General features: G+C 31.0%; 7 protein-coding genes across 12 annotated transcripts; 4 read left to right on the top strand and 3 right to left on the bottom strand.

Moving 5' to 3' along the window:
• Positions 1 to 6,785: 6,785 nt before the first annotated feature.
• Positions 6,786 to 9,578, bottom strand: LOC121128230 (THAP domain-containing protein 1). Of its 2 annotated transcripts, XR_005868106.2 has the most exons (4): positions 9,180 to 9,578; positions 8,984 to 9,100; positions 8,427 to 8,922; positions 6,786 to 7,758 (listed from the first exon to the last, which is right to left on the bottom strand). XR_005868106.2 is itself a non-coding variant. In XM_040723803.2 (3 exons), exons 1-3 carry the CDS (start codon positions 9,373 to 9,375, stop codon positions 8,573 to 8,575), a joined length of 663 nt encoding a protein of 220 aa, XP_040579737.1. In that variant the 5' UTR covers positions 9,376 to 9,578; the 3' UTR covers positions 8,290 to 8,572. The 2 variants fall into 2 exon arrangements, 1 of the variants encoding a protein (XP_040579737.1); XM_040723803.2 differs by lacking the exon at positions 6,786 to 7,758 and having other exon boundaries at positions 8,290 to 8,922.
• A 2,324-nt stretch (positions 9,579 to 11,902) lies between these two features.
• Positions 11,903 to 18,486, bottom strand: LOC121127649 (two pore channel protein 1). Its single transcript, XM_040723072.2, has 13 exons — positions 18,119 to 18,486; positions 17,654 to 18,038; positions 17,376 to 17,555; positions 17,130 to 17,309; positions 16,350 to 16,630; positions 16,209 to 16,286; positions 15,989 to 16,132; positions 15,808 to 15,921; positions 15,573 to 15,741; positions 15,300 to 15,470; positions 15,115 to 15,233; positions 14,763 to 15,043; positions 11,903 to 12,612 (listed from the first exon to the last, which is right to left on the bottom strand). Exons 1-13 carry the CDS (start codon positions 18,168 to 18,170, stop codon positions 12,316 to 12,318), a joined length of 2,451 nt encoding a protein of 816 aa, XP_040579006.1. The 5' UTR covers positions 18,171 to 18,486; the 3' UTR covers positions 11,903 to 12,315.
• Positions 18,487 to 22,309: 3,823 nt separating this feature from the next.
• On the top strand, positions 22,310 to 24,815 carry LOC121127480 (sphingomyelin phosphodiesterase 2). 3 transcript variants are annotated; one of them, XM_071892818.1, is made up of 4 exons: positions 22,549 to 22,949; positions 23,492 to 23,761; positions 23,831 to 24,134; positions 24,195 to 24,815. In XM_071892818.1, the coding sequence occupies exons 2-4, from the start codon at positions 23,621 to 23,623 to the stop codon at positions 24,674 to 24,676; spliced, it is 927 nt and encodes a 308-aa protein (XP_071748919.1). In that variant the 5' UTR covers positions 22,549 to 22,949; positions 23,492 to 23,620; the 3' UTR covers positions 24,677 to 24,815. The 3 variants fall into 3 exon arrangements, with proteins under 3 accessions (XP_040578793.1, XP_071748919.1, XP_071748920.1); XM_071892819.1 differs by having other exon boundaries at positions 22,556 to 22,965; XM_040722859.2 differs by having other exon boundaries at positions 22,310 to 23,761.
• Positions 24,816 to 27,177: 2,362 nt separating this feature from the next.
• LOC121127479 (uncharacterized) lies at positions 27,178 to 28,916 on the top strand. Of its 3 annotated transcripts, none has more exons than XM_071892711.1 (4): positions 27,178 to 27,265; positions 27,438 to 27,729; positions 27,803 to 28,106; positions 28,184 to 28,916. In XM_071892711.1, the coding sequence occupies exons 2-4, from the start codon at positions 27,460 to 27,462 to the stop codon at positions 28,663 to 28,665; spliced, it is 1,056 nt and encodes a 351-aa protein (XP_071748812.1). In that variant the 5' UTR covers positions 27,178 to 27,265; positions 27,438 to 27,459; the 3' UTR covers positions 28,666 to 28,916. The 3 variants fall into 3 exon arrangements, with proteins under 3 accessions (XP_071748812.1, XP_071748811.1, XP_071748813.1); XM_071892710.1 differs by having other exon boundaries at positions 27,195 to 27,265; positions 27,377 to 27,729; XM_071892712.1 differs by having other exon boundaries at positions 27,196 to 27,265; positions 27,366 to 27,729.
• A 1,059-nt stretch (positions 28,917 to 29,975) lies between these two features.
• LOC121127481 (THAP domain-containing protein 1) lies at positions 29,976 to 31,225 on the top strand. The gene is made up of 3 exons (XM_040722860.2): positions 29,976 to 30,323; positions 30,403 to 30,519; positions 30,581 to 31,225. Exons 1-3 carry the CDS (start codon positions 30,128 to 30,130, stop codon positions 30,934 to 30,936), a joined length of 669 nt encoding a protein of 222 aa, XP_040578794.1. The 5' UTR covers positions 29,976 to 30,127; the 3' UTR covers positions 30,937 to 31,225.
• A 9,964-nt stretch (positions 31,226 to 41,189) lies between these two features.
• Positions 41,190 to 60,028, bottom strand: LOC121127822 (uncharacterized). The gene is made up of 2 exons (XM_040723353.2): positions 59,790 to 60,028; positions 41,190 to 45,370 (listed from the first exon to the last, which is right to left on the bottom strand). Exons 1-2 carry the CDS (start codon positions 59,812 to 59,814, stop codon positions 42,324 to 42,326), a joined length of 3,072 nt encoding a protein of 1,023 aa, XP_040579287.1. The 5' UTR covers positions 59,815 to 60,028; the 3' UTR covers positions 41,190 to 42,323.
• Positions 60,029 to 99,637: 39,609 nt separating this feature from the next.
• LOC121128653 (carboxypeptidase B) lies at positions 99,638 to 100,960 on the top strand. Its single transcript, XM_040724238.2, has 3 exons — positions 99,638 to 99,712; positions 99,960 to 100,344; positions 100,400 to 100,960. Exons 1-3 carry the CDS (start codon positions 99,706 to 99,708, stop codon positions 100,908 to 100,910), a joined length of 903 nt encoding a protein of 300 aa, XP_040580172.1. The 5' UTR covers positions 99,638 to 99,705; the 3' UTR covers positions 100,911 to 100,960.
• Positions 100,961 to 128,357: the final 27,397 nt, after the last annotated feature.

Below are 128,357 nucleotides of genomic sequence, written 5' to 3'. Positions count from 1 at the left end.
AGAGCCCTCGGGTTGCGCAGGGTACTTGAGGGGCATCACAAACATCTATTTGAACTATTTTTTGATATTAGAGGGGTTACTTGGATGTATATGATGCCTTGCCGGTGGTTTTTAACTTTCCCAAACTACCCCCGGGATCCCGGACAAACCAAGGGCTTTGAACTAGTTTGTGGTGTTAGAGGGATTCCTTGGATGTATTGAATGAATCGGCGGTAGTTTTTAACAATTCCATACTACCCCCGGGACATTGGCCAATCCGAGCGCGGAGAGTATTCAACCATATTTTAAGAAACCCTAAGCTATATATCCCCCCTCCCTTACCAATCCTCGCGATCCATATATTAGAAGATTGGATTGAATTTCAAAAAACGCTATGAAATTGTATTGCAATAATATTACTCACACCTGAAGTTACTCCCTTGGGGGATGGAACAAACAAATATCTTTGGATATTTGTCATCAATAATATTAAGCGAATTTATAATTTGTTATTATTCATCATGAAGTTTGATCAAAATGCGGGCAATTTTCTCCCTGGCAATTTTCCTCCATAGGCAATTTTCCCCAGTATAGTTTTCCGCGCACGCACGCTTTTTATCCTTTCTTTATAAAAAAAAATGTCAATACTTTTTTAATCACCTTATCACAAAATGTATTTTGGTCTATTTACTTGATCCCGTAAACAGTACTTGTTTAGGAGCTTCCCTCGTCCCTGCAAGAGCAAGTCCTTGCGGAAAGACTTCTAAAATTGACCAGGATCAAGCAATTGGATATGATTTTAAACTAGGAGAGTAAAATATAAATTTTGATTACGGCATTACCACACAAACATAAAAATTGACAAAGCATTTTGTTGTGAGCTGTCAATTTGCCTGTTTTAATCTCTCTATCCTTTGATCTGAACGTTGATTTAATTAATTAACTTTTGTTAAGCTGAATAATTCACAACATTTATTGGATTTTTATTCCGTGGTTGGAAAAAATTGGCTAACTACCAATTTATTTTATGTTAATTTTTGGATGAAAGGTTGCGATATACGATCAAAGTCATAAGGTTTCCTAAATGTTGTAACTAGAGGGGCTAGTTGGTCATATAAAATATCTGAAGGCGAGATGTATCACCTACCAACTGGGCCCATGGCCTCGCTAATGATTCACATCGCCATCCCGAACTTTACTTTTTTTATTCACCAAAGTTGCGTGTAGATTACAACTTGTATCTGCTATCCTCACCTTTAGCCACCATCTATTTTATTCGTTTACAAAAGTAAGTTAGCCTCAGCTCAGCAATCATATTTCAAATATAGGGCCTCGTTTTCGTCTCTTTTGTTGTTGCATTCGTAATTTCTGGAACTATTCAAGGTTTTAGTAATGGGATCAATATGACATGCCTTCCATTGGAAAGTTTAGTGTATGTACACTTAATCTTCTTCCCCCCCTCTTCTTATGTTCTTATTATTATTATGATTATTTAATATGATGTATGTAAAGTATCGTTTAATCTCTGGTATTGATAGCTGTGACTCTTATGTATTTGTTGGAGTACTCAATAATATGTATTAAGGATAATATATTTACGTGTTCCCTATATTACCTTGTATTATTCCTCCACGCATTCTCTTTGTTTCTCTGGGTCGTCCTGGATTCCCCCTAATTAAATAGATTTTGTCTATAAAAATTGGTGTTTTTATGAAAGAAATACTAATTGTTTCAGTAAAGAAACTTTAGAAGTTCACTTTTCGTGCGCGGACGCTTTAACGAAAACTTTAACACGGATAGTCACTTTGCCGAACGGACATTTTTTCCGAATGAAATAAAGTATTCATTTAATGACGTTTTATGCTGCAATACTATGTAATAATTATTCCCAATTATCCAATTATAAAAGATAAAAATGAATCATTATTATTTTCCACGAATTCCAATGCCTTCTTTATTTCCTTTTCTCCCTCCTCCATTGTCAAGTCGGACTCGGACTCGCCCTGAAATTTCAGCGAGTCCTCACCACTTATGACACCGTTAGCTGACTACTAGTTAATTTCAAGCCTTTTCTCTGATTGAGAGAATGAAATATGACTTTGTAATGTAACATCACTGATGGTACTTTCCAAGTTCTACATAATATTGAAGAAATTCTCCTTTTAATAAGGAACCAAATAGGTAGAAGAGGCATAAAATACAATTCACTACAGACTGTTGCCACGACTACGAGTGAGTGACAATCCTAGTAACTCTATATAAAGATGGACTTGGCATACAATTAGCTGAAAAGCGGTTATCGATGAAAGAATAAATAATTAATTAATCAGGACAAATACAGGGTACAATGTATGCATAATCAAGTAGATGTGTAGTACAAATGGTGGTTCGATACTAATTAATTAACTTTTAGGCGTGTGAAGGCAGGGGCGTTCCCCAAAATTATATTGGAAGGGGGGAGAGCTTGGTTTTTTGGGTATTTTTTTTTAATCCAAAAATTAAAATTTTTGTTAAAAAAAATTGAAAAATAAAATTCTTTGGGAAAAAGTTTCAAACATTAAATATTTTAATTTTCTACAAAAATTTATATCTGTTCACAAAAAATAAAATTTTTATAAATAATTTCAAAAAACTACATATATTTATAAAAATTTAACTTTTTGGACCAAAATTTCAAAATATTAAATTTTTTGGAAAAAAATTTTCAAAAATCTATAGCTACTCTAAAAAAAATTGAATTTTTGTTTTTAAAATTTCATAAATCCATAGTTATTCTAAAAAAGTTAAATTATTTTTTAATTTAAAAAATCTACTGATATTCATAAAAAATTAAATTTCTTGGACCATAATTTCAAAAATTTAATTCCGAATATAAAATTATTTGAAAAAAAATTTCAAAAATTTAATTTTTTGGAGAAAAAGTTTAAAAATCCATAGCTATTCACGGAAATAAATAAAAATTTTTATGAAAGAGTTTGAAAGATTAAATTTGGTTTCATATATTTAATTTTTTGAAAAAAAAATTACAACATTATATTTTCAAATAAAAAGAAAAAGTACTTAATTGTGAAGGGGGGATACTCATTTCTAGAATGAATAAATCCCTAACTGTTATAATTCATGTTTTTGGTTGATTACAGGACTTTGCATATAAATATATTTTGTATATATTTACCTGTACAATTCCAATTTCTAAGGAATACTGTAATCCCCAAGGCAATGACACACATAGTAAAACGGATCTCTAATATAATTAATATTGAATATACTTTTTCTAGATATAATATAAGAAAAACGATAACAATATTTTCATAATTTTTTCGTATATATTTCGTATTTTTGTACCTGTCCTTTAGTAGAAAAAGTATATAAAAAATAATACCGATTTTTATAAAGAGCTTACACAAAAATGATTGATGCATTACTGATTTATTTTAATAGAAAATAACAAATTGTGCTCATGTTCACAATTTTGAAGAAAAAAAAAATAATAATTATAATGAGGTGTGAGTAAATTAAAAGTATACGGTGAGTATTCTAAAAGTAAGATGACTTTCTATTTTTAGGAAAAAATAATTATTTATTCATCAATGCTTATGTTGTCCCGTCAAAGTAATCCCCCTCAAATACAATACACTTGTACCCAGGGCTGCAGAGTTGGTGGCATTTTTGGCGGAGTCGGAAAATTTGTATCGACTCCGGCTACAAAAACTATTACAATTTATGTAAACGAAACTTATTTATAATGTAAGGCTTATATTAAGTATTCGTATATTTCTTTCTAAATGGTTGCAAATTATAGGTATTAAGTAAGTAGTACTATTACTTTATGAAACTTATTAAGTCAACTAATTTATAAGTTTACTTCACAAATTTACAACGTGCTTTATAGTCCATAAAATCTCAATTAACAAACACTTCCGAAGTCTAAATTATTATGTTGGGTAGAGCATAGCCACTAGCCGTGTTAGTTCATTAATTAGACTTGTGGAATGGTCAATGTCATGAGAGAAAAGTTTAACATTGCAGTGAGATGTTGTGTGGATTGTCGTTCCTCGGTTGCGAGTATATAAATTATTTTCCGAAACTTATGAATGTATTAGAAATAAATAGATTATAATGATCCTTTTCATTTCTTGTTCATCTAGTTAAATATCTTATATTCCAAATACTTTCTTTATTCAATGTACAATTATTTACTAAATATAACTAATAACTACCTATAGCCATAAATTAAATCTATATTTAAAATATACATGTAGACTAAAATGACTCAATATTTTCTTATATGGGCTTTAAATCATAGTATTCAAAATAATATTGTGTGTTGGAGTCGAAGTCGGTTTACATTCAAAATATTGGAGGCGGAGTCAGACATTTTATTTACATGTATATTTAAAATATAGATTTAATTTATGGCTATAGGTAATTATTAGTTACATTTAGTGAATAATTGTACATTGAATAAAGAAAATATTTGGAATATTGGAAATATTTATCTCCTCAATCGTTGCAAATCTCCGTCCTTTAATAGGTCTCTTCAGTTCTAGGAACAAGAAAAAGCCACATTGGGTCAAATCCGGTGACTATGGGGGCTGTAGCATAGTTGTGGTGTTGTTTTTGGCCAAAAAATCTTTCATATGCAAAGATGAGTGAGCAGTGGCATTATCGTGGTGCAAAAGTCATTAATTGTTTTTCCACAATTTCGGATGTTTTCTACGTATTGATTCTAGCAAATCTGACATAACTTCAGAATAATACTCTTTATTGACCATACGAGGTAATACAAGAACTCCTGATTCATTACACCACGGTAATCAAAAAAACTGTGAGCAAAACTTTAACATTTGATCGAACTTGGCGTGCTTTTTTTGATCTTGGCTCTTCCATTGGTACGATTGGTCTTCATTTCGATATCCTAACCATATAGGTACCCATAATTCGTCGCCAGTTATGACCCTTTGAGCAAATCAGCAAATTGACGTATGTCAACAGTTCATGAGTGATGCTCATGCGACGATTCTTTTAGTCAAAATTAAACAATTTCGGAACAAACTGCGCTGACACTCGTCTCATGGCCAAAATATTCGAGAAAAAAAGATATTGTACGAGCCAACCTATTGGTCAATTTCCTCTGCAACTTCTCTGATAGTAATTCGAAAGTTTTCAGAAACAATTTTCTTCACTACTTCATTTTTTCAACTGTTGTTGACGTACTTGAGCAAGGCTCGTTATTGGCATCTTCCCCGGCATCTTGGAAGAATTTGTACCACTTGCAAACTTTTTTTACTCAGAACAGTTTCAGCGTATGCTTCAGACATCATATTAATTGTTTTGGAGCATTTAATTTAATTTTTACACAAATTTTGAAGCAAATTCTTTCATCCATGTTTTTCAGTAGCAAAAAATAGCCGAATACGCAGAATAATTATAACCGTTATGCCTCTTACAAACAAACTAAACATATTATATGTCTGAAGGAGTAAACATATTTTCTTGGCCGGTGGACTAATATAAAAAAATAAAAAAATTGAGTATACCAAATGCACTTACCTGCGAAATTTGAAAAGTCACTTTAATTTTTGGATACACCTTGTATATAGTATCTGAAAGGTGGCACCATTATAATCATAAATTAACTATAGTAATATATATGTATATATTAAAGCAAAGTTTGTCTGTTTGATTGTCTGAAGAAGACTCATTTTTAACAGCAACCGTCTGGGACTATAGCTAAGCGCGTTATATTAAAAAAGAAAAGAGGAGTACATATAAAAATTAATAAAATGTATGTTACTTTAGATTAGGTTTAGGAACGAGTGTTTGTAGCTAAAGCTCAGAGCGTCATATCAAAAAATAAAAGAAAAAGGTAGTAAATATAATTTTTCTTTGTAAAACCTTAGTATTTTTTTAGCGTGGTAGTTATTATGTTGTTGGCAATCAATACAATGTTATTTATTTTCTCAAGTAGTTATCATTAAAGGACACTAGGGAAGGAGCAGTTAAGGAAAAAATAAACAATTCAATGAAAAGACAAAAAAGGCCATGTTCCTAACACCGGCCTATAATCTCGTGCTATTGTTGTGACGTAGTAGCCTTTCTTCTTCTCCTTTCACTAGGGGGAGATGGCCTGTTCAAACGTGCTGCGTGTCTAGAGGAACATGTAGCAGCTTTGAGAACTACTAAATCCTACCTTCCTTGCCTTGAGTGTCCACCCTTTGCCAAGAGTCCTATAGTTATCATTATTTTTTTTATTCTTGAGAAGAAAACACCTATGTAAGTATTCAGGGGCGTCCAGTATATATACATTTTTACTTGGGCAGGGCCATAGTATTGGAATTTTTTGAAGAAAAAAAATCAATAAATTAAATTTTTTGGAAAAAAAATTCTAAAAACCAGAACTGTTCAAAAAACACAAATTTTTAAATTTTTAACAGTTATTCTCAAAAAATAAATTTTTTTGCAAAAAATATTCAAACATAAATATTTTATTTTCTAGTAAAAAAAAATCCTTAATTTGGAGGTGGACTACAGCCACTCCAGCCCACCCCCTGAGGACGCCTCTGGTATTATCTAAAGTAACTTAGTATGAGCGTGCTTATTAAAAACGGAATGTAACAGAGGATTAATAGGAGAGTTGTGTTCTATTTATTTATATAGCAAAATTTGTTTGTTCGTTGACACCTCAAAACTCCTTTTTCTACCGGTAATGAACAAATAAGCAAACAAAGTAATAATATACAAAAACAATATTTTTTTTTTACAATTAGTGATGGGACGATTAATAGGAGTAAGAGAATCGGGTGTTGTTTCTGGAATTATTTATTTATTACTGGTGTTTAACAACTTATTACATATTTTATGTAATGGAAAAAAAAATAGCCCCCTCCAAAAAAAAAAAAAATTAAGAAATGTTTGCTTTTTACTAGAAAAATTAAAATTTGAAATTTAATTTAATTATTCAAATTTTTTTCCCAAATAAATTTAATTTTCCGTGAATACCTTTGTATATGTAAATTTTTCTACAAAAAATTTAAAATTTGATTTTTTTTTCAAAAAAATCTTATTTTTGAAATTTAATTTTTGATTTTTTTTCCAAAAAACTGTTAATTTTTTTGGCGAATAGCTGTGAATTTCAGAAAATTTTTGTGAATAGTTGTGAATCATTGAAAAAAATTTAAATATCAAATTATAAATTTGAATTTTTATCGATAAAAATACGTATAGATTTAACAATATGTAATTTATTTTTAAAATGGTGAAGAAATCATATGACAGTGATAGATTCGGAGTATATAAGATATAAATACCGGTTGGTATGATTAATTTCTTTGGCTAAATACCAGATGATTTCGGGCCTTATTTCTGTTGTTTTTTTAAAGGAAGGTTGCGCAATACAATAAAGATAACAACGTGCAGTGCTTAGGATCGTAAAATTGTAAAAAAAAAAGACTGAAAAGGGATAAGAGACTGATAAGGCGATCCGTCCCAGGAGTTATCCAACACTTACTGACAGAAATGTCTATAAAAACTTTTACTCTTTGTTTGCTAATACGCTTGAATTTTCAAAATAGGGAGAAATAATTAATAAGAACGCTAATATCTTGTAGGTTGTTAACATATACTTTTTTAAATGTATGCTCACGACGATTTGGATAATTTTCACATCGAATCAGCTATCGCTGCCAGTCCAATGATGAAAATCAAGGGTAGAATGGGCATGTTAAAAAAAAAAAGAACTCGAAAATCAACGTGGTAACCCTTGAACTTTGAAGAATACTAAGGAGTAGAGAAAAAATAATGGTCATTTACATAATTAAGTATAACATTCTTTTATATCAATAAAATCAGGCTAATCGTTCAAAAAAATCGTTCATAAACGATAAATGAATTTTAAAAAACTTAACTACAAAAATACACTTTTAAATCGTCTATTTAGAATTAATTATCTCAGATCCTTATTTTTTTTTATTAATATTATCTTTTACAATCAAATTTTTCATTAATTTTTCCATAAAGTACATCAATTTCTCTCGATGGATATATTTCCGCACAAACATATTTTCATCAATTCTGACAGGTTACTAGGATTGTATTATATTTTTCTGAAATTGGTTAAAACGAAATGAAAAGTCATTTAGAAAGGGAATGATGAACGATTAAACTAATTCAAAATGAAAGATTTAGTGAGTTAAACCATTCGGAAAAATGAACGATTAAACAAAGACGACAACGACAAAAAGCTTCATTGTCTTTTGAGAATGAAAGCTCTAAAAAAACAATTACGAGCAGATCAGAACGAGTCTTCAATTATTACTATGTAAAAAAACTTTATTCACGTATGCAAGTATGATATTTCCTTTAATTCCGTTATAGAAATATAAAGAACAATTAAGGCCTACATTTTACTAAATAACAATAAATAAAGTATCCAAGAGGTAGCTTACAGTACTTCCATAACCTTACAATAAGGACTTTTTTGTTTCAGATTGTGTTCTTCCGACATCCTGGAAGCCTCAACGGATAAATTGAAATCTTTAAAATGTTAAGTTCACCAGATAACGCTCCACACGAGGGGAAAAAAATCAAAGTATCATTTAATTATCCTATTTTCAATATTATATTGCTTTAGATTACGGATAGTTTCAATAGACAAAACATTCTTCTTAATCCAATATTGTATTTTATTATTTATTTTTTTTATCTTTGAATCTCTCCTTATAACTCTTCCTGTAAACTGTTTGTTCTGAGTCGACATTCTCTCCAAAGTGTCTTTAAGCATATCGCAGCGATTTTTCAGAATGTTTATATCATTCGGATAAGAATAATTATGTTCAGTTTCTGTTATTGGTTTGGAAGGAGGCGGCTTATAAGGAGGCATAATCAAGGGGATGGAGGATCGTTGGCCTTTGTTGCTTTTTTCATTATTTTGAAGACCGAATTCTTTTAAAATAAAAGAGATGTTAAGTAGTGAAATAGTTTGGAGAGTAAATAATGATCTTACTTTGAATGTTATTCCTAACCAAGACACGGCGTTTATTTTCTACTCGTTGGAGATGTGGTGGGAAGCTGGGAAAGATGCTTGGAATTGCACCAGGCGTTAAAACTCGTCTTTGAAGACCTAAAGTAAACACATAAAATGTTATATTATATTTGAACTCTACAGGATATTGACACTGAACAAATGTTCTATCTCTAACCTTCAATATAATCCTCATCTTTAAAATGAATTGAACAAATTCTGGATGAGTCCGTTGGTTTCCAACCCTTCCTGCAAATAGCAATCCTCCATTTTTTACGCTCATTCACCTCCTTTGGAAATCGATGAAACGAAATATGTTCATTTGATTTTTTTTTACTAGTGTGACAACCATAAACAGCACAGCAATGAGGCATATTATTCAATAATAATTAATTTAATAGCCGTTTGTATCCAATTTAATTAAAAATTATTATGTTATTTCTGATAAATTTTTTATCATTAAATAGTACATACAAAATACTATATGTAGTTGTTAAATAATTAACTATCTACAATCACATTTTGATACTGCCAGCAGCTGCTTTAGTTTGGATGGTCTAATGCGTGAGACTACAGCGCTCTCTATCAGTCTCAATAGAAGTTTTCTGCTATCACTGAAATATTCCTTGAGAGCGCTAGTATCGCGTAATTTCACGCCAACTGTAGTGTTCAACCTTTGTATTATATACTTTAAACTTATTAGTTATTATATTCTTTAAAAATCAAAAATAGAATTGTTTTTTTTTTCTAGATTATTATGAAATAAGTACCCCAACAACAGCTGACATCAACTAACGTAGATAACAACCTCCTACATAAAAACTTTATTGCTCTAGCCAAAGTAAACTTAAATAACACTTTAGTTGTCTTGCTCTAGCTATATACGAGGTGTGTAAATAAAATATGAAACCGGAATTTACGAACAGGTAGTAATAGCAGTCAATGCATTAGTAATAGGAATTCCGTTTTTTAGAGAACCGACTCTTTCGGCGGCTCCCAAACGGCTTTCCATATTTTTTGTTATGTGTTAGGCAAAAATCCCGTATGACTTTTTTTTTTTAGAAAAGTAATATCTTAAAATAAAAAAAGTTATCCTCTTTTCAATTCAAATTTTTTCATCCTGACGAAAATTATTTATAATAAAAAGCAAAAATTCATCATTTGGGGTGAGCCTGCTCCATTTGTTCACTTAAAATTTAATTTCTTTAATTAATAATTATTCATGCTTCATATGTTTATTTTTAATTAATTTAATTTCAGCTCAGTCCTTAATTTTATTGCAAGTAGCTAAAGTGATTTAAATTTATGAATGTGTAGTGTCAAATCTCAAAATCAAATTGGAGTGAAACTTTTTATAAAAATATGAGAAGAAATAAAAAAATAAATTTCGTCGAAAAATGATTCAGTAGTGCTGAAGGGTTTAAAACTTCCATGCAAATACCAGAACGAGTATTTTTAATATTCACTAAGTATATCTAGGATATTTAATATTTCTAAATAGACGGTGCTTTGAGTATGTATAAATTCATTTCCAAGATTAATTATGAGTGAAAGTGTACAATATATAAAGAAAGGAGGTCTAAAATCCCCCTTCCCCCCTTCTATAGTATGATTCAAATAATCTTATCATATTTAGCCTCTACCAGTCTTTTAAAAGAAGTCATATTTATCATTTGAAGTACATCGCTTTTTTGGTGCCTATGTCTGATCCAGAACAGAATTTATGTATTTATTAACGGCTATTTCCCCCAAAAAAAAAAAGATTGAAAGTAAGATGTCGCCATAACCCCCTTCCCCATGGCGGCGACACAAATTCATCACCCCCCTTGAGTCCTTAGAATATGCTCCTCTTGCATAAGTAAACTAGGGCAAAAATTGAATTTGATATAAACTGATACATTTTATTTTCAATGTTCCCACTGAGAATTTTGTATTAATTTTCCTATAGAGTATTTGCACTGACGTCATTAGTTGCCTCATATTGTAAGAAGACGCCATTTGGGGGGGTATTTAAACTGGTTCAAAATAATATCTTAAAAACGGATAGATTTGTACATTTTTGTATCGTCTGGTCACGAGAAAAATAGGACCATTAGAAACAACTACCTTATTCTTTCCATTGTAGTTGTTAATTTGTATTTTTGTGATACACCCTAGTGCGTGCACGGAAATTAACCCGAGGAAAATTACCATTTAGAAAATTTCCCGTCATTTTGCAACAAAATCCGATTATCTCGGCAAAAAATTATTTTTGTGCAATTCCAGAGCTATTAAGCAGGTTAATAACCATTATCGCCACTTCACAAATCATTTATGCCCCTTCTGAATACTTCAAAATAAACACCAACCCCATGGGTTCGAAAGTACATTAACTAGACAGCTAATAAAGAAAAACAATTAATTATGTAGTACAGTATTTTTGAATGTGACAGTCACGGTAAAACCGGGACGTCTAGTCAACCTACTATAAACCAAATAAAAATTAACATATGTACAACTTAGGGGTCAGAAATTAATTTAGCAGTATTTGGAGGGGCCCTACATACTTTATGAAGCGGTGGTGGTTGTTTTTAAGCTGCCTAATGGATCTGCCGTAGTTGTGATTAACCCAAGGACCTAGGATTCATTTTAAAGTATTTGGAGGGAGCCTAAATACTTTGTGAAGCGGTAGTGGGATTTTTTAACTTGCATGGTGGCCTTGCCATTCTCAAAACAAGTTTGTGGGCCGAGGCATTCTAATTTTGGTAGTAAATGAGTGGAAATTGGCAATTTTCCTAGAAGCCAAGATTACGATGTACAGTTTTAGACCTCATTGACAATGCAAGCATACGTAGATTGATTTTGGATTTAATGACAAGAAATAATTCCAATCTCGTATTTAAGAAATAATATTTACTAAGGTATGATACATTAGTCCTAATAGAATATCTTAAGGATACAAAATTAAGTTATTTTATATTTAAAAACACAATAGTAAAATAGATAAAATATTATGACAATACTGTAATTAGAAATTATAAAACAAAATATTTATTATACCTGACTTTCACAAACATCTTTAAGTATTTATGTAATTAAAATGTATTTCCTTGAGTCTAAGTAGTACTTTTATTACTGAAAATATGTAAATATATAAAATGCTTAGAGTGCTTTGATTTAAAATGTTTGCATGTATATCAATAGTAAAAGATGTTCACTAATTTAAAAAAAAAGTATGTTACAACATCGTAGTGATGTTTAATGGTTTGTTTTTCAGGCTGTATCTGACAAAGTGTACTCAAGAGACGTTGTAAATATGTATTATAAAATGATTATTAGGAAGTATCATCACTTATTATTCGTCTATTAATGGTTGAGACTTCTCCTTCCTCATCATCAACAATGTGAACAGAGGCTCCTCCACTATTTTGATTTTGGTGGAAAAAGATGGCGTCTCCATTATCTTCAGATGACTCACATCTTCCTCTGTTGGATGAATTCAGAGCTCTTGCAATTATATTTGATTCCTCACTCTGAGCTTCTGCAATCCATCCATCCATTTCATTTGCGTACATAAGTTGCTGAAGTTGGGTTTTTGTTCGACTCTTATAACCATTAAATCTAAAAACAGCCTGTGGAAAAATAACAATCTAATTAATGATACAAATATTATACGATATTAATTTAAGAACAAATCATACATATGCTATGTAAAAACCAACTTTAAAACAAATGTGAACAAAAGATGCAAATGTAATATATCGTGATGTATGCTAATACATAGGGGTGGTCATTTCGGAGAGCGCGAGAAGAAGGTACGTTTAGTACTAATTCGTAATGTACCACGAACAAAACTTGTAAAGAGGTACTCAAGTTTTATTAAGTAAATACAAAAAAAAAAAAAAAAAAGACAGATCAGGGGCATAAAAAGCAGAGACTTACTCGGAACTCGTCAATAAATTTGGAATTCTTTTTTTTTTTCCTTTTCGAGCCCATTATAACACTTAAATCTTCCCAGACATACTTCCTTTCTTTGCAAAGTGTACTCATAATCTCAGTTCGTTATTAAAATATTTGTTTGATTTTTTTTTAATTACTAGATGGAGTACTAAACATTGCTTGGAATTACTTAAGCGTCTAAAAACTTTATTTTTCTATATATTATTATTAATATGCATTCATATTAATAAGCATCAGTGCCATTAAAAACATATTTGTTACAAGTTATAAGCAGAATATAGTAAAATATTGGTTTATTGACTATATAAACTGCTGAATTACGCTTATGAACACGATTCAAATAAGTTAAACTAATTTTTAGATTAATCTGTGGAACATAAATTACAGAAACAATTTTGTGTGGTCATCAGAACCTTACATTAAATGTGTTATAGTCTTTCTGATATACTAGTATCATTGTTATAATAAGATCCTTGACACATCACTAGTACTAATGAAATATAACTTTTGTTAAGATCAACTGCCTGTATTATTATTACTTTTTTAGGGGGAGAAAATTAATTACTGACCTAATTAATGAGGGGAATGTTATACACTTAAATTAGCATTAGTGCAGGGAAAATATTATAGTTCCTTTGAAATATATATATATTTCTTTAAAAATACACCAAAGGTAAGCTAGAAAGAATTCTTTTTAAGGAAAGATAATTTTTTTAAGGAATGAACAAAATAAAAAAACGATGGCACCAACATTTCTTCTTTTTCTAAAACTGAAAACGTTTTGTAAATCATTTGAGTACCACACGAATTACTCTACACGTATAGACTGAGTAATACATGGTGAATACTAGTGTTAAGACTCGGTCTTTTTTCTCTCCATTAAGTCCTAATTGGTTTAATTAATTGTTTACTTCTTTCCCATTAATGAAATCGCGAAAACACATCTATAATCATTTATAAAATAGGTTATTTTAACCTAACTCTAAATTTAAAAGTATTAAAAAGACAAAAGAAAATCATAGAAGAATGATGAGTAATTATATTTTACTACAGCTCTTAGTATCTATAGATATAAGTATACATAAATAGAGACTAGTGGTACTTTAATATTTCAATATTTTTAGAGCAGTGGTTTTCAAATATGGTACGTGAACTCCCTCTAGGTGGTGCCCAGATGAGTAACTAGGTTTAAAAAAGTCAAATCTTTGGCCTATATTTTAAAAAAAGACCATCTAAAAAACTGTAAAATTTTCAATCATAGTGGCACTTAATTGGATGTCTGGATATTTTCTCAGATGACACATAATGTAAAAAGTTTGAAACCCCCTGTTTCCGATAATATAATTTTTTTAAATATTGTTAATATTTATATATATTGTGGAACAAAAAATCGCTCAAAGTGTTTTTTTTTCTTCATATAATATGTAAACATAGGACTTTACATTGTCTTTACAGAACTCCATAAAAATTATACCAAATCAGCAAAAAAATATTTGAAATCGAATAAAAAATACAACTATTTCCAACAGGAGCTCATAGGTATAGTGAAGATCTGGAAGATATTAAAAAAATGATAGAGGGCTCCATCACTGGCGTCGCTAGTACCTTTTTCCTTTCCCCCCCACCGCCCCCCATAATTTTATCGTATATAAAATATAAATCTATTTGTAATACTGTAATGATAATTTTTGGGTCAAGTGCCCAAATGATGAAAGCTAGCAACGCCTCTGGAGTCCTCAGTGGTAAAAAGGTTGAAAATCACTACCATTGACTGCCCACTCCCATTGTACGTACATATAAACTAAATAAATCATAAACTTACATTAGGAAGAACAGGGGTTTGATTGCTTGATTGCCCCTTTCGAATATAATCATTCACTTCATCGCTAGATATGACAACCTCCGTCATCAGCTTTTTAATTTCATCTTCTTTGGTTAAACACTCTTTATACTGAATTCTAAAGAGAAAAGCTTCTAAAATAAAGGCTACTATTATGGTCATAACAATCATTGTGAATAGATAAAAAACCATGAAAAATAAACGACTCGATTCGTTTTTAACATGCGCAAAGCCTTCCATAATCACAAACCAATTATTCACGACTAAAAAAGAAACGACAAAATAATTAAGTGCACTATGGATAAAGAGTAATAATAATTCTTAAATGACTTACCAGTTAATTCAAATAAAGTAACTCCAGATGATGCAAGATCGTTAAAGTTATTTAGATAAAAGTACAAATTTGAGGAAGACCCTTCTTCAAACTTGTAAAATTGTTCGACAGATGTGTTCCTATAATATATATAATTTTTTTAAAACCATTAGAATATGTATATAAGGGTCCTGAGTTTATCTTACTTGCAACAATTTTTGAGTGGTAAACCATGGAAGCACTCCATCCCAATGATGGCGAAAAAATAATAAATTAAAATTATAACAATTACTGCCGATACCATTCTGGGATACAGAATAACCGTAGTTCCAAAAACATCTCGAAACCTCTGTTTTATTCGAAATAAGGACAAGAGCCTGAAAGATTCAACACAATATAAATTAATTGAAAATATTTGGAGATGAGGAAATAATGGAAACGCCATGAAATAATTCCTCAACAAAAAGTGGTAAATATACCTGAGGGGTCGTAGTATAACAATAAAAAAAATTGGAGTTCCTAAATATTCAAAAATAAGACTCAAAATTCCAAGAACAGTGGTTATAAAGTCAAAAGTATTCCAGCTATCCGAAAAATATTTGTTTAATCCCAATCCTAGCAGTTTAAACGTTGCTTCAGCAGTATACACTGAAAACGCGAGGGAAAATCCCCGTAATTTAATCATGAGTTCATAAGTAAAGAATAAAGACTTACACCCTATGAAGAAATATGATATCCATGTGACATATATATATTGATCTTCAACTGCAGAGGCCATGACTCCAGCTTGGACTAACAAAATGATTCCATTGATTAGAACCACAAATGCTGAATGCATGAAGTAAAAAAAAAGAAGGTAATTAACTCCCAATTAGTAGCAGCCAAAAACACTCACAAATACTGTGATCAAACCAAGCGCTTGTAACAATTTTATTGATTAATTCGAATATCTTTTTTGTACAACCAGATATTGAGTCATTGTACCATGGCTCATCAGATTTGGCAGGCCTCCATTTGTATACACAGGCATCATACACGTCTAATATAAAAAAATTACAAATTATTTAACGTTATTAACCTATCATTTAATAACAAATGAAAATACACCAACTCACTATAAAATTCATCCAAAGTAATAAACTTCAATTGGCTTTTATTCAAAAATTTAAAAATTAAAAATGCTTCAGTATCCGCTAAAAATAAAAAAGCACATATTAAATCCTGGCCTCTAAAGAAAAAATCCTTTTCTTTTTTACATGCTGACGGCTTATAAAAAGTGATTAATCCTCGAAAATGGTTAAATGAAATTACGTTTTTCCGCTCTCTAGTGACAAGGAGTTTGAAGGCATGTTGTGCCGCTTTTCGCTTATGAAGATATAGTTTTCTAAATTTGTCTTTCTCAATTTTGGTGAAGGTGTCATATACAACAGCAAGCATCAAATTCATCAAAATATACAGATTTATTGAAAGATAAGATATGAAAAATGTAGAAGACCAAAAACTCTTATGATAGCTTTTCATCATCACATCAGGATAACTATAAAAAATGATTTCATTAGTTTCGATATAAATTCATAAAATGTTAATAAATAAAATAGTTTAAAATAAAAAGTTTCTTAGAATTTCAGGACTATTGGAAGGTGAGTATTTTATGAATAGATGTGTGAAAATTGACTAAATCTTTGTGAGTGTAAATTAAAAAGGATAGTACATGTTGGGAACATTGCTAGACGGCATATTTGTTGACAGATCACTATGAAATTTAACAGTGCATTTGTTGAATATTTTAAAAACTTATGGTGATAATTTTTTACAATAATTATGAAAACTTTGCAGTGGTCACATTTGCACTTAATCATTTTCTACATATTAACAACAAATTGTATCTATAATCTTTACCACACAAATAGGCAGTAAATAAATTTGAACATTTAAAACATACAATGTATCATATTAAGTCATTGACTTTAAAAAAAAAAAAAACACATGTACGGACAACAAGTGCAAAATTGGTACGTAAACGATTGACGACTTACTTGGCCGTCGTGAGAAGGACAAAAAGAGAGACAAAGCTTTGAACGAAGGTTTGAAAATTGTCTGGGTCCCAATCACTGAATAAATAGAATCCAAAGACACTATATATAATCATAACAAATACGATCAGGCCCATCATATCAAATATAGGTGGAAGACTTTGAAGAATTTGACGGATAAACCTAGAATATGATAAAATAATAGGAAATTATTTGATGAAGATTATGATTGTGATAATATGTACTTACCTTCGAACACCCCAACAATAATGATTATCGATTATAAATATGGGTCTCAAGGCTCGAGTAACTCGGAAATGTGTTTGATTGCGTACCATAACAGTCAATGTTTCAATGACCATTACAAATAGAGTCCCAATTTTAAAAGCAGTTCTCTTATGACGGAAAAAGTCTTTCCATCCAATCCACCTATTAAAACAAGAAGTACATAAAGATGACATTTAAAAATATTTTGTCAAATGGAAATAAATTTATAAATGTAGCCTAAAAGAATAGTCAGTACATACCTAGTTTTAAGTAGAACTTGGACGGCTACGAGTACTAAGGAACACAATTCAATCCCGGCATGAATAATCGGAGGGAACTTGACACTAGGTAAGCAGGGATCCTCAAAAAAAGCGAGTCCCAATAAAACAATACTGGCACATAAGTCTATAACGTTGAACACAACATTATGTACAAGTAAGTAGGCAGGAAGGGCCTCGCTAGAACATGGATGATGATTGAATTTCTCATTATTCAAACCTTCTTCAAGGAAAATAGAAGCCTCTCTATAATTAGAGTCCCAATGGCTATTTGCCACTTCGTAGTCTGGCATTTCACGATATGCAAACGTCCTGGAGGACACACCAGACGTGTTTCCCACAATATTAGGAACATCTTTCGAAGTTTCTATAATATCAACATGGTCATCATAATTAATTAATAAAACAATACATGTTTACAAAGTAATAATATTATATTTATAGTACCATTGAGCTGAAGGGAATGATGAGACTTGTTATCCTCAATAGGTTCATCCATGATTTAGTCCGAATAAAATCACAGACGAATACCAATGGACAATGCTGTAGAACGGATTCTCGGGTAGTAAGCAGGTGACATATTGCTTATTTAAGCTATTTTGAGTATCTCTTATTGAAATGAATCAATAGAGAATGTACCTATGACAATATTAATATTATATCATGTAACTACGCCACTTATAACTTAAAGTTCGTATCAATAATAGTTTTATAAATTTTCAAGGATATATAGTACACCGATTGTGAGAGAGAATCATCGATAAATAATAAATTTAGAAATTCCGTGCTGTGACGTCATTTATCTAAAAAGTAGCGCAGTTAGAGTAGGCAGAGGAAGTTTACAACTTTTTTTTTCTTTTTTTTGTTACCTGCCCGAATGTTATTTGAAAATATTGTATGTTTAGTTATAAAAAAAGACTTTATCTACTGTCTGAAGTTTTAGTCTATTGTACCTACTTGATAAACTACGAGTAAGTTGCTATATTATTTCACTAGCAGTACTACCTGCATTGCCTAGAGTAATTAAGCATTTGCTAAAAGAAATATTTTGCTTTAATAATATTAAAGATGACTCACCAAGAAATCCTTCGTGTTACTCTCCATTTTTCGTGTGAGTACACTCACATAAAACTAATGACTGATGAGTAGATTAGTCTTTAGAGCGCTCACTAGCCCCCCAAAAAAAAGCTCTCCCTAGCTGTATAAACGCTCGATGCTACATACAAATCGTTTGAAAGAGTTTTTGTTAATTCATTTTTACATACCTGTGCTTATATATAATTCAAATATTAATAGTAACATCCTGAAAATTCATGTGATTTTATCAGTTATCCTCTGCGCACAAGTCGATCTCCGACAAGAAGATCTTCACAGTGGAAGCTTTTCTGAAGAGGAAAATATGATTGCTTCTAGGCTGAATCAAGGGCTCAGGTGGAGGGAACCTTCAGGATCAAACATCCAGCTAAGGATATGGTCCTCGACGTTGTGGTGTCCGACGGCAGCAAGATTCCTCCATACTTCTTCAAGGCTAACGAGAAAGTCAACACGGACGTCTACTACAAGGTCCTTAGGTACAATGTCTTGCCATGGTTGAAGAACACGTTCCCAAGGTACAACTATGTGTTTACTTAAGATGATGCCCAGGACACACGTCCAAGAAGGTGCAGCATTTCTGCAGGGAGAACATGGGTACCTTCTGGCCTTTATCCTCACACAACGTGAACCCCCTGGAATTTGCTCTTTGTTGTGTCTAGGAGGGCAAGACAAACAAGGCTTCTCAACCGAATGTCGATGCCCTGTAGGCCTTGATCACGGAAGAGTGGAACAACTTGCCCTCGGACTTCATCAAGGCCAGCTGTGCTTCTGTTCGTCCCAGTATTTAAGGTATCATTCAGAATGGAGGAGGAAATATTGAATAAAAAGTGTAGAAAATTGTTGAATCACTAACTTTTGATTTAAAAGTCTGCTATAATAAATGTCACAAAATAAAAATATTTAACGGGTTTTAAAAATTTCTATTTAAGAGTCCACACCCTGAACATAGGACAGCATTAACAAAAAAAAATCAAAATCAGTACTCCTTGTATTAAAATAATCAACACTTTAATGCAATTACTTATATAAATTGGTTGATTATATATATATATATAGATAGATAGATCAAAATATGTTTATTGTATGGATTAGGGAACACAATATAAAATGCACCCTGTGTACACGTTCCATGCTACATGCTTAACAACTTCGAGATCTACATTGACAATATTTTTATGTCTTTGATTCAAGGGTTCATCTATAACATACATATAAACTTTGTTTTAAATGTATACATTAGAGTTCAATACTTATGTAACTACTTATGTTACTCCTCTATTGGGATTGGTAACAAGATAGCTTAAATTTCCCTTCAGAATGGAGACCTATTTAACAATATTAATTACATGTTATCAAAAATATTCAGGATACCTTTTCAACGTATAATCTACTTATATATTACTCTTCATATGAATCATAATAGTAGACATTAACTAAATCTACTGTATTAATGTCATTATTTGATTAAAAGCGTACCTATACAATAATTGTCAAAGTGAATTCCCTCTGTGGATTTGCCTATGACTTCCCTAGTTGTAAAGGAATTACGAACATAACCTAATAAATTCTACTATTGGGGGAAGGCCCATCTACTTATTTAGTTATTTGTTGTCATAATAGTTATGCTACACTCGTTATTTGCTTAAGCAAATCGAGCATCCCTTACAAATTTTGAAAGATGAGGCATGAAAAAAGCCGATATAATATTTAAATTATAATATTATCTTAACAAACTTCCATTAATTATGAGTAGGACATATAACTTATAAGTAGTAACTGAATCTTAGTCATTTCAAAAAGCAGATTCTACACATATTATGTGTATGTATGATTGAATAAATAGCCATACTTGCTTGCTGCCTACATCTGTTTTTATCATGTATACATAATTATTTTATATATATACGAAAATGTACGTAATTACATCAATATTCTGTTAATACATAACCAGAAGTTGTCTCTTCTCTTAAAAAGAAATTTGAGGATACAATATATCGTTATTCCAGCCAAATGATTGGAATTTGCTATGCTATATTGGTGTTCTTGGGGAGCGTTTTATAATTGCATTTTAGAGCATATGAAGCTTTGAAGCATTTTAAGAGTGTGAGTATATAATGGAACAATTTGCTGGTACATGACGTAATCTACTTAGATTTTACAATTGTATCCACGCACACTTAAAAATGTGGGTATTTTCACTCCTCATATAATTAAGTATTTTTGATTGGGTGGGTCCAGTAATTAAATTTCTGAGCTAGTAGCTCCGTGAAGACCGTCACTCTTCTCTATCCCACTAAAAAAACCTGGAAGAGCATGCCCATAGTCAAAGTTGCATAAGAGTTGGGTAGCTTGAAATGAAAAAAAATGTCGTTAAGACTGAAATGGAAAAACAGTTTTTGCTTTGCTCTTTCTTCTTTTTTGCTCATTATTTAATAGGCGGTCCTGGTATAGACTTCTCCCTCTAAAGGAAGCATTCTTCCCTATCTTTGGTGTAAATTGTTTTAAAAATGTATCATAAAATAAATATATATGAATTTAAATATAATTCTGATATTTTTTCTCCAATTATGTTATTTTAAATTTAGAGGGCTCTTTTCTTTATAGCAGTTATTCATTTTCTCCCCAACCCCCGAAATCATATAATAGGCAACTGATATTAACAAGTGTTTCTCGTGCTCGTTTTTTCCTTACAAGAATTTCAGCTCTAAATATATCCTACAGGTATTTAAAAAAAATAAACTTGGTAATCCTGATAAATTTAAGAATGCACTGTAGGAGAGCAGCTTAGCTGTCATAGTGTTTTATTAGATAAATTGCATGCAGTGGTGAGAGAAAGGAAAATAAAAAAATGGTAAGGCTGGAATGACTTCCATGTCAATTCTCAATTCAAACCCCGAATCGAACAAGGACTTGCACATATGAATATATAACAAATCTTCAGTGCTCCGCTTCGTCTTTCACCCACTCGTGATTACTTTATCCTTATACAAAAATACATAATTGGTGGCATTTTGGGCAAAAAAACAAAAATCAATATGGTAATCCTGACAATTTGAATAATATTTTGAAAGAGAGCTGCTTAGCTTGACAGGACATTTCATTATATCAGCTACAAGCAGTTGTAACGAAGGGTCGAAGGAAATAAATAAGCAAACAGGCAAGAATTACAGCGAAGTCGATCATCGTTTCTAATCTGAGTCCAACAAGGACTTACCATTATAACTCTGCAAAAATCCTCAAGGTTACTCTTAATCTTTTATGAGCACACACGAAAGTTCAATCAGGCTTCGTAGATATCAAATGATAGCTTGTAAGTTGTATGTAGTAGAAAATTAAGTTTACTCCTCAGGAAAAATTAAATTCAGTCTTCAAGTTGCTAACTTCTTAAAAACGGGAGAGCTAAAAAATGCAACCGATAGAAGATATAAATTTTGAAGATCGCTCTTTTTTTGGAATTGCAACCTAAAAATATATTTTTTTTTATTTAGCAAAGCTGTAATCATTATTTTTTTTTACACTTGAATAGAGAACAATAATTAGTATAAAATAACCGCCCCTAGTGCGTGAAAGACGAAGAGTAACTCTGAGGATTTCTTTTGGAGTTATAAGTCTAAGTTCTTGTTGGACACGGAGTAGAATTGAGATCGACGTCCCTGTAATTCCTCCCTATATTATTGATAGATCCGGAGTGGGATTTGTGTTTATTTTCTTCATATCCTAGCTGCTCGCAGCTAACTTAATGAAACGTCATAACAGCTAAGCTGCTCTCCTCATAAGCTGTATGGTGTAATCTTCATTAAAAAAATAATCGAAGATGATACAAAATGTAACCAACAAAGACATTTGTTTTCTGTCAAGCCCAAGAATAACTTTCAACTTAAGAGAAGACAATCGAAATATTGAATTAGTCAAACCTCAAAAGGAAAATTTAAAATTATTTGTGAAGATTTAACATCATATATAAATAGTCTATCATTCAAAAAAGTATTTTAGTACGTACAATCTAGGGTCTACTCTAGTCTAAACTGCAGCCCTCAAAAAGTTTATATGGGCCCTCTCTCCTAAAAATAAAAGAACTGTTGCGTTTTCGATCGTAGTAAATAACGTGAAATTGTATTATTAAGTGATAATATGTTGTCCAATATATAAACAGTGTTGTGACATGTGAGTCAATTGTAAAAAGGTTGGACATCCCTTATGTAAATAATGTTAGGGAAGACCAAGAGTAGTTTGTAAGACAAGGTGGTGTTTACAATTAAACGCTACATTGAGGATATTTCAGGATCTACACCATATAATATTAATAGAGATTACATCTAAATACCTCCAATAGATTATTCCCCGCATATGTAAGTCACAATAAAAAAAATCATTTTTATTTACTCTCAAGTAAATTTATACTCCCTGAGTAATTTTGTAATTAACTGATTTATAATTTTTATTATGTTAGTCAATCCATTATTAATAATAGGTTAAATAATATTGTAAATACCTAATTCAGTAACTATGACAAGCAACTTTATGACTTAGGACTATTGTCATACTCGAAAATGCATTCATTTAACCCAAAAATGAACCAATTCAAGCTTATTATTTGTTGTGAACATGTTATTAAATTTCAAAAAAAAAAAGATAAACGATTTAAGTCATTGAAATGATAAAAATTGAGACAATCTGAAGAGTCTTCCCTATGATTATTCAATCCATAATTTGTTGTTAAACCAGCTATAATTTGAAATTCCGTTTACGTCATGGAGGAGGGGCGTATCTTAAAAACAAGGGTGTAAAAGTTAAAAATCGAAATGCAATCAAAAATACAGTATTGCTTCTAACAACATCTACAGTAGTTCAAACATGAGGTTAATACTTCAGATTTTGACTTCTGTCATTATTCCAATTGCTCATGGATTCGAAATTATACAACCAATAGGGCATAGCTTGAATTTAAAAATATTCACTCTGAATAATTGGGCAATTCCGGCGAATCCAGATAAGGTATGATTTTCTAAATTATTATGGATTACAATAAACTTAAACTCAATCAATTATAATAATTTTATATAGGAAGAAAGGTTGAAGGAGCTTCGAACAGTTTTAAGAAATGAATCATTTGATATATTCATTCTTCAAGGACTCTGGATGGAGTATGATCATGCAGCAATTCAAGCGTCATTGTCAACTGATTTGAATATAACTGATTTTCGAGAATTGGCTAATTTGAATATATGTGATGGAATGTTAACTAGAGCAGGATGTAGTGGACTATCTATTGTCTACAAAAACAATGGTACTACAAAACAAAGTTCCTCTTTTAATCTTTACACCTACCGAGGATCCATTTTTACGACTGATGGAACCTTGGGCAAAGGTATAGTTTTTGTTGTTGTCTAATATCATTTTTTTCTGTAATCAAAATATATCTACGTAGGGATCGGAAGACTCCGTTTAAAAATTCAAAGTTTCATTGTGGAAATTTTTGCAACGCACGTACATGACTCCGATGTTTATTATCAAGATTTACAAACAAGAGAATTAATGAGCTATGTCTCAAAGTCTCCTGCCGATCTGATCATTCTTGGAGCGGCTCTACAATCCACTCCCAGTGAAAGACCCTATCGAAACATCATGACATTTGATGACACTACTAAAATAATCAATACTGGACAGAATTATTTCCCGTCCAACTGGAATGATCCCAATGCTCATGGTACGTTCAATATGCCTCAGAATAAATATACGCCGAAAGGAAATGAACCTATGATAACGGATTTCGTGTTTGCTACGAGTGCATTAAACTATCCAATTTCTGTTGATAAATTTTACAATCCTAATTTTGAAACAAGCTATCCTTTTAATGTGTCACTTTCGAACCATGAAGCTCTCGGTCTTGCTATTGAATGTACGATATAAAACAATTTTCAATTTCCCCTGTAATTATATAATATGTATTTACAAATTTTAACCTAATATATTTTGTACTATTTTTTTTTGTACAATTGTATATTGATGTGAGCAAATTAATTACAAAAATATATTTTTATCAAATGGCTGTTATAAGTTTCTTCTCCTATACCTAAGTTCCTAAACCTAATAACCCATCATACATTCTCTTGATATAGAGATATTTATCATTTTTAAGGTATTGTTCCGAGTATTAAGTCTGTTGGGACATGTCATAGTCAACATGCTTTTGTCAAGTCGACGATATTATTTCGTATCTGATACATATATACCAACTGTTAAATGTAAACAACTGTTTATAATGTTACTTTCAACATTGAAATGATGCAAAAAAGATTTTGGTCAGTTTATACGAAGAGTAGTAAAGGCCCCGACCAGTGTGGATATACAGACACATAAAAAATAACCTTGCAGTGTTACTATGAATAGATCGAATCTCTCATCCGTAGTTAACATCTCGCATAAGATGATCTACTGATAAAAACGCTGTAGAAATCTCTCTTGAGTAATGCATAGCTAAAAAAATCCCGGTTGACGAAGTACCATGATCATTTTAATTATTTTTCCCAAAGAACTTGACGCTTATATTTTGCAAGACAGGCTACATATTTTTTAATATAAAAAATATTTAACAATATTCTCTACTTAATGAATTTTACTGATAATAAATGGTGAAGAAGTGAAGTATTTGCTATTTTAGCGAAAATAGAGATTAAGATTTAACCCTTACTAATATTTAATTAAATTGGCGGAGCTAATGAAAACAGAACAAGGTGGATATTGCCCCGTGTTTCCCAAACAAAGAGATATTCTTAATTAATTTAAATATATAATTAAATAATTAATTATATCTTGGAGTATAATGATTATTGAGGGTTTCATTAGTCTCTCAAATTTTCTTCAGTATATATCCTGAGATGGATTACTAATTGAAAAAGTCTTAAATAGTGAGAGTCCAAATAAAATTACAAAAACCTGAAGTATTTTAAGTTCATCTCGAGTCTATACTATCTTAACATTTTTTAATGTTGTTTCAAAGTTCCGAATCGATTTGAATCTTTTTATTCTGTAGTGACGTAAACTTTTATGGTTGAATTTATCATCATGAACATTCAAACTCATAGCATATCTGGCTATGAATCATGTTCAAATGAATTATCTTGCTAGATGTTGGGTGTTCAATATTCATCTTGATCATCTAACACTTAAACTAAATGAGCCTGTTCTAGCAAGAATATAAAACGCTACAAAATACGAATCCTAATGGGGAATGCTCCATTAAAGTTGCAGTTGAGAAATCCCAAAAGGAACTTGAGGCAATCATTTCAAAAATAGAAATGATTTAATTATAAATAATGTAGGAACAGGCAGGAACTCATTCATTTGATTAAATGCTTTGTATTATTCTAGATAGTATTATAAATTATTTGTACGTTATGTAGTTATCGGAGTAACATACAAGCCACTTGTGAAATATATTATTTATTACATATTGTAATAGCTTTTAATTTCTGGCCAACGATTAAACAAGTTGCCAACACATAATATTATCATTTTTTATACACTTGAACGGCTTAAACTTTAAACCGGACTCCATTACTATACTTTAAACTTGCCTTATCGTCTATAGATACAAAATACGCCTATAAAAATATAACAAAGTAACGAAACAAAAAACACGTGATCAATAAAAGTCAATCGTGGTGGCACTTATTTTATGTTCGCTAGGAGCGTTGAATACTACTCAATAGACAATAAGTTATGGACCGTCCATAACTAAATAACTATCTACGGAGCATCTATATATGAATTCCCCTTTTAAATGAATTTACAAGGTAACTCTGCAAAGGTAAGAGGACATTGTGAAAATTACAAGAAATAATAAAGTGACGTCATATGTGGTATAATAAAAAGTGACGTCATATGTGGTATAATAAAAAGTGACATCTTTTGATGAAAAAAGATATAAGTACGAACATTGAAAATATGACGCGTTTTTAAGTTCTAGCTAGATAGTGCGTAGCCTTTATCATTGTGGAATTAATTTAACCCTGGACTAGTGTATAACTAATCACATCAAACTCACAAAATTACTTATTTAATTATATTTTTGTAATAATATACATAGATAATCTTATCGAAGTACTTAATAAATATATATATATATATGAATGTAGTTATTTCTTATAATTAGGATCTGAGCATAATTTTATGATATATAAAATTGAATTTTTAAAAATGTTGCTTTTTATATATTATCGAAAATAAATCATCATTTGACAACTAATTTATTGTAATATAATATTCCATAGTAGTATCTGTAGAATTTTCCTTTTAAAAAATGTAAATATTTTAAGCACATTCTAGTAATATATTTCGCAATGTTGAAAGAGGTTTCGTTATTCAAAATTATCTTTTCTGTTAAATATAAAGAAATAATAGGATAATAATATTATGAGTTATGACATAAGATTTAGATTGTGAACTGTAGCACAATAGTCTGTTGCTCACTAAGAAGTACGGTCAATAATTATTATAGTTAAGTTAACTAATCAGTATAATTTAAGTTCCAACAGATAATTATAATTTATCATATGTTCGTTTTGTAGCGTAACAAATGTTTTAATGGTTTTATTAGCTTTTTTGCAGGAATCTGTAGTATTTTTTATATGAAGGGTCCGAGTTATAATAAAAATCTTCCTCAATACAGTTACTGTTCCATAAACAATCAAATGACGGAGGAGGACGATGCAAACTCTATCAATAGTAGGGAGGACGACAACAACATCCTCATCTATGGGCCTTTAGTCTATTGTTTTCACTGTATTCACAACAAAAGAATAATTTGCTACGTTTTGCTTACAATTGGACTTTTATTTGCAATTTTTTCCACGGTATTTGTACTTGTAAACCAAAATAACCATATTCGTCCGGTTGGAAAGAGTATCCAACTAAAGATTTACTCCCTTAACAATTGGGCAATTCCAGGAAATCCGGATAAAGTATAATTTTTTAATCATTATTAAATATAATTAACTTATACTAAACTACAATCACTTTTTTTTTAATATAAAGGAAGAAAGGTTGAAGGAGCTTCGAACAGTTTTAAGAAATGAATCATTTGATATATTCATTCTTCAAGGACTCTGGATGGAGTATGATCATACATCAATTAGAGAGGCATTACCAAGTGATAAGAGCATGACAGATTTCCGAGAATTGGCTAATTCGAATATATGTGATGGACGACTTACTAGAGGAGGATGTAGTGGACTATCTATTGTCTACAAAAACAATGGTACTACAAAACGAAGCTCCTCTTTTGACCTTTACACCTACCGAGGATCAATTTTTACGACTGACGGAACTTTAGGCAAAGGTATCGTGCTGTTGTTGTTTTTTTTAGTTTTGTCTGATATCATTTTTTTTTTCTAAAATGAAAATATATCTACGTAGGGATTGGGAGACTCCGTTTAAAAATTCAAGATTTCATTGTGGAAATTTTTACTACCCATGTTCATGATTCTGAGGTTTATTATCAAGATTTACAAACAAGAGAATTAATGAGCTATGTCTCAAAGTCTCCTGCCGATCTAATCATTCTTGGAGCGGCTCTCCAATCTACTCCCAATGAAAGGGGATATCGCAACATAATGACATATGATGCCACTGCTAAGATAAGCAATACTGCACAGAAATATTTTCAATCCAACTGGAATGATCCTAATGCCCATGGTACGTTTAATATGCCTCAGAACAAATTTACTCCGAAAGGAAATGTACCAAAGATAACGGATTTCGCATTTGCTGCGAGTGCATTAGACTATTCAGTGTCAGTTATTCAATTTTACAATCCTATTTTTGAAAAAAAATATCCTTTTAATGTGTCACTTTCGAACCATGAAGTTATTGGACTTGATATTAAGGTTGAGGCATAATTGAAATGAACAAAGATACATTTATACTTATGAAAACATATGCGCATATGTTGATATTTAACATAAATTTATATGATATATTTTCTTCTAATTAATTGATATATTTTCTTCTAATTAATTGATATATTTTCTTCTAATTAATTGATAATTTTGTGCATGTCCCCTCTAGTCTTATATTTTATCATACTACATTCACTTTTATAAATATTTTATTGATAAATTAAAGGCAGATTATTCTGTGTGATATTTGATTTTGTGGATCACTTCATTTTTAATTTTGTATATAGGTATAAGATAAATTTTTCATTCATGGCTTAGTGAATGACAAAATTTGGTGGAAGAACAATTAGTACCTCATATCTCAGAGGCCCACCATGATACAAAATAATATCATGATATATGAAACAATTTAGGTTTGGACGTGAAAATAAAGCACATTCCTCGACATTCATTTAATTCCAAGGGAATCTTCTTTAATTTAGGGAGGAGGTTTAGTCCATTTTATTTATAAAATATATTAGTCTTGTGTCAGTCTTTATTTATTCAGTCCTATCTTAGGACCCGTCATATCAGTTCTTGGGAGCGATCCTTCGGACTGTCAGTACTAGAACTGATTTAAAAAAATAATAAGAAGAAATGAAAGTGAGGGACATCATCAAGGACCAAATTTTAAAGGTTTTAGGACTGATATGCGGACTGGAGGGAAAAGGACCGAGACAGAATTGGTTGGGATTGCAGTCTTTACTCCTAAATAAGGACCGGCACAGCACAACTTGGTAGTGTTGTAATAACTAAAAACCTAAGTGTTCACTATAAACTTTTTTTGTATACCAACGTCTTATTGATACTTTTAGCCAATTCGACATTTCGATTTCATTTAGTGTCTTCACTACTATTGCTAATCGAGGATGGCTATCTGATGCGAATAGTGGTGTCAACCCATTTATATTTAAACTAAAATGTATAATGTTATCTTTGGATTTATTCACGGATGTAAGTCTAGGGAAATTAATCAAGTCCTGGTGTTAGTAGAGTATATTTTTTTAACGCAAATCTTCTCTTTTTGGGATATTAGTATTGCGTTCCTCTGGTGTAATTTACCTCAACCCCTGATCTACCAAGGCTCGGTTCTTTGTAGTACCTACAACTTGCCTCCACAGAGTAGTTTTCTAAAACTTTTAACATAACTTCTTATTTAAATATCGAGTAGCATCAGAATTAATCACTCACAATCATTGAAAACTTCTTCTGAGACTGATCGAGGGCGCTGTAATCGCACGTATTTGACTAACCAAACTAAAGCAGCTGCTGGCAGTATCAAAAAGTTTATGTAAACTCTTAGTTACCTTTTATCTATTAACTGTAAACTTATTATAAAAATATTTAATTATAGATTTTCTTTTAAATAACATAATTTGTTATAAAATTTTATACTAATAGATATTAATTATTATTGAATAATATGCCTCATTGCTGTGCTGTTTATGGTTGTCACACTAGTAAAAAAAAATCAAATGAACATATTTCGTTTCATCGATTTCCAAAGGAGGTGAATGAGCGAAATAAATGGAGGATTGCTGTTCGCAGAAAGGGTTGGAAACCAACGGACTCATCCAGAATTTGTTCAATTCATTTTAAAGATGAGGATTATATTGAAGGTTAGACATAGAACTTTTGTTCAGTGTCAATATCCTGTAGAGTTCAAATATAATATAACATTTTATGTGTTTACTTTAGGTCTTCAAAGACGAGTTCTAACGCCTGGTGCAATTCCAAGCATCTTTCCCAGCTTCCCACCACATCTCCAACGAGTAGAAAATAAACGGCGTGTCTTGGTTAGGAATAATATTCAAAGTAAGATCATTATTTACTCTCCAAACTATTTCACTACTTAACATCTCTTTTATTTTAAAAGAATTGGGTCTTCAAAATAATGAAACAAGCAACAAATGCCAACGATCCTCAATCCCCTTGATTATGCCTCCTTATAAGCCGCCTCCTTCCAAACCAATAACAGAAACTGAACATAATTATTCTTATCCGAATGATATAAATATTCTGAAAAATCGTTGCAATATGCTTAAAGAAACTTTGGAGAAAATGATAACTCAGAACAAGCAGTTGAAGATAAAAGTTAAATGGAGAGATTCAAAGATCAAAAAATTAAATAACAATTTAGAAAATTGGATTAAAAAGAACGTTTTGTCTATTGAAACGATCAGTAATCTAAAACGAATGAAAAACAATATTAAAAATAGGAAGATTAAATGATTCTTGGATTTTTCCATCCTGGTATGGAGCGTTATCTGGAGAACCGAACTCCTTAAGATTTCAACTTATCCATTGAGGCTTCCAAGATGTTGGAAAACACAAAAACTCAAGCAAAAAACAAACAAAACAACCTTTTTATTACTGTAAGATTGTGGAAGTACAGGAAGCTACCTCTTGGATAATTTATTTATTAATGTTTTTACAAACATGTAGGACTTAATTGTTCTTTAAACTTCTATAGCTCCTTGAATTAAACGAAATATATCAATAGCATACTCACATACGTAAATGAATAGTGTTTACATGGTAATAATTTAAAAAAAAAATTGTTATACTCATCAAGTAAAAAATTGGCTAAAAATTAACAATAAATGCTAAGCCAAGTTTCTTAGAGTTTTCATTCACAAAAGACAATCAGGCTTATTTTTTTGTACATTTCAAAAGTTATGTTATAAAAAATGTTATACTGCCAGCGATAGAGGATTCGATCATTCCTGAGATCACATTCTTTTACAGCTGTGTATACAAAGCTTGAACAATGATAATTTAGTCATATTTCATAGATTACTGTGAGTAGGGTGCTGTTCATTAGATTATGTAGAGACTGGGGCAGGCTCTCAGACTTTTTATGATATATTTATATCAATGACCATAATTCGACTTTAAATCTAGTCACATGCCTTATCTGCCATTGTAAATTTATATTTTGGCATTTTATTTAATGGTCATTAATTTAATGTTTATTTTTTTTCTTCTAAATAATATGTTGTAACCTGCCTCAGTCATAAGAATCATTAGATTGTTTGTTACAAGCCGTAGAGAAAGTATTCACAATATAATTCAATGTCTAGGAATGTGAAAATCGTCGAAAATATCGTGAGTATACGTTTAAAAAAAGAAGGATATGTTGTTAACCTGCAAGATATTAGTGCTCCTATTAATTATTTTTTCCTATTTTAAAAATTCAAACATATTAGCCAGCAAGAAGTACTATAGTTACCTCTGCCAGCAGATATACTCTCTTTTAAAGTTGATAACATATAGTTATCTGTTTGATTTACATTTACGAGGATTTAGACAATTTTCTCATCTCTGTCAATGCTGATTAATCAGGCTTGGACTATGGACAAATGTAGGTACTGAAGAGTAGAGTGTTCTCTACTTAAATTATTTTTGTGCCATCAAGAACCATAACCGTCCATCCGGTCAAAGTTATTGTTTACCGGAAGGATTTCAAGGTGAGGTCAAATTAAAGAAAGAAAAAAATCTTATTATAATTATGGCCTATGAAAAGAAAACAATAATTTAATAATTTTTTTGAATTAGTTTGTAATTTTTTTACTTTATTATGTAGTCGGTTTTTGTAAGTTAAAACTCATGAAGTAATTATTGACGGCATACAAATATAGATAAATAATTATGGATTTTCTATTTATTCAGTAATTTATATTATTAAATTTTTTCAAGAATAAAAGTACTATGTTACTTTTTCCTGATTACAACAAATTTTATTTCATAAATTTTTTTAGTATTTAACATACAAATAGGCATTAACATACATTGTTTTTAAATCTTTGAATCCTCAGTAAATTAATTCATGAAATCAGACTTTTAAAAGTTCTTATTCAATTTTGATCTTGAGTTATGTGTATTAATATAATTTTTGTGTCTTTTCTATTGATCATATATTTTCTGGGATTCCTTTTTTGTTGGTGCTACATGTCTTTCAACATTTTGAGAATGACACGGAACATAAATTTCGATATTCTTTTGTAAGACCTTTTTGTCTTCTTTTACGATTTTTAAGATGATGTCAACTGCTATTTTTCTTATCCTTAGGTTTAAATCAAACTATACACATATCAGGACATTTTCTGGATGTGCAAAGTAGGAATTAGTCTTAATTAAGGTCAATACTACAATTCTTTATTCAGAGTTGAGATGCTGGTTAGCTTGATTTATTTAAAAGAAAAAGTGTTTCGATCCGAGTTTGATGTAATGAAATCTTTTATATAAGACATTTAAAATAATTATAGCAAGTCTTTTGAGCTCCATTGATGGATTTTTGATAGAATGTATAATCTAAAAAGGGTAGAAACATTAGTAATCTACCTTGCATTGTGCACAGTTCCAGGATGCTTTTCCAGAATTTTTTTAGGTGTATAATGTGGCCACTTTTGTACAATCTAACAAATCTGTAGAACGTACTGTTGTGCCCTGGTCAAACTTTTATATATATATATATTAATTTATGTATGGTCCACTTCCTTTGATAGCCACAAATATTAATGTGTCCGTTGTACATGAAAAGATTGGAATTTGAGAGCCTATCTTACCTGTATAGGATTTTGTCACTGTTGCTTTCATTCATAATGTTGAAATATTTTTTTTAAGTCAGTTCATTCATGTGAAGTAAACGAATGTTTTTTCAAACATGGCATTGCAACGGTGTTTCCAATTTTTGTATTCCACCTTAATACCCAGTGGTCATAGGGGTACCATCACTTCCAATAGCTCTTAGGGAATTGACACTACCAGATTCAACAATTATGGCATGTAGCCCATTTGCAATGTGTAATACTTTTCCTGATATTGACGTGAAATGATCTATGCATATAGTTTCGAGTTCTTAAATAGCAGTAATATGTTCTTCCAATGTATTTTTTTTTTTTTTTTTTTTGGGGGAGGAAATTGAGAAGAACATTTCGTTCCATCCTTGCGTCCATCGAATTTGATAGAAATAAATCATTTTTTTTCTTTGTGTCTGTGGAAAAACTGAAAAAAATATTTTTCTGTTTGATAAAATAGTTTAGTTGTGGAGAACTAATTTTGATGGCTCAGAAAAAGTATTTATGTGGCATTACCAATATCTAAGCACATCTCTTGATCAAAGATAATTTTGAATTTGGGGAACTTTACTAAATAGCGAACACTCTACTGAAGATGTAATATTGATATTTGGAGTGAAACGAAGACCGTTCATTAAAACTACCAATGGGTAATTTTTGACCAATTTTGAACTTTGAAGTTGATTTTTAGTACTAATATAGAATAAAATTATGATTTTTCGTCTAGCTTCTTAAATCTAATGGCTTAGTTACATATAAAAATTGCTCATTCTTAGCTTTAACCATTCATTAAATATTAGTAACACACTTTAGAATTACCATAAGGCTGGGACATATAAAAATGTGGTTTGCGTCATTTTTGACCCCTATTCTATAAAACGTTATTTTATGAGGTGATATCCTTTAAATTTGGTAAGAAGATTCATGCAGACTATTAAGTGGATCTTTCCTCTACTCCTTTCTACCAAATATTATTTAAATGTATTTTATATCATTTGTACGAATAGACCAAGGTTATATCATATGTCAGTGTTTACGACAGATGCTGGACTTCCACCACGCTTTTAATAGTGGCATCATAGTGTATAAGTAGTTGCTTGTTTTGTTTACATTTTTGATCGTATTAAAAAATGAAACAATCTACACTCTTGATTCTACAATTTGACAGAGTCAAATTTTTATTAAAAAAAACATTCAAACCCATTGAGGATCTTCCACGTCGTAGTGAAGCATATGTAGCTAAGTCTCAGTTTCTACAGAGAATCACTTTGCCATAATGAACTACAGCGAGGAACGAAGAAGATTGTCGGATTTCACTTAAATCCATTTTGGAAAATTAAATTGAAGGCTTATTAGTTATTAGTTATTCTGTGTTAACTTTTCAGCCTTCAGCCAATTCTATCATTTAATCCAAGAACAATATATTCAACCCATATATATTGTAATTACTTATAAATCATTTGTATTGACTGTCATTTGTTAAGATGGCTATAAATTATCATAAGCATTCTTAATGAAAAAGAAGATACTAGATGAATAATTCTTGGAGAATGTATGGAGTTCATTTTAACAAAAGATCGTGTTACTTCGTCACTCCCAGCATTAAAGAATAGGTCATTGTGATAAAGTGCAACATAATTGCATATACTAGGGATTATGAATTTAAAAAAGAATCATAATGTGCATTGTTATGTAATGATTTAATTAAACTTAAGTATCTTAAAACGAATACTTTATTGAAATAGAACTAATTAATCAACAGTCAAACAGTTCCCATATTGACTCTTTGTGGATTTGACACAAGAAGAAAACTTTGCTTCCAATAGCATTACAGTTGTGTTTGAAAAAAAAAAAAAAAATTGGCCATCCAATTTCGGAGGAATTGCTTGACAAGGTTTTTAGACTTAGCTAAAACACAGACACTCACATTAAAAAAAAATCATTTCCGTCTCTATTTTTAACTAATTAAATGATCAGTTTTTCGCACGTTACTTGTTATTTTTCTTTTTATGCTACTTTTGTTTACAATATTAATTTAGTTTAGTCTAATGAATGTACGAGTGCGAATAAATTTTTTTATAGCTTCATATTCTTCCTTAGGATACTTTTCCACAATTATGCTGATGAGTAGATCCATCACATATGGTTCGGTATCAAAAAAATTCCCATGTGACTTAATGAAATGCTTCTCTATTTTTATGCAAAATTCCAAAAAAGATTCCGATGGTTGAAGGAGTCCCCCTCTAGACAATGTTTTAAGCCATGGACTTGGAGGAACATGAATGCTGGAAGTATTACACCCCAGAGTGGGGAATTTTTGATGTAACGATTTACCCACATATCCTGCAACATAAATAAATCCTTCATCTTCACAGATTTTAGGAAGATATAAATCATTAGATGGTTGTTCTATTGTATTTTCATCATTATTGATATCTTCCTCAATCTCACCTTTGATTTGATGATTTGAGGGTAAATTATATCAAAGTCTTGATAAAATTGAAAGTTATTTTCTGAATCTGCTTTGCTCAAAATAGGACCTAAAAGGAGATGTAGGATTAGTATATATACATTAGTGCATTAGTGATACTACAACCTGTAATTTATTGAAACATAGAAACAAAACATTGGTCTTTCTCAGATCTGACTGGAGCATTCTAAGCAACTATTTTTTCTGAACCCCTTATTACGAGTATCTGAAATCGATCTATTCAGATGGGAGTGGGTTCGTCCAAGATAACCAAAAATATATGTCAAAAGAAAAGGAGAGGTTAAAAATTAAGAAAAAGTACTTTCATATTTTGCAGTAATAAAGATTGAAAGTGCTAATGTCGGGTTAAAATTGATGTACGTCGCATCAGCAGATTTTTTGAAAACTTTACCAAATACTAGAAAAATAAATTTTTTAAAGTTTATTTTAATTTTTATCGGATCCATTACACTTTATTTGTATTTTTGAAAGCTATGTTGAAATTACTTTATGATTTGGGGGGGGGGGGTATGAAAACCATACATTATTTGGAATAGCTTATAATATTCAAAATGATTGGTTTAGTTAAAATAGGTGTAGTATCAAGAAGTGTATTTGTCTTTTACTGTGCATTGGGCACAAAAAGTTTGGGAACCACTGTCTTAGGGGACATGTAATTACGAGTTATCGTGCAATTTCCTGATAATTAGTTTGAGATTAAACACAGGGTTCTCAGGTTTTTTAACTTAGGTTTTTTTGAGATCTTATGTCAATTTACAACATAAAGATATCAGAAAATCGTATTTCAGTTGGGAAAATTCGTTTTACACAAAAGAAAGATTTATCTTCCAACCTAATTTCCACACACGAAGGAGATGGCAGTGTCTCTGAGGGAACTGATGTCTGAGTCTTTATAGAGGGCAAGCTACATGAGAGGGAAACTCGTAAACCGAAGACAGCAGAGAGCCATAGATACAGCATAAAAAAAATATTCTAGCTTTTATTGAGACATAACTTGAACCATCTTTTCTTGTAATTTTTAAAATTATTCTTTAACTCTCAAATTTTCGATGTTATCTCATGAAATGCAGAAAACTGAAAAAGTAATACAAATGAGCGAAATTTCGAGCGATTTTTTCGCTCTTCTAAAATGGGGAGTGCGCTCCCGCTCATTATTCAAAACAATGAGCGCACTCCCGCTCAATAATTTTGAGCTGCGCTTACTTATGCAGCGCTTTGATTATTTATGTATTGATACAATTATGTCCAAGATTTTGAAGAAATACTTATGCCCTTTTGGCAGGGCTTTAAAGCAGATGACTTAGTCAACACCACTTCACGATTTTTATTTATCTTAATTTACTTCATTGTTCCAATCCCGTTTATCATGCATTGGAGAATATCCTTTTGTATATCCAAATTTACTGCATAGGCACATCCAAAGTCCTTTTTGGATATTGTATTCCAGGAGTTGTTATAAAATTTCGGATCCACCGTTTGAGGGTTGTTACACTAGGAACCGGAGGTAGAACATTGTATTGAATGTAACGGTATGCTTTTGAGGAAAGATACTTGAGTATCAGTCCTTTAACAAAATCCTCCTCATTCCATTTTCCAAACCTCTTCCCAATGATAATGACTTTACATTGAGATATGGATTTTAATAATCTATTTTCCGATTGAAGGATTTTCACTTTTTCGATTAAATCTGCATTCTGTTTCTAGAATGAGGGGATCTTTTCTGGTATTAGAAGCCCTACTAATTTGTATAATCCGGGATACACATGCTTGATTAGATGCGTGAACATTTTATAACACAAGTGTTTTTACGTTGGTTTGGGATGATTTGTCCTATGTCTCCAAATATATTTCCTTAGAATCTTCTTCAAAATGGTCCACTATCTGAATTCATTTCGTCTTTCTTGGAGCTTGCTCAAATCCTTCTCAAGGTATGATACCTCTGGAAGGGATAGCATCTTCTTTCAATTTTCTTTTTAAAAGTAGTCCCAGCAATTTACCTTTTAAATCCCTTTTATAAACATTTTCCTCAAAATGATTCTCACAAATTCTCATTTTTCACATTTTTTCCTCCTTGAGGGATCCTTTGGAAATGATGATAAATTATGTTGTTAAGAGAATCACAAATGGCAATTCATTGCGCGAATACACTATACTTTTTCGGAATGGCAAATAGGTATTATTATCGTAATAATAATAATCAATTAGTAATAATATATATATTGTAAAATGTAAATAACATATAATATCATACTCCACGGATACCAAACTTCTCTCTCTTGGACCACAGCTTAGTCCCAGTTCTCAATTTTGGCCTTTTGTAAATTTGTATTTGGTACCCTTTTTATTGTCTATGACGTCAAAATCTCCCTCTCTTGCCCAGCAGTCGGTACGATAAATCAAATTGAAAATTCTAGCAAGCCTGATTACATGATGGTCTAACCTTTTTATTTCTATTAACCTTGGAATAGAATAAACTATTAATTTATTTTCAGATTTTGAACTGTTTACTATAATATCCTGTCTTCAACTTTATTTTTGTGATAATTACACTTTATCCCTTAAAATGTCTGGAAATGGAGGAGGAAGAGTTTTAGCCGAAAAAGCCTTGGATTTCTGCAAAGTTTATCTGATGATCAATCCGATGATGCAGAAACCAATAGTTTGATTAATTTTGTTGTCGTTCATTATTTCACTAAACTTGGTTTTGAGGAATCGTATGTAAGCTTCAAGCGATGAAGTTGATTTTTCTGACGATGTTCCCTCTACAGTTGGAGGTCATCAAGATAACCAAAAATTTTCTCAACAATGACTTCTTCCGATAATCTAGTATGGAGCTGTTATGGACAAAAAATGGACTAACAGTTTTAAGGGGCATCCGCAGGAGGTGGGCTGGAGGGGCTGTAGGAATGTTTGTTTTTATAAAAAACTTAATATTTCAATTTTTTTTCCAAAAATTTGACAGGAAAAATTTTTTTCAAAATTTTTCTACTAAGAATTAAATTTTTTGTGAATAGCTGTGGATTTTTGAAATAAAAAAAAATTAAATATTTGATTTTTTTTGTTAATAACTTTGAATTTTTTTACTTTTTCATACATGAAATTTAATTTTTGATTTTCGAATAATTCTTATTATGTTCCTTCTTCAACCATAATGAAGATACATACCCAAACAAACTCGCTAATCCTCTTCCTAAGTTCATTTTTTAATTGTATTCAATATACGTTCTCCTCTTTTCCGTTAGTACAATAATTTGTTTTTGTGTATTTTTAATTTTTTGGGTGCATTTTCGAATCTACAATCCATACCTTAAAAAAACTTTGAGACACGAGGATTTGATCTTGTTTATGAACAAAATCAGCTTATTTGCCAAAAAAAAAAACTTGCCCTCCAAAGTATATGAATCTGGTCTGATCAGAATCAAACATAGAATTAACACAGAATTCGGAACAACTTTTATTTTATTTGTAAAGTCTGTATCCGTCTCCGTTTTGGAAATAAATACCCTATTCGTTTTTATCAGGGGACAAACAATTATAATATTATATTATTGTAGATTCTGTGAAACGTTTTTTTGGCATTATTCATTCTCAACAGGCAACTCACGTTCCTCATTACTTCAAAGCATCATAGCTACTGACTGTATTTCCAGGAAAATTTTAAAATCACGTCACTAGGATTAAACCACGCCCACCCTGCTACTACATCTACAGTCTGATTGCCACGCATTATAAAAAAGGAAAGTTATGTTGCTCACCCTGTAATATCTATTTTTTTTTCCTATAATTAATCAATTATTTTTAGAACCTTTTAGTGCAAGTTGCAGCGTCTCCAAATGATTAATCAAAATAATTTACTGATAGAAATATAAAGTAATTCAATCAAAAATACAAATGTACAGTGTGCGACCTCTATTAAACAACCAAGAAAATTTAAAAAAAAAATGAATTTTCTCCTAAACTGATCATCCGTTGGAAATAAAAACAAATGTCGAATGAAAGCTGAAGTAAAAAATATTTTTATTATTCAATATAATTGCCTTTGGCGTCAATAACGGACCCGTCTCGACCTCGGAACAAGTGCCAGGTTTTGTTGAGAGTCCCCATTGCCAGATTCCGTAATTTCCCCAGCTGATCCTGCATATCATTTCGGATTTTTTGTACAAGAGGATCTGTGGGTGTGTTCTTCAACTGCACCTCATACAAAGAAGTCTATGAGGTTGAGGTCTGGTGAGCTTGGAGGCCAAAAACTTCTTCTAACACAGGCCAAAAAAGAAAATCTATAAATAGGTCAGTGTTTTCTTTGTAGTATGGCTTTGCTGTTGATCATCAACAGACTCTTCCGGTACCTTCCTGACTCACCAGACAAAAGACCTGTCCAGCTCGAGGAAATTAGTAATCTCAAAAATGTCCCGTCTCTGCACGGTTTGCAACAAGGACACTCTCCCTTTTTTAGATTGTGGTATAAATAATTCGTTGATCGATGCCTTTTTTTAACTGACGCCAAACACTTACAAACAACCTCCTACCTGCACATGCACTTAAAGTTAGTTGTTAAGGAACGTCTGTAATCCCAGCTCATTTTTGATAAAAATACTATAATCCAAGGTTACTAGAAATGATGGTATGCCTGAAGACTCATTTACTCTAGATATGAATCCTAAAATTGTTGTGTTTACTATTCATAATTTTTATCGTCCAAATTACAGGTTTTAGGCGGGAAAAGTTAGCCAATTTATAATATTTAATTCAGTATTAACACAATGTGTACTCAAGATAAGGGCAGGTTTGTGTTTTTAAATTAATATTAGGATATTTTTTGGTTAATTTTGGTGGTTATTTTTGGTAGAATTTTCAATTTAATGTATGTATCATAGCGACCGCTGGGCAAAAAAAACAAGCAGATTTTGACAAAATACGCAACCACTCATTTACTATGACGTCAATATTAAAAGCGTGGTGGAAGTCAAACATTAGTCGTACACGTATTATGGTATAACACAAGGTTAATAGAAATACAAGGTTATACCATAACGAATGTACGACTGATGTTTGACTTCCACCACTTTTTTAATATTGACTTCATAGTAAATGAGTGGTTGTGTGTTTTGGCAAAATCTCAACCCTGCTCAGCAGTCGGTACAATACATTAGGTTGAAAATTCTAACAATAGTGACGTCATAGACTATGATTGGTTGCGTTTTTTGTCAAAAACTGGCTGTCTTGCCCAGCAGTCAGTACAATACATCAGATTGAACATTCATCAAGCCCCATTACATTATGGTCTAACCTTTTATTTCTATTAACCTTGGTATAACCTTGTTTTTCTATTAATCTTGCTACAAACTTGCTTTTGTGTAGATGGGCTACCTATGTTGAAAGATAAATTCATGTAATTTATAATAAGACTAACAAAACGCTTTCTTGATATATTTATTCCTAATTTTTAAGTAGTATTAGACAGTAAAGATCTGTCTTTATATATTATTTCGGAATGTAATTTTTTAGATTTGATACATATGAATAAAAGGTTTTTAACATAATAAAATTACAAGCAAAATGTGGCTTTTGTTCTCTATAAATAAATAAATAATAAATAGATTGGTAAAAATTTACTTAAATTATTTTATAATAAGTAAGAAATAAATTAAAATGAACATATTGGTCATAAATGTCATAAACAATATGTCGTCTCCGTAAGTGGGTATACAGTAGTACACTAGAGTTCTCTAAAGAAGTTCTCTAGAAAAAAAAAATCAGAATATTTGTGCGACTTGAATAATTCCACTATGCAACAGTATTTTCGCCCGCTGGCTAAAACCACCATTTATTATTGTTTTTTAAGCCATAGAACACAAAAAAGACCATTAAAATTTTAGATTGCAGTAGTGTTGACTTCAAAAAACGTTATTTTTCAAAAGGGTAGCCTTTAGAGTATAATTTCGATTCAGAGTCATATTTTGAAATGAAATAACTATATAGATGAACATGTAAGGAAATCACAATTGATACAAAATATTCCAGCATTCAAAAGATAAAATATTTATTAAGTTATCTTGAATAAGGTTCCTGCAAAATGTGTCGTAACATACAAAAATCCAGTATAACGAAGGATCTAGTTTGAAAGTCAATATTTTTGTCAAATCCGTTATATTATAACTCTAAAAAAAAAGAGCAAACCTTATTTTACAAGTTGAAAAGATTTGCCGTAAAAAAAAAAAGTTCAATTACGATTGCTTTTTTCCGTTTAACTTTTAATTTTCTTATAAAATATTTAATAAATAAGCAAAGTAAGGTTGCGTGAAGTATGGCTCTGAATCGAAATTATACTCTAAAGAGATAAAAAAAAAGCCTTTAAAGGCCAAACCTACTGCAAATGAAAATAGTAAGGATTATTTTCGTGTTCTATGACTTACACAACAATAATAATTATGACCTTTAGACGGCGGGCGTTCAAAGACCTGAATTTTGTTGCATAATGTTATGAGTAATTGATTATTCATTCATATAATGGATGGCATTGATTTGATCTATGTAGGCCTACTTCTGGCTTACAAAGTTGGAGGAGGGGGTGGGGGCTCATCCACGATATAGCCATTATTAAAGCCTATGGGCTCAGCAAGTGGTGGACCATATGTCTTTGAAGGAACTTTAACAGGAATGGATAAGGGCTCTGCTAATGGGACACCATATAGCAATGAAGGAGTGCTTATAGGCTCTGCCAGAGGTACTCCATACAATAGGGATGGTATTTCTATGGAAGGTTCTTTTTGCTTTATGACAATGGGTTCAGCCAATGGTACTCCATATAATTGAGAGGGGGTTTCAATTGGACTATCATCAAATAGTGGAATAAAAGAAGAGCCTGCGAATTGTGAAATCAGTGGACTTGCTCTAGGTGGATTTGAGGGGATCAATTCATTTTGGAGACGCGTATTCTCTTGCGAACTTCGTGTGGGAGTTTGAGTTGAGGATAGAACTTGCTTATGAAATGTTGATGTAGATGTAGGAGCTGTTGTTGATTTGTACGCCGTTGGTGTGGTGACAAGGGAATCACGGGATCCAGAATAAGTAGATGAACTGCTTTTCGTTGTAGTAATGAATTGTGAAACTGTTGAAGGGGATCTGCCATCAAGTTTTGAGGGAGTAAAAGATGAGGAGGATTTCTGATTTTCATATTTGAGAGTTGAGACTGTTGGTTGATGAATGTCTGCTCCTTTGGAAACATGGAATATCTGACCACTTGAAAATGTTCTATTCTCTTTTCCAAAGCTAATAGTAGTACCTCTAGATGAAAATGTATTTGTTGAGGTTTTTTGACTATCGACAATCTTTGTTCTTGGTGTGGTGGAGGTTGAGAGTGTTGAAAATGAACTAGACCTTATTGGAGAAAATGTGCTTGAAGTTATTCTATCAGACTTGGAAGATAATGCATTTTTATTTATAGAGGTCCTATGAGCATTTCCTCTGGAAAGGGATGAAATTCCGTCCGCTTTAAAAGAATGAATTAGTTTTGAATCAACTTTATATGATTTTGTACTCCCCGGGGTGTCTATACTTGTCTTGGACTTAAACGTCTTGACGGGATTTTGATTTGAATATTTCGTATTTTCGGATTTGTATGAACTAGAACTTGCTCCTTTTGCTTTTTTGAATTGAACAAAATTAACTTTGGGTGTAACATTAAGTTTAATGATGACGGGGGATACTGTTTTCAATGTCGATGATGAAGTCTTTTTAAAAAAATTCGATTTAGAACTGGATTTTTCCTCCTTTTCAGATGAGATTGAAAAGCTACCTCCGTTCGATTTGAAGTTATTTTTAGCATTAAACGCTGCTGAGGTAGAAAAAAACTTTTCGTTCGAGAATTTCAGTTGATTTGTGTCTATTCCGTTCGTTTGTTGGCGATCATTTAAAGTATTAACTAATTTCACCTTTGTCCCAGGGGCTTTAAAATAAGTATTGCCGATGAAGTTCTGACGCTCATTTCCTATTTTGGTGGAACCTGAATTAGCATTTACTTGATTAGTTGGTGATCCTCTTGTGTCGGTAAGTTTAACGTATTTCACTGAATTTATGAATGAAGGATTAGAAATAGTGTTGATTTTTACGCCATATTTTTGACTGGAATTTTTAGTTCGTTGAGCTGATTGTGTCACTTTTCTTCCAGAGTTAAAAGACTGTTGAGAAGTAATTCGTTCAGAATCAGAATCAAAGAGATTCTGAGAATTTCCGGATTGAAAACCTTGATTTCTCGATAATTCAGAAGAGGAAGAATGAACTTTATTAAGATTCAATTCCCCGTACTTTTCAGATTTTATTTGATTTGAACCCTCTGTTATTTTTTCAAAAGAATTACGGTTTGATGTTATTGATGGGAAAGGGTTTGAGTATTTAGTACTTTCCGTGTATTGGGTAATTGGATTAGAACTTTGTTTCTGATTGATGCTATGAGAGTTTGACTTTTCTTTGAATGAAAAGTTATTTTTTTTACTTTGAAATGGTGTATTTTTTTTACTTTGAAATGATGTATTTTTTTTACTCTCTTTGGTAAATCGACCCAAATTATTTCTACCAGCTGTTTTTGTATTAGAGTTTTCTATTTGCTGAGGATTTGATTTTTCGTGTTGATTAAAATTAGTTGATGGATTGTTTTCTATTTTATTGTTTGGAGTAGTGAAATAAATATTTGATTCTCCTTGAGTAACAAAACGACTCTTTGACTTACTGTTTATATTTCTTTCAAACTCGGAGTTTACATTATTCCTAAAGTTGCTTTTTGATTCAAAAGATTTTTTTTGGAAAGCATTCGTGGTGGATGAAGATTTAAGACTTGATTTGAATTGATTATTAGATATCTTCTCTCTATTTGATTCTAATTTTAATAAACTTCCGGGAAATGGTTTATTATTATTATTAAAACTGGATGGAGATTGAGCAATGACTTTGGTGTCGTAAGGGCGTCTCTGATTATCATTTGAAGGGTAATTTGTGTTATATTCATTTTTTGAAGAACTTGCTATATTCGTTAAAGTACTCCCAATCTTTTGCCCATTACTAGATCCAGGATTTGATTCGTAGGCAGCAAAATTCAATGTATTGAAATCCTCTATAGCATTATTTTTTCTATCATTACGTTCTGATTGAGATGTAAGCTTTTGAGACTTTGTTCTTATTTCATCAAAGTCATTTGACGCGGTGGGTTGGACTCTGTCTGTGAAAAGTTCATCATTTAAATAATAAAATGAAATTAATGTAGAGCAGTCCACATTGAACCACCAATCACATATAAAATATTGTTGGTTGAATAGACTTCCATTAGGGCAAAGGAACGAATATGCTACCAAATTGCCTCCATTTGGATGATGTCCTCCCCTGGTACAAACATGAAAGCTTTGGCATCTTGCCTCTACATCCACGTAATATCCTCCATCCACTTTATCATTACAGTTAAAACTTGTCTCTGGTACTTCGTTATATATAGGGTAATCCTCTCCAGGAGTACCTGGTACAGCTTTCATGAGCATGTCAATGGATGTCATTCCAGAAGGAGGATTCAATGGATCGTCACTAGATACCAGACAAAGGAATAAACAACCTGAAAAGACACATAATTAAACATGAATCAAAATAATAACTTATAATTAATAAATACATCAAGTGAGGAAAACATAAGCAGCATCAAAACTTATGAGATGTTGTAAAACTTACAATTTCATTTGGAAACTTTTAATTCACTATTGATGTCAACATTGACCTTTCAAATTTTCCAACAAATCACGATGATTTTTATATAAAATGACGTGACGTATGTGGTTGAAATCACCAAATTTAAAACAGACTTTTTAGGGATGAAATAATTACAAATAATTGGTTTTGTATTGCCAATTTGTAGAATGAAATATCTAAATTACAAATAAAGGTTCATTCTATATTTAAAAAAAGAAAAGAAAAAGAGTTTCAAGCCTTTAGGGCACTTTTTTCCCCTCAAATTAATCTATACTCTACCCAAGATAAACCTTAAAATAAAAATAAATAGTTAGAGTCTTGAAATCAACTTAAAAGAAATTTGTTGACTCAATATATATTTTAAGGATTTTGACTTTAAAATAATAATGAGGCTCGATAAAAATGACTTTGTTCTCTACATTGACTAACACACGGTGTTAGTCAATAAATAAAAAATATAAACTGCATTTTGTTGTCAGTTATTGATTTTTCTGCTTCCTACATTTGTATTTTTTTGACGAATTATCTTCAAATTTTATCAACAAATTGTTCTTATTAAACCTTTGGAGGGCCCGCAAATTGCACTTAAATGAACCAAATTTGATTGTCACCTTACAAGAATGAGAAATTGATTGATTTTATTTGAAAGGAGCCATATCATGGCCAATATTAGTATCTAAAATCAAATAAAGGCTCTAAACTATAGTTAAAACTCTTGGATATTATAATTCATCCCACAAATTTGAATAAAAAGTCTATAGTTCACTCAAATATGTCCATGAAATATTGGGCTGTATACGTATATATGAAGTCAGAAAATAAATATAATTTTTCTCCTTGTATAGATTTTTATTCAAAATTGTTTTTGTAGAGATGTAAAATAAATATGAGTTGAAACATATTCATTAAGGTCCTCCAGTAGACACACACAGCTTTTCAACCTTTACATCCAAAGAACTTGTCAATAAATAATTTCTGTAAATGAAGAAACAGTCTTATAATTTTTGGCTTTTTTGCTTGTACCTGTGAAAATAATGGTGATTTTTTTCAGTGATGTCTTAAATGAAAAAACTTGTATTGAATATTGGAATACCTTTGTATTAAATCTCCTGTTTTTATTCAAAAGGTCAAAAGTGTGTTCAGTTGAAATAGTGGATATAATTGGATAATAAAAATACGAAATACGGACACATCTATTTAAGTCATTAAGTGGATTTTGTTACATACATACATTACTTTCTATCTCGATCACTGAAAATAATGACTATTGTCGTGTTGTGGTCTGAAAATTATAGAGCAATCTGTGATCCTCATTATTTTTGTTGGACCCAAATAGTTTGGCCCTTTAAAAAAGTTTGCACTGGATCGATGATACACGAAAACTTGTCGGTCCCATTTAAAATTCGGTGTATACCGATTTGATGGATGAATGGTTTTTGTACGTCATGTGGGTTTCCGAATCGTAAACAACGGTACAATGACGTCATTTGAAGTTTAATATGTATACAAAAAAAAAAAAACGGTATACTATTTGAAAACGATTAAATTTCGATTCACAGTCAGGAACAGCAGTTAGACTCGGTCAAGAAATATCAACAAACCGTAAAAGCATTGATCCCGGACTGAGTCTGAGTCTTAGCATGATTAATTACAGTAATACCTCAGATTGTATGTGTGATCCGAGTCAGAAAAGTGATCATAATCCAAAAATCATCAAAAAATTTTATTCTAAAATATTTGCTAGTCTACTTATTACATCATTACAACAAATTATTTTAGTTCTGAAACGTTTCAATTATGAAACAAAATCAAATATTCTAGCCCAATTTAATATTCTATATTATCTAATTAATACATAATCGCTGGTATCTCAGGTTTATCTCAGGGGGGGACCTTTTGGTTTTTAGAAATTGTTTGAAAAAAAATAGTTCAAATAATAAATTTTTTCAAAAAAAAATTAAAATCATACATTAAATTTTTTCAAAAAAAAAAAAAGGATAAAAGAAAAATTCCTTGATTTGGTTTAGCCCCGGTATTTTGACTTCTGGGATGATTCTCCCCTTCTTCTTAAAAAGAATGATGATCCCCAAACATTCGAAATAATTTTATGAAGTAGTGATGTCATACATTAGGATCTTCTGAAAACCTAACAAAGTTGATACTTCTGGACTAATATTTCATAAATTGGCTCTCTCTAAAAATAAAAACCCCAGAATATACATTACACGGTATGCAAGGGCTGTATGCGTTGGACTTCCTCCTTACCACGTACAGAGTATACATTTGCTTTCATTTTTAGTTAGTTGTAGAGACGGAGAAACAGGATCATTAATCAAGTAATATTTTTCTAATTTGATATTTTCAAGCTAGAGTGCTATAACTGATTTAATCAAACTCCCGTTATTTTAAGAATTTTAACGTAGTGAAATTGGTACAGATTGGGTAATCAGAACCAACTCTGGGACCGTTTACAGAAGATTAAAATTTTCCTTTATGAAGTAAAGTGGTTACGATGGTTTTTACTTAATAAGTTCCTATGGATACAATTATTAACATGCCAAATTTGAAGTAGATAAAGCTTCAGAGTTACCTAGGGTTTCACATGGTACCACACGGCCTAATAAAGATTTGAAATCCTGACACTTTTTCGTAAATAGTTACCGCATACATGTCAATAAATTTGTTCAGGATCTGGATGAGGTCACATGTTGGTGCCAAATGAAGTGCATGGCCCTGTACGAGGATCGCTTGACAAGTCCATGCAAAGTCCGAGAGATGGCACTACTGGCGTGTATCATGTTTATTTTAAGTTAGTAGCATCTCTTGGAAGAACACACACCAACTTTCAGCCAGATCAGTGTATTTCTTTCTGTTTGGCATTCGTTTGAATCGAGGAATCAGGCGGAAAGATCATGGCGACTATCTCTTGGATTTGTAAGGAATAATCTTCATCGACTATCTGTAAAATAGTAAAACTACTACAGTTGCATATTATTAATTACTATTGAAAACCGAGCTGCAAAAAAAACGCACTCGCTTGGCCCACAAAAAAGTCATTTTCCATTACCCCAATGAATTGGGTCACACCTCAGCAGCTTTGATTCCAACTCGAGTTGCCCACAGCGCTAGCAATCTCACACATCTTCACTATTCTACCACATTCACCATATTATGGATTTTATCAATGATTTCTGGAATAGTAACCTTATCAAGGGGTACCAGCGTCAATTGTGCCCATATGGGTGGTTTGAAAATTTTGAAGCCACTTACAAACTGTTCTAATACAAGGTACAGAGTCCCCATAATGTTTATTAAGCTTCATTTTAGTCGCTTGAGACGTTTTGCTTTTCATAAAGTAATGTTGAATCAACACACGAAATTTATTTCCATTCATTTTTTGAAAACCACTCCACTTCCTCAATTCAAACGAATGCCAAACAAAAAGAAATATACAGGTCTGGCTGATAATTGGTGATTGTTCTTCCAAGAGAAGCTACTAACTAAACATAACCTCAATACGCGCCAGTAGTGCCATCTCTTGGACTTTGCATGGAATTTTCAAAGGACCCTCGTATATACAATGAGCATTAAAACTTATCTATGAGTATGACGATACATGCGTATGTATGTCCCAATTTCATTCAATTGATGCAATTTTGTTCAACATGATAATTGTTTAAATCATCTTTCAAGGTTATACTGGTGTGGTTTTTGTAAAAGCGTTGCCGGTTTCAACGGGGTGGTCCAGGAATTATACGAACAATAGAATATTATTACATATAAGAATTTTAATTTGAATAATGTCGGCACCATTCAAAAGTCCTTTCAAATTAAGAAAATATTTAAATATGTTTGTATATATATGGTCTAGTAACATAAAAGCAAGCTTAAAATATCTCAAAATTGAGTGTAGATAATATTTTTTATTAAATCGTCAATTTATACGAATAAACTATTCTTTTTAACTCCATGGAAGCAACGCAAATTGCACTAAGAGTACTCAAACTTGATTATCAAATACAAGAGCAACATTTTTTTAATATAAAATGGACAATATCGGGACCAATATAAATCTCTTAAATCAAACAAAGGTTCTAAACTATAGCTAGAATTCTTCAGTATCTTAAAAAATTTCAGAAATTTCGATATAAAGCCTATAATTGACTCAAATGTGCCAATAGAATGTTGGCGCGCATATATATAAATATGAAGTAAAAAATAATTGGAATTTTCATCTTTTCTTTATTTTTGGTCAAGATTGTTTTTACGTTGACGCATGACATATTGTATAATTGTAAAGGTATATTATTTAAACGATCATCCATCAACGTGTTACTAATAGGTCAATTAAAATGTCCATAGTGTTTATTAGCTTTATTTTGACAATAAAATTAGCATAGTTGGTATTGTCCAATTCAGATGTTTCAAAAAAGATTTATGTCTAATCTTCAGTTCCTGGGCAATGAAATAAGTTTTGGTATTAAAATATCAAAAATCCAAAAAATTTCAGAATTTTTTGGAAAAAAAAAATTCAAATATTATATTGTCTAGTGAAAAATAAATTTCTTAATTTGAGGGAGGGCTTCAACCCCTCCGGCCCACCCCTTGCAAAAGCCCTAATTAGTCTTGTAATATTTTTATTTCTTGGTAGATGAAATAAACAACTTATTTTAAAGCGTACGTAGGGGATGAAAACCATAAGAATAACTTTTTGAATTACCATTAACCATCATCATTTTGTTTTATTCATTACTGTGGAAATATGTTTTAAATTGTAATCAAAGAAAGAGGGATTCCTTGAGTAATATAATTTAAGAAGATGTTCCCTAATGAAGTTTCCAAATTAGATAGATAGTTAAATTCATAACATATAAATAAATAAATTATTATAATTATAAACACATTAGGATTTTCTTTATAAAAAAATCGAAAAATTAAAATTTTTTGGAAAAAAAATTTGAAAATAAAAAAAAATTTCGGGAGCATGGGATTTGTTTTTTGGATTAAAATATGAAAAATTACAATTTTTGGAATTAACTTATCAAAAATCCAGAGCTGTTTACCAAAATTCAAACTTTTTGGAAAAAAATATAATAAGATTAAATTTCAAATATAAATTAACAAAAACGAAAAGAAATCAATAGCTATTCACAAAAAATTAATTTTTTTTGAAAAAAAAAAAGTACAAAAATCCATAGCCATTCTCCAAAAATTAAATTTTTGGAAAATTTCCTAGATTAAAATTCGAATATAAAATTTTTTGGAAAAAAATTTAAAATTCCATAGCTTTTTTCAAAAAATTAATTTTTGTTAAAAACAAATTCCAAGATTAATTTTACACTTTAAAAATTTTGTGAAAAAAAATTCAAATATTAAATTTTTCGGAAAAAAAATTCAAAAATCCATAGCTATACTCTTAAAATAAAAATTTTTGGAAAAAAATTTCAAATATTATATTCTTAGGTTAAAAATTTCTAAAATCCATAGTTATTCACAGACAATTAAATTGTTTGGAAAACAAAATGAAAAATTTAATTAAATTTCTGATATTAAATTTTCTAGTAAGAATAAAAAATTCCTCAATTTGGGAGGGGCTACCGCACTTCCCCTTGCGGACACTTTTGATATTATTAATTAGTACGCTAATGATATCTGAAGAAAATCAAGGTCTTATTTGGCGTGTATCAATTAATTTTAAAAGGTATGACCGTAACAAATGTTGAACATGCCATCATTCATTTCCGACGTGGTACTTGTTATGATGAACTCAGACTGCTCATGTTTATTTTATTGGACCAATTTGATGTTAACAAAAAAGTCAACTGGAAACTTGAAAGCAAACATTCTAAGAAAATTGAAATAAAAAATTAATGTGGTCACCCCAAAAATTTGAAGATTGTTTGGTTGAAGAGCAGCTTAGTTGCAATGACGTTTCATTCAATTAATTGCAAGCAGCCGTGAAATGAAGGAAATAAACAAATCCGTATATATCAAGGTCATAAGAGTTAGAACAAGAAGGCAAGTTCAGAACTAAACATAACCCCGAGAAGCGCCAGTAGTGCCATCTCTCAGACTTTGTACGTACTTTTCAAACGACCCTCGTATATTAAGGATATCTGGCAGGCGTTTTGTATGTAGTATCGAGCGTGTGTAGCTCAGCCAGGGAGCGCTCTAGAGACTAGAGTACTTCATTGCTCATCAGTCATAATACATTTTTTTCCTCAAAATGTTATTCTTCTTCTTTTATTTTTGAGGAGAGAACCTCCGTGTACTGAGTAACTCATGTGCTTAGGAAAAGCGGTGAGTAATACTGAGGATTTCTTAGCTAGTTATCTTCTAAATATTTACACACATTTTGTCTGTTTGACGACGTTACGTAACCTAAGGCAATATGTTTATTGTTCCTCGCGACCTTTTCCCTAAAAACAGTCAGGAAATGAAGGCAAGCTCAAAATTCAACCAATTACCGTTCAGCACACTGATAAGGAAAAAAAAGGCATTTTTCAGTTGTAAATTTGTGTATTCATACTTATTATTTATGCTTTGAAAGTTGTTTTATTAGATTCAAATGAAGTCCTCTTAATTTGTGAATATATCTACTACTAAATAAATAATAACAGATCAGTTGGAAAGATTTAAAGTAATTTAAAGTATTTTTATTTTTGAGTAAAGGTTGATAGATGAAATAAAGATTGCTATGAATTATAGAAAAGATATACTAACAAGGGATGGAAAAGCAAAACTACGCAAACTAAATAAACTATAGAAACTTCTTCGAAATTGGGATATTTTTAAAACTTTTCGAGACAGGATATCAATATTAATGTCGATCATGATTCGAATATAAATGATTAAAAAATAACTGTGGGAGCATTGTTAATAGAAAATATTTTAACTAATAATATTAGCCTTATCTTTAATTTTAGTGATGTGCCGCGACAAAAACTCGTCAATTGTTACTTGAGTTTTATGAAGTAAACAAAAAAAAACCATGAAAAACTCGGCTCGTGTTCCGAAAATGCGAGTATTTACTTGTAACTCGTCACAACCTATTGTTCCTTCTTTTTTCTTTTTCAAGCACATTATAACATGTTAATCATCTAAAGGTATTTTTGTATTCAGATTCAAAAAGTTTTGTGCACACACGAGGAAGAAATCTGTATAATCCAAGGCGGTAAAGAGTGTTACAGTAACTAAGTGGAAACATAACATTGCTTATGAGAGAAGGGAAAAACCCTTTTTAAAAGACATATTTCCAACAACACTTTAAAAATATGGTTTTTAGATTTACGAATTTGTTAGCATGCAAAGAGTATTTGGGAGAATAACGAGTACTCAGGCGTGTAATGAGTAATCCAGCGAGTAACGTATTAAGACAAGTAACGAGTATAAATAACTCGTAATTCCTCAAGGTTTTTTTTAACAAACTCAAAAATACTCGAACAGTAAAATTCAGCTCGAGGTACATCACTATTTAATATACTAAAATGTATAAACATATATGTACTATTCAACTTTGATCAGTCATACAATCTTTCTTATCAAGGGGGTTCCGTCTAATACTTTACCAAACATGATCCCTCTATTATGTAACAAAATGTTTCATGAACACAACGATAATTTCCTTAGCAATGATACTTGCATTTCTTTGACTGAAACTATGACCAAATCTGCATTCTTCTTTGATACTATTTTAATAAATCTTCCACCTCTATTTTGTAAGTAGTTGTAGTAGCAAATAAAGATTGATTTTTTCCGAATTTATAGTTAATTTTACCAAATTTTGTCTTAGAAATTGCTTGCAAATATAATTACTATACATACAATTTCTGAGGGTTACAACATTTTAAGGAATTTGGCATTGGAACCTTTTGGTACTTGAAAGGATGAATCTAATCAGCCCAAACTATTTTTATGATATTTATATATGATATCTAATTCTCTCTCCCTTTGAGCTTCGTTGGAAACTTAACTGAACATAATGTATTCTTTGTCTTTTCATAACCATACATCCTGGGGAAAAACAAGGATCTGAGATCCTCACAAAAATTAAAGATTTATAAATTTTAAGTGTGAAACAAATCTGAATAATAATATATTACCGGGCTGTGCAAAATTATTTACCGATGATGTAAATATACTTTTTAAGAGGTTTTGTGGCAACCAATCTGATTGTTTCGTATTTTTACTGTTAAAATAAACAAAAATCCTTCCTGTGAGAGCGTAACAACTTCCACACGTGAGACCATGTCCAATCAGGAAACAAAGAGGATCGAAATTGGATTCCGAGCGGGAGTGCCTCATAAAAACATTAAGGAACAGGTTGGGGCCTCGTTGGAGACAATTTAGTATAATTATTTATAATAAGTAAAGGAGTAAGTATATTAAGTAATAGAAAATAAGAAAATGAATTTTATGACGACTAATGTCGTTTCACACAGAAAAATATTTTCTCCTGTTCCTATCCTTCTCTTATCTAGTGCATATTCAATACTTATATCAGTGGCCAATAAGTGATATCTTAAAAATCTCGATTATATAAATTCAGACAATATGTTTTGAAGCATTTTGATATATCCAAGGTTGATTAATATAGATAAGGGCTTATATTGGCAGTTATTTTACGAATATAAAAAGTAACAAGATGTTTCATATATTGTTCCAAGTTAAAATTATATTTTATATTTAAGTAGATTGGATTGGAAACACATATTCAAAGAACGAAAAAATATACGGTTTAAGTAAACTTCGGCTTGTTACACATGACTCATTTTTTCGATTTGCAAATTATTATCTTTACTTTTCATTAAAAAGTAGGAAAATTTGCTAATAATTATAAATTTACTCAATTATATTTGGATATTTTACAAGTTGTTTAATCTTGCATGCTTTTCTTAAGTAATTAATCTCTAATAACATTGCTACTACATCAAATTTAGCTGTATTTCTTAATTCCTTCATTCACAAAAATAATTTTAATTTACTAAAAGGTATTCAAGTATTAAAATATTGAAAAGCAATTAGCAAAAGTCCATCATTTGACAAAAATTGAAGATTTACAACAACCAGTTTCTTTAGCTCAGATAATAGCTATATTTTAAGCAAAACGTTATAAGTCATGGAACTGTTTAAGCCAATGGTTCTCAAACGTTTGAAAGTGTCCACAATTTGATAAAATATCAAGATTTTCGTTCTCCAAGTAGTACCATTAAGATCAAACCTAATATACAATAGGGAAAGTTTTACCTATTTACGACGACGTTCCTCCGAGTATGTCTAGAGGGAGTTGGCGGACCATAGCTTGAGAACCAATGGTGAATCAAATTAGTAAGTAAGGGAATTAAAAATAAGTAAAAACTCTTATTTATTATATTTCTGAGGTTTAAAAAAAAATAGAAGTGCATTTTTTTAATGCTCCTTTAATTGGTTAGATAGAGTTGTGCTGATGATGTATAAGTAAACATTATACTATTGCATTTACTCCATCTAAATTAGGAATCTTTACGTGAAATCTATATGCATAAAGTATAATTGAAGATAATAACTTCTCCCGAGCAATTTGTCCCAGAGGTACAGCGATTCCATTTGATTTTGATACTCAGAGATGGTTTTAGGGTAAGCAAGGCCTAAGCATGGATAAATATACCCCTTTTTTTAAAAAATTTTCTTTGTTATGCCTCCTTTTTTCAAAAAATTGTGCACATCTTTCCTTGAATGACGTTTTTTTGGAAAGCATATTTCCCTCTCCCATTTTTTAAGGTAAACCTTAATATTATTTTTATGACCTTTCTTAGAAATTTATTATTATATTCAATGTAGAGCCCCTAGTCAAGAGGCCCCTTAAACTCCTTTAAATCCAACCCTGTTCATATACATCTTGGTTTTTTTATAAGGTCAAAAAATATAAAAATTCTCATTTTTTCGTTTCTTACATATTTTACACTAAGTATATTTGGAAATTTTCAGTAATTTCAAATCCTTTTTAGAATTGAATCCTATGCCACCATTTCTACAGCACATGTTAAGGATATATTTTTTTAATTTATGGACAATTCTTTGATTTGACAAATATAGAGTAATTATTTCTGTAGTTATTCTAATTAAAAGATATTTCACAATATACATACAGTCTATGTATCTATGGTATAGATAATAACCTTCAGCGTATCTCAAAATATAGAAATGAAATTGCCTGATTTATTACAGTTAATATTCATTATTTTCTTATAGATACAATTAATAATTATCATTCCGCATATATTTCATCAGCCTACACCCATCATTGAATTGATTGCAATGCCAAACCCAAAAGTGAATAGTGAATTGAAACATATATTTCAATGTTTTCACATATGATCAGTTTATAAAGATCATATTTTTACTTCAATCCCTGCAGTAATACTAGATTGATCTTAAGATAAAAATACATGCAATCTTTTAATCTGTCTCTCAATTTATACAGACTGGGTACTCAAAACTTGCAGTAGCATGTTGTAATTACGAAAAACGTGTTTTTAATGGAATCAGACTCAAAACATATTTGTGATATGTTTTAATAATATATTTGGCTACATTTTTTATTCAATATGCTCTCTTTCACAAGCCACAACAGCCTCGATAAGCCGAGGAATAGATTGACATCTCTTGACGATGACGGTCGTCTCCGTTGTGTGGCATCTTTGAGCGAATCCAAGTTTGGATGAGAGCATAACAAACATCTTTCTCCAAGACACCCTAAATTGTAAAGTCCAGGGGGTTGAGATCAGGGATAGAGGAGGACCATATTGAGGCAGGCAATAGGAATGGGGGAGATCGCATACGTAATCCCTTTTTTTCTCATTGTAGCTCTGATATTTTTACACTTAGAGACATGGGGAAAAAACAAAACTTATCTATTTTTGTTTCAAATTTTGCTCAGCAAAACATCGTGTAAAAATAACGGTAATAAAATCGTAAATAAATCCTATTGGAAGTTTTGAGTCCCTACTTTGTAAATAAAATAAATGAAATCTACTCATCCACACTAAATTATTGTAAATTAAATAACTCAATCTGGGATATATAATTTGTATATTATATAGAAATTATAAATTGTCAAAGAATAAACATACATTAATGATAATGGCAATTATTTGAACTAAAAAAGGTAATTAATTTTTTTTCTCTAAAACATTTTCTCAAAAATTGTCAAGTTTTGTAGTTATTCAAATTTTTTTGCACAAAAATGCCATCTCTCCATAGAAAAAATACAACCAAGTCTACCTTGCTTACAAATAAGTCCATTTCGTGGCCCTGAAAGTATCCTACCTTTGTCTTTGCCATAAACCCACTTTTTTGTTTAGCTATGAATAAGACTGTGTTGGTCTATGTTTAAGACTGTAGTTCCTTCCATTTTAGTCTCAGTCCCGTCTAGTTCAGTCCTACATATCATTTTTAAAGCTTATAAAGTCTATTCCTTGATGGCCTCACTCAAATGTATTTTTTCTTCTTTTAATCCGTTCTATACATATAAATGTTTTATTTAAGAATCCCCTGTATGTTCCGACTTAATACCTTAATTGTCTTCCAAATTATTGTGATGTATCAATCCTAATTAATTACTCTGAAACTATTTATAGCATGTCCAAGATCTCAAATAAATATTTACTTGAACAGTAAATATTTGTCTTTCCTGATACAAATTTATTACATTTGTGTACTAATCGTTCAAGCGAGTCATTTATAATTTCACGTAAATAGAAATTAAAATCGACGATCGATATATAATTATTCAATACAAAATAATATTCATCAAGTTAAATAAACAATTGAATATAACTCAACACAAATCATAATTGACTACTCCATGGATTGGAATACGTTTTTTAAATTAAAACAATTTTGAAAAAGCTTTTGTAACAAATTTTTTATTGGGTTAAAATCACAAGAGTCAAGTAAAAAATTAAAATCAAAGATATTTATTACACAATTCGAATTTTAAGTATGTACATTATTTGGATTCAAATCCTGATTTTATTAGTACTTATATCAAATACTCAATAGTAATCGAGGATTTTTTAATGAGCACGTGGTTAGTTTACGAATCCCCCATTTGGGTTTTTGAATCAAACCAGGTTCTTATGCATTTTCACAGTCAATTTTTGTTGTTGCTATTTTTAATCTCCAATCAGGGGCGTCCACAGGATTATATATATTTTTTTTTTTTTTTTTTGGGGGAGGGAGGGCTTGGGGTTTGGAATTATTTCAAAAAAAGTATTCAAAAATTAAATTTTTTGACCAAAAAATTCATAACTTTGATATTTTGGTTCACTGTGTTTTTTTTCATTTTTTTGAAATCTTTTCATTTAGAGGGGACAGTTATTGTTATTTTACACAAAAAGATGCAAAATTTTGGCAACATACATATTACCTATTATAGATGTGAACAATAAGTTGATAAGGGAATTAATTTATTGGCGATTTTCTAAAAGTCTTAAAAAATGTTAGTTTTCCGGAATAAATCCGTTTCCAATTATACGATTTAGTCAAATCGAGCCTATTTAGAATTCTTAGCCTTATAGCATCGTTGGGATCATTTACTAAATTACAAATTAGAAAACTGAATTGAAAATATCATTTTGTAAATTGAAGTAATTTACTGATTTTCATAATTTGCACCAATTAACTCAAGAATTAAATTTCAATTTGTTTAATTTCATAAAACATTATGTCAAACCATTTTTGGCAATGTTTATTTTTGACGGCAAACGCACGTACCTCACTACTTCAAAACATGATGGAGACTGACTGTATTTTCAAGAAAACTTTAAAACCTCCTCTATAGAATGGAACCACGACCACCCCCTACTTTTTTCAACAGCTTCCTTGCCACACATTATAAAAAAGAAGTTATATTGGCACAGTTGATATATTAATTTTAAATATGTGTTTATATTTCATATTTCGATAAGTTCAAATAACAAAAAAAAAAAAAAATGGAAATGATCGAAAATTTGATATGACAGAAAAAATTAAAGGCAGATTCGTAATGAACGCATAAGATATTTTATTATATAAAATCAATGATTAAAAATGATATTTTGTTTTTGATTTGGATTATTTAAATATAGTAAATAGTAATTTATTAAGAAAACGATAACTATTGATTTTATAAATTTTACTCAAATCTGATCTTCAAAATATTTATAAATATAATTTTTATCTCAGTTCATTAAGATCCAAATGTATACATATGTATTTAACCATCCCAGCGTTAAAAATCATTCTCTTTTTTTGCTCCTCATGATTAGAGGTCGAACTATTGTTGAGGTCAAAACCATTTTACCCAAGATCAGAGAGATTTTTCTAGGCTTCGCGACTAAGACTTTAAAAAAAATGATACTGATACTATCAAATATTGCTATTGAGGATGGTCTAAAAACCAGAATTCATTTCAAAAACCTTGTCACAAGATTGAAGTATTAAATTTGTAAGACTATTTGAAAGAAAATAGCATCAATCTATAGGGAAACAAAGTAGTTTGAAAACTCCCAAAAACTGGATTATGAGATAAAATCTACTTAATATATATAATGAGAATATTAATTTTTACTTATCAGAGATGGATTTTTTTAAATTTTCTACAATCATTATTCATTAATAAATATCAGTGCTAGTAAAAATACATTGGTTATAACCTAACTTTAGTAAAAGATTTACTCGTTGATTATATAAACTGTTGAATTACACTTATGACCTTTATTCAAATAAGTTAAGCTAATTTTTTAGTTAAAATGTTAAACATAAATTATAATTGAAAACAAATATAAATGACAGGCTTTCAATCATTCTTTAAACAGTATGATTTTTTGACAAACGAGTGTTAGGGCGAGTAATGAGTCTAGTTTGTAATTTTTTAAGTTTTTTTTAGAAGTTCAAAAATACTCTAGAAGCAAAATTCAGCTTGCAACACATCACCAAAAATTATCAAAAAATTAAATTAGATAAAGTAATTGTATTTTCATCAAATTCTGTCATTTTCTTTGTATACTTTTGTAGCCTAATTTTATATATATAATTTTGACAGAGTTAAAAGTTTTTTATCATAAAATAATTATCATTATATATGGTATGTTTACATTACAAAATTCAAATAGCAAACAGTACCTTGACAAACATCAAGAATATATTATTTATTTAAAAAAAAAAAATTAAATTGTTTTCCCATTAATTAACAGTTATGAATATTCCACAAATAAATATAAACACTAAACCATTAAGATACTTAATTAGGCTAACATTTTACTCACCAATTATTGCGATAGTTTTATTCATTTTTATTAGATAGCTAGTAACTGTTTAACATTCACTTCTTTTTTTTAAAACTCTAAATTCTGTCAGAGAGTGAGAGAGAGGAGTTCCTTATAAAGTTTTCTTACTGTTGTTATTAATTCAAGATTAAAAGTACATCATAACTTATTTTTTCTTAGTATTATTATTTCGTATTAACCACAAAGTTCACGAGACGCTCTTAAGAGTATACTAGCATTGTCGTCACTTAAGGAAATTGGTTTTATAAATATTTTCTTTCAAAAACGGTTTGCGGGCGTGTAAATGTTAGAGACGACGGCTTTTTTATTTAATTTTTAAGGATGTTTTATTTTGAATACTTGGTTTGTGTACACTTATAATTATATCAATATTAGGTATAGGTATATTCGAAATAATATGTATAATATTTTGATGGAAATTCATATTGAAAAACTATATCGTTTTGAGTTTTTCTTTTTGTAAGATTAACTTTATATATCTAGGTGTAAAAACATGTATTTGATCATTTTTACATATTTTTTTAAATAAAATATAATCACTTCCGTGATTATATTAATCAACTATAATATAATAAATATATATTGGTAAAATCAATTGACCCAAGAAGAAAATTATGACAACAATTACGTTTAGGGAGACTCGGCCGAATTGGAACAAAAAATTAAATTATTAAGCTGCCGTTAGTGAACTGAGAGATGTTAGGGAATTATACGCTCAAAAATTAATAAAAATGCTTCTTATTCCGTTTAAATTTCATTTTATTGCCAATACGTTTCAGTTTGCTCATAAATCATTCAATCAGATAATTCTACAATTAATTATTTATCTGAATAATGCCATTTTAAGGATTTTTTTATTTTTAATGTTGGTTAGATTGAGTTATTCTCTTGAACTTGATGAGTGTACTTTCACATTCCGTGATTCCTAGAGGAAGAAATATATTTATGTATATGGATTTCACCAAAAGATTCCTAGGTTAGATGGAATAATTGTAATACTCTAATGTTTACATATACTTCATCAGTAAAAAGGAAAAAAAAAAAGATTTATTTGCTATTTAGCCATTTTTAACGTAGTTTTAGTGAATTTAAATAACTCTTTGGCTGAAAAGTCGTTCCTTTGTTTTTCCATTTCGTTTCTTGGATTCTTCATTTTTTTATTTAGCAATTATTTTATATAATCAAGGGTGTCTGCAGGGGTGGGCTGGGGGGTGTAGCCCCCTCCCCGATGAAACTTTTTTTGCTTTATGGTAGAAAAAAAATTACATTTGAAATGTAAATTTTGAAACTTTTTTCCAAAAAAGTTGATATTTAAATTTTTTTTGAAAAATTTTACATTTAAATTTTTTTCTAATTTGTCCCTGGGAATTTACTGAATTTTTCCAATTTTTTGTGTGGATTTAGAATTCTTTATCAAAAAAAAAATATTTGTAATTTTTTTTTAAAATTTAATATTTGAATTTTCTTTTTTAATTTAATATTTGAATTTTCTTTTTCAATTTAATATTTGAAATTTTTTTCCAAAAAAATTTAATTTTCAGAAAAATATCCTTTTTGTATATTTTTTCAAAAACTTCCCCCCACCCCCTCCCAAAATATAATCTTGCAGACTCCCCTAATAATAAACGCAACCTCATCAAAACAGATAGGGACTAATTATTATTCACGAAATTCGTATAAAGTAATGAATATTTCATTAAAATTATCGTCAGTAATAATAAGTTTAATATTTTCACTAAAAGAATAACAATTTATATATTATAAAAAAATCTCAAACTTATGTTGTTAAAAATAAAGATTTATTTTTTCTCGATGTCTTACATTCATACAAGTATTTTTAGTATTTTAATTGATATTTATGAGTGCAAAATTCATTGAATAGTTCCAAAAATAATACAAAATTTAAATGACGTAACTATTATACTCGTTCAACCGTTTATCATATAATTAAATACGCTTTATATTTGGCGTTTAGTTTTTACTCGGTTCAATAACTGCGTTATAAAAGGATGTTCTTTTACAGGGGGTGAAAAAACTATCCGGATTAAACTTTTTCGGATTCGGTTTAAACTTGTTTATAGTACCACCAATCCTTTTGCGTTTAATAGTTTGAGTGTAAAATTCCCTGGTGTAAATTTGTGACAGTTGTTCGAAGAACTAAGATGTTTATTTTTTACAATATATTCCTTCTTATACTCCGGCTAGAATACTATCGCATTTACTACTTCCTAAAGAAAATATTTTTTTCCTATATTTTTTTAACATTTTTTTATTACAATAACATAATCTAAATTTAAGTTTTGTGAAGTCTACAAGCTATTTTAGGACTTAAAATGGGTGGAACAAAAAGATGTCTCGTACTTTCGCCTTAAACTATTTTTCCTATAGCCATTTTGCCTCAAGGATATTTCACCTTCAATTATAAATAAATAATATAATATATCATGCCTTGAAAACTGCATTTGGAAGATTGCCTGGAGAAAATTGCCATTGAAGAAAATTGGCCGTAATTTGTTCAAACTTCATGATGAATGACAACACATTATAAATATGCTTAATATTATTGACGACAAATGTCTATACATATTTGTTAGTTCCATCCCCCAAGGGAGTATCTTCAAGTGTGAGTAATATTATTGTAATACAATTTCCTTGCAATCTTTTAAATTCAATCCAATTTTTCTAAGAAATTGATCGAGAGGATTGGCAAGGAAGGGGGAGAATAAATAACTTAGGACCTCTTAAAATATGATTGAAAAATCCTCCTCCCACGGATTGACCAAGTGGTAGTGTGGGATTCCTAAAAACCACCTCCGATTCATTCAATACATTCAAGGAACTCCTTTAATACCAAAAAATAGTTCTTTCAAGCCCTCGGGTTCAATCATATTTTAAGAGGCACTAAGCTATTCCCCCCCCCCCTATTGCTATTGTTTGATTTTTGATTAAAGTTGATGTTCCCTTAGAATTTTTAAATCAAAATATGTAATGTTAATTAATATAAAAAACAGAAAATGGCTGTTGGAATATTGATGGTATTATCCTGAAAAATTTCAAACCGTACTTTGGAAATGCAATGAGTTAGGACCAGAGACAAAATATGTAATATAGTTAATAATATAATAATAAAAAAAAAATAGGAATGGACAAACACGTCATCAATTCGAATAGAAAAAGTTTTAATAACTTATCATTCGACTTGATGAATCATTATTACGAACAAGCTTAATATGAGACAAGAGCAGTTATTCATACTTCGTTATGATCCAGGATGTGCCAAAGGTTAAATTGGCTTTATGTTAGTTATTACACCCCCTTTGAGTATCTCTGCAAATCCGGTCAGAATCCACTACAGTCAACCACATCTTTTTTGAAACATTCTGTATCATAACGAGGTGGAAATCAGTGATTTAGACTCATTTCAACATTCACCAAGCACCGACCAAAAAAAAACAACAAAAAAACATTTGATTTATTATTTTCTAACAATACTCATATGAGTAACATATTAAAAATTCAGTCAAATCAGTCCAGGCATTAATGTGCTAAATATTGAAAAAGTAGGTGATTTAGATAGAACAAGTTGACCGCACTATTTCACTCAATGGTTTGGGTGACATGGATCACTTTGACAACTTTTTTGACCGATAAAGTGAAAAAAACAAAAAAAAAAACAATAATCATACGTAAAATATATTTAGGATTCAATGTTGTTATTTAAAAAAAAAATTTGGGTCATAAATTCCATGAAAAAAATAATGCAAAGATATACGTTCACCCCTATATAACGCACAAAGTGGGGACCCATAATTTGCAAAAGTGTTTCATTACAATTTTATCCCCGTTATATTTAATTACGAGGTTTCATTCCGCAACAATATGACAAATAGAAATAAACAATTTTTGTTTTTCATCGGCCTTCATCGTCAAAAGCTGTCAATCTGTTCGCCCGTGTGTGGAGGCTGTTATTGCTAGTGAAGGAAGACATATTGAATAAAAAAAATAGTTTCCTTGTATCTTGAATATACAATGAACTATTATACTTATATATATAGTGGGGAACCAAAACTTGCAGTATCATTTAATTATGATTTGTTCCCCGTTATTTTTAATTACAAGGTTTAACTAAGCAACCAAATCATAGGTGGAACAAAAATAAACCAGCTTTCTTTTATCCCATGTTTCTAAGTGTAAAAATGTCGGAGTGATAACAAAAAAGACAACACGTGTGCCTCTCTGCGCTTGTCTCAGTCCAGGGAAGGCCTTTTGCATCTCCATCCAGACTAACTACAACGTTAAGAAGTCAATTACAGCTCCTATACATCCCAGAAGAACTAAAACTTCTGGAGCAACCCAATGGCTGACTTCTAGCCTGCCTCCATGTGACCCTTCTCCAGACCTGACATCATCCTCCTTGACTTTGCAGTTTGTGATGTATTGGAGAATAATGACTCCCAAAAATCCTATTTAAATTTGGATTCACTCCCAGCTGCCATCATCACAGCCTGCTACGATATGGACACAGCCTTCATCGTGAAGAGATGCTAATCTATTTGCTGGTGTGTCGAAGCTGTTATTACTTGTGAAGGATGACATTAGGTGAGAAAAAGTACAATATTTAAACATGTGACGAATTTATTTTTGAGTTGATTCCATACAAGTCACGTTTCTCGTAATTTAGTCATGCTACTCCAAGTTTTGGGTCACAACTCTGTATACAAATTTCAGTACTATTTATCCACTTTGATATTTGAGTAATTAGTTTTTACGAAGGTCTTTGACGCAAGCGTTGATAAAGATCCTTTTTTTATATTATTTACTATGGTTATAGCTGTTCATAAACTATGTTGCAAATAATTTCAATTAGAAATGGGTCGTGAGAGTAATTTTATCGTATCGTAATTTTCATTTTGTAAGATAATTTTTTTTTGCTCACCCGAGTTATTTAAATCAAATGCATTTGATAGTTTACGAGAGTCTGTTGAGTTTGAAATATTTCTTACGGAACATGTTTCATATTGTGTCTATAACCAAGGGATCCATTAAAATCTGAACACTTTGAATTCTAAACTTTATTAAAAAGATAATTTATTAATTAACAATAGAATTTCAACAAAATTAATAGTATAAATAGATGTGTATCTGAGCTCTCTTAATTATTAATATAACCGTCCTCAGCGGTAATCATGGCTTCCAGGCGCCGGTAGAAGTCCTGACACCCGCTGTGGATGTAGTCCGCTATCCTTGTGTCCCAGTGCTGGCTTACAGTGGCTTTGAGGGCCTCGATGTTGGGATGAAGGACACTGCAAGCCTTTCCCTCGACGTGCACCAAAAAACGTGTAGTTGAGAGGTTTGACATTAGTGTTGTAGGAGGGTGAAAAGTGTTAAGAAATGATTCAAAAGAGTCTTGCAACGGCGGAGATGGGGTTCTTTCATTGCTGGTGTCAAAAGTGGCCTTTCCACTCTCACAAGGCTCTTTCCATCCACTTTTTTGATAGCTCTCTGGACAGTCTGGTGCGAAAGGCCGATATCTCTTTCATGGTTTTCATGGAGTTGAGGGGGTTGGCCTAAGCTTTTTTGTTTCACTCCTCCGGATCCAGTTTGGTCTTTTGAGAGAGCTCTTCTTTCTTTCCAACGTTTCAGACTTGACGGGGTAGACGGTGGTCCCGGTAACGCCCAACTGCTTGGAGTGCGGAATTGAAATTCGTCAATTACATTCAATTATCATTTTCTCAACTTTTAGATAAGCTAAAGAGCTCAGGTTTATTTTGTCTTGTAACTAATTGTTTATGCTTTAATATGTTGGTATATGAATTAATTTCAATCACTCAACCTTCATTAAATATTGAATTAATAAGTGTTTGGATTGCAATGGATCACCCACTATTTCGGAACTATATTTGCATATACCATATAAATATAATTTCGAAGAAAACTAGTTTTATTTATAAATGTATACATTATTACATTAATATTTGTTTACGAGACATCACACAAGGAAATTCCCATTTCTATATAAAATGATGTAATGGATATATGGACCATACAAATATATTGTATAAATTTTGAGAACCCCACCCACCCTACCACTAAAAAAAAATTTATATTCCATTTTTTTTAATAACAATGTTTCTTTAATTAATCTGTGTTGTAGTTGCAATAATTATGTATATGTAAATATTATAGTATTACAATTAGCTCTATCTGAGCTAGTAATTGTCTTTGAAGTCCATATATATTAAGTATATTTCTTTCTTTAGGAACGACCGGGGTGCGGGTCTACTCACACTGACTCAAGAGAATAATTTCTCTTAAGAGCTTCGTCCGTTTAATTTTGTTGTTCCATTTCCCAGTTTTGTATTGCATTAAATTATTAATATTTGAGCAAAATTGAATTGTTCTACCTATGAAATTCTTACAACCTAAGTATATACCAAGAGTTGTCAACCTTGTTTCTTCTCCCTTTTTCACTATTTGCCAGAAAGTCATTCCTAGTTTATCTTTCTAGTAAGTAGCGAAAACCAGTATTTATCAAATTTGCGACACTGGCTAATGCATCCCAAAGAATATTAATGTCACACATAATATTTCCACTGTTACATTCTTTGTAATTCGAGGGGCGTCTGTAGGTGGGTAGACTAGAGGGGCAAATTAAGTCATTTTAGCTTTTAACTAGAAAATTTAATATTTGAAATTTAATTAAATTTTTCAAATTTTTTCCAAAAAATTTAATTTTCTTTAAATAAGTAATAGATTTTTGAATTTTTTTTCTGAAAAATTTAGTATTTGAAATATAAAATTTTATATTTGAAATTTAATTTTTGAAACTTTTTTTGAAAAAAAATAATTTTTTGTAAATAACTGTATATTTTTGGAATTTTTTTCCGAAATGTAATTTTTGAAATTTTTTGTCAATATCTGTAAATTTTTGAATTTTTTTTCAAAAATGGATATGAATTTCTGATTTCTTTTCAAAAAAATTTAATAAATGAAATTTAATTTTCCAATTAAAAAAAAAAATAATTTTGATAATTTTTTTGTCTATAAAATCATTATTTTTTTTTAAATTCTAAAAACAATCCTTCCCTTTCCCCCCCAAAAAAAAAAAAAAAAAAAATTATAAAAATATGATTCTGCGGACGCCTTTGAATTCTTGTGGGACTGTTGTGGGACATTAACAAACTACATAAAATACCATCTGTACTTGAGCAAAGTTAATTTTTGTTGCCATAATTCTGAAATATCCACATTTTAATAAATTTATTTAACAAAATAATGCTATCAATAACTTAGTGTCTATACGTATTACGATAAATGTCATTGATGAAGGATCATAAAATGATATTTAAATATGAAGCAATTAAAGTACTGAGTTTGATAATTAAGAATGTCCTTCTTTAAAATATGATTGAAAAATGTTTTTGTTTCCTTGATTAAAATTCTTTCAAAATAATAATATTAATTTGATTAGAAGGAACATGACTAATCTATCATATAGCACAACAATTAAATTATCTACGCTAAATTAAACTATGTATTCATCTACTAATACGTAAAAAAATTATGAAAATAATGTTTCTAAATTTTTTTGGAGATTTGTGTATTTCTACATATTTAAACCAATCATTTTTTTTAAAGATTCAATTTACAATTGCAATGCAATTACTCATAAGAAAAATGATTTAAACAATGCAAACTAACACATTTGCTTAGAATAAGAGTTATCAGAGGCTAATCTGGGCTATAGATCTATTTCTTATAACTGACATTGCCTTTGCTGAAAAAATGTTTGTTAAAAAAAAGTAAAAAAAAATAGAGTAAATTGGAAATTCATCAGTTAGGATAGCTGAAAAACTGATGAATTAAAATTTTTCCCCTTAAATCACGCCTAAGTAGGCTTTGCGACCTTACTAAATAAACTTTTAATAGGATAATTACCTGTACTGAATGCCGTCTGGTCGCCGTCCTTAGATGAATAAGCCTGGCCAATGGATAGAGTGTATGTGATGATCCTCCATCAACATTTATAAAAAGACAGCTAATGTTAGCAAAAATTTTATTTAGGAGGTATTAACTACAGATACCTTGATGAGTCTCACTCCCGCTTTTCCCCTCAGACTCTACAAAATGCCCATTCCTAACATCACCCATCACTACTGACGATTGATAATAAATGTTTTATGATCTTTTAAGTACTTTCGTCCTCTAATTACTTCCGGCATTTTTCAATCTGACCAACAATTACAAGCTTTTGAAACATCTCTGGTTGGGAAAAATATTGGTCCATTGGTACAGAAGATCTTTAATGTAGTGTTACAGGGTTTCAATTGATAATAAGAGATTCTACTATTCTTTTTCATTATATTTACTCTGCCAATTTGTAACTGTCACCCACGGCGTTACTTTAGTAACATATATATAACATATAATGGTGGAAATCCAGTGGTTTTTTTTAGCTAGCCCATTTTTTTTGGAATGCGTATTCTGAAGAATGAATTTTCTTTTCCTTAGCAGTTGGTATTATTATTTAATTCTTGAGTAGTGAACATCCTTTCCTCAATAGATTCAACGATATTCAAAACCTGATTGAACATTCGTGTGTGCTCATAAAATTCACTGAATATTTGTTGCGGTGTTATAATTGTAAGCCCTTGTTGGACTCAGAGTAGAATTGGGGATCGATATCGGATCCATTTTAGCAAATATCATTGTTTATAACCTTTTTTCCTTCCTCTCTTGTCACAGCTGATTGTAGCTGATCTAATGAACCGTCATGAGCATTATTCTTTCCCTCCTCCGAAACAATCTTCAAATTATCAGGGTTACCATGCTGATTTTCGGTTTCTTTTTTTTATGACAATTCTAGCTGGACTCTCATGATTGTATTTCATATACTTAAACAGTATTTTGTTGTCAAGTGTCTATTTTTCTGTTTCGTTTTCACTTACAAGTGGTCTGAATTTCGAGTTGTTGGATTTTAAATAGCTATTTTTAAGTTGTCAATCATCATTATTCAATATTAATTCCATATTTGGGATGAATGGGCTAATGGCTAATCATTTTTGGGCCTTCTGTTTCTTTTTTTTGGGGAAAGGTTATAAGATACAATAAAGGTTACGACGTACATCTATATTAATGAAATAAAATTATCTATATTGTCTAGCAATTTTTCATTTTTAACAAGTAGCGTGCGTGGCTATTACTCAACGCGTCATAATAAAAAAGAAAAGGAAAACTTAAATATAAAAAATAATGAATATTACTTTAGATGAGGTTTAGCAAGGCACGAGTAAAGTTAAAGCTCATTACGTCATATTGAAAAAGAAAAAGGCAGGAGATATATTTAGGGATGTAAATCCTAAACATTTATTAGGGAATTAGTTTTTTGTTTTTGCCCACCTGAAGAATGATTTTGATTTCCTCAAGCTGTTATCATTATTGTTTCGTTCTTGAGAAGAGAACATCTTAGTATTTAGTAACTACTTATGAGAAACAGAGAGTATCCAGGTGCTTAAAAATTCCGAAAATTAAAATTTTATTGAAAGTATTTTCAAAAATTAAATTATATTGAATTTTTTTCGAAAATTAAATTTGATTGAAATTTTTTTCAAAAATTGAATTTTTGTAAACAAATTTAAAAAAAAACTACAGTTATTTATAAAGTATTAAACTTTTGGGAAAACAAATTCAAAGATCCAAAGCTATTCTGAAAAAACAAATTCGTGGGAAAAAAATTTGGGATATTAAATTTCAAAAATTATATAGATATTCACAAAAAATAGAAAATCATTTGAAAAATTAAATAGTTTTGGAAAAAAAAATTCTTAAAGTAAATTAAATTTGAAATATTAAATTTTCTAGAAAAAAAAATTCTTAATTTGGGGGGTAGAAATTCCAGGGCTATACTGGGGAGTTATATTCTATATAAATAAAGCAAAGTTAGTCTTTCATCGACCCCTAACAACAATGCCTACTAAATATATTACTAGTGTAATATGCTTTATCAAATATTACTACTAAATGGAAAAGTATATTCGAAAATCATGTATATGTATAATTGTACAACATTCATATTAGCTTTCCAGCAATTATTTATCCTTCAAATAGATATATGATATTTATTCGCAATCCAAGACTTTACTGAATTTAATGATTGTTAAAGTAATTACTTAAGGGTCATTCCGAGTCAAATCCTCTCCAAAACAAGGCAATTCTATGCCTCATTCTTTCTGACATTTTGTTTGGATGTATGTTTTTACCTGGAAATTCCTCCTATTTTTTTTTTTTGCAATTGGAGGATGGATTCCTTAGATATGGGTGCTTTTCAAAAAAAAAAAAAAAAAAATATTTGAAAAAATAATCACAAAAACAAATTGGAGTGCACATTAAATTTGAAACGTCCGTATCCCATAAATCATTGATTCAATCTCAAGAAATAAAGTAGCTTTAGAAAGTAAAAATATGTAGGTAATCCTTATTTAGGGTTGGAAAAATTTCTAAAATTAAAAAAATACAAGAATGTCTTAACGAAAAGAATCTTCCTTTGGCATTTTAGGAGTAACATTACAAGGTTATTATGCGAAATTTATGTCATTTTTTTCACTAAAATTCTTACTCATTAATAAGTTTTTTTCCCCTTAGCATTTTGCCAAATCAGAAACAGAAGGTTTGAAAATATGAATATAGATATTGAGTTTGTAGTTAAATACTACAAGTGCTGTGTCGGTCCATATTTATTCGGTCCAGTCGAGTCTTAGGGAAATCCTATCGGTTCATGGAATTTGTGCTAAAAGTGTCAATAGTTTATCTATTGAAGTCACCAGTTTTTGGTATGATATTCTTAACACCCTTTGAATTAGTAATTCCAGCTGCGATTTTGAATACTCTCTACACGCAATTTTGAACGAAAAGCAATTACTAAAAGAAGTGGAAGTCATCTCCATCAGTTCCAAAGTTTCAGCTAATATTCAAAAACAGTCAATATCATTTGATATTTCATCCAGAGATCCATTAGAGGCAGGTCCAAAGCTCTCTTATTATGTTGAAATTGCTCAAGTTGTTATTTTTTATTTAATAGTTGGATTGTCAAATGTTGATTTTTGCTTTTGTCTATGGAATTCATTTTTAGTTAGTCATATAAATGTGTGTGCCCATCGATGAAGCAACATCATTCACGTTTTCATTATCGAGAAATATAATATCAATATATATTAGGTATGTTAACAAAAAATCATAATTTGTATTTTTTATATATTATGATAACTATTATTTAAATTTAGCTGAACAATGCAATGCTGCCAAAATTACTTTAGCTGTTTGGATATAGACGGAGTAATTTGCAATTTTTCTGGGAAAAGAATAAAAAATTGGTATCAAGCGCAATCGTTATACTTTTCATAAGCATTTATTTGTTTAGTCTATTTGAACACTAGATGGCGCATCGAATTTCAAAACATCGTTATAACAAACATCACAACGCATACTTATTAATCGTAAATAATTTCTCTTGCCCTTGAAATTACGACTATTGTCATTAAGTATAGCATAATAATATTTGGTCACTTAATAGACAAAAAACTATAGTTTACCTCAGATATATTTAAATATTCCTCAGATCAACCAGAGAGACTCGGAAGTGGAAAAATGTCCTAAACATTGGGGAGAAGAATTTGAAAACAGAATATTATTGACGAAATACTGCAGTTACTACTCACGAAGTTTATTAAATTGCTGGACAGCGATATAGTTGGGATATTTAGGAATAGGTTAAATATATTATACTCCAACTCTAAATATATCGAAACTTTATGAAAATTGAATAAACTAATAGTACTCAAATCAATGATAAGCAATGTATTAAATAATATAAAAATCGTTACTTGTTTGAAACACTACTATAAAGTAGTGTTAGATGCGTGTTTCAGACTGATTTCGAATCAGACTTTCTTCCCCCTCTCCTTTCGGTCCTTTTTTTTTATCGGTCCAATCTTTATTATCATTCAACAGTATCTTTTTATTTTTTCCACTCCTCACGGCGTTACAAAAATACTCCATGTATTTTGTTTTCAGCTGTCGATTACCTCATCTCACTTGATACGTCATAGTTATTTCATAATATATTCTTTTTGATAAAAAAATAAAGTAATAAGTTATTCTATACTTATGCTCCGTTGCCAAAATAACAGGAATGCAATTTCTTGCTATTCCCTCATCGAATATATATTGGCCATTTTATTATTTATATGAAGAAATTTTGGCTATCATATAGAAATACAAATTTATAGCTATCACTTTCTATAGAATTTTACTAAGCAATGTTATATTACGGTATCGAATAAAATACTATGTAGATTTTAATATTACGAATTTTATATACGTAATTCATTTTAAAAATGGTGAATAAATAATGTAATGTTGATAGTTTGGAAGTGCATAAGAGATATATTTGACTTGGCTAATTACCAGATGATTTTCCTTTTTGGAAGAAAGGTTACGTGATAAAATAATAGTAACGACTTGTGTTAACTAAGTTTGAATAATATAGAAACGAAAAAAATAAGGAATGATTGCTGGAACCTAATACTAAGTTTTAGCAACACACTTCCTATTTTAAGCTTCAGGTATCTTGTCTCATTGAAAGAGGTTATGCTAAACAGCTAAAATAATTTAGTAGATACATCATTTCAGCTGTTATAGTTACCATAAAATACCAGTAAGGACCGGTCCTAGGAATGACAAATTTTATTAGGACCGGACTGATGGGACTGCAATCTTTTTGTCCGATCCAACACTACTACGAATTGTAATATACTATGCCATCTACTTTGGAAAAGATGGGATTTTAGAACTTCCCATTTTTAGTTGGTGATTTAATATTTAAGTACCATCATAAATAAATTAAACATAAGTGCCAATTTAAATGTTGCTATCTTTTCCTTACAATCCATTTACAACAATTATACATCTAACTAGTATTTAATATATCATAAAAATAAAACACATAGGCGAAAAAATACTTAGGGATCAATCAGTATTAATGATGTACAATACCAATTACTACGGGGGTTGAAGTGTATTTGTAATCTTACATATTATGAATAAAAGCTCAGCAAAATTCATCAATCAACACAGTGAATGAGTATACTTAAGAAGTTAATATTTACTTTACTTAAATCTTAATGGCAGTTGTCTTGTTTTGAAAGTGTCAGACACAGGGGTTTAAATATGATATGAGTAGTAGGGGGGTATTACAAGAGCCCAAAATTGAGTTATCACGTATTTTGACCTCTCAAAAGTTGCAAATCTTACATAAATACCCGTTCTACAGCGAGATAACCGTTGCGTGCCCAGGGATTTAGTGTAAATTAATAGCACTTTTAGTGTGTAAAAAACAAAAAACATATCAAAAATGAACATAGTAAACTTAACAATTTGTAGAATGTCCAAGAATAAAGCAGCTTAGTTGTCTAATATGTATTAAAAATATGTTGTGACAAGTGGTTAAATTTTTATTAGTGGAAAAGACCGCCAGAGGAGAAGACAGGAGCGAAGCATATAGTATTACTGAATTTAGACTATTGATGGGACAATTCCAAAAAAAATCCCGATATCGACGGGATTTTACCAAAAATTAGCGTTGCCGATTCTGATTTTTTAATATGTTAAAAAATAGTTAAAAAATACCCTTTTCCTATCAAGGCCGTCTACAGGATTATATTTTAGGGGGGTGGTGGTTTTTGGATTTTTTTGTTCTGAAAATTGGAAAAAATTATTTTTTTTTGCTAAAAAACTTTAAAATTAAATTTAAAATATTAAATTTTTGCAAAAAAAATGACAAAACTTTAAAAATCCACAGCTATTCACAAAAAATAATAAAAAAAAAAACGAAAATTCACAAATGTTGACAAAAATTCACAAATGTTGACAAAAAATAAAAATTTTTAGAAAATAATTTCCAATATTTTTTTTTTCCAAAATTTGTTCTCAAAAAAACAAAAAATTAAATTTTTTATGTAAAATTTTTAGGAAAATAAAATTCAAATATAAAATTCTTAATTTAATTTTATAATAAATTTAAATTTTTTTTCTCAAAAAATTAAATTTTTCGATAAAAAAATTTAAAAATTAAATTAAATTACAGATATTACATTTTCAAGTAAAAAACAAAATTTTTTTTTTTTTTTTTTTTGGGGGGGGGAAGTACTATTTTTTTTGTTTTATAACTTAAAAAAGAGTAATTTATAATAATTGGAATCGTAGATTACAAAATTTATTGTTATTTATTTACATTATTATCCTGAAACCGATCCCGATTCCAGAAAAAACACTCAATTTTCTGATTCCAATTAATCGATTCATCACGAACCACGGGAGTGGAGATGAATTACTGCCATAAAGAGGAGAAACTTCTATATTTAAAATAGCATTATTGCCCTCAAAATATTATAATAATATATATTAATTTTTATGTTTATATTATATAATGCGTTTTTAAAACAATTATATCAAAATAGGCGAGCATGCTTACTTCAGATTGATAAGTTAACACCACGACGACCTATTAAAAAAAAAAAAAAAAAAAAAAAAAAAAAAAAAAAAGAGCACGCCCATCCTCTTATTTCTTATCTAATTTTTAAACATAATTTTCTAATTACAAAAATGTCTACTTTAGTTATTATATCCTTATACAGTGTAAACATTAAATTAGCTATTACAATGGAAATAATGAGATATTTGTCTCTAATTATTCTACTTTGCTCCCTAATCGATCAAAAAAATATATAATTGTTCAGATTTAGACATTTCATGGGGTTTTTAGTAATATGTATATTACTTTAATTTCGAATTAATAACAATTAGTATTCAATGCAGGTGTGAAGTTTTTGTTCTTCTTAAAGCCATTTGATAAAGTTTCAGGTAGGTTGATTTGAAATTTGTCAATTTATTTATTAGACAAAAATATATTAATTATGAGCTCCCGAAGAAAGATAAAGTTAAGTCATGCGTTATATCATAAAAAGTGACATTTTGCGAGGAAGATAAAAATCACATAAGGAAGCTCAAGCTTGAGGACCCAAAACTTGCAATTGCATTAAAATACGATTTTATCCTGGTTCTTTTTAGTTGCAATGTGTCATTATGCAACCAAACTAGAGCTGAAACAAAAATAAACAAGTTTTGTTCGTATCCCATGTCTCTAATTGTAAAAATGTCTGGGCAACGCGTTTGCAATTTCCACCGCGCCACTATCAGAGCTGAGAAAGCTACATAGACCTCTCCATCCGGACTGACTACAACATTAAGAAGTGCATTTCATCCCCATACAGCCAATAACAACCAAAACTTATGCAGCAGCAATTTGACTGATATCTGGCCTGCCTCCATGTGTTCCTCCTCCAGGATTCACCTCAAACCCCCGGACTTTGTAGTTTAGAGTGACTTGTAGAAGAATGTTTGCTTCACCTCTATTACTAACTTGGTTTTGGTCTGAGCTGCCATCATGGCAGCACGGTACGCCATGGACTCGATCAACATCCTCAAGAGCTGCCAATCTGTTCGCCGGTGTGTTGAGGCTGGCTAAACATACCACAGTTTATGGACCAGTTACATACCTCAAACTCTGTTTCAATATTAAAATATGTTTGCATCTTTATTTTCTTAGATTGTCATTAACAAGAGCCTATGTAAGCTTCTTAAACTGTTAAACTATGACTCTTACACTTTTTTTACGATTATTAAAAACTACTTATTGTGTGTTAACAGATTAGTTGACTATTATTTTTTAATATTTTAGTCCTTGAAATGAAATCATGATTAAGGTATATACAACTATAGTCTTCCCTAGGATGGTTGACATTGATATCAACTAAGCTATATGCTGTGTTCTTCAAACAAAAGTGGATTATATGAAATACAAAATCTTTAGACTTATGCATTTATAATTATCTACCTTAATATAAAGTTATATTCGTATGTCCGCTGATAAAAACGATTAACCAGGGTCTTTATTTCAAAAACTGGGACAGAAACAGGTCCTAGACATAACAATAAAAGTTTTTTAGAATTCTGAATTACTTACTTAAAGCTATGCTTAATTCGGATGAGACCAGATTCCTGGGCAAATGATTGTACTAACGGAGAACAAGGGGAAAAAGAGGATTCGTAAGTTAGCTTTAGAATGCATGTTGTCTATTGACAAGTTCTACTCAATTCTGGAGTTATTTAAAGCATTCATAAAATAATTGGAAATAAAATATATGTATAATACGGGTACGTCCAAGTTAAATATAATATAAATAATATTTACATATCACCATTGTTATTCCATAATATTTCAATGTCAATTTATTAAGGGACAAACATTTGACGTATGTAGGCTCTTACAAAAAAATTGAATGAGAAAAAAAGAACAGGAATGACAAAATCTTCATCCTTTTAAAATTCCTTTTAAATTATTAAATCAAGTCTCCTGGAATGAATGAGTAATTATTCTCCTTATTAAGTTTTTATCAAATAATTATAATATTTCATCATGAGCTCATTACTTATACATAGGATTACCCCTACTTTTGTGTTTTTGACCAGAGGATATCTATTCATTTGTGGATGTTGTTGTATATGTACAGGGTGCATTAACAGAACTTCCTTTATTCTAATGCGTGGCAAGGAGGCTACAGAACTAGCCACGGGGTAGATGAGATTCTAAAGTTTCCTCGGAAATGCAGTCAGTCGCCATCATGCGTTGGAGTTGTGAGTATCGTGCGTTTGCCGTGTAAAATATATATTGGAAAAAAATGGTTTAATACGGGAACGGCAGATGGTAACGAACACCCTTCAACGAAGGTTAATATCAAAAATGATACCCATTTCTTTTTTAATTTTTGTATCTTTAATAATGTTGTGTTTGCATATGATAATGGACTTGGGACTTCCTTCAAAATGTTTTCTTGGGTAAAATGGACTGAACTCTCTCTATAGCCTATTCGTTTGTGTCGAATTGTGTTATCCTTCCAGACTCCTAATAAGTCGGTTGTTTTAGGTTTCTAAGAAAACGGGAATTGAGACACTTGATTACATCCTGGCTTTAAAAAAAAATGTTAATTATTCTAATTAGTTGTACAAAGTGCAAAAACGTAATTTTACACGTCTTTAAAATTATTCTTTTTTGCGCTAATTAAAGTTTCAGGTGACATCTCAAGCAATTTCCGATACATGTGATGTTTTTCTAGCGCATTGTTTTGATCTGATCAAAGTCAGACGAAAAATGATTGAACAGGAATCATGAAGGGAAAGAGTTTCGGATCTTCTCGACGCGGATGTTGTTCAAAAAATAATTTCAGACATTGTCAGCGTGACTGTGAGGACAGTCTGGAACATCAGGGTGGCCAATGAGAAAGGAGTAAAAAGGAAATAGATGAAATGGTTTGAAGTTAGATGAACATTTCTCAAGCCCATGGAGGCCAAAATCAAGGAAGATCCAACAGCATCAATGCGCCTCTTGGCTGACGAGTTCAACGTGGACGAGATAACCACAAGGATTTCCGCATTTAGAGCTTTCTCAGGACTCGTAGACATCTCTCAGCGACAGGAGGAAGACCTTTAGGCTTGAGAGATGCAAAAAAGTCCATAATTACTTGAAGATTCATCCATTGACTGTGAATTTGTTCATAGTCGACCAAATTTTGAACGGCAGAACCGACAAATTTATAGCAACATCACCTGAGGAAGTCCAGGGCACCTTCAGGACAGAAATTCCAACACAAGCAATGTGCTTGGGAGTTGTGGCCTACTATAAAGTCCTGAGGTGGAAAATGTTGTCCTGACAGAAGGTTAACTATCCTGAGAACAACTATGTGTGGACCCAAGACGGAGCCTCTAGCCACTTCGGCCTTGGAGACACATAACATCGACAAAGAGCACTCAGTTGAGTTCTCGGACAAGACATTTAACACTCTTCCAGTCCTAATCTCAATCCCTTCGACTTCAGTGCGTCTTAGAGAGCAAGGTTGGGAATACATAACACAGAAATGTGCAAGAGCTCAAGGCCAGTATCAAGAAGCAATGGGCCAACATGTCTGCCAATTATATTGTGTCAACCTGGGCCAAGTTACGACATCGTGTGGAGGCTATGATAGAGGCTGGAGGCGCTGATATTGAATAATTCTTGGCAAGGTTGATTTCTAAGAGTTTTTTCAATAACATTTTTCATTAAACTTTTCTAATCAAAAGCTATTAAAGTTTTGTTTTGCTTCTTGATCGCAAAAAATTTCCTTATCACAGTCTGTAGATACATATAGCAAAAGGAATAATGGTATTCAACAAAATTAATTACCGATGGGCATGTCAAAAACATAAGAATAGACATCAGAATAAGAAAAACTTGATTGAGGTTGTCGGACATATTCTTCATCTTGTTCTAATTCGAAATCATCACCTTCTGAATGGTATTGGACATGAGATAATGTCTTATTTCTTCAATGTATATTTTTTTCTTGGACATCCTTGCACAATAACAGGGGGAATCAGAATGGCTAGTTGAGCCTAATGTATGTTTATATTTATACAAGGAAGGTACACGATTCCTTTCTAGAGTTGTTCATTCATGTTTGAGCTTGCTTAAGCCTCTTCATACACAATTGTAGAAATAATACATTATTTTAAATCATTGGATATCAAATATAATACTTACGTCTGTCTAGGTAGTATTTACTTTATCAACCAAACAATTACGAATTTTAATTTTGAATTTATTTTCTGGTTGTTAATAAAATGAATTATAAAAATTCAAGAACTTATAAACAAATACAATCAAGAAGTTTCTCACAATATTTCTTTAAATTCCAAATGGGTATCAAAACCCCCCTGTTATTCTAGTGTTAACATAATATTTTATAAAATCAAACTACATTCAATTTGGTTCCTGAGTTTTTATTGATGCAACTGAGGAAAATCAGTTAATTACATCAATTTGTAATAATAAAAAAAACGATTTTTTCAATTCATAATTTGAAATTTAAAATTTTTTTTGAGCACAAATTACAAAACGGCTAATAACGATAAAGAGCTAAAATGTGTGCCATTAGATTAAGTATTATGTAAAAATTCTAGATTGGTGCAATATGTCAAAATCAAGTAATTAGAACATTATTTATCCTAGAAAAAAACCAACATTTGCAATACCTTTGCAAAATCGCAAATAAATAATCATCTAATGGAATAATCTTACACAAATATGAAATGCAATATCTTGCCTAGTAAATTTTGTATTAGGAAAAAAATGAATAACTATCCCTCTAAAATCTTTCAACGAAAAGTTATTTAAAGGGAAACAATTTAAAAAAAAATAATGAAACATTAAAATACCAAGTCTATGGACTATGATTAGTAGTGATGGGACAATTTAATAACATGAACGTGAAAAAGCGTGTTCTAAACGCATGCAGTCGGTGTAGAAATTGTTATTTTAGGGTATAAGTTTTGTAAATGTAATGCATGTTGTCTCCATAGGATCTAAGAATGCTCACCTTTGGAAAATTTGCCTTTGCTAAAGTCAGTTTTTGATTCTCCCAAGCAGAAAAATTCTTTTTGCAGGAGAAGAAAATGGGATAGGCTATTGTACATATTTAGCTAGGGTGGGTGTTTCTCTGTTTCCCCAAGTTGGTGTCTAGAATATCATTCAACAAAAATTGAATAAAACTATTGAATCATTGTCTTTATTAAGTAAAGAAAATCAACTGCCCTTCAAAGACAAAAAACAAAACAAAATAAGTTAAATACATTCAATGTTTGTCTTAAGTAAATAATAATCTGTAGTTCTTAACAAAATTGATATCATGATGTCCTTGTAATAGTTACTTTGGTAATAATCTACATGGTTGAAAAAAATAAATGAATCAAACTATCAATACAGAGGCTCTCTTCAAACAAGATTCTCTTAATAATACACATTATATCGATCTTAAACGAATATAAGAGGCCATAAATGAACCCTCCTTGTATGTGTGGGTTTCTTTTTCATTCAAATTTCAAGACAATTTTTGCCTGCTAATAATAGTTATTGTAATCCATCTCTTGAAGAAACTAGTAAAAACTAATATAATATTCCAATCCTTCCTGCTTATAGCTATTAAGATTATCAAAAACCAAATCTGTTGTATCAATAAGTAGATATATTTCATACTTGAAATATTCATGCTCTTGGAAACACATTATAAATCTTCCTATTGTATGAATAAATGAATATATGAGTTGAATGTTGCATGAAGTTTTAAATATTGCCTACACGCTACCCCAACACAAGTCATTGTTGGTATATTTTTGTCACATGATAATTATAAATGATAAAAATCCAGTGAAGAATGGGCATGATATAAAAAAAGAAACCGAAAATCAACCTGGTAACCCTGACAATTTGAAGAACAAAGAGTGACAGAATAATCCTCATGACGTTTTATTATATCAGCTACAATCAGCACTGACAAGAGAGAAAGGAGAAAAGGATGTAAAAAATGATATTTGCTAGAATTATTCCGATCCCCAATTCTACCCTGAGTCCAACAAGGACTTAAAATTAAAACTCTGCAAGAAATCTTCAGGGGTACACTCCGTCTTTTATGACCACACACGAACGTTCAAACAGGTTTTTAATGTAAGTGAATCTATTTAGGGAACGATGATGTTCACTACTCAGCAAGGAAATAATAATGACAACTGCTAAGGAAAAGAAAATTCCTTTTTTATACTACCAATTACAAATTAATGGGCCACCTAAAACACACACCGGATTTACATCATTGGTTTTTATTAACCCTATACTTAAGGCCAACTATGAAAAAATATATACAGGGTCGTTCAGGTAAATTCAGACCTTCTTTAACTACATCCTGAACAATAAGGGAAGGATTTAACTTGGTTATTTCAATTTTATCAGAGCTTGAGCCTTAGTTTTAAGTGAGTTGCGCAACTTTTAATTTAAAAAAGCTATTTACGATGTAAGAGTCCCGGAGGTACACCATCTAATTTACTTCCGTGGGACACAGCCCAGCCTACATTGAGAAGATGCTCAGATATCCTAAGAGCACAGTCTGTGACGTCTACAACTGCTGGTAGGAGGAGGAGGCATATAAGAGTAAAGGCCTTAAGTCGCAGACCGATAAAAAACGCACTGCCATCTTCCTCGTAGGCTTAAAATTTTCCTTGAAATCATCTCCTGGGATTATGATTAACACTTTTGCCAAAAAGCATAAAATAAGCCGTGCAATAATTTTCAGGGGCATAAACCCTGATGTGAAGATGAAGTCATATCGCCTCTACAAAATTCATATCCATACAGACAAAATGAAGGCCACTTGGGATAGCCACGGAAGACAATTGCTGAGTAATTTGAAGTCCCATGATAACCGAATTATCTTTTATTCGGATGATAAAAATCGAGTGTCGATATATCCCACAACATCCAGAACGAAAGATGGGGTTCCACAGAGAGAGCTAATGTCTCTTAATTCCATAAAAAAAGTTTCCCGTCAACATCATGATCCTTAAGCCGAAGGAGAGGTTGGGGGCAACAGGTACTGTGAACTCCTGTTTGACCAAACGATACCTTGAATGAAAGCTGAGGCCAATGGTGCAAGTTTCTGTTTCAACAAGACTCAGCCACTCTCACCAGGCCTGCAAGACCCCAAACTGGTTGAAAGGAAGAAATGTGCCATTTTGGTACAACCAGACATGACACTCTATATGAATCCCATGGATTATTTCTTTTAGGAGGAGTTAGAAAGAAAGGTCTCTAGCAATTCACACAACAGCATGGACTCCTTGAAGACCTCCATCATCAAGTACTGGAACAAAGTCATTAAGGGAATCGGCAGGATTTTCTTTTTTGGTGATTTTTTTTTACGAAAAGTTTTTTCTTTATTTTATAAATACCGAATTTGACAAATATTCTTTTTAGATGTATGTATATAAACTTTGTGTCTAAATTTTAGAGTAAAAAATTAACAATTTTCAGAAGAGGTTAAAATGGAAGGAATAACATAAAAAGACTTAATTACGAATAGTAGCAAATTATTATTATCGTGCATGAAAGATACTTGATGTATTAAAATATGAAATGTTTTTAATAGGATTTATAAGGGATGGGATATACTTAAGTCCCATGTTGAATACTTGGTAAAATTATTTTTGAGCTTCATGCTTTTTAAATACATATATAAGTATGTGCAGAGTGGGGACCCAAAACTTGCAGTAGCATGACCAAATTATGAAAACGGAATTTTTATGGAATCAAGAAAAGAAAACTTAAAATTAATTTTTAAATTGTTTAAATTCTATTGGTTTGATCTTATCTAGTGGTATCTCAACATGTGGCCGCCTTCCTCTCCAGACGCGAACCTCTTTTACTAATCTATCTAGGTGTGTCTGGAGTAAAGGGTCTGTGCTTCTCCTCACAAGAGTTTTCTAGTCTCTAGAGGCTTCCATCAAGAAGGAATGGACCAAGCTCGAGTGTGACTACATAGTTAAGGCCTGCAAGGGATTTGAACTTCATATTGATGTAATTATTAAAATTGGGTTTCACACATTGAATAAAAGTTGTCCCGTGCACTATTTTCAGATGATTTTGTAAAATAAATGTCATTACAAAACCTCTCGTTTAAATTTTACTCTTGAAAAAATGAAAATAAAAAAATATGGACTCTAAGAAAAGACATGCAAGGGAAAAATAAACAATTCAATTAAAAACACTTGGAAGAATATGTTCCTAACGTAGTCACCCTTATTCTTCTCTTTTCACAAGGAGGGGGGTATACTCACTCCTTCACTTCACGCCCCCCCCCCGACTGGCTGCGTGCCTTGCTAGAGTAAGTACAATCAGAATTGAGAACTAATAAACCCTAACCCTACCTTCCTTGCCTTGAGTGTTCACTCTTTGGCTAGAATCCTTTAGATAAGATCAACCCCTGTATATTTAACTAATTTTTTAAGTAAATATGTCCTTCTATACGAACAATCAAACACGCGAGCAAACAGATTGACCACTCTTGACAATGATGGCTGTGTCCATGGGATACCACACTGTCATGATGGTAGCTCAGAGCGAAACCAAATTTGGATAAGAGGTCCAGCAGACATTCGTCTCCAAGATGCCTCAACCTAGGAAGTCCAGGGACTGAGGTCAGGGCTGGAGGAAGGCCATATGAACCTAACCCAGATGTCAGCCATATCTTTGCTGCAGAAGTTTTGGTTACCCTTGGCCAAATGGGATTCTTAATGTTGTGGAAATGACAACTATCTCTGCAGCCTTGTCAGAACCGACACGAGGACGAAGGCATTGCACACGAGGCGCCTTTTTGGTGTTGCTCGGACATTTCTACAATCAGAGACATGGGATAAAAAACAAAACTTCTTTATTTTTTTCCCAGCTGTTGTTCGGTTGTATAGTGAAAACTTGTAATTGAAAATAACAGGGAATAAATCGTAATTAAATGCTACACTCTATATATATATATAGGTATACTAGTTCATTTATATCCAAGATACACGAAAATTTATCCAATAAAAGGTCAACCAATTTTTGTATCCCTGCAAATAATCATGACTTAATAGAATGTTTGACAACATTTAAAAAAGATATTTCGAATATCAAGGTCAGAAAGCTGCAGTTGCATTAGCAACTACGTTACTTATACCTACAATCAATTTTCAATATCTTCTTTTAAACCTGTTTTGTTTTTATCTTAGGTAATAAATTTTTATTCTTGATTTTTTTTCACTTCCTCTCTTTCTTCTTCAAACTTCCTTAATATAACATCATTTACTTATTTGTTACACTACCAATATCTGATTAATGTACGTACTTTGGCGAATATTTGAAATTTGTGATGCGTCAGTATAAAAACGATATTGAACAAAACTCAAAAAAAGGAAAAATTCACAAGTTGTTTTTCTTAAATAATATTTACTTTGAGTACGATCTCTCATAGATATATTTGATTCAATTATAGGCTTCTTATTCAAATTTGTAGGATTAATTAAGATACCAAGAATCGCAACTATAGTTTAGAACCTTTATTTGATTTTAAATACTTATATTGGCTTAGCTACGGTCAATATTTCATTCTCTTAATGTAGCGTTGAATTTTGGATAGTGTTGTGCTCTCCTTATTTATTCGGTCCAGTCAAGTCTTAAGTTTTTAGGACTAAACAATACCAGACCGTACCCAAGGGTGTCTGCAGGGATGGGATGGAGAGGTAGTAACCCTCTACAAATTAAGGAATTTTTGCTTTTCACAAGATTTTTTTTGGTCAGGATGGAAATTTTTTATCCAAAAATATGGTGAAATTTTTTACCCCTTGAAAGAATTTTTTTCTCAAAAGAAAAGGACAAAATTATGCAGCAGAGGAACAAATTTAATATTTGAAATTTAGTTTTTCAAGGTTTACTTCCAAAAAAAATTATATTCAAATTTTTTTGTCTACAGCTATGAATTTTGTGATTTTTCCACACAAAAATTTCATATGTGAAATCTTATTTCCGTAAATTTAATTTTCTGCAAATAGCTATTGATTTTTAAAATTTTTTTGTGAATTTCGGTGGTTTATTGAAATTTTTTTGTTAATATCTATAAATTTTTGAATTTTTTTTACCAAAAAATATCATTTTGAAATTTTGGTTAACAGTCGTGGATTTTTGAAATTTTTGTATAATAAACTTTATTTATTTATAAATAACAATGGCCTTTTAAAATATTTTTTCCAAAATATTGAACATATGAAATTTTTATCGAAAAAAATTAATATTTCAAGTTTCTTTTTTGAAAATTTTTCAATTTTTTTGAGAAGCTAGGATTTGTGAAATTTTTTGCGAATAGCTGTGGATTGTTGAATTTTTTTTTTTAAATTGTAATATTTGAAATAAATTTTTTTGTGAATATCTTGATATATATGGATGTTTATTTCACTTGTAAATAAACATGTTGAATGTGCCCACATTTAAATCCCATTCAAGATTATCTTATGTATTAGAATTTTAAGTTATCTCTATTAGAATCAAAGGTGAAACTTTGGTGTGGAATGGCATGCTAAAAAAAGAAGACACCAAAAATCAACATGGTAACCCTGACTATTTGAAAAATGTCTTGGAGGAGAGAAATAATAATGTTCATAACGTTTCATTACATCAGCTGCAATCAGTTGTGACAAGAGAAGAAGGAAAAAAGTTTATAAACAATGACATTTGCTAGAATTAATACGATATCGATCCCATTTCTACTTTGAGTCCAGCAAGGACTTACAATTAAAACTCCACAAGAAATCCTGAGCTTTATGCTCCGTCTTTAATAAGCACACACGCACATTCAAAAGCTTTTGAGTATAATTGAATCTATTTAGGAAAGGATGTTCACTACTCAGGAATTAAATAATAATCACAACTGCTGAAGAGAAGAAAATTCCTTCTTTATATTACGAATTACAAATTGACGGGCCAGCTAAAAAAAACACACCACATTTACATCTACGATTATATATTTCAAATGACAGTTGAATATGTTCTACGATAAGAGGATGTCCTTGCATATTCATTTACAATATTATTGAATATCATTATATCTATGAATTTTTAAGTTTTTTATTTTATTAAAACCACCCCAAAAAAAAAAAAAATAATAATATTATTTTTTCTTGTGGACGCCTCTGGGACAGTGTCTGATCTGTACTGGACTCGATCTATGTTGAACTAGTTGAGACTTAAGTCTTTATTCCTTAATAATGATGGACACAAGTCTATATTTTAAGTGCAATTTGCATCATATGGTTAATAAGAAAAATAGCTTACGGGAATTGACGATACTTTGTCATAGAATACAAATGTAATCCCAACTTTTTTTTACTTAAGATTATTCTAGCTTGCTTTTGTGTTTTACGAAAAATATATATTTAAATTTTTGCACATTTCGTCTATTTCAAAATGTGAAAATGACTTCATTCTTGTAAATATCAACTACAATAAACTTCCCATTATTAACAACAAGTAACTCATTCACTGTTGAAATATAATTACGTTAATCATTGGTAGTTATTATAATTTATAAGATGTATTTAATAATATTTGGCTGGTTGAATTGAATAATTTTGAAAATTGGTCAGATTGTATTGAAAACATCTTTTTGTTGAGGTAAATAAATAAATTTATGATTTTTAGAAAATATATTTTAGAACTTCTTTCAATTTCTGTATATTTTTTTGAATTAATTTGCTTTTAAAAAAAAAACAAATTAATTGTATTTTTAAAAGAAATTTAGAATTATTCTTTAAGTAAATAAGTTAATTAATTGATGACGTGTTTAATAAAATTTCTTTAAACTATCTTAATTTCCCCCCTCTTATTTCACACCTCTCAAACTTTTGCCACCTTCCAATCCCTCGGGTTAGTTGACGCCGAGGGCATGTTGGCGTTCTTCAACTTGTAGCAAGTTTCTATATGTTTTGCTTCAGCACTTTTGCGGAAAAATCACATATTAGCAAGGTTGTGCCTTTAATATGCCTATATTATTTATTGCTTATGGGTCCCAGTTCTTGTGCTTCTGTTCCAATGTAGAATTTACAAAGAAAATACAATAAATATTATAAAAAATAAATTAACTTTTATCAATAAGTCCTTTTTTTGAGTTTTTTTTTTTGTGATTGCAGCATTTAAAATTATTTTTTTTACGTCACCAGGGTGATAGAGTTGTATCTGAGTTCCAAGTAGGTAAGGGCTTCTTATGCATCTGGAAAAGTGGTTTTAAGAACCAGACAGTGTATAAAAAAGAAGGAATGGGTGGGGTAAATTATGGATCCATGTCCGCTATTAAAGCTTGTCGGGGCCCTATAATATGATAAATATAATATTTCTTATACTAGGGGTTTACCAAACTTTACTATGTCAAGGCCCCCCTACAGTAATACATTTGTACCTGAGGCCTCCTTTTTACGAAACATGTGTACTATATATGTGTAGACTGAAAGCAATCCTCAATTCTACATCTTACAGACAAAAAAACCATCATCTTAAGCAGTCTTAGTTCTGAGGGCCCCTGCTGGAACTTGGGACACATTACGCAATCTGCGTATATGATAGATACAGCCCTGTTTGCATATAATAAAAAAGCCTGAGCTTGAATTTTCTGGTAACGCCCTTGTTGTAAGTGCCTGTTACCAAACGGAGCCTGTATAAAAAGAACCAAGACCCAGGCAGAAACCGTTGAAATGAAAGAACCGATCCTGGGACGGATAGAACCGCTGAACTTGAACTGGGCACAAACTTGCATATTAGAGTTGTATTTACTAAGGTAATAGTTCTCAAATGAGGATACACATACTCCTTGGGGTACTTGGAGGCACTCTAGGGGTATTTGAGATTTTGAAAAAATATTTTACATGTGGTACGTGACTTAAGCTAAAAATGATTTGTGTTGGTAAGGGGGTACAAGGGTTAAGTAAATATTTTACAAGTAGTACATCACTAAAAAAGGCTTGATGATCCCTGAGCTACGTCACTTTAAGGAATGTTGTATCAGTCCTGATTTATTTGGTCCAGTCTATTCTTAACCCTTTACAACTTGAATGAAAATATTTTTCTTATTTTTTGCTAAAGTATTTAAAAAATTACATCGATAAAAGTAAAAATTCAATTCTCAGTTGTTACCGCATATATGACTAAACATTGCAAGGTGAATATATATAAAGGTGAGGAAACAAGGATCTTCTAAGGCAGTGGGGTTGGCGTTAGCTGATCTGCAAGAGAAAAGACCCAATTAATATTAGGAATGCCCAGATTTGTGATAGCATTTTATATCCAATGATTTTGAGTGGAATCTCCAAGCTGAGCTTCTTGACTTAAAGACCAGGAAGAAATTAAAAAGTGATGTAGTGCCCTCACTCCACATTCCCTTTGCTTCTCCCAGTTCAAATGAACCCAAATCCTCTAGAGATTTTCGTAATGAAATTGCGAAAGGAAACAGCCTGTGAAACAACTTTTGGAAGAAAGTAAGGTCCAGGAAACCAGTATGGACTTGGAAACAGAGACTGATAATGAAGGGCTCATGGAAATTTGTTGTGGGATCAGTGAATCCCAAAAATACCCTTTGCCCAAGATGCAAAGCACTCAGATTCATGTTTACAAATTCGAAAAAGGAGTTCAGTGTGAGGAAGCAAATGGGCCTTTTTTTGGGAGTGCAAGTTCAAAAAATTGCAAAAACAACCACTCCAAAACCCAAGTATGAAGAATTATAGATCCCTCAAAGAATTTCCATCGAAGATACTCAAAAGAGGATGTAAAAACATTTCAAAGCTTTTGATTGTAACCATGAAGACGCAATTGACAAAAACCCAAACGTATTTGAAAGGCTGCATAATCCTCTAATTGAATTATATCCCAACTGGCTATCATATCTTTTTCGAAAACAAGGACAAGAATTGGAGTAAATAACCTTAATAAAACCTGAAACTGAAGAACGTAATTACTAATCTTAGAAAAAACTTATAGAGCTTGGTCAATTTACAAATTAATATGTATTATTCATGTATGTATGTAAAAAAATGTGTATACTATAATTTTTACTCATTGCTATTCTTTTATTCACCACTCTTATTAGAAAATATACATAAAACATATTACTATAGGCCTACATACCGATAGTTCATTATTATTAATATATACACTATGCAAATTAATGTTAGTCTTTTTAAATAATTAGTTCTGAAATGGATTTTATTATTCTATAATGTATCAAGCACGGATATCTTCAAGTTTCATAACAATGGAAAGGATTTACTTTTATAGATATTAATAACAATATAAGTTAAATATTTTTGCTACTCATACTCTTTAGCATGGTCTTAAGTTTACCATTGTATACTATAAATGAATTTTAATTATATTTATTTAATTTATTCACATAATTTGTGGAGTATTGCAATGAATTAAGTCTGGATTTTAAAATTAATACTTTACAATTAGAAAGGACAGAGTACTATGTGTATCAACAGTGACGTCATTCAATTTTCCTTCTTCTTTTCATAATGAAAACAAAACACAAATGTAGAATTTCCTTGCTGTCTCACCTTTATATACAGTCACCTTGAAAAACTCCAACCGATAAAAACTGTTGTATTTGTCTTAATCTCAACTTATAATGGGTTTTAGTGATATAAATGGATATGATTGTTTCCACCAACTTTGAGTACCCGGCATTTTATCAATCCAGTAAAATGAAGCGGATTTCAAAGTGAACTGAAATGACCATAAATGCATCACCAAAGTTTTTGTTTTGAATGAAAAGTAGTCCACTTTTCTCATGCAACACTAACTTAAAACCTAAGCAGTACCTTTTCTCAACACTACCAGATTCTTTCTGTTTCTATCTTTACCTCTTTATTTACTCTTGATGTATATTTTTTTTTGTAGTATGACAAATTAGTCGCATAAGGGTTTAAAGGGGTGATACCAACTCTTTTGGTACATAGGCCAGTCAAACAATGTTTTTATTATATACGAACATATTAAATTTATACTCAATTATTTAATTTATTCTATTATATAACAAAACATTTAAAAAACCAATAACACCCTCAATGAGGTCACGAAGGATCGAGTTGTATTAGTTACGGCTCTTTAAGTACTGGTGAGTCGTTAATTATTTATTCGATTCAGTCCAATCTCTAGACTGATCCTTCCTTCTTACCTTTTTAAGGCACTGACAAGTGGGACTGAACGTGAGATGATGGGACCTGATTGCACCGCTGTCCTCCGTACTAAATAAATTGGATTTTTCTGGGTTTGTATTATTTTCCAATTTTCCGACTCTTATATGAGGGAATCTTTTTTTTTGACCATAAGAATTGAAATGAAATGAATTTTATAATATTTGCAATAATTGTAATAAAAATGCTTTGAAGTAGAAATGATTAAAGAAATACAAAATATTATCAATTTCATATATCAATATATAATTTATTCTCTGTTTGTATATAAATATTCTTAATGACAATTACATCTGACGGATTCAATATCATTATGAAGACTATCGTACTTTCTGTTTCGATGTGTGTCTAAATTAATAAGAAGATCTCCTGCCTCTGCAGATGCACGAATTCCATCATCAGACCAATCAGAATCGTCATAGGCCTCAAGAGTGCAACCTTGCCTCACAACAAATGACTCAATATCATTTTTATATTTAAGATTTACCAAACTGGATCGTAGAGAGAAAGTCTTTTCTTCCCCGTTATTGAGCACAATAGGCTGCCAGTCATCGCTGACACAATTTTCTTCGTCATAGAGTACTGCACAAGCAGTTGCAGATATGGTAGGACATTTTTCCTTGGCTATGTTGGAATTAGGATCAATTGGACGAGGTGCTCCACTTTTGGATGGACCAGAACTAGTATCCTTTCCCTCAGGGCACTCACATTTTACTGCAGTGATATCATCAACCAAGGTCTTTCGATTCAATTCTTCATATTTGTGATGTGGTTGGTTGAAATTTCTGGCATCAATGACAACCTTATCTCCTCTGGAGCTCTCGGTTGGTCCATCATGGTCATAGCCGGTGAAGACACAGCCTTTTCTTACTACAACACTTTCCGCATCATTACGATATCTATAAGTGAGTTTTTGATATCCAGTACGTATTGGTTTCTCCCATCCTTCACATCCATCATCATCGAATAAAATGGCACACATACCAGGAGGAACGTTCTTTTGAAGACATTCATTCCCAAGTAAATGTTGGATGATATTAGCTTGAGAGACCGTTAAAATAACAAAGAGAAGGAACAAAGCCTTTTCAAATTGAATCATTTTGAAAAACTAAATCTAAGTACTTCACTACATTAATTTATATATTATTTTAAAATAAGAAACATGCTCAAACTAAACGAGTGGGAAATAACACGAAAAGAAAGTAAAATGAACTTTGAACTTGTTCTGGAAAATGCAAAAGTTTGCATTTGTATGTATTAATAGTTATTTTTATCGAGTTAAAAGCAGTATATTTTTTTGCATGAAAACAAAACAAAATATGTCAAATTGAGAAATCCAGTATTCATCAAGGAAATCCAAATATATGTACTTCAGTTTTTCTATAAATAATTTATTACGCTAATAAGAAGCATATTTTTTTGCGATTCAGGAAATCAGGGACATAGCTTCAAAGTTCAACCTCATAAAACTCCTTTTTAGTACAGAGTCACAAAAGATATTTCAAATCAAACAAATTATCGAGCACAATAGAAATGATTTGTTGCATCTTTAATCAAATAATGTTTTTAATATAATGAATAATAGAGTATGATACGAACATATTATACTTTTATTTAGTTATAAAATTAACTAGCAATGGGTCACCATGGTGTGGGCACCCATTAAGACACACACATGCAATATATCTTATTATATATTATTTACAAAAAAATATTATACATATAATGGAATAATCAAAATGTGGAAAAAACCCTTAATGACGTCACGATGCACCGATTTTACTTTCTTTAAGAACTGACAAGTTGGGCCGTACGGGAATGGACATAGGTCCTAAATATACAAGGTAAGACAGCAAAACGTGGACTGTTAACTTTTTCATTACTTTCAAAAGGTTTCCACCGTCCTTTTTACATAAACAAACTATACTAATAACTTAGTCATTTAATCACCATGAGCGAACAACAAGCAAATAGGCAGCGCATCTCAGATCTCCTAGATGCTGTAGTTGATGTGATGAATGTTACGGACATTGTTAAGTGTTCTAGGGACCTGGTTTTTAAGTTGGCCAAGATAAAAACAAAACAAAAACAAAGTGGAGAAGGCCTCTCAAAGATGTCAGGAAGTGGAAGGTATATTTTAAAGAGGCCTTGCTTTTCCTAGGACTTCTCTGTGACTTCTCGAACCATCAGAAGGGCTGTAAAGCATAACTTGGGATAAATTTCTTTCTCAAGGACCCAACGCCTCCTTCTGAAAGAGGGCATGAAAGACAGGAGACTCGATAGGTGCAAGAAAATCTTCATCTGGATCAAGGTAAATGGGTCAGTTGTGAAAATTTTCTCGGACAATAGCTACCGCTAGCAAAGGGGTTTACCACACCAAATATCCGACCCAAACAATGGTTCTCGGCGTTGTGGCATCTGATAGAAAAAAAGATACCTCTGTTCTTTTTCAAGACTGGACAGAAAATAGGTCAGGAGGCCTACTATAAGGTACTTAACTACACCATCTTGCCATGGATGAAGACCAACTACCCGGTGGGTAACTATGTGTGGACTCAGGAAGGCGCCACCTCTCACACGTCCGCTTAGTGCCAAAAATTATGTACAGATAACATGAATTGATTCTGGCCCAAAGAGATATGGCCCCCTCTCTCAACAGATTTGAACCCACTGGATTTTTCTATATGAGGGTACTTTGGAGAGGGAAACCAACAGGACCTCACATCCAAATATGGACTCACTGAAGTACTCCATAGTGGCTGCATGGGACAACTTGTCAGAGGAGTTTGTCATCCACTCCTGCATGGCCTTCAGGTGACGTGTAAAGCCTGCGATTGATAATGAAGGTGGCCATATTGATTGAAAAAAGTTATATTTTTTGGCTATTTTCGAAAATGTATAATTATTGATTTATTTCTAAATCCATCCCTAAAGCCCACATTTTGCTGCCCTATCCTGTAGACCAACGTGACACTAACGTATGAACTGAAATATGATGGTGGTGGTGGGGGCATATAAACCCCTGCTCACTAGAAACAGGCCCTGCTAATAGGCTCGTACTTGTAGAAGCAAAAAAAAAGAAAAAAAACCAACAAAGATCCCAAAAAGAAAAATTAAAAGTGGCAAATTAGCTCAAAAAATTGGCAATAATAAAATTGGTATTGTAGCTAAAGTTCCATTAATTATTTTATAAATAATTGCTAAAAGTTGCATATTGTTTCGAACTTTGTAAAATATATATATATATCAGATCCCTTTATCACTTTTGCAACTGTGTAATATGCCCATAAGAAAAAAACCACCAACATACCCCGCCATCCCTTGTACCTATTGATGCACTTTTTTTCTTCACACCTCAGATTTTTGGCTCACATAAATATATTTTAATTATTTATTTTGAAACTTTAAAGGTGGAAATTTCAAAGTATTAAGTATGTAAGAACTATTGCATTTGTTATACTTTTTCTCCAGGCCGACGCATTGTTCTGTATATCCATTTCTATAATAAATATAATATACGATTCCTTATAAGCCTTGTAAACAGGAAAGCTGTGGGAAGATCATTTTATGGTATCGTGATCAAGTTAATATTTAAAAGTATTTAAAAATGTACTCAGACGACTTATGTGTCTTATAAAAACGATCGGTTTAGAGTAGGTTCCCAATCAATACATCGGGTTTCATTAAAAAATATATTTGCCAATATTTTGGTCACATAGTTTTTTTTTCTCGACAATTGATCCGTATTGCGTCATAGTTTAAGTCACATTTTTCTTATAAATTGTTGCATATAGGATTGTTTTTGGGGTAGACTCATAGGGAGAAATCTTTATTTTATATGTTCTTCAACTTATCTTGAGACGTAGCTCATAAGCCAACTATACATTATTTTCTTAAAGACATGGGAACCTAAAAATACAAGGCCTCAACAAACCATGTGTACTTATCCTATTTGTAGAATTGATTTGTATTTAATTAAAGAAAAACTACCCTTAAACATTAGAAAAGGAAAAACGGTTGTTGTGTGTGCTCTTTCTTCTTTTTTTGCTCATTATTTAATAGACTGTCCCACTATTAACTTATCACTTTAACGTAAGTATTATTGCCTATCTTTAGTATAAATTGTTTTAAAAATGCATTATAAAATATATATGTTGCAGTTAAAGTAAGAAATCTGTTAATTACGTATGCAAAATAACTAGTTTATGTGCATAATAATTGAACTAGACCGTTAATGTGCATAATAACTGAACAAGACCGTAATCCATTTAGGACAAGAATTATTTTTTTGAAAAAATGACTAAACTTTGGGTGGAATAAATTTATGTTATTTGTTTCTAGATATTTGTAAATAATTTTTTGGTAAAAAATATCAATTACCCGTGGTTTTTTTAATGGTAGGATTTCCTACCACTCGCCCATAAAAATCTTGATTTTGTACTTTTAAAATTTTACGTATTTTTTAATAATAAACCAAATGCAACAACATAATATAAAATTTATTATCTTTCTGAATAACTAACAAGTATACATATTTAAATATTAATTTATGTATTCTCTATATTTTTTATAGCTTTACTTATTTTGTGTATATAAAACTATCCATAATTGTTTCGTTTATTTTTGTATCAAAACTTTTGCACGACCCGATATGTACGAATATGCATACCATTGATTTCACTTATCTATCAGACAACACAAACATGTATAATCTATTTAACATATCTACGTATGTTGTCTGTCTCACTTGATCAATGTTTCTTTTTATTTCCTGGTCTTCATAATGACCTTAAATATAATCTACTTAGACTAACATCTTAAACTGAAACCGCTATTCTAAGGTTACTCACACGTAGCATTATGGGTCATGTGTAGTGATATACAAATTATTAAAATAAGATTAATTTGCATTTTGGGCTCTTTTTTTCATTTTTTGTATTTTCAACCTTTATTTGCATTTTCCCCGCCATTTTTAGTTAAAAAATATTCAGTTATTAGAGTATGGGAGGATTGAGTACGGGTATTGGAGGAGGAAGAGAAGAAGAGGAAGAGGAAAGGATGAATCCATTGGCCTCATCAAATATAAAGGGAAAAGTACTCAGATATTTAAAAATACATATACATCTTGCCACTCCAACTATTTAGATTTTTTACAATCCATTTTTTCTCTATAAATATAAACAGGGATCCCTTAGAATTACTTTTCAATATATTTACATTCATTCGAAGTGAAATACTATTTTTTTGTTAAATTGACCATGCCTCAGATAGTGGACACCCTAGTCTCATCAAGGAGCTCCGTGGCATCAAGATTTGGACTTATGTTCCTGAAACAAAGTGTTTTACTATGCAAGATTGGTGACTACTTTTGCACTAAAACCAACATGAAGGGTACCCTAGAACAGCATGGACAGTGCGCGAGGCACAAAAAGAATGTAGATTTAAAGAACAAGGGAGTCTAAGCTACACAAAATGTGCTCAACGTCATCCTCTTCATCGATAACACCGCATTGACCTAGTGAAGGTAGAGACGAAGGCCTTCACTAGGTCAATTCGGTCTTTGAACTCCCTAAGATCTATAACAGGGAGTGCAAAGACTTAGCAGTACTCGTAAGAAGACGATGCTTAGCCGCACCACTATGACCAGGACTCTGAGAAAATAAGCAAGGAAGATGATAATTCAATGGAGTAAGGACCTGCTAGATTGATAAATTTTAATTTTACAGTTGTTTTTTACCAGAATACTTCCTATTTTACTAGATTTATTTGCACTTTTGGCCTTCTTCTGCATTTTTGTTTGAATTCTTGAGTTTATTATTTACATATTTTGCTCCATTTTTATGCATTATTTGGACATTACTAGGGATGAGAAAAGTAAATAAAATATTTAATATACAAGATTGTGTAAAATTATGTATTTTGTGGGTGCGACATATTATATTAAAAAAGGGCATTCTTTTAATTTATTTTCGACAAACACAATTTTGAATTTAAATTAACAAATAATAAATATATTTATTAATATTATCATTCTGGGAGTTGTATTATTATTTCTGCAAGATAGAGCCAGTCTGGGTCGTTTTGTAAGCAAATGAATATAAGCAAACAACGCTCATGCCCCACTGAGCTTTCAATTTAAATACTTCATCTTTGAAACATATTAAAATACCTGGAATCTGCTTCTGTATGTTCACAGTATAAGATTAAAAATAGGCCTTAATAACTAAGCCCTATTTGTAATCTCTCAGTATATTATTAACAATGGGTTATCAAGGGGGAATATGCACAAAAACAGGGGATGGCCGTTCCTTTGGCCGGAAAGATTATGGCGACTGACTTTTGGAATTTTGAAGGAATAATCTTCATTAAATATATGGAAAAGGGTAAAACTATTATAGGTGGATATTATTATTCATCTTTATTGGACCGTTTGAAAACAGACTGCAAGAAAAATACCCACGATTGACCCACAAGAAAGTCATTTTTCATCGCGAAAATGAACCGCCCCTCAGCAGTTGTGGTCGCAAAATTAATGGAAATAGGGTTCCAACTCGTTTTAAATCCCCTTATTCTCCAGAATTGGCTTCTTTGGACTACTATTTGTTCCCCAATTAAAAGAAATGGCTGGGGGGAGGGGAGATTTTATTCAAAGGAAGAGGTGATTGTAGAAACGAATGGCTATTTCTCAGACTTGGACAAATTCTATTGCCAGGAAGGGACCAACAAACTAGAGCACCGTTGGAAGAAGTGTATGAGCCTAAAAGGAGACTCTGTTGAAAAAATGTCGAAAGTTTACTCCAAACAATTAGGTTGTTTTTATTTTTGAAGGCACTTTTCAAACGAACCTCATATAATTATCTATTAATTTTTGTCCTTACTCTTGTATTGGTGTTACAAGTTCTTCAAGTATCTTTTTTTGTAACGCTTTCTATTCTTCCTGTAAGTGTGTTTAAGAATATTCCTATATTTTCCCTGGTAATCCATCTGCATTGTTTCAATTTGTTGATCCGACACAATTGGGATAGAGGCACTCTTCCAAATAATTTTGAGTTTATCAGCAACTTTCTTTACAATTTCTGACTATGACGGATATTTATTTGTTTACTGTCTCAATAACAGCCTGATGTACAAAATGTATTTCATCACATTGTCAAATTTGGGAACCTGACAAAGATATCCCAGATCTTCGCCACATCCAAAAATGGGAGAATTTACAGACATATGAGTTTGCTGTTTAATAGCCATTTTTCTGAATTAAATTATCAAAAAAACCAGGACCTCGTTGATGATGTCAAACTTATGAACACATAGCCATAATGGAATTATGGACAAGATCTTAGAAGTAAGCCATCCACTCTATGGTGAAACTTAACACCGACTAGTATTAAAACTTAAAACAGTTTTAGTCTCAATACTATAGTGTTATTTCATAACATGAGATAATACTTCAATATTCTTTCATAACAATGTGCAATAGAAAAAAAATATCATTTCCTTCTATAATAACATTTTATGAAATACCTTATGCGTCTTTTGAGTACAAGTAATACCAAACATATTGTCTTTCAAAAGAATAACAGTAAACATTCTCAGACTTTATCTTTTTTTTCTCGTAATTTCATATATTTTTCACTGGGTTGGGGCACCTGAAGATGTGCAGGGTAGGGCAGCAAAACGTGGGCTTAAAGATGAATTTAGAAATACATCAATAGTTATATATTTTCAATAATAGGCATAAAAATAATGTTAACAAAAAACGTAGACAAGGTTTTTACAAAACTTTTTTCACTCAATATGACAACCTTCATTATCGATCACAGCCTTTATACGTCACCTGGAGAATGAAGTCCTCTATCATGTTGTCCCATGCAGCCACTATAGATAACTTTAGTAAGTTCACATTTGGATGTGAGGCCCTGTTGGTTTTACTCTCCAAAGTGCCCCATATAGAAAAGTTCAGTGGGTTCAAATCTGTTGAGGAGGAGGTCTTACCTCTTTGGACCAAAATCGAAAAATGTTATATCTTACAGAACTTTTGGCACTTGGCAGACGTATAAGAGGGGACACCGTCCTGATTCCACACATTGTTACCATCTGGTTAGTTGGTCTTCAGCCATGGTAAGATTGTGTACCTAAACCCTTTATAGTAGGTCTCCTGGGCTATTTTCTGTCCAACCTTGAAAAGGAACGGAGGCATTTTCTCTCCATCAGAGGCCATAACGCCGAGGACCATTGTTTGGTCCGGATATTTGGCGTTGTAAATCCAATGGACTTCTTCTTTTGTTTTACAAGCCAGTGATCGTTCTGGCGGTTGTGGTTTATATTTAAATAATTTTTCGAATGATTAAATTAATCCTTATCCACTACCTTTTCTACACTATTAAAATGTATTAAGTAGAAAAAAAGTTATTTTGATCCGCCCTAGTCTGAATGTTTACAAGGATACTATTTGCATTTGTTTTGGTTATTGGTCTTTTATAGAAAAATATCATAATTCATGTGTATCTTCCATTCATGGGCAATTTTACTTATATTTTTAACTAGTTAAGTTAAAGTTTTTAATAATTTTAGGTTTTTATAACTAGTCCAATTAAAGTTAATTTCCAATTCTATGAAAATTAAGTAGTTAAGTTAAAATTAATTTCGAGTCTTTTTTTTAACTTCTTAAGTTTAAGGCAAACCATATCCAAACAATACTAATTTCTCTTTCTCGAACTCTATTAGTCTTTAATTCTTAGTGCAAGATGAATTGATATAAGTATTGAGTAGTTATGTGTGAGTGTACTCATAAAAAAGGGAGATCAATACCTAAAATTCCTTTGGGAGTTATCTTCTATATTCTTAAAGTAAAATTTGTTTTTTTTTAGCCCACGCCTAATTACTACAGACAATGCCGGTTATTCCCACTAGTATCTAATAAAAAATAATGAATGTTTCCCAGTATAAGCGTTCTGACCTTTGATTGGTTGTATTTTAATTTACGATTATTATGTAGACAACAAATATCAACAATTATTGTTATGTAGTTTGGAAAAATGGGCAAATGACTAATGGACATTGGTCCTTTTTTATTTCTTTTTGAAGGAAAGGCTGTGTGATACATAAAAGTAACGACGAACATCAATATTATTAATATAAGTTTTTCTTATAAAGAATGATGACAATTATGTGCATTTTGGAGATATTAAAACAAAAAGGAAACGAAAATCCACATGGTAACTCTGGCAATTTGAGGAATGTTTTAGAGGAGAGCAGTGTAAACATGACATTGCATTTGATCTGTTACAATCATCTGTAACGAGGGAGGAAGGAGAGACTGAAATAAACAAGGACATTGGCAAATACTTACTTAGATGTCGATCCTCAATTCTAATTCTAGCCCACTTACAATCATAACTCTGCAACGAATCCTCAAGGTATCTCTCTGTCTTTTATGAGCACACACGATTAATTGATCAGCTTTTGAATATAACTGAATCTATTTAGGAAAAGAATTTAACTACTTAGGTATTAAATAATAATTACAGCAGCTGAAAAAAACAAACATAATTATTGAGATCACCAATTCCAAAATAAAAATCGGAAGGTAAAAATAAACCAGATTTTCATCATTACAAATAAAAAATAATAAATGTGGCTTTAGATGAGTTTTAGTGAAAATATGTGTAGCTAAAGCTCAGCATGTTATATATAAAAAAGAAGAGGTGAGTACATATATTTAGGTTTTTAAATCCTAAGCATTTTTTTAGCGTACGATTTTTTGTTTTTGTCAACCTGAACAATTTTTTTTCCCCTCAAGTTGTTATCATTATTCTTGAGGAGAGAATACCTAAGTATTGAGTAACTACGTGTGAGTGTGTTAATGAAAAATCGAGAGTAGCACTGATTATTTGTTCGGTAGTTATCTTCGATATAAATTCTGCGAAGTTTGCCTCTTCGTCGACCCCTAATAACTCTTGGCAATGTCAGGCGCCTGTTAGTAAATATATAAAGTATAATGATTAATTAAGTATTACATACACATATATTGCATAATACCCACACGATTCCACAATACAAAGCAATGATAATGTAATTTTGAATCAATTAGTAAACATTTATCATGTACGAGTAATAAACTGTGCTAAATTGAAATATTAGATCAATAAATCAAAGGATGTTTTGTAAATATAATTCAATAATAATTATTTTTTCTTCATTCAACAAAACTTTGTCCTCAGTTGACAAAGGAATTAATTGATAAATATATTTAGAAGTTGAAAAACCCGAATAATATTTATCAGTGAAAAATGATAATATGTGTTATATTTTTTTTATAATATAATTTTTGTATTTAATTAATAATGAGCACATTTAATTCAATTGAATAACATTTTATCTACATTTTATAACTACATACATATACTTTAGGGGATATCAAACACGGTATGGACTGGACGGATTATCAGACCTATGATGTCATCATGGACTATACAGAAGAATTACAAAAATCCTTTTCCTCGCAGGTTTTCCTGAACGACATTGGAAATACAACAGAAGGGAGAACACTTCGCATAGTTGGTTTCTGCTCCTCAGGAACATGTGGAGAAAAACCAGCCATGTGGTTGGATTCCGGTACACATGCCCGGGAATGGACGTCTGTTTCTAGTTTAACTTATGTTATGAATGAGTTGATAAATAATCAGGAAAAGTATGGAGAAATAGTTGATGAATTGGATTGGTATTTTATGCCGATTGTAAATCCGGATGGCTATGTATACTCGATGGAGCACGATTCTAATTGGAGAACTAATCGGTAGGTGAATTCTCTTTTTGGTGGGAAAATATTTCTATTTTGCAATCCTATTTAGAGCAAAACATTCTAAATGTATCGGAGTGGACATCAATCGCAACTTTCCCCTGAATTGGGCGGAAAGTGAATGTGGTGACACATATGCTGGACCCGAAGCGTTCTCGGAAATTGAGAGTAGAGAAATTGCAACATTTATTAAAGAACATTTGGAATCCATTAAATTCTATAATTCCCTTCATTGCTATGGAGAATTGATTCTCTTTCCATGGGCCTCCACAAAAAACAAGTTTCAAACAGAGGCCTCACATTATGAGTTAGGAAAGAAAGGGCTCAAAGCAATTACTTTGAGTTCTGGTCATGGGTATAAAATTGGAAGTGCTGCAAAAGTACTCTATACTGCCAAGGGATCATCTATAGACTATTTTACAAAAATAGGCATTCCTTATGTATATGCCATGGAGATTGGAACGGCTTTTATTCCGAATGTAAAAGAAATATTGCCATTGGCTAAAGATGTACTTGGATTCCATGTATCTATTGCTGAGGAAATTATTGAAGAATTTTCATAAGCTAGTCCTTAATTTATTTAGTTTGAAATATACATACTTTCTTGTTTTGATCATATCGTTACCTTTATTGTAAAAAAATAGAGAAAAGGTCCCAAATCAGTTGGTCATTATCCAATTCTACCCAACAATGGAATTATTATTCAATAACTGATGAGAAATGCTCAGAAATTTATAAAATGCTAACTCAACGTTTACAACACTGATTAGGGGGAAGGAAGCAAAAACACCGACAGCTGAAAACAAAATACACAGTATATTTTTGTGTATTTTTTTTCAAATATAGAATTTTTTTTAAACAGGTATGAATTTTGAAATTTTTTGGGATATAACTTAATTTTTTTACAAAAATTTAATATTTAAAAAGTAAGGTTTGAAATTAGTTTTGGATTTTTGAAATGTTTTTTAGAAAAAATTTAATATTTCAAGTTAAATTTGATAAATTTTTTGGGAAAAAATTTACTTGTTCCCCCCCCCCCCGAAAAAAATATGTATATGTATAATCCTGCGGACGCCCCTGCTAACATACTGTTTCGTTTTTAATTCTTAAAAAAAATTGTCTATTTTCTATACTCACTTTATCAAAAACTAAAATGAAGTCGCTTTTGCGTTTATTAACGCAATTTGTCACGGCCATCAAAAAAACACTCTACGTATAGTCTAAATATAAGTTCAACAATAGTATTTTAACTACTTGATACAAATACAATTATTACTCCATAAAAGATTCTTAGGGTTACTCTCCGTCACTTATGACCACAAACAAATGTGGTCTCTGGTTTTGAATAGAACTGAATGTAGTAGAAAAGGAAGTTCATGCCTCAGAAATTAAATAATAATGACAAAAGCATAGGAAAAGACACTTTTTAGTTTGCTAACCACCAAAAAAACGGGAAAGCTTAAAATTTTTCATCAGAAATAAAAACTCCTCAACACCTTCACAGTGTTTTCTCCGTCATTTATGAGCACAAGCCTGTGGTTACACATTATACTTTGATGTTCTCTATTCAAGAATTAAAGAATAACAATGACAGCTTTAAAAATAAGAATAAACTGTTCAGGTTGCCAACAACAACAACAAAACTGGCTCGCTAAAAAAAATATTAAGGACTTACTATTTCATATATCATTTATTAACTCTCAATGGAGCCGTGAAGCTTGAGCACGCTGTTTTCTAAAAAAAATCCATACAAAAACAAACATAATAGTTATAACCGTAAGATGATGCAGATATATTAAACTACATAAAAAAACAACGCTCATACCCTAATAGAACATGAACAAACAAAATAAACATTTATAGCCACAAATAGTGTAGATAACCTGAGCCTCATAGACAAAAAACTTAGAAAACAACACTCACACCTGATTAAATAACACTTGGTTCAACAATGGGGAGAGTGACGTAATTACTAATTTGCTAGTTCTATTAATTGATTTTTGGCCATTTCTCTTTATCTTTTAGAAGAGAAAAGTTGATTTTGATCACATCTATGTAGATTATATGAAGACGATGACTCATAAGAAGATAAAAAAAGATGATTCATCCAACAATGAAAGTTACAATTTTTTAGTAACTAACTGTGAATCATATCTCTTCCCAAAGAAAAGTTTTTTACAGTCAAGAATGCTGCAAGAAAGAGAGAGAAATAACCCATCTGGATTGAGAGAAAACATCTCTAAATATCTTAAAGCTTTTGACCTTTGAGTACTTTTCGATTCTGAAGCTGAAGTTTTATGGGGTATGAGCAGACTAAAGAAAAATATATTATCCGTAAGTTGGTGTAACAGTATGTAGCTTAGAGCCGCGATTTTGAATCTCTATTTCTTGCATCCCAAATACAATTGCTGAATTTAAAAATGATAAATATACTAAATAATAATATAATTCAGCGTGAAACAAAATCACGAGAGAAATGTATAAAAAGGGCAGATTTTAATAATATTTTAGAAAAAAAGTTAGGAATTTCTTTGGATTTGAGAAGTTTTATAACGATTTTTTTTTTAACTAAATTCAATTTTTTTCTACCTAATAGTATAAAATTTTTTTAATTTTATATGTATTACTACGAACAACAGCTGAATAGAGATTATTTGTATTACATCTACGTTACACAACTTGAGAACAGTTATCTATGTTTCCGGCTTAATGAAAGTGATATAAAAGATCATGTCTCCTATTGTTTTTTAATGTTGCCCCGAGTGTGGATTGGTTAAACTCCAATTAAATCTTCTGAATCAGTCAATATATATCCAATATTATCCAAAATATTTAGCCACAATTTATATCAGTCATCATTTTTTTCTGGTTCATATCGGGATTTGCCGTAAGTAAAGTAAGTTTAATTTCTCTTAACCTCTGCATTGAGTGTCCCACGGTGGGATATATATGAAGTTTTTCTTCTATATTTGTAAGGTCTATAATTATTACGTCACAAAATTGGGCGTGCTTTATCATGATTAATCAAATTTTATTTTCCCTTTAGCAGTTATTACATATTATTGGTGATCCATAAAACATGCCCTGTGGGTATATAGATATAAAAGAAAACAAAAATGAACGCGGGAATCCTGACAATTTGCAGAATGTTTGCGAGGAGAGCAGCTTAGCTGTCATGCCATTTTATTTGATGAGTTGCAAGCAGTCGAAAGAGGAAGGAGAAATACATAATTCCCGCTTTCTCTGAAAAGTTTTATACACGAATAAATATCAGTCATAATTTTTTCTATGTACTGCGCCAGGCAGACATTACGTAAGGAAGATACATTTAGTTTATCGTCCTCCCTGGATTGAGTCTCCGATGGCTGAACATATATGAAGTCCTTATCATTTATATTCGTAAGATTTAGGATGATTATGTCCCAAATTAGGGGGGCTTTTTAATCTTTTATCTGATATACTTTTTCTCGAGATATTTTGTTATTATTTATGCCTATAAGAAAAGGGCCAATAGTAAGTAGAATAGCTTTGATTTAATTTTAGGCCTACTTTTTATTCCTGTTTTAAGAAGAGGTTGAGAAATGCATTACAGGTAAGGTAAAAGGTTGATTATTTTTAAAAGAAAAACAAACAAACTATTAGAGACTAATGATCGTAGTATCGTTGATAAGTGAAGTAATGAAATCGTTTAAGAAAATATATATAATTATTATTGAAGTAGGAATGCAGTAATAATATGCTTTACTTGATAAATAATTGGCTAAAACAACATATATTTTAGCCAATTATAACTCGTCAAGTATTAAATACAGACATATACATATTCCTTTGTTTGATAAAAGAATGCATTAGAGTTTCTTCTTGATATGCAAAATAAGGAACGTTTTAAGTTAATTATGCACCAAAATATATCCTTAAAATCTGACTTAAAATAATCCCAATATGTGATGCATATGTCATGAAGGTCTTGATAAAAAGATATATACGTACAATACATATTTGTATTTGTATCTAAAAGATCTATTAATACTACGTACTCTGTACGTTGTAGGGGAGACCGTGGTAGTCCCATAAACCAAACCCTTTTTCTCGGACATCAAAAAAGCTCAGGCATCAAAATTTATATAGTATAATAATCAACTTTTCATAGAGATAAAAGCTGATTTTTACGTGGTAAAAGTAATTTTTCGAAGGAAAACTATAAATATATATTTAAAATATTTTTGCTGTAATAAATCATTTGAATGATTAATTACTAGTCATAGTACCTGGGGCATTTATCTCGATTATTTGGTACTGACGAAGAGACAAAAAAGACACACTTTGCTTTAATAATATATACCTACAGTTTGAGAGGTAAAATTGTGGACTTTTTGTGAACGAATAAATAAGGTAAATTCCGGAAGAATGAAAATGACTACATCAAGGCTTTATCATAGACTTCTTCATTGATATATCTTTCTATTTTTCTAAATGATTTCCTTTGGTTTCTACCATGGTCTCTAACCTGGTTCTCAAGGTGCCTCATCACTTCGTGATGAGTGTGAGCGTATTCTATGTCATAATACACGTGTGTGAATATGCTGTCAGCTCATTGGTTCCAGAGGAGGACATGGCCTAGGAACAAATTTACTGTAAAATTTCATATAAAGTGCATTGTAATTCATTTTCCATCGGGCATTTTACTGACCATTGTTTAAAACTCACATTATTACGGGACAAAGTGCGTCCTGTTCAGCTCAATATGGAATGGTTTTTTTCCCCTTCTAAATATGGGACGATTCCGTTTTTCAAGGAACGCTTGGCAACCCTAACTGTAAGTCAACCCAACTTACAATAATTGAGCCCTAAACAAGCAGTGTTGCAATATTCCTCGGCCTTCACTGCATACTTTCAAGGAAATATAATATATAAATCTTATTTTGCAAAATTTATTGCATACCATATTTAAAAAAAGTATTAAAGCAACATATTGCATTTTTTTCTTTCATTTGGGTGTAACAACATAGAAGTATGTAAATGCAATGATGAAGGCACATAGTATAAGGGGACTTCTTTGTTTTTTTTTAATCAATTGAACGTCAAATGTAGCATATAGCATGGAATAAATGCATATTATAAACTGTATTTTGAATAAGTATGAATATTAGGGCGGTTTCTTTTTCAACTTTTATCCAATTTCGGTTGCAGCTTGTTGTGATACGGTATAAAAATTATTCATGAAAAATTGCATTGTTGAGATCATCTTTCAGTCGCACAAATTGATCTAATTATGAACAAATAACAAAAAAAAAAAAAAAAAAAAAAACTCTTTACATTGTTAACGTAGATCATAGATAGCCTATAAACTATTACCTACTATATACCTATTTCTAACCTATAAAAAATATAAATTAAAAGTTTTTTGCTATGGAGCAAAAAAAAAGAGAAAAAAGTTAAAAAAATTTCATCTGTTTTTTTTTTTTTTTCCATTTTCAGAAAATCAAAACTTTCTTAATCTTATTCCTTCTTTTTGCTACATAGGGTAGCTTTAAAAAAACTTTACTAATAATTTTTGTAGGTTAAAATAATGTCTACCATATTTAATTTATGCAAAATAATGATTAATGCTGTATTCTAATCTTTATTGACAAAATAAACAACTTTTGTTTCTGTTCAAACTTTGAACTAGACGTGTTACCTTAAGATGACATCGTAGGAAAATGAAATTTTGCATAGGTTTTCTGACCGAATGACAACTTTTCCCAAGTAGAAGTAATCGAAATTCGAAAAAAGTTAAAAAACAAACCCCCCTAATATTTACATCTATGGATGGAATGAAATCAACTATGATTAAAATACAATTCAAATTACGTCAAATGGAATACAATTGTATATATATATATATATGATTCTGTGACCTATGTATATTGTATATGACTTTAAAAATAGATGTTTTGTCGTATTATAATTCAATATTTCATAACTGTAAATCATTCTTCCTCCTTTCAGAGTAGAGCATGATTCAAGGTGATTATTATCTTCACTTTTTTATAATAGGTATATTATGAACTACAAATATTCAACTCAGTTTTACAGTTTTTATATTATAATATTAATCAGTTGAATATTTAGCAAATGACATACAATAACCCTAAGGTATACTTAACATATCGTAAGCAAAGATGATCATTGAACCAACCCTCTACAATAACATATTATATATCTTTGACACACCTAAAGTTGGGTGTGACATAATAATAATTTATACCAACTGTATCTGAATGAGTTTATTAACTATTTAAAATTACATATAACAATCTAAAAAAAAAAAAAATTGAATGTAAACACAAATGAACTCTTTGAACAAACAGAATTAATTTTCAAAGCATGAAAATATACTTTAATGCACAATTGTGTTTTTATGCTTTATAATAATGATACCGTTCAAATTGAGGAGCAGATTTTGATATTTTTTAAAGTAACTTCCTCATAAAGTTAATTAACCCTATATAATATAATATGTAACACGCGTGATTTTTTAATTTGAAATTAATTTGGTTGATTTTGTATGCTCTATTTAACGTTAAATTACTGTTTGGTTTGTTTTTGACCATTTTATCAAACAATAATTGCATTATATAGTTGTAAGGTTGGCTCTAGCGGTTCAAATAGTTCTGGTTCTTAAACTGCTTGAACCGAACCCGACAAAAATCGAACCGAGGCTGGCACTGAGACTGCAATATATTGCTTATTAATCTCGGTTCTTATGTTTCTGTTCTTATATAGAATATACAAAGAGAATACAATATATATTATAAAAAATAAATTAATTTGGATCAATAAGTCAATTTTTTTGCGTGCTATTGCAGCGTTTTCCAATGACTTTTTTTACTTCGTAAGGGTGATACAGTTGTATATGAGTTCCAAATAGCTGGTTTTAGGCAGCAGACGGTGTAAATAAAATAGGGAAAGAGTGGGGTAGATTATAGATACAGGTCCGCCACTAAGCCTGTAGTGGCCCAACTCTAATATTTCTTAAGCTAGGGGTTCCCAAACTTTAGTATGCCAATGTTCCCCTACACTAATACATTTTTAGCTGAGGCTCCCTTTATACAAAACAAGTGTAGACTGAAAGAATCCTCAATTCTCCATCTTCCTGCGCCCCCTCACTAGCCTTCCTCGCGGCCCCCACTTTTGAAACTATTGTCATACGTAACTTTAGTTTTCAGGGATCCTGCTGGAACTTGGGGCACTACACACTCTGCGTATAAGGTAGTTTTGATCCCTGTTTCTATCTAATATCATATTCTGGGGCCGAATTTTTCTAGCAACGGCCCTTTTTTTTAAGTGCCTGTTACCAAAATGAGCCGGTATAAAAAATAACAGAGAACGAATAGTTGCAAGATCAGGAAAGTATACTCCCCTCAGCACTGACCCTGCAAGAGGGTGGTATGGATGTTAGTCGGCAAATTTGAAAGAAAAAATCAACACACTCTCAATGAAAAATTCTAGCAACTTAGCGATTTTCTTTATCGACTTCTGCCCATCTTTGACTACAGAGATGGAACCTCTTAATCGTTTCCCAAGCTCAACTTTACCAATTCTCAAACTTTATATATATATTTTTCTTTATATAAACAATTACATCTCAAGTGGCCACCCTTGACCTCCATAATGAACTTGATCCTAGGCGTGAAGGCTTTGCTGGTCTTGTTCACGTATTTCTATGACAAGTCAACCTTCTTTTTCTCCTCAGCAGCATTTATGGCATCCATATGCCAGTTGGTACAGGCCTTCCTCTTGATGATACCCCAGATTCCATAGTCAATAGGGTTGGAGTCTGGTGTGGACGGAGGACACATTGATCAGGGACGTAAATCCGCAAGTTGTCTTCAATTTTATTTTTTTTGGTCTTGGGCTCCTCAAGGCTTTTATTGTCGTTTTTCAACTTTTATTGTCCTTGGTCAGATGAAGAAATTTGTTTCGCAAGAATTGTTTGTTCGGTAAATTATTATGGTAGTCAATGAAACCTTTCCAAAGTTTCATTCACGATTCGCTGGAACACTCCGTAGAACAAAACATACTGACTTTGATATTAATACAGCTATGATAAAAATGTGGGAAGACCTGAGTATAAAGTAGTAAATTTAACTTACATCACACCTATACTTAATGTTGATATTTGCTTGCAAACAAATGATCCGTTACATATCAAATTTATAGGTTAATGTCAGGTATCGCACATGCATACTTCAGTATCTCAGATTTCAACTGAGACAAAGGTTAAATCTGTTATTTTTACATGAAAACATGTAAACAAATTTATAGCATGTCTTCTTTTTTGGGACAGTTATTATACCTCTAAAAATATAGATATATTTAATTCAAACGTAGATGATATTATTTATGCTTGATGGCTTAAGGTTAGCTTTAAATTTAATTCACGTTCTTCTACTACCTTTAAGAACATAAAAACGTTATTTTGGAAATGCTTAGTAAAAAGCAGAGGTAGGGACTCAGGACTTTAGACTAAAGTACGCATTATGTGGAGCCATGGGTTATTAGAGTCGAAGAAAAATAACATGGCATTCAGATGTTTTGATTATTTATAATATGACCTTATACAGAATTCAAATTTTGAGCATCATAAAAATATTATTCCATATTTGTGTCGAACAAAATGAGAAGGCAAAAATAAAATTGACCTTTATTTAAAATAATATAATATAAATTTACTTGATATTATTTATGGAAAATATCATTTTTTAAATTCAATCCAATCTTCCGTTAAATGGATCGAAAGGATTGGTAAAGAGGGGGTGGGCGAATAAATTGCTTAGGGCCTCTTAAAAAAATGATTGAATACCCTCCGCCCTCAGATTGGACCGGAGGTAATGTGGGATTGCTAATAACCACCACCAATTCATCCAATACATCTAAGGAGCCCCTCTAATACCAAAAAATAGTTCCAAGCCCTCGGGTTGTACGAGGTACTTGGGTACCTCTGAATCCTTTAAATCCACCGCCAAAGTATCATATACATCCAAGGAATCCTTGAAATACCAAAAAATATTAGGATTTCCCCTCAGGCCACGGATTGTTTATAGCAATCCCACACTACCCCCGGGCAAATCCTAGGGCGTAGGCTACTCAAACATATTTTATGAGGCCCTAAGCTATTTATTTCCCCCAACCTCCTTACCAATTCTCTCGATCCATGTCTTAGAACATTGGACTGAATTTAAAAAATTGCATGGAAATTGTATTGCAATAATATTACTCACACTAGAAGGTACTCCCTTGGGGAATGGAACAAAGAAATATGATTATATATTTGTCATAAATAATATTAAGCGAATTTATAATGTGTCATTATTCATCATGATGTTTTAACAAAATACGGGCAATTTTCCTAACTGGCAATCTTCCACGAGCGATTTTCTCCACGGCAGTTTTCTCTAAGGCAATCTTCCACGGGCAATTTTTCACAAGGCAGTTTTCCGTGCACGTTAAAAACGTCATTAAATGAAATATTTACATATTTTATTAAATGGGTAAAAAAAAAGTCACTGGATAAATTTTATTTTTAGAAAAGCCTTTAATTTTATTTTGAGAAAAATGAAAGGGCAGTTATTTTTTATTATTATTAGGGTCAGAAAAATGTAATGTCAGTCGGAAAATAATGGGATGTACCCCACTTATTGCTCTTTTTGGGAACCAAAAAAAAAAAATCTATGTTATATGAAATCTGTCTTGTATTGGAATTTTTTAAATTCTAAAACCCGTTTATGCAAGAAATTATTTTTCAAAGTGTACTTTTACTAAAGTTTTTTTTTTTTTTTTTTTTTTTCAGTATGGCTTGGACTAAAGTAACATTTGACTTGGAAAGTAATTGTAAAAAATAATCCTAAAAGGGCATGTACTTGATTTTTAATCAGGTCATTTCAATGTTGTAAAATTTTAATAATTGGATTTTTTGTCCAAGTTTGCATATTAAATAATAACCAAAATTTTTAAGTTTAGGTATCAAATTAAATACTTAGAGGACACTCCCTCCTTGCCTTATGCAAAATTGTACACTTTTAATATATTTACATATAGGCAGAGTATGAACGACCTAATTAACAACTTCAAAAATTCTTGTTTAGCTCAATGGATAACTTATCATAATATTAAAAAAACGCTATACAGGATGAATACTGCACAATACGGGGACACATAATAATTCCAAACACCGTGCTATGCAAAATCTGCAGCGTTTGAAATTGTGTTATATGGGGACTTCCTGTAATTCAGAAAAGAAAAGAAAAAAACATATATCCCCCCTCCCCTCAAGAATAAACCTAGCAGTGTAAACTCGATACTTAATTTGAGCCTCAAAATTAAGGACTTCAAACTAAACTATGGACTCGAAACTTTAATTTATTTCAAATATTTTTTTTTTATCAGTATCATTTTAATTTTTTCTCTGGATATAATAAAGATCTCTTCTAAGCACCTTTTATAGGGGAATATGCAAAAATTATTTTAATTGCTATGCTACTTAACAATTTGGTTTGGTTGTGGCCATTAATTTTGATTTATTAAAGGTTAATTCATACTGGACTCAATAATAGTCTTGAGAATCTAACCAACAGATAAATATTAATTATGTCCTTGAAACGAGTTCGAAATGAAGCGGAAGAATCCATCTGGGGATTAAAAAAATTACTTAAGGAATAGGACTTGACTTGAGTTTGTGGGCAAACACGTTTAGAATTTTTTAACACTCGGCATTAAATTATATTAATATAATTTATCTCTATCATTAACACCGAGGTCTTAAAACGGATTTGAACCTTAAAAATAGCCAAAAAAAAACAAAAAATATATGACCTTTTTCTGAATGCCACAAGGCTTTGAGAGAAAAAATAAGGCCCTATTTTGAATCAGGGGATCAAACTGTACTAAGTTGAGCATATGCTGTTCTTGTGCATAAAAAAAAGTGTGATTTTGTTGGATAGTGTAATTAATGAAAGTTGAGTCATTGAAATTGATTCATGTTGCCATATATTAAAGTATAAACAATTAATTACAAAATAAACCAAACTTGAGCTGTGTAGCTTCCTTACAGGTTCAGAAAATGACACTTGAATGTGATCTATGACATTCCAATTGCAAACTCTAAGCAGTTGAATGTCTCTAGGACCATCGTTTACAAGTCCAAAACGTTGGAGCAGAAGAAGGGCTCTTCCCAAAAAGCCAAAATGGTCTAAGAGGAGTTAAAGAAAATAGCCCAGGCCAATCCTCTCAAGTCCATGACGGCCCATACAAGAGATCTCCGAATTTCCCAACTAACTGCTAAGAGAACTCTCAAAAAAGTAGTAGGAAAGATCCATGTTAGCGTGGAGAGGGCACCTATGACACCAAAAATGAAAGAACCCCCCCATCTCCTCCGTTGCAAGACTCATTTGAATGTTTTTTTTTTTAGTTTTGAACTCCTTCTTGACACTTTTCGCCCTCCTACAGCACTGATACCAACCCTCTCGACTTCACCTTTTAGATGCATGTCGAGGAGAAGACTTATATTGTCTGTCATCCAAACACCGAGGCCTTCAAAGCTACTGTCAGCCAGTACTGAAACGCCTTGGCAGAAGACTATATCTGCAGCAGGTGCCAGGCCTACCGCCACCGCCTGGATGGCATCACTGTCGCTATAGGTGGCTTCATTAATGATTAAAAAAGTGTAGACACACATCTACGAGTATTTATAGTATTCTATTGTTCATTAATGAATTATATCTTGTTGAAGTTTAAAATTCAAAGTGTTCAGATTTTAATCTACCGATAGGTATCTATGTGAGATACATAGCATATTTATTCATTAATTTTTATTGTTTTTTAGAAAAATGGGTTTCAAACCCGATTCATAACGTGGTTCTTCGTTCTCATTTTTCTTATTATAATATTATAATTAGATAAAAGAAAATTAACAATAGGTTTAATTCTTTTGATGAGTTTTGACCTGAAAAGGTAATAGACATGAATAAAAAGTATGCTAAAGGTCATAGAAGCTTATTAGGTAATGGAAGTATAACTATCATAATTGTTTAAGGGACCAAGTTAATTTTTGAGTCAAACTCGTGTCGCATGTTGTGTTACTTACATCAGTGGAATGAGATTTAAGTGCGAATTGAGTCCCAGTTGGCAGTATTAGTCCCTAATTATAATTTATTTTTCATTAGAGAAGTGGAAATGGCCGCATTTTGTAATGGGTGAGAATAAAATTATACAATGTACAAGCAAATTGCAAGTAGATTGTTCAATTGTATCCTTGCACACTTAAAAATACGCATATTTTTACTTCTCTAGTCATCATCAATATCAAATCATAAATAACCCTTAAATAATTTTTAGAGGGTGTAAAAACATCATGAGTTAGAGTAGTGACAAAAAATGGTTTGACAGAATATTTTATCTAAATTAAGCTACTCATAATTAGCTCCTGAATTTGTGTTTGTGTGAATTAGATACTTGATTTCAATTAATTTTCATAACTTGGTATATTTACAAAATTATTTGAACGCAAATAACTTCACAAATAATTATTCAGAGCCTTTCCTTCTAAAAGAAAAAAGGTAAAAAACCTGAAATCAGTTGACATCAGAAAACAAATCCTTCTTTCCAGCTATGAAGTTATTATTCACTAATTATTGACAATTATTCTCAGCGGACCAAAAGCTACTTTTAATTAATTTTATTTACATTTAGAACACTAATTAGTGCAAAAAAACAAAACAAACAGACACATCGACAGCTGACAACAAAATATACTGGTTAGAGTGGGGACCCAAAACTTGCAGTAATCCCCGTTATTTTTAATTATAAGGTTTTCTGACGCGCCCAAACAACAGCTGAAACAAAATTGAATAAGTTTTGTTTTTATTCCATGTTTCCAATAGTAAAAATGTCAGAGCAACAACAAAAAAGTGACGAAAAAATAACAAAGACAGTTAGCATCTTCGTCTGGACTTTCTACAATATCAAAAAAGTCCATTAAAGCCCCATACAACCAAGAAGAACCAAAACTTAAACAATATGGGAGACTTCTGGCTTGCCTCCATGTACATGGCCTTCATCGTCATGAGCTGTCAAACTGTTCTCCGGCGTGTCGAGGCTATAACTGCTTGGGAAGGAGGAGATATTGAATAACTATATAGCTAAAGGGTTTTATTCTTCAAATCACTAACCTGTTCCAACAGCTCGATTTTTTCCACCAATTTCTGTATTGCGATCCGACAAGGTGCTTGATGACGACCCAAAAATGTTTTAGTTTTACGAACCGTCTCTGCTAGGTTTTTCCCATTTTTATAGTGAATTTCAATGCGTTGTTGAAGCCGTGTATCGTTCCATTTTTATTAATGGCATAGTTTTTACCTGTCTAATGTAAACAAATTAGAGCTTTAAAAGTGACATCTACCGAAATAGTGGGCTATTCAAAATAACACCTCTTATTGAGAAACATTTCACAAATTGCTTTTACGTTGTCTCTTATTAATTCCATGTCATTCTGTAAATTTTAATTCTATAAGTAATTTTTACGAATAATATTAATGATGTTTTGTAGAGGGTGCTTTAAAATTTTAAATTCTGTTAAAGGATGGATGGATGAGATGGGGTGGGACGGATTTTAAGTGCCGATAGAACTCTATATATATCCATTGTCATTTTAATGTTTTGCAAAGTGGGTTTGTACGATCAATGAGAAGAACTATGTAGTAAAACAATTAAAATATTTTAGGGCATGCCAAAAGTGCATTTTAGACATACTTTGTAAACATTATGCTTTATAATTATCCAAATAATTTAGTTGGAATTTGAGTCCATGTCTAAGTAGGTATTAGAGGAATAAAACATGGCATTGAGTATTAAAGAAATGCAAAAAAAACATAACATATACACTCATGTGAGAGAATAATACAAAAAAAGTTCAAAGGTCTACTTTGTATACATAGAATTTATTCATTTACATAGCAAATTGTATTCTCCTTCTTTAGCACTGAGCAAAGATGAAATATTAACACTCGGAATTTTTCGTTTTAAATACTTTAAAGAATAATAATGGAACTGTTACTTCCCCATAGTTTGTTAAGTATTCAAATATGATGAATTTGTTTATAACTAAGTTTTTCATGACAATTATAATTCTTCCTTAAAAAATACCTCTGTTCCTGGATTTTTATTTAAAGGGGAAATATTTTTTGTCCAATTTCCCGAACTTAATATCAAATAACTTTTTTTTTTGGTAAATAAAATTTGGGGCTTTATTTGTCCTATAAAATTATATAGGGTCTGCCTTAGTTATTTTAATAATAATATTTATAGTACAATTTTCAGAGGATGTTCGGCTTTCCCTTTTTGAGAAGGCAAACAAAATGGTTGCCTTTAAGGTATTAACATTTCCCCCTCCACACCCATTAATAAATGAATAAAATGATAGTTCTTAAAGAAATACTGGGTGTAGCATCTATTTCTTTAAGCTAATAATTACTTGAAACTATTTTCAATAATTGACTATAGGTATGCTTCATGCATTTTTCTATTTTAAAAGATACAATAAAGTAATAGTTTAAAATTTATAGGTACTTGGGTCGGGGGCAAATCGTATATATTTACAAGCAAGTAGACAATATACATATATATATAACAAATCTTGCGGATCAAGGGGCCTGGTTCCTCTGCCCTCTCCCAAAAAACTCCACCTATACCTAAGGTATATAAGATTTGAAAATATCTTAACTCAGGCTCACTTTGATGCCTATGGTAAAAAATAAAAATATCCGAGGAATATACATGATATACCACCCAAGTAATGTATATTTTTCAATGAAACTTGGCACAGTTGAGGAATACTATAAGATTTACAAATACTGAAGTTTTCATTTACGTTGGACCACTCGTTAACTTTATATATTAATGAGTTAACTGATTCAAACTGATTGCTCTTTTGAGAGCGATGACAAATAAGTTTATATGTGGAGAGCCAATTCGTAAAGAAAACTTGAGAGCAATGGTTTTGTCCACTGCAGCTAGACATGCTGTTTTTTCGTTTAAAAATACCAAGAATAAAGGGTGATTCCTGAGATTATGAAGCAAAATACAAATTTATTAATAGAAACTGTTAGATTCCGAAAATATATGACTATATAGTTTTAGTTCGGGATTGTTTTAAAAATTTTTTTTGTGTGCGTCTGATTGAAATGTTGATTGTTTTTAGATGTAGGTCTTGGCTAGGAGGCCTTATTTTAAGTAAAAATGCTTATGTATATTAGTGTAGTTAGTATAATATCAATAAAGATAAAAAAGTGATACATTTTTATGAAAATACGTTTTTAAATTAAATTAGAAATGAGTGTTATTTTATTTTTAATGAGCCTTCCAAAAATTTAAGCATTTCTTAAGCTTTTTTGATAAACTTTGTCAATATTTAATTTTTTTTTTCTAACATTTTTCTTTTATAGAAAACTTTTGTTTATTTTTTAATAAGTCATTTTTTTTTCAGAGGGCCTTCCAAAAAATTTTAATTAGGAAATGAAATAACAATTCTTTTTTAAGAGCGAGATTTAAATTTACAATTCATTAAATAAATAATGAATCAGCAATTTCACACCCGAGACATTCGCTTCAAGATTTAGTATAAGGGCTATAAAACCTTTTGTTCGATGATTCACAATTTTGCATGAAATATAAAGTCTCACAAATAGTGTGAATATAATGCCTAATGAAAAGAGAATTTGCTTCTTTTTCATGCACCAAGGGAATCAACTAGTCATTTTTATTTTAAAGGTAAGTATATAGCAAATGCCTTATTCACTTATTTTTTTATTTGAATTTTAAAATATCATGAAAAACTCAAGATTTTAATAATATTATTCTTGGCCCTAATCAAGAATAAATTAATTTTATTAACACAAAAGTTCAGAGCCTCTTATACCAATTCAGATCAACTACGCTTATAATTACTGTCAAAAAAGTACCGGGAATTTTTAAATAAAACACAAATCTCTCATTTAATCATTAAAATTATTTTATTTCTTTCAAAGTAATCTCTATTGGATGCAATACACATATGCCACCTTTTTTTCCAGTCCTTCAAACATTTTTTATAGTCACATTTTGGCATGGTCTTTAGCACTTTCCACGAATTTTGTTTTATGGATTCAATACACTCAAAACGGATTTCACTGAGTTGCAATTTAAAATTGAGGAACAAAAAAAAGTCTAACGGAGCTAAATTAGGTGAATATGGGGATTGATTTGATGGTATTTATTGCGTGCTTGGCTTTGAATTCGCTCACAATCGTCCCTTTATTCGATTGCATGTTATCGTCTTGTAAAATCCACAAATTGTTCTTCCATAATTCTGGCCATTTTTGACGGATTTTCCATCGGAAATAGTACGCCCAAATAGTATTCCTTATTGACTGTTTTTGACTTTGGAACGAATTCATGATACACCAAAAGGCCGTCGAGAACAAGGCATGTCTTCGACGATCTCATGGACCTCCTTGGACGCATTGTACTACTCGTATCCACGGGCTTTTGATAAGACTGATCCACCAAAAGTTTTTTTTAACATTTTCAACGCTTCAGGACATGACATTTCGTTTACAAATTCAATTCGTCTTATAATGCTCATTTGCTTTTAATAATAATAATAAGGGGTTTCAGGTTAGGGATGTTTCGGTACCAAAATTTTGATGTTCTCCCCAGTCCTTCCCAAATATTATGGACGTGTCCGATTCGAAAACATAAATCAATTTTTGATAAATGACGTCATAATAAGTTATTTTAGATAATTTGTTTCCACTAGGGATGATCGGTTCCAATCCTAAATTTTAAGGACGCATCTGTATGGGACCCATAAAAAATTATATGTTTACATATTTTTTGTAAACATATGCCAGTAGTCATACCATCCTTTTTCATGCATTTTACATGGAAAACTTAAGATTAATATATTTAATAAAGAAGGTTGTTACTCTCACTACTACACCTAGGAGTGGCGCAAACCTCTTCATACCTCACCTTCAAATCCACCTACCATGATATACGTATATACATATTCAAGTACAAAATTTTGTTAAAACAAGTGACATTATGAGATAAAGAACCCCATAATAAAACAAAATTGAGAGGGGGTTTAATTTTGTACTCTTCAAGGAATGATAATCAATTTCTATAAATAAATTATTCTCATTTGGATCTGTCGCAGACTGCACTTAAAGTAGTCACAATTGCTCACAACAATAAAATAATGAGAAGCTGAAAGATTTTATTTAAATGTGACCACAATATCGGAGCAAATAATAGTATCTCAAATCAAATATAGGTACAAACTGTAGCCAAAATTATTTGCTACCTTAAATCATGCCACAAATTTGAGAGTCCAGGTACTTTGGAGTGATAACAAAGTAACAATGTTTCTAGTCTTAAGTAACATTTGAATATATGTGGAAATCAAATGAAGGTTCTAAACTATAGCTAAAACTCTCAACGACCCTAATAATTTCTCACACAAGTTTGGATAAATGTTTGTAATTGACTAAAATATGTCTATGAAATAATTTGAGATTTTTCCTTCTCATGATTTTTGCTCAAGATTGTTTTTAGGTTGAGACACCACAAATCTACTCATGTATGGAATTAAAGGGAGAGTTGGTAATGTAAGGGCTTCAAGCAGAGTCTTACTAGAATTTTTCTTGGGGGGGGGGGAAGGAGCTAATTAACAATTCTTTATTACTTTTTTGTAGTATTTTAAGAAATTCATAGAAAAATATTTGTTTTAGAATCTTAGTTAGGGGTGAAGGAGGAAGGGGGAGTGTCATCACTCCGTCTGTTAGTGCTGAATTTGCTATGACTCTTCGATTTAAGGTAGTACACTCAGTCCTAACCTCTGACAAATTTTCTAAATTTAATACGTCGAATTAATTTTTTTCTCATTAATTAATTTTGTTCTGAAACTTAAATATAAGTTGAAAATCTTTTTAATTTTTATAGCAATAAATACCATGACTTCTTATGTATAATCCCTACTATGTCAACGTCCCCCAGTGTCCCATGAATACTACAAGTTGATGAATTTTTTAATATCAAAATGAAGATTGATATTGCAGCTACAGTACCTACAAATAACTATGATATGAAGCTGTTACCAAAATGGGTATCACATTTTGATCTTCTCTTCTAGGATAAATATTAAGTAGAAGTTGATGTCCTAAGACTTATGGGTCACCTTGTATAAGGTAAAGAAGTTTTACTTATTGAAGCTCTTATTGCATGATCTCATATCCGCTGTTGTTGGGTTATTTACACTATATTTAATTATCTTCACACCTATGTAATATTTTTATATTCATATAATATATATGGACGTCAAAAAGTTCCTCCTGCAACAGGGACCTACAGCAATCTATATTTATCTATGTGTTGTACATAAACCATTAAAAATACTCATTATAGTATATTCTCTTGCCATGGTTGAGAACAAAACAAAGGATAATCTACGAACATTTACATCCATGCTAACAAATTAACACATTTGTTAGAAACATTGTTGGCACATTCTACAAAAATTAAATGAAAGAGTGTACACAGAATCCAAAGATAATGCTACTTAAAATCTGAAGGACAACAACAGAGATGCCAATTAGAAGAGAGAAAAACAAGTTGGACCTTCTTGATTTTATAATCATTTAGATTGATAATACATAATTAATTAGTCTTTGTTCTCAAACGTAATAGTTATATTGAGAGATAAGCGTTTTTTAAGGATGCCCATTAATGCAAATTTATAATGACATCATTTCTGTTACTTCGGATAAAACGGACCACCCACTTAATTAAGGTAATTAGATGGGTAAGGAAAAATGACATTTTATGAAAATGAGCAGATTCATTGTCAGCCCAGTTTTTGTATTACTTTTTTATCTCTGGGTCATTTTTGTGAAAAATAGTTAGAATTTGCCTCAAACTGCCCTCCTTCTACACCGAAATAACTTTATCAACCTACACAACGTGCTTTTGAGCTTGTTTTCAAATTAAAAAGGAAATAGTCACATATGATGTTATTAATAGTATCAATTTATATCTGAAGGAAAAACTTTACAATACTTAAACTCGAAACTTAAAGGTCATATTAAAGGTCAGGGTCACAAAAAAGGTCATTTTGTTCCAATAATGTAACCTATCATGTGCACTAAATTGCTTCATTTGTAGAAATATTTTGATATTTTTGTGCCTATTTATAAAAAAAATATTTTTTGATAAGTGCAATCCTTTAAAGACCATTTTCATGAGGTTCTTAGCTGTTTGAAAGAACATTTTTTCGAACAAAATTTTCTATTTTCAAAAATATGGGGCTCAAGTTCACATTATATTTCATTAGAGTTTATTTTCTTCATGTGATACAATACAATTAGAGATGTGACAATTATCAAAATCCTCGCAAGCTTAAATTAAAAAAAAAAAGAGTGCATGTTGGTAACCTGGAGGATATTAGTGGTTTAATTGATTATTTTTCCTTTTCCTGAAAATTATCCAGCACTACATCAAAATCGGATTAAATCAGTGTTATAATAACGGTTTTGTTATTGAGGGCTGATTTAAGTGGCTATGGATTTTTTTCTTCCTTTTTCTTTAAAATTCATATGTTTTCAAATTTTAACAAAGAAACAAAAAAGTCAAAAATAAAAAAACCCTAAACGAAATAATCAAAAAACAATTATCAACTATGTCATAATGAAGATAATATAAAAAGCTACGATTATAAATATTTCAAAACACAGAACAACACAGCTCAATGGACAACGTGCTCGAGAGAAATTATTTTATTGAACTCAATGTGAGTTGGTTCGCGCCCCAATCTTTCCTAGAGAAGGAAATATATTTTATCTATATGGACTTCAAAGAAGATTCCTAAGTTAGATGGAGTAAATGTAATACTTTACTATATCGTTTACTAATACAAATAATCAGTGCAACTCAACCTGACCAATTAAAGGAACATTATAAAAAATAAAATAAAAACACTCACGTACAGGTTTATGATGTTTAAAAATCCTGGAGTATCTTTCTCATTCTTTTACCGAAAGATGTACAGAATACACTGTGCCTTAGTAAGAATAGCATGAAATTTTTGACTTCCAGTTGTGCTAAAGTGTATTAACCAGTCGTCCTTCTCAAGCTTGAACCCGAAAAATTTATCTGAAACCGAAAGAACGTCTACGTTACTATTTTCAGAAATTTTATAATCCATTTATTTTTATTTTGTTGTTGTACAGCTTGTTATTTGAGTAACTATGGCATTCTTAAAATTAACAGGGCCGATAAATGCTGATGCTGAAAAAAGAAAATATGTATATACAGGGAGCGGGGATCCGATTGTCGCCTACTTTAAACCTTGATAACTTGAAGGCGACATTATCAAATAAAAAACCGCTTATCAAATAGGAAAGCTATTCTCGTCAGCTGACGATACGTAGTTCAGTTAGCATCATGCCATCATCATATGAGGAGATAAAGAGCTATAAGTGGAACGAGGAGCATTCGAGGTCCGCTGTAGTCATGGCATTGGATAGTAATGGAGGTAAAATATCCAATTCAACCATTGCTTTAACCTTAGGAGTGAATTTACAGACTGTTCAGCGTATCTGTAAGAAGCTAGAGGACACCTGGGATGTTGATGCCACCTTAAAGAGGGCACCCAAGGAGGAGGGCGCCGACAGGAAGGTCAGGGACACCGACTTTGTCGACAAGGTGAATAAGATGGTTGAAGATGACCCTACCAGGTCCATGAAGGCCGGAGACAGGCCCTGAGTGTGGCAACAGGACTCAGCACCCTGCCATGTGTCCAAAATCTCCATGCAGTGGTTAACTGAGAACTGTTATGACGTCGTTACCAAGGATTTGTGGCCTCCTAACTCTCCCAACCTTAATTCTTTGAACTATTTTGTCTGGGGCTATGTCGAGAGACATACCAACAGATATCCCCATAGCACCAAGGCCAGCCTGATGGACTCCATCAAGGAAATATTCGGCAACATGGAAAATGAGATGGTCAAAGAGCCTGCAGCCGGTTCAGAGGCTGTAATGTCGAAATTTAATGTAGACAGAGTTGAATTGCGAGAAATAAAGGAAAATTTTTATACGAAAATACACTCTTTTTCTGACCAACTACGAGAGATTTTTTTCTTTTTTTCTATTAATATAATAGTTATACAAAATATTTTTTCTGGATTAAAATGAAAGAAGCAATTAAATTAAAGCAATCCTGTAATTAATTTCTTAAGGAATCAAAATAACTTTTTTTATTTATGATTATTCTGATTATTTAAAATATAAAGATCAACCTTAAGACATTAATGTCACAATTGTTTTAATATAATTGCCTCTTTCATAGTACAACTATTCTTCTGAGTTTGAGTTAAAGGTCTCTAGAGAAAGAGTGGACATAATTATCATTCGAAGAAGCATCATTTTTTACTTCTATCTGATTGGCTTAAAATTGTCTGTCGTGGATGTTTCTCAATTTTGAGCTTAAATATAAAAAAATCAAGGCCTTCACCAAATTTGAAAATGATAAAAATATTGTTTTATAAAAGTAAGATTTGATAAGTAATGAAATATGCATTTTATGACTCAAATAAGGCAGGGTCAAATTAATTTTCAAAGGGCCCTGTACATATGTCAGTAACATATAAACATCTATATTCGATACTAAATAATATTACCATTCAGGGAGATGTATTATTTTGCCGCAAGAAGGAGCCTCTCTCTGCCGCTTTGTTTACAAACTAATATAAGTAAACAAGGCTCATGCCCCAAGGGGCGAGCACAGATTTTCCTTTATATTCCATGTACTTAGTAATAAATGCTTCCTTTTTATTGTGTGATGTTAGGATCTTTTCAGTCGTTTATAATTTTAATAAATTCCACTCTGAATCTTTGATGCCTACTCTTTCACCCAATTTCTTTTAGTTTGACCCAAAGCTATGATCCAAGTGGGGAAAAAGACCACATGATCAATATATGTACAAAATAGTGTTTTTAGCAACACTTTTTTTTGTCTGATAGGAGCGTTGAATATTACTCCATAACTAATTATGCAGCTTCCATCAAGTTACCATTTTAACTAAATTAACACGGTACATTCTGCAAAAGGAGGAAAACATTGCGTTTGGCATAAGGGAAAATTATATAGGGATGTCATCTGCGGTATCAGTACGACCAGAAGTCTACTCAAGCTAATATGCGCGTTTTGTGACTTTGTTTTAAAGATGGAATTTGACTGACTAAGTGTGAAAAAAGGAAGTACAAAAGGGCCTATCTTCTGGGCACATAAGGACAAAAGTTCAAAATTTGGTATCGCAGGATATTTTTATTTTACAAAGAAATAACTTTCCCTTGTAAAATAAAAGGTCTTTTGTGGACGATTTTTGAATTAAAAATTTATAAAATATCGAAAAAAAAGTATTCATCTTGTTCCTTATATATTATCGATTTGAATCTAGACAAACGACTTTTATAAAATTAACTATTGTAGATTAAAAGTATATCTTTTAATAATATTTTAACAACATTGCTCTAATGGGACTCCGTTACGAGTATTTTAGTCCTAAAGATGTCATAATTAAATAAATTTACACTTTTAGTACCGAGAATTGCACAAAGTTATTTTGTTGTGTTTCGTCATTTTTACTAGTCAAATATTGTTTTTTTTTAATACCGAGTGTCTAATTAATATATGATTATCAAATATACTTCCAGAGTTCATTTATGCAAAATATGAAACCCTGTTACAGCATCTCCCACAGAATCGTAAATGAAACTTCTGAAAAGTTTGGACTTTTTGGAAAAGAAATCGATAAATAAATATTAAAAAAAAAAAAAAATTAATAATAATAATTATTTTCGGAGAAATATTGAAAAATCCACAGCTATTAAAAAATAAAATTATCTAGAAAAAAGTTTCAAAAATCCTTGGCTATGCACAAGAAATTAAATTTAATGGAAAAAAATTTCAAAAAAGTCATATCTTTTCTCAAAAATTTCAAAAATCCATCTCTATTGTTAAAAAATTAATTTTTTTAAACAAATTCCTAATCCACAGCTGTTCACTAAAAAATTTTCATAATTAAAAATTTTAATTATAAAGTTTTGTAAAAAAAATAATATAATAAGTATTCTAGTAGAAAGGAAAATTGACCCTCCAGCCCATCTCCTGCGGACGCCCCCTGAGTTATGAATCACGTGTAAATATTCTTTTAAAATTTCTAGTATCCCAAGAGGCACACTTACCCCAATTTGAGAAATACTGCCCTAAAGGCTTCTGTGGCTGACATGTCAGAGGAATACGTGAAGACGAGCTAAGATCGAGGCAATGGTTGAGACCATTTTAAGATTTAATTCTTTCTATGAAGTATTTATAGAGTTGATCTCGGAAAAATTCGCTCCTGATTCGAAGGGACACACTGTATAGCTATTCATCATTTTGGAATACAAAAACGGTCTTTTAAATTAACAGCAATGTGTTCTATTTGTCTTATTTTTATAAAAAAATATATTTTTCTGTGAAATCTCAAACGCATTATTTTGTAAATAATTATTGACAAGGAAATGACTTGAGCTGCTTGAAAGAAAGAATTAGTATATTATTATTAAACTCGTATCTGCATAAGCTTGTGGTTTTAATTATTTTACCTTGGATATCCCCTATGAATAATAGATGACAAATATTATTAGCAATTTATGTGTAAGATCATTTATTTTCGAAGATGTTGACTCATTGGTGCAAATACACATTCACTAGATACATAAAATAATCATAGATGGTAGTCTGAATTAATATGAAGTGATCAAGACGGAAGAGGAACAGAGGAGTATAAATACTTTGAATAAATAAATTAATACCGTTGCACTATGAAGTATGTTCTTTGTACAGAAAATCCGTGTTTGTACATTGTACATCATCTGCATTTAAATACAATGTGAGCTAATTGTCTCTTAGTCACGTCATCCTCATCATGTCCTTATGTAGGGGAGACAAGGAAAGGTTGGTTGCTACAAATTGATTCTATGCCTTTTTTCTATCTCTTTACCCCCCTTTCTTTATATTGTTGGAATAGTCGGACACCAACTAATTGTCCGCTATTACACTAATTTTCTTGGCTATTTTGCTATCGCTAATTCCGCTCATTTTGTAGGTTCATGGGCAAGCTAACAATAATCTGCTAACGTTAATAACCAAATTAAATAATTATAATGCAAAGTTCTGTCAAATGACCAGCGGATTACCAGGGAATCTGTATTGGTCAGAGGTACCAACAAGGAAAGAAATATTAATATTTTTGGCAGTGGCGTTGCTAGCCTTAGTCACAAAAATTATCAAAACCCTCACATAATTACTTATATAAATAGTTTTGACAACAGCGGGAACCCGTGTTGCGAGGCCGAATAGAGGGGAATAGAAACAAAAAATGAAGAGGGACAGAGAGAAGGGAATGTATATTTTATTTCGGTAAAAAATAGCCTCTTAATTAACTTGTAGGCCCAGAAAAATATCATTGAAACATGCTTTGCTATTTTGTACGTCTACTTGCTAAATTTCAAAATGATCTGTTCTACCATTTTGAGATTCCATGAATCATAAGATTAAATTATTATTATTATTTTTTTTTTTTTTTTTCTTTTTTTTTGGGGGAGGGGGACAACGATCCCCCCAAAGAGCCTAGATACGCTACTCTTCAGGGAGACACACAGAGCTAAAACTTGTTCTTTACCTAAAAATCTCTTAGACGTTTATAAATTTGTCCATTTGAAAAGTGGATTTTTGTGTGCCCATTCAAATTATATGCTCAAATGTCAAATCTTCAAAAACCAATAGTTCTCTAAGTACGTGAGAAGTAATGATGAGAATAGCTCTCTTGCAATTTTTGTATTCCAATAACTTTTATCGAACTTTGTGTACTTGATAATTTTGATGACATTGAGTGCGATATATAGAATAACAGCTGATATTATATTAAAATCAACGCCTAATCCTCAAATTGAAAAAAAAAAAAGAAAGGAAATAGGAAAAGCAAAAAATTACTATAAATAGAATAATTCAATCTAGTTCATTACAACTTCATTAAAAATTCTAAAATTCACGAATATTCCAAGAAAATGCATTTTTACAACAGGAAAAAGTTTCATTTTTTCTGAAGGGCTGCAGTGTCCATTATCCAAACACCAAGGCCATCGAAGCCACTGTCAGTCAGCACTGGAAATTCTATTATGAATTAATAAATGATATATTGTTGAAGTTTAAAATTCAAAGAGTTCAGGTTTGAGTGGAACATTTGGTATAGGGATTTTGTGTCAAATTTTAGCGTTTTTAAGTCAAATCTGCTCGGGGTAATTAAACTAAAAGCCAAATGTGCTACAACTGATCTCGATCTCCCCTACTTTTTGAAACGCTATTTATGAATACCTACTTATTCATGTTAATATCAATAGGTATAATTATGTAGTAGCTCCTATATATATTTTTGTCTGTTGTATATTTGTCTATTACTCAGATTACATATGATTCCTTTTATCACCAATTTTGACTGGCGGATCTCAAATTAACTTTTTATAAGCTGTTTGCAATTTCCTATATTATTAACACATCGTAAATTTACTGACATGATAATTTACAATTTATTTTGTCATCAACTGTTGATTTTTTCCATTATTCATACTCCTTATTTTGTTATCAATTGTTGATTTTTTCCATTATTCATACTCCTTATTTTGTTATCAACTGTTGATTTTTTCCATTATTCATACTCTTTATTTGTGTTTTGAGCAATGCTGATCAGTTGAAGTTGAATTAACTCTAGTTACGCTGTTAACAATTATCTATAATCACTAAATGAAGAATAATTATTAAATTATTATGGAAATTTCTCTCTTGGAATCCTGGGATCTTGTATCCAAAGATTTCTAGGGATTTTACACCTACAGGAAATCGTGGGTCGTACAAAAGTTTTGAAATAGTTGTTACACTTATTAAATCAACAGTCTTGCCATTTTGTTTACGTTAAATTCAAAACATTAGAATTTATGAGGATTGTGAGCGATCAAAAATTGCGATGAGAAATTCATTGCGATATAACGATCAAGGCCATTTGCGATAAGCGATCATATTCATATCTACAATTTCTTTGAACCTATAACTAAACCTATATATGTATACCTTTTTAACTTAAATAATCGATTTATATACCTTTTTCAAATGTATTTATATACAATATTTTACCATAATATAAAAAAATAAAATATATTCTGCCAGCGAATAATAAAATATATGTAGAAAAAACTAAAATATAGTTTGTCGTCTAATTATAAAATATCTACCTAAATTATTTATCGTCCGGCTCTTTATTTGACAATAACAGGAGCTGCTCTCAAAGTTGTCGTCTTTCAGACTCTGTCCTGTGCTCCTCATCCTGTTTGGCCTTGGAGAACAAACGCTCGGTGCTTGCACTACTGGGAAGCACCACATTGTATCTTTGAAATACTTTTTTGGACTCTCCAGGAGGCCAATATCATTTCCAGAAAAAAAATCATATTTATAAATATCGGCCGGAATTAGTTCCCACGACATATATAAGGATCGAGACCAAGTCAAGACCGAGTCTAAGACCAGTATTTTTAGTTCGATACCAAGACCAGGTGTATTAGACTCAAAACCAAGACTTGGATGTGTCGAGACGGAGACAAGGCCAAAAATAAAAAACAGTATCGAGAGCAGTTTCTAGACAAATGCCGGTCTTGAGAACCACAGCACAATTACATCAGCAGTAAATTCCGCCTCACTTGAAAGCAGTTGTAACTGCTTACGGGTGTCATATATAAAATTAATTATCGTTAATATCTTTTTTATTAATTATAATAATAACATTGCTTTGGATATCAAATGTTTACAAAATATTACATCGTTGTTTAACTTGTTCATTTTAGGCTCAAACTTTTTGCACAACCCGGGTATTTTTCTTTCATTTTTTTGGATAAGAGGTTGAGAGATACAATTCAAACTCCTATGTGATATATATTTTTGTGTATAATCAATCCAAAGAATTGAGCATATTTCCTATATATATATATATATATTTCATCACGACCAAATTAAATGAATAATATATCATTACCGTTAACTCACTTTTTATATGTATATAATCACTTCTTATTTAAAATGAATGTTTTTTGTGATATGCTTGGAAGGATATTTTTAAATTTAATTTTTTTTACAGCATATCTTAGATCTTTGTGCAAACAAATTTTTTTTCAAGTAGAACTCAAAATGCGTGCATAATTTTAAAGCACTATTATTTTAACGAACTATGAAATTGTATACATAATGCAAGTAATTTAAAACTTGAGAAACTTGATGACATATTTGAAAAAATACATAGAAGTTGTAGTACCATAACTTATTTTTTTTTTATTATAATGCATGGGAATTAGGCTGTGGAAGTAATAGACGTGGTTTCATTCTAGGGGCAAGATTCTAGAGTTTTCTTGAAAATACAGATAGTTGCTATGATGCGTTGGAATAGTCAGGAATGTGCGTTTGCCGTTAAAAAAATTGCCATATGATGGTTTTACATAATATTAAAGAAATTAAACTAATTAATTTTTATATCCTGAGTTTTTATTGGTCGATTTATGAAAATAAGTTTAGTATTTCAATTTATAAAATATAAAAACAACTTTTTCAATTCATTTTCATAATTTGAAATTTGCAAAATTTATTTGAATGCAAATAAGTCACATGTAGTAATAATAGAGTGCTAAAATTGGTATTTACAAATTTGGTGTCATGCAAGAAGAATTTTAAATTAGTGAGATTTGTTGAAGTAGGGTATGGAATCGGATTTGTACCGGAAACCCCAACATTTTAAAATTACCAAACTCTAATTACTAAATTTACAATCATTTTTATTTGAGAGTCTTGATGTTTG

The sequence above is a fragment of the Lepeophtheirus salmonis genome, chromosome 13 (assembly GCF_016086655.4).
Source record: "Lepeophtheirus salmonis chromosome 13, UVic_Lsal_1.4, whole genome shotgun sequence".
NCBI lineage: Eukaryota > Metazoa > Arthropoda > Copepoda > Siphonostomatoida > Caligidae > Lepeophtheirus > Lepeophtheirus salmonis.
This window is presented reverse-complemented; position numbering and strand designations above follow the sequence as displayed.

Bases quoted from the DNA above. Each gene is read 5' to 3' on its own strand.
- LOC121128230 (XM_040723803.2), bottom strand. From the start codon at position 9,375: ATGCCTCATTGCTGTGCTGTTTATGGTTGTCACACTAGTAAAAAAAAA. The intron at 9,101-9,179 runs GTTAGAGATAGA...TGTTTACTTTAG, and splicing joins AGATGAGGATTATATTGAAG to GTCTTCAAAGACGAGTTTTA. The intron at 8,923-8,983 runs GTAAGATCATTA...TTATTTTAAAAG, and splicing joins GGTTAGGAATAACATTCAAA to AATTCGGTCTTCAAAATAAT.
- LOC121127649 (XM_040723072.2), bottom strand. From the start codon at position 18,170: ATGGATGAACCTATTGAGGATAACAAGTCTCATCATTCCCTTCAGCTC. The intron at 18,039-18,118 runs GTACTATAAATA...TTGATATTATAG, and splicing joins TCATTCCCTTCAGCTCAATG to AAACTTCGAAAGATGTTCCT. The intron at 15,922-15,988 runs GTGAGTGTTTTT...TCATGCATTCAG, and splicing joins TTGGTTTGATCACAGTATTT to CATTTGTGGTTCTAATCAAT.
- LOC121127480 (XM_040722859.2), top strand. From the start codon at position 23,621: ATGAGGTTAATACTTCAGATTTTGACTTCTGTCATTATTCCAATTGCT. The intron at 23,762-23,830 runs GTATGATTTTCT...AATTTTATATAG, and splicing joins TTCCGGCGAATCCAGATAAG to GAAGAAAGGTTGAAGGAGCT. The intron at 24,135-24,194 runs GTATAGTTTTTG...ATATCTACGTAG, and splicing joins TGATGGAACCTTGGGCAAAG to GGATCGGAAGACTCCGTTTA.
- LOC121127479 (XM_071892710.1), top strand. From the start codon at position 27,397: ATGAAGGGTCCGAGTTATAATAAAAATCTTCCTCAATACAGTTACTGT. The intron at 27,730-27,802 runs GTATAATTTTTT...TTTAATATAAAG, and splicing joins TTCCAGGAAATCCGGATAAA to GAAGAAAGGTTGAAGGAGCT. The intron at 28,107-28,183 runs GTATCGTGCTGT...ATATCTACGTAG, and splicing joins TGACGGAACTTTAGGCAAAG to GGATTGGGAGACTCCGTTTA.
- LOC121127481 (XM_040722860.2), top strand. From the start codon at position 30,128: ATGCCTCATTGCTGTGCTGTTTATGGTTGTCACACTAGTAAAAAAAAA. The intron at 30,324-30,402 runs GTTAGACATAGA...TGTTTACTTTAG, and splicing joins AGATGAGGATTATATTGAAG to GTCTTCAAAGACGAGTTCTA. The intron at 30,520-30,580 runs GTAAGATCATTA...TTATTTTAAAAG, and splicing joins GGTTAGGAATAATATTCAAA to AATTGGGTCTTCAAAATAAT.
- LOC121127822 (XM_040723353.2), bottom strand. From the start codon at position 59,814: ATGAATAAAACTATCGCAATAATTG. The intron at 45,371-59,789 runs GTGAGTAAAATG...GTGTCTTTTCAG, and splicing joins TAAAACTATCGCAATAATTG to GTTGTTTATTCCTTTGTCTG.
- LOC121128653 (XM_040724238.2), top strand. The intron at 100,345-100,399 runs GTAGGTGAATTC...AATCCTATTTAG, and splicing joins TCTAATTGGAGAACTAATCG to AGCAAAACATTCTAAATGTA.